Raw genomic sequence first — 107,048 nt, 5'->3', positions numbered from 1 at the left:
CTAGGATGACAGAAATATTTAGTATCTTTTTTTTAAGATTCTATTTATTTATCTGACGCAGAGGGACACAGCGAGAGAGGGAACACAAGCAGGGGGAGTGGGAGAGGGAGAAGCAGGCTTCCCACCGAGCAGGGAGCCTGATGCAGGGCTCGATCCCAGGACCCTGGGATCATGACCTGAGCTGAAGGCAGACCCTTAACGACTGAGCCACCCAGGTGCCCCAGACAACAGAAATTTATTTCTCACAGTTCCAAAGGCTGAGAAATCCAAGATCAAGGCACCGACACATCCGGTGTCTGGTGAGAGCACATGTCCTGGTTCATAAAGGGCTTCTCAGTGGGTCCTCGTGTGGCAGAAGGGACAAGGATGCTCTCCGGGGTCTCTTTTGTAAGGGCACAAATCTCATTCAGGAAACTACCCTCACAACCAAATCACCTCCCAAAGGTCCCATCTCCAAATACCACTGCCCTGGGGATTAGGGCTTCAGCATATGGATGTTGGGAGGGATACAACATTCAGTCCATAGCAAAGGTTAAAGCTGTAGTTGATAAATATTATGCAGTCATTCATGTTACCCTGCACTGGGGGCTGCGGGAGGGGGCTATGTGGCCGTTTTGTGGCTTAAACAATGTTCTTGTTTGTGTCTGTGTTCAGGCATGTGACTACTATGGAATAGTCTCGTCCTTATCGTGTTCCACCCCAGAGTGGGTTTGTCTGGGGTGAAATCCTGTGAAATCATTTATATTTAATAGGAGAACACCAGGGCCTGACTGTGAATGCCAGTGGGGGCTGCTTTACTCTTTATTAAGGGGGGGGCAGTAATGGAGTAAAAAGATAAGAAGCTGGAGAAATAAACAGGGATCAGATGAGACAGCCTTGGGTTTTCACATAAAGAGTTGGTATTTCACTTTGGAAAACGGACACTTCACACTGACTGTCAAAACACATGCCAGCGAGTAACAATTTCGTCCGATAATAAAGTACTGAACTTGCAAAACTTTTCCTTTACTAGAAATTAGCGAATTCAAATTTCTCCTATAGTCATATTTTTTCTCACCTTCTTGCTTTTTAATATGCTATCTCAGCTTGAAGAGAAAAGGGTGAAGGCCCAGCTGAGAGCACAACCCCAACCCAGACAATGCGAAGATGGGACCTGATAACACCACACGCTATAGACTGCATCCCCCCAAAATCTGTATGTTGAAACCTCCCTTCCCCCACCATGTGATGGTCGCAGGAGGCGGTGCCTTGGAGAGATGATTAGGACGTGAGGGTGGACCTCTCATGAATGGGACTAGTGACCTTATAATAGAGGCCCCAGGGACTCCCTTGCCCCTTCCACCATGGGAGGGCGCGGATGTCCGGGAAACGGTCCTCTGTGAACCAGGAAGCGGGCTGCCACCAGACACGGAATCTGCCAGCTCCTTGATCTTGGACTTCCAGCCTCCAGGACTGTGAGAAGTGAGTGTTGGTTGCTTAAGCCACCCAGTTGGTGAGATCTCTGTTACAGCTGCCCAGACGAAGCCACCACAGGATTGCATTTTCTTCCCTCGCCTTCACATGGTGAGTGTGCCTCGGTGGGACCCCATCTGAGAATGATGTGTGAGCATGGGGCAGTACTGAAATGTTTTAAATCTGGAGAGGGTGGGTTGCTGTGAGGGAAGGACGGTGGTCACAGTGACTTCTTTAATAAGGCAGAGGCTCGGTTTATTGAAGGGCGGTGAAAGGAGCAGAGTCATAATTTGTAGGTGCAGTGAGAACGAATGCAGCCTTTTGGGAAGAGCCACGTTTGCAAAAATTGTTCAGCATCGGGGAAATATTCTCCGGAGAGCTGCAGTTCTCCAGGACCACCACCACCAGACCCTGGTGACTGGGGCTACACAGGGGTCCGTCAGCGCTGCGGGGACGGAGCGCCCCTTGGAGGCGGCGTGCTGCAATGCGGCAGAGGACGCGAGGCCCCTGGGACAGATCCTAAGGAGGCGTGTGTGTGTGTGTGTGTGTGTGTGTGTGTGTGTGTAGCGTGTGTGTGTGTGTGTGTGTGTGTGTGTGTAGCGGGGGACGATAAGATGCCTCTTCCCCTAATGAAGACTCCTCAGCACCCCCTCAGGGCCTCAACTACAGCCAGACCTGGACTCTTCATCCTCCACCGGGACCTTTCCCTACATCCCTGCGATGCATCGCTCCAGTCCTCGGGCCCACACCCCTGCACCCTTCCCAGGCAGCATCCTGAACTACCCCTCTCTCTCCGCTCCCAACCTCTCCCGCCCCATACTCCCCCACCTCCGTCTCACTTCCTCTCAACGTCTACCTTTGCCCCTGTTTTGACATCAGGGCAGAAGGAGCAGGTGCTCAACATTTGTTAATGAGTGGAGGGGGGAGGCCTGCAGAGCTGGGTGCTTGTCTGTCTTAAAGGAATAAGTTCAGAGAAAATCTGAACATTCTTGGGCAGAGAAAATAGATGCGAGGATAACCACAAAAGATTCTCCTGGCCTCGGGTAGCTGCCTGGCTCTTGTCTGGGCAAGGCTGGGGAGGGTTAGAGGAGATCCGGTCACACTGAGGAAGGGCGGAAAATTCTGAGGGGGCCCAGGAAGCCACAGGACGTTCAGAAGGCTGTGGGGGTGGGAAAACGTTGTGGGTGACTTGGAACTCCGAACAGTGGGAGGGGCAGCCACAACCCCAAGTATCACCCGCTCCCCCCCCCTGCCCCGCGTGGGAATAAACTTGGTGCAGGTGAGAATCAGGGGCTGGGGGTTGCAGGGGATCACCGTCAGAATGCAGAAACAAAGCAAAAGAGAGTACAAAGTGAGTTTGGGGAGGTCATTGGAGATATGGTGAACAGTTGGGATCTTCTCCCAAAGATAACAAGACACCACTGAAATGTTTAAGTAAGAGAGAGACCTGGTTTGATTTCTATTTGAAAAATAACTCTGGGGCACCTGGGTGGCTCAGCTGGTTAAGCATCTGCCTTTGGCTCAGGTCATGATCCCAGGGTTCTGGGATCGAGTCCCGCATCCAGCTCCCTGCTCGGTGGGGAAGCCTGCTTCTCTCCTCCCCCCCCCCGCCCCGCCTCTCTCTCTCCCTCTCTCTCTCTCTCTCTGCTGTGTTGAGAAGCCACCAAGAAGGGAGCAGAGTAGAAGCAGGGAGGACAGTGAATCACTGCTGTCATACAGGTGAGTGAGGGCAGTGGCTTGGATCCGGGCAGTCATTCCCCATCAAGGGTGATTTTGCCATCCGGAGGACAGGTGGCAATGTCCGGGGACGTTTTTCAGTTGTCCCAGCTGGGGTGGGCGGCTGCTACTAGCATCTGAAGAGTGAGGCCAGGACTGCTGTTGGATGTCCTGCCCCGCAACACCCCACCTCACCTCCCAGAATGATCGGACTCAAACTGTCAGTAGTGCCAAGATTGAGACATCTTGGACCAGGGTAAGGAATGGTAGTGGGGGTAGGAATAAGTGGATAGACTTTGTTAATACTTAAGGAGTTGAACTGATGGGTCTTGTGGGTGGCTGCGTATGCTGTGAGGTAAGGAAGCGGTCAGGACTTGGTGCCACATAATGATCTTTAGACAGCTGAAAAGCAGGGTTGCGGTGAGAAATAGTCCTGCAGGAAGCACGTGAAGCTTGAGATGCCCATTATAGATTCCCGAGTAGGTGTCTAATGGAAGGGGAAGGGTCAGGGCTGAGATGCAATTTACAGTCATCAGCCTGTTTATTGTTGTTGTTGCGTTTTGTGATGCTCTATTTCGGTTTGCTTTTAACTTCATTGTGAGGAAACTGTAGACTCACAGGAGGTTGCAGGGAAATGTTACAGGGACATCCCATGGACTTGAACCTCCCCCCTCCAATGTTATCATTTTTTTAAAGATTTTATTTATTTGTCAGAGAGAGAGAGAGATGGGCAGGGGGAGTGGCAGGCAGAGGGAGAGGGAGAAGCAGACTCCCCCCCCCGGAGTAGGGAGCCTGACTCGGAGCTCCAGCCCAGCACCCCGGGGTCATGACCTGAGCTGAAGGCAGACACTTAACCGACTGAGCCACCCAGGCGCCCTCCAATGTTATCATCTTCCACAACTAAGTACAATATGAAAATCAAGGAATGGTCAGTAGCATGATCAGGTCAAGCCCATGTTAGGACCTAGGCATCCCTCCCTCCTTCTCCCTCTACTCTGTGGGAGGCCCTTTCTCTATGAGCTTCTCGTTGTGAAGTCCCTGGACAGGAGGCTCCCTGGGAGAAGGGACCCTGGCTCTCCCCTGCTAAAGCCCAGGTTGGGCAGTGGGGACCTGGATCAGACTGCAGAAGGTGGACATTAGGGACTGAATTGTGCCCCTGCCCCGTTCACATTTGGAGTCTTAACCCCAGTACCAGCGAATGTGACTATATTTGGAGACAGGGCCTTCAAAGGGGTAATTCAGTTAAAACGAGGTCATAGAGCAAGCACAAATCCAGCAGGACCGGTGTCCTCTTAAGAAGACATCCAGGGGTGCCTGGGTGGCTCTGCCGGTGAAGAGTTAAACTCTTGGTCTGAGCTCAGGTCTTGATCTCAGGGTCATGAGTTCAAGCCCCACGTTGGGCTCCGTGCTGGGCGTAGAGCCTACTTTAAAAAAAAAAAGGAAAGAAAGAGAAAGAGATCAGAACACAGGCACACACAGAGGGATGACCATGGTGTTCTCACCCCCAAGGACAGAGGCCTGGGAAGAGACCAACCCTGCTGGCACCTTGATCTCGGACTTCCAGCCTCCAGAGCAGTGGGGAAAATTTATTCCATTGTTTAAGCCATTCAGTCTGTGGTGCTTTGTTACAGCAGCCACAGCACATGAATTCAGTGGACATGACAAGGACAGAAGCAGCCACATGTCACCTCCCCCGGGAGACCTCTCCTGGCTGCCCAGGAAGAAGTGACCATGCCTTTCCTCATCACCATCTGTCCCAGCATCGGCTGGGGGGGGTCGGGGGGAGCAGTTATGAGCACTTCAGTGCTTTTCTGTTTCTCAGAAGCTTCATTTACCAAACTGGATCCCCTTGCAGTCAGACACAGTGTCTAATTTGCCTGTGTCCCCAGCGTGCAGCATGGCACCTGCCACGGTCCAGGTCCCCAGGCGTGGAGGTTCAGTGGACCAACACATGTCTCTATGTGACCAAAGTCATTTCAAGGAGAAGGGCTGGGTGAGGGGGACAACATCCGGGAGTTCATCCCACTCATTCCCCATCCCCCTTACCTGTGGGTGCAGGTGTTCTCATCACAACGGGTATTATAAGTAAGTGCACCCAGGGGCGCCTGGGTGGCTCGGTCAGTTAAGCGTCTGCCTTTGGCTCCGGTCATGATCCCAGGGTCCTGGGATGGAGCCCCGCATCGGGCTTCCTGCTCGGCGGGGAGCCTGCTTCTCCCTTTCCCCCTGCTTGTGAGCTTTCTCTCTCTTTCTCAAACAAATAAAAATTTAAAAAAAACAAAAACCACACAAGTAAATGCATGCAATCTTAGGGCAGAAGCAGGGGAGCTAGAGAGGTGGACTAAGGTCTTGGGAGTGGGAGCCTCTGGTGGACCAGGGGATCAATGAGCCCACCAAGCGAGGACGAAGGGATGGAACTGAGACCGGCCTAGGGTTACCAGAGTTAGCAACTAAAAACACAAGGCATCTATTTAAATTTGAATTTCAGATATGAACAACAAATAACTTTTTTAAGATTTATTTATTTTAGAGAGAGAGAGAGAGAATATGTGCAGGGAGTAGGGCAGAGGGAGAGGGAGAGGGGAAGCAGGCTCCCTGCTCAGTGAGGAGCCTGCCGTGGGGCTCGATCCCAGGACCCAGGGATCATGACCTGAGCTGGAACTAAGAGTCCGATGCTTAAACAATGGAGCCACCCAGGTGCCCCACAACAAATAATTTTTTTTTAAAGATTTTGTTTCTTTATTTGACAGAGAGAGACGCAGCGAGAGAGGGAACACAAGCAGGGGGAGTGGGAGAGGGAGAAGCAGGCTTCCCGCGGAGCAGGGAGCCCGATGCGGGGCTCGATCCCAGGACCCTGGGACCATGACCGGAGCCGAAGGCAGACACTTGACTGAGCCACCCAGGCGCCACCAACAAATAATTTTAATACAAGAATGTCCTATTGCAATATTTGGGACATACATCAAAGAAATTACTGTTTGACAGTAAACTTTAGGGGCACCTGGGTGGCCCAGTTGGTTAAATGTCTGCCTTTGCCTCAGGTCATGATCTCTGGTCCTGGGGTCCAGCTTGGGTCAGGCTCCCTGCTCAGCGGGGAGTCTGCTTCTCCTTCCCCCTCTGCCCTTCCCCTCTGTTCATCCCCTCTCTCTGTCTCTCATGCTGTCTCTCAAATAAATAAAATCTTTTTAAAAATTGAAAAAAAAAAAAAGAAAGTCAGCTTTAACTGGACATTCTGAATTTCAAGACCAGCCCTTTCCCCCACCCCCAAAATCCACCTCTGCACCAACTACCGTCCACAGGGGCCCCTGTCTGAAGAAGGGTTCACTGTGTACTTTCACTTCTGCTTCCTCAGTGACCCAGGGCCAAGTGGGAGCGCCCCTACCCTCCACCCACCCAGGCCCCGAGGCCTCACAAGCCTTCCACTCCCTCCCCGGGGAGGTGGCTGCCAGAAGGACCAGCTCTGCAACCCTCAAGCACTAGGCAGGGCCCCAGGGAAGACCCAGAGTTCTAGTGGGAAAATGATGGCGAGTGGTGAGGACAGGAAGTGTCATGTGGGGCTCAGAATCAGGAGCACATTTCACACATCGGGCGCCTGGGACTCAGCTTTCTCTGCTGGATGCTTCCTCTCTGCCCTTCCCATTGCCCGGCCCAGCGTCTGGGGGCAGATCCAAGTGCCTCCTCGTGCAAAGATGCTCCTGCTGATGCTCTTGGCCCTGCTGTGGGGCGGTGAGTGGGCCGAGGGCTGGAAGGGGCCTGGGAGGGGCCTGGGAGGGAGCCGGGGCTGGGCGTTGTAGCTTGAACCTCTCTGTCTCCCTCAGGGTCCCCGGCTCAGGACCTAGGATTCTCGCTGCAGGTGCAGAGGGTGGTGATGGTGCAGGAGGGCCTGTGTGTGCGCGTGCCCTGCACCCTCTCCTACCCCCCGATAGGCTGGGTGGAGGATACCCCGGCTCTTGGCTACTGGTTCCTAGCCAGGACAGACTCGAGCGTCGGAAGGCCAGTGGCCACCAACGACCAGAATCGGGCAGTGCGGACTGTGCCCCAGGATCGATTTCAGCTCGTTGGTGATCCCCAGAAGTGGAGTTGTTCCCTGCTGATCAAAGAGGCCCAGATGGAGGACTCGGCGCCGTACTTCTTTCGGGTGGAGAGAGGCCGCCACGTGCAATACAATTTTTTGAAAAACCAGTTCTATCTGCAAGTGACAGGTGTGGAACTGACTCCAGGGGGAATGGGGGTGGGGCCTCTCCTCCTCCCTGCCATCCTCCGCCCCCTCCCCACTGGGAAGAGGGGGCTCTGGGAACAGAGCGGGGGTCGCCCCCTGCAGCACTCCCTTCCAGGGCTCCCATTGAGCCCTCTCTCTGTCCCAGCCCTGACACAGCAGCCAGATGTCTACGCCCCAGAGATCCTGGAGCCAGGACACCAGGTGACACTCATCTGTGTGTTTAACTGGACCTTTGAGGAATGTCCAGCCCCTACTTTCTCCTGGCTGGGGGCCGCTGTCTCCGCCCCAGGACCCAGACCGACGTCCTCCTCCTTCTCGGTGCTTACTCTCACGCCGAGACCCCAGGACCATGGCACCCACCTCACCTGCCGTGTAGACTTCTCCAGGAAGGGCCTGAGCACAGAGAGAACCATCCGACTTAATGTCGCCTGTGAGTCTGGTGGTGGGCTGTCAGAGCGTGCAGACAGGCACGGAGGATGTGCAGGTGGAGAGATGCAGCTGGTGGGGGTCCAGAGAGGCCGGTGTGGAGCCCCACCACGCCGCCTCAGCCCTTGTTTGTCACTCGTGTCCTGAGGGTGGTCACAATTTCTTTCCCCCGCCCCCGGGGAAGCGTTCTCTTTGTGAGGAGCCCCACCTTGCTCCCCAGAGCAAGACCTCTCAAGCCAGGTCTCAATCTTGTTGCAGATGCCCCCAAAGACCTGGTTATCAGCGTTTCCCGGGCCAACACGTCAGGTACTGAGGGCCTGGGAGGGTGGGGCTTGTCCTCTCTGGGGGACAGATGGTGTCAGGAGGGTGAGGGAGAAGGTGTTCCTCCCTGCAGCCTTTCTCTTGCTGCTTCCAGCCCTGGAGCCCCCAGCACACAGCCCACATCTAGAGGCTGAGAAAGGCCAGTTCCTGCGACTGCACTGTGCTGCCGACAGCCAGCCCCCTGCCACACTGAGCTGGGCCCTGGAGGACAGGGTCCTGTTGAGGTCCCACCCCCAGGGCTCCGGACCTCTCGAGCTGGTGCTGCCGGGGGTAAAGCCTGGGGATTCGGGCTGCTATACCTGCCGAGCCGAGAACAGGCTTGGCTCCCAGAGCCGCACCCTGGACCTCTCTGTGCAGTGTGAGTACGACTGGCCGGGGCCCCGGTTTCCAGAAAGGGAGAGGGGTGAGGGGGGCCGGGGCTGGGGGCAGGGTCCCAGGCCTTTTGGGGCTGACAATTCCGATTCCAACTCCAATGTGGGTCCCCCCCACACACACCCCACCCCCACACCACCAAGCAAGCCTCTGATGCCACTGTCTGCCTGGAGGTGGCATCAGACCCCCACAGGTGAAGGGCTCTTCAGAGGCCAGTCACAAGCCCAGGCTGACCAACCGGCTATAGATTGGAGTTTCCCATGACCCCCTCCTTGGATTTAATTAATGTGATAAAGTAGCTCACAGAACTCAGGAACATTTTACTTACGAGGTCTCCGGCTATTAGAGAAGGATGTAACTCAGGAACAGCAGGTGGAAGAGAGGTGTAGGGTCAGGTACGGGGCGAGGGCGCTCAGCTTCCACGCCACTCTCCAGGTGCGCCCTGGTCCCTGCACCTCCACGCGCTCACCAACCTGGAAGCTCTCCGAACCCCATTCTCTTGGGTTTTTATGGAGCTTTCAATACAAAGGCATGATTGAGTAAATGACTGGCCATGGCTGGCTGATTCCACCTCTAGTCTCTCACCCCTTCCTGGAAGTCAGGGGTGTGGCTGAAGTCCTCAAGGCTCAAGTCACAAGGTTGGTGCTCCTGGCAACCGGCCCCCATCCCAAAGCGCTTTCCAAAAGTCACCTCATTTACATAAACCCAGGTGTGGTGGAAAGGGGTTTGTTATTAATATCAATTTACTTTTTTTAAAGATTTTTTTTTTTGTTTATTTATTTATTTGACAGAGAGACAGCAAGAGAGGGAACACAAGCAGGGGGAGTGGGAGAGGGAGAAGCAGGCTTCCCGCCGAGCAGGGAGCCCGATGCCGGGCTCGATTCCAGGACCCTGGGACCATGACCTGAGCGGAAGGCAGACGCTCAACGACTGAGCCACCCAGGCGCCCCTTGTTATTCATATCAAGACACCTTTATTGGCTCTCATCCTGTAGGAAATTCCAAGGGTTTTAGGAACTCTGTACCAGGAATGGGACAGAGACCAAAGAGATATTTCTTATTAGAAATCACAGAGACCAGCCCTTCTTACCTGTCAATTCCCTTGGGCCACTCAGCAGAGAATCAGTCAGCGGGTGATTCAATTCCCCTTCCCTGTCCTTGGTCTCCAAGGACGGTTCTCTGCCCAAAGGGCAGGCCCTGGCCTGTCTAGAGCCAGAACCCTGTCTCTGTTTCAGATGCCCCAGAGAACCTGAGAGTGATGACCCTGCGCGCAAATAGGACAGGTAGGAAGGAGAACAGCGAAACCAGGGCCTCTCGGGGCCACGTTGGGGGCCTCAGTGTCTGGAATGTTGACATGCCAAACGGTCCCTGTGCCCTCAGCTGCGTATCTCTCCTGTCTCTTCCCTCCCCTAGTCCTGGAAAACCTCAGGAATGGCACATCCCTCCCAGTCCTGGAGGGCCAAAGCTTGCGTCTGCTCTGTGTCACCCACAGCAACCCCCCAGCCCGGCTGAGCTGGGTGCTGGGGGGACAGACTCTGAGCCCCTTCCAGCCCGCAGACCCCGGGATCCTGGAGCTCCCTCAGATACAAATGGAGCATGAAGGAGACCTCACCTGCCAAGCTCAGAACCCGCTGGGCTCCCAGCACGTCTCCCTGCGTCTCTCTGTGGTCTGTGAGTGTGGGGACCCCTGGGGGCTGACTGCCCGGGGCCTGGGGAGGAGAGACACCGCTGACCCCTCCCCTCCCTCCCGCAGACCCCCCGCGGCTGCTCAGCCCCTCCTGCTCCTGGGAGGGCGAGGGGCTGCACTGCAGCTGTTCCTCCCGAGCCCAGCCGGCCCCCACCCTGCGCTGGCGGCTGGGGGAGGGGCTGCTGGAGGAGGGGCTGCTGGAGGGGAACCACAGCAACGCCTCCTGGACCATCACCTCCAGCTCTGCGGGGCCCTGGGCCAACAGCTCCCTGAGCCTCAGCGGGCCGCTGGGCTCCGGCCTCAGACTCAGCTGCGAGGCCCGGAACGCCCACGGGAAACAGAGCGCCGCCCTCCTGCTGCTGCCAGGTTAGGGGGCCAACTGGATGCCCCCTGGAGGTGGATGCTGAGTGGGGCAGGGGCCAGGGTCGTGTGGTTGGGGTGGGAGCCGGGAAAGAGCACAGGGCCCCTGTGGCCGGGGATGCAGAGGGAAATCCAAATTGGAAGGCCTATCACCTGGGCCTGGGATGCAGCAGGGTTTCCAAGACTTGGACAGAAGGGGTTGCAGATAAAACGTCTGGGGCAGGAGCTGAAAGACTGAGTACTTAGTGGCAGGTGGGCGTGAGGCCCCAGGTTAACGGGAGAGGCTCAGAGATGGCTGCCTATTTCCTTGTGCAGATAAAGGACTCATCTCAAAAGCATTCGCCAATGGAACATTTCTGGGAATTGGCATCATGACCCTCCTTTTCCTCTGCCTCCTCCTGGTCATGTGAGTTAGGAGCCAGAGCAACGGTGTGTGGATCTGGGGCTGGGGACAGGGGAGGTGCCAGGGCGCACACACAGCTGGGTCATTTCCCTCGCAGGAAGACTCTGAAGGAGAAACAGACCCAGGCGGGGACTCCGCCGAGGCCCAGGGCCACACGGAGAAGCACGATCCTGGACTATATCAACGTGTTCCCTAACCCTGGCCCCTTGGTGAGTGGCTCACGGGCTGCCTGTTCTTTCTACGTTCAGACTTCTCCCCTGGCCCCTCTCCTGCCCTGTCACAACCTTTTTCCCAAGGGACGTCAAGGTGGAAAAGGTACAGGTATTGGATTCAAGTCCTGACTCTGGCACCTACTATCTGTGAGACCTTGACCAAATCAGTCGCTCCCTCTGAGCCTCCATTTCTTCCTCTGCTTCCTTCGAGAGTTGGTTTGAGGATGAGAACACATGCACTTGCTCAAAATGTAGTGGCTCTCCCATTATTACCATCCTGATAATGTTACTAATTATAACTAATGATGTGATAATTATTAATATCATCGAGAGGCAGTATATTTAGTGATTAAGAGCAGGGCTCTGAAGTCAGCTTGTCTGGGTTCAATCCTGGTTTTATCGCTGTGTGTTCTTGGACAAGTCTCTTAAGTTCTCTGTGCCTTAGTTTCTTTAACTATAAGAGGGGGAAAATAGTAATCCCTATTTGCCTAGGATCATTCTTTTTTTTCTTCCATGTAGGATCATGCTCATTGTACCTATAAAACACTTAGAATAGTACCTGGCACATAGTAAGTGTTCTTACTGGATATCCAGATGCTGGATATTTTCAGGAGAGAACATTTATACACAGATGACCCCAAAATTTACATCTCTCAAACTCACCCCTGAAGCTGAGACTCATAGCCGACTGTTTAGGCAGCACCTCTGTTTGGGTGTCTAATAGGCATCTTGGACTGAGCCTGCCTGAGACAGAACTTATGACTAACTATACCTCGTAAGCTTCTCCTCCACCCAGCCCATCTGAGCAAATAGCACCACATCTGCCCAGCTGCCGAAGCCAAAATCCTTGGAGTCATCTTTTGTTCCTCTCTTCTCTACCACCCCACAACCAACCCATCAGCAAATCCCCTTCAAAATACACCCAAACCACTTCTCCTCACCACCACCACCCGCCCCCCAGACCATGCACCACCCCCACTTCCTGTGCACGTTCCCTGCTTCCTCTCTCACTGTCTGGCTCTCTTTCTCTGTGCATGCTATCTTTTAAAAGCCCAGACAGGTACATCTACCCCCATGGGGTACTACTCAGCAATCAAAAGGAACAAATGAGGGGCGCCTGGGTGGCTCAGTCGATTAAGCATCTGCCTTCGGCTCAGGTCAAGATCCTGGGGTCCTGGGATCGAGCCCCGTGTTGGGCTCCCTGCCCAGCGGGGAGCCTGCTTCTCCCTCTCCTTCTGCCGGCAGCTCTGCCTACTTGTGCTCTTTCTCTCTCTGTCAAATGAATAAATAAAACCAAAAAAAAAAGGGAACAAATGACTGAAAGAAGCTACTGGTTGAAAAACCTTAGAGACAGGAAAAAAGGGGGGAAAAAGTCAATCTCAAATGGTCATATAGGCATGACTCCATATTTATAACACCCTGGAAACGGTAAAATTGTAGAGATGGAGGACAGATTCGTAGCTTCAGGGTTGGGGACAGGAAGATGATGAGGAATAGCAAGGGAGGAACTTTGTGGTGATGGGACAGTTCCCATCTTGACTGTGGTGGTGGCTCCAGGAATCTGCCCATGTTTGTTTGCTCAGGCTGCCCTAGCAAAGAACCACAGAAGGGGTGGCTTAAACCACAGATTTTTAAAAATGTATTTATTATTTATTGTTTGTTCCTGCCCAAGACGTAATTCCCAGTTCCTCAGTCATGTGCCTGGCACATGGTAAGCTCTCAAGCATTTGTGGAAGGAAGGAAGGAAGGAAAGAATGACGGCTGTTTTTCCCTCAGGCTCAGAATCGGAAAGCCACACCGAGCAGTCCTTCCCAGGCCCCTCCTCCAGGTGCTCACTCCCTGGAATTTAAGAAGAACCAGAGGGAGCTGCATGTTGCCCACACTTGTCCAAGACCCAAATCATTCACTCAAGCCTCAGAATCAGAGAATAACCAAGAGGAGCTCCATTACGCTACCCTCCACTTCTCAGGCCTCAGACCATGGGAGCCCAAGGACACCTACTCGGAGTACGCAGACATCAAGTTCCACTGAGGCTGTAGAAGGCTGTCACCCTGCAGGGCTGGGATCCAGGCTAAGCAGAATGGAAAGGATGACGAAAACAAGGTGCCAGCCTCTCTGTCTCTCTCTCTCTCTCACTCTCTCTCTTTTGCCCTCCAAGGATGGGTCCTCCCATCCCAGACCTGAGCATTTGGAACAGCTTGGCAAACCTATCCCAAGGGACCCTCTCTGAATACACTATTCTGAGAGGCAAGGAAAAGCCTTTGCTCTGCCACAGTTTCTCAAAGGTGGGAGGACCTTTAAAGACGATTAAACTACCACTTTGTGAGGTCAGCAAGCTAACTTCAGAGGTTAAGTCTGGCCCACTGCCTAATTTTGAGCCAAGAGTGCTTTTTACATTTTAAATGGTCAGGGGAGGGGCACCCACCTGGCTCAGTCAGAAGAGCTTGTGACTTTTGATCTCCCGCTCGTAAGTTCGAGCCCCGTGTTTGGTGTAGAAATTATTAAAAATAATAATAATAGGGCGCCTGGGTGGCTCAGTTGGTTAAGCGACTGCCTTCGGCTCAGGTCACGATCCTGGAGTCCCGGGATCGAGTCCCGCATCGGGCTCCCTGCTCGGCAGGGAGTCTGCTTCTTCCCCTGAACCTCTTCCCTCTCATGCTCTCTCTCTCTCATTCTCTCTCTCTCAAATAAATAAATAAAAAATCTTTAAAAAAAATAATAATAATAGTAAGCTTAAAAAAATAAGTGGTTGTGGGGGAATCAAAAGAAGAAAAATGTTTTGTGACAAGTGGAAATGATATGAAATTCAAATTTCAGTGTCCATAAATAAAGTTTTATTGGAACATAGTCGTGCCCATTCTTTTATGTATGTCTACAGCCGATGTCAGGCAGAGTTGAGTCTGAGATGTTTGCTGTCTGGTCGGTTGCAGGAAGAGTTTGTGGAATCTTAATCTAAAGTAAACTCAGCCACTTATTTTTACAGAAGAGGAACAGAAGTGGATGTTGAGAATGAATTCAAGAACAGACATGGCAAAAATGGCTAGTGGTGTGACAAGACAGGAAGTTCCCCAGAGTGAGGTGTCTCAGGGCAAGGACTCCCCATGGAGGCTGGGGGGCCAGATGTGTTCTCTGACCCAGGAATCTAAGGAAGAGCAAACACATGAGGGGCATGGAAGTGGAAATGCTTTCAAAAGGGAATAAAAAAGCAACCTTCAGAATGTGCTCTGGATCAACCGGCTGGCGGAGAGAGGAGAAGATGGGTCTGTTTCTCAGAGCAGAACATGTCTTTTCCCTCCCTCCTTCCCCGGAGATCAGAGTCCTAATTGCTTCATAGAAAGCTCTCTTGGGAGATGGTTATGACTACTCGCCAGGCACAAAACTGTGGAACCCAGAACAGATGTTGGCCTTTGCATTAATTTTTTTTTTTTTTTAAGTAGGCTCCATCCCAAAGCAAGGCTTGAACTCACAGCCGTGCGATGGAAACCTGAGCTAAGATCAAGGTCTGACGCTTAACCCGCTGAGCTATCCAGCCCCACCCCCAAAGTTTTAAATTACACACTTGGAAGACAGGAAGAGCTGAAAAAAAAAAGGACCAGTAAAGCAGAAGAGGTTATGGGTAATGCTGAAAAATATGTATGGGGGTAAAGCAGGTCAAAGAGAGTTTTCTCAGGTAACTCACTCTGTGTATGTGGCCGTGTAATAATAAAAGCAAGGAAAGGGGAAGGAAGGAGAAAAGAACATTTTTGAGCATCTACCACGTATCACATTGTGATCCAATTATTAATAATTACCTCCTCGGTAACAGCTGATGTGTGGTAAAGAGCATCCCCATCGTGGGGATGTCTGAGACTCAGAGAGGTGAATTAACTTATCTAAAGCCACACAGGAGAAATCTGTGGAACCAGCCGTGCGACCACCCCCAGCTACAGCTGTCTGGCTCTTTTTTTTTTTTTTTTAAAGATTTTATTTATTTATTTGAGAGAGAGAGAATGAGAGATAGAGAGTACGAGAGGGAAGAGGGAAGAGGGTCAGAGGGTCAGAGGGAGAAGCAGACTCCCCGCTGAGCGGGGAGCCCGATGCGGGACTCGATTCTGGGACTCCAGGATCATGACCTCAACCGAAGGCAGTCGCCCAACCAACTGAGCCACCCAGGCGCCCAGCTGTCTGGCTCTTAATCGCAGCTCTCCCCACTGCTTTGCAATCCCTCCTGAAGGGGGCGCTCTTGAGTGAAAAGGACTCGGAGCCCGAGGCGGCAATCCAGGGCACTTGGCTGGACTGAGGCATGAAAGGCCCATCTCTGACCAAGTTTATAGTGAACAGGGTCAATAACTAAAGAGCAGGGAAAGGTTTAGAAGGGAAGGCATATAATTTCAACAGGTTACAATTTCGACAAGGGAAGAAGCTGGTGGTGGATATGTTAATGTTTTCCAAGTCTGGGCAGAGGTGTTTGGCTGAGGTCCTGAGGCTCTGTGTCCTGAGTGAGAAAATAACAGGATGTTCAGAGATAACCCCCACTTCAGCTAAGCCCTCTCAAATTCCAGAGCTATTTCTTTGTGGAAATGTTTGTAGCATTGACTAACCTATACTGAGCCCTTATCCCACGCACTTTGTTTAATGCTTGTATTATCCCACTCAATACACAAACTCGTTTTTTTTTTTTTAAGATTTTATTTATTTATTTGGCAGAGAGAGAGAGCAAGCACACAAGCAGGGGGAGCAGCAGAGGGAGAAGGAGAAGCAGGCTCCCCGCTGAGTAGAGAGCCCCACGTGGGGCACCTGAGCCAAAGGCAGATGCTTAACTGACTGAGCCACCCAGGTGCCCGTCCATACAGAAACCCCTAAGGGAATTTTTGACCAAAGACTGGGGGAGTCTCCCTTCATCTTGCTGGATCCTGATTAACTGGCTCATATAAGGCAGCCAGCAAAGGTTCAGAACTTTAAGAAAGAACAGATGTTAATCCAGAAGAGTTCAACAAAACCTCTTAATTTGTCTACCTAAGGTAGTAGTCAATAATAGTGAGCTGATTCTTGTGCTGGTTTCTTAGCTGCTACCGGCAAGATTTCTTTGTCTAATTCTGTTCATCCTTTTAAAGAGTAAAGACCCCTTCTTCCCACCCTCACCACCATAATCTTAGAAAGACAAGAACAAAAAAACCAAACAAAAAATCATCAACAGTGACCAGCTGCATGGACACAGTCTGACCACTGCTTCCTCCTGAGATGAGGTGACAGACTCTCCTCTCTTTATATCTGAAATAATTGACAGGGCTCATGTCCCATCACAACTTTTCTCCTCATTCGAGCCACTGAAAGGCAGGTTCTGGCTTTTCTCTAATATAAATATTAGAAAGAAGTTAGCATGTAAAAATTCTCATGACATAGGGCCAGATGTGAAAACTGAACAGTTCATAACTTTATTCCTCTTATTAGTCACAGCTTGTAAAACTTCCCTCTTGTGAATGAAATGGCCTGAGCTTTGTGGTACCAAAGATCTCCTCGTGACAGTTTAACAAATGACTCTGGTTCCCAGACGAAGGTCACTACACAGCAAATAATGAGGAAGAAGAAAGAAAGGGGGCGCCTGGATGACTCAGGCTGTTAAGTGTCTGCCTTCAGCTCAGGTCACGATCCCAGGGTCATGGAATGGAGCCCCGCATTGGGCTCCCTGCTCAGCGGGGAGTCTGCTTCTCCTTCTCCCTCTGCCCCCCTGCTCATGCACTCTCTCTCAAATAAATACACAAAATCTTCAAGAAAAAAAAGGGGGGAGATTTTTAGTTGGAATATTCCAAGGATTCCCTTATGCAGATATTATTAGCTCTCTGTTTGACAGTTGAGCAAGCTGAGGCACCAAAACGTTACAGATGGGCACAACACCACATGCACGATTAGTAAGGTTCAATCCCAAGCAATCTGACTCCAGAGCCCAGGCTCCTGGTCAGGACCCTATAGTGGCCTTCTGGTGGATGGTTGGACAGAGGGTGTCTTATAAAGAGGTGTGCGGGTGCGGTACACGGGAAAGAAAAAGGACTTGCACCTGTATCCTGATTCTACCACTTACTACCAGAATTAGTGAAGACAAGTGATTTCTTGTATTAAATTCATGTATTAAAATGACGGTGATAGCCTTACTCAAGGGCGTGTTGTAATGATTGAATAGAGACCGTAGATGAAGGTCTTTTGCAAACTGTAAACCATCCCCCAGACATTACTATGATTATCTGAGTATCACTGAGTGTGATTATGTAAGTGTGTGTGTTTGGAGGGTGGTATTCTTCTTTGATTCAGAAGAATAGAGAATTTATCAAGATCCAAATATCACGTTTGTTTAATGGCAACTATAATATTTTAAATCTTCTCAGCTTGTAAAAGCCTGCCTAATTGCTTTAGCCATGGCGCTCCAGTCTGCAGGGGGAATGCAAACAGCTTTGGAGTATAAGATACAGAGCAAGTACTCACTGTCTCCTATGCTCTCTCTGTTCTTCTTCCATAGTCACGCTAGGAGCCCAGATGAGGTCGTTACTGGGTGGTGGATGATATATATGGTAGGGAGACCCACTCAGACATGCTTTGCCTCTTCAGCACTCCAGCCCCACTGGGGACTGCGTAACATACACCAGTGAATTAGCTGCAGGGACTGCAGTTGACCATTAAGAGACAGTATACACAGAGAAAAAAAACTGGCAACTCAGAATGGGGATCGCCCAGTGCAACCACCTCATTTTAATAGACGGGGCATGCCCAAGGCCACGTGGGGAAATGGCAGAACTGAAACTCAAACTCAGACAGGTCCTAGAATGGATGAGCACTGCACATCATGAATTCCTTTTAACAAAGTTGGAGTGGGGAGAATGCTGGCGAGGCTTTCGTTTCCCTCCCCGAACCCCCAGATTCTGCCTTGAGAGCCATCCTTCAAAGTTTGTGTGACCTGGGAAATTTCAAAGAGTGTGCTGCTAGGGCAACAGGTTTGACCAGGGGTCAATAACTTTGAAATATGTGAGCTAAAGTCTTCTTTAGCTTCTGCAATAATGACTGGAGTTGGAGAGAGGGGGGTGGTTATCTGGGACTCCAGGGAAAGGCAAAGTTGTGTAAATGAAAATTAAAAAAAAAAAAAAAAATGACAAGAGTGACAACAGGCTTGGAGGCAGACCTCAGTGTGGAATTTCCACATTGCCAGATACCCTATCTAATTAACTGGGGACTATCAACCCCAGGAAGTATAAATATAAAACTGTTCTATGTTTCTGATCACTGACTCAATCGTTCTCTGTCAAAACATTTTTTTCTCAGTCCCGAATGGTGTCTCAGATACCCTAACTTTCCGGTTAGTTCTGATTATTAAAACTCAGCCTGGTCCTACACTTTCCCCTCAAATTCCCTCTCCATCCAATGGAAGTTCAAGCTGGGACTTGCCTCCTTGGTGACCAGTTGTCCGAGACACACCTTCTCTCCATTCCCACTTAAAGCCCTGGTTTTCCAAAGTTTGGGGGCCTGGAGGAGGGACAGGCATGGGGACAATTAACTCTTGACCCGACTGGCCACAACAGTGGCCTCTTGTTGGCTGAAGCTGCTTCTCTAGCTAACCTTGGCTGTGTCCTGTGTGGCAGGTGTCCAAAGACTGGCTCTCTCATGAGGCAAAAGTGTGAGGACTTGGGTGGCTCCAGAGAGGTTTTCTGGACTCCTTTGCTTCTTGACGTGAGAATGGTGGCCCTGCTCTCCCACCCTGTGCGTTTCTCCTTTACCCTCACGTATCTACTACATTTCACTTCTGACCCCAGGGGTGTGGGTTTTCTACACATTGAGCCATTTTTTGACACCAGGTGGGTGTCCGACAATTTAACTCCATTCTGACATTATCTACCTGGAGGTGACATCAGATCCCAAGGGTGACGGCTCAGTCCCACGGGGCTGCCCCTCTCCCTTGCTTCAGATGCCACCTGCCCTTCTGACGGACTAGCCATAAATGGGGGTTTTCACCACCCTCTCATTGGGTTTGATACTTTTCTAGAATAGCTCACAGAACTCAGGGAAACTCTTTCTTACGTTTTCTTATTATAAAAGGATATGATCAAGGTTACAGATGAGCCTGGGCGGCTCAGTCAGTTAAGTGTCTGCCTTCAGCTCAGATCATGATCCCATAGTCCTGGGGTCGAGTCCTGCATTGGGCTCCCTGCTCAGTGGGGAGTCTGCTTCTCCCTCTCCCTCTGCCCCTCCGCCCCCACTCATTCTCTTTCTCTCTCTCTCTCTCTCTCAAATAAATAAATAAAATCTTAAAAAAAAAAGGACACAGATTAGTACCAGCCAAATGAGATGCATAGGGGAAGGTCAGGGAGGGTCCCAATTGTGAAGCTTCTGTGTCCTCAAGATGCACTGCCTTCTCAGCACGTCGATGTGTGTCACCAGCCAGGAAGCTCACCTGAGGCTTGGTGTCCAGAGTTTTTGTGGGGTTTTTTTATGTAGCCACGACGGGTTGAATCATCGGCCACGTGCTGTGGTTGAACTCGGTCCCTAGTCCCCAATCCCTTTTCCCTCTCAGGGGGTCACAAGGCTCAAAGCTCCAAAGCCCTAAGGACATGGCTGGTCTTTCTGGCATGGACAGCCCCCATCTTGAAACCACCCAGGGGCCCACCGTGAGTCGCCCCGTTACCATAAACTTAGGTGTGGTCTCAGGGCCCATTGTAAATATCAAAGACAGTTCTGTGGCTCAGAAGGGTTTAGAGGTTCCCTCCTAGGAGCCAGGAACAAAGGGCTGACAAAATCTTTATTGTACAACACACACACCAGCTTTGGACTACCATTTTTTACCCTACATCACAGGTATCCTGCCCTGTTCCCTCTGAGCCTGCTTTCAACATTCTTTCCCAAAAGCTATCAGTAGACCTCATTCGCCACTGGTGGATTTCCACCTAATTTGTCACCTCAAAAATCCCTTCATTTTCCTTAAGGTTCCGAGAGAACATAAAACCTAAGAAAGAGGGTAGCCAGAGCAGCTCAGAAAGGCCATACATTCACCTCTGACCTTAGGCAAGTCATTAACCTCTCTGTGCCTTTTTGTCCTCATCTGTAAAATGACCTGTTAGGGTTGCTGTGAGAGTGAGTTAGATAAAAGCACTTGGAATAGAGTCCAGTACCTCCAAGTTTTCAAAAAATGTGTTATTTTCTCCCACTATGACATCATCATCAGCATCGGTCCGGAATGCAGCATGCAGAAGAAGAAAAAGCTCTGGAATCAAAACGAGTTTCAGTCTTAGCTGGTTTGTTGCATGTTTGCCAATATGACATGAGTAACTTCTCTGAGCCATTATTTATTGATCAGTAAGGGGGGAGGGGGGGTATCTAGGGACACCTGGGTGGCTCAGTTGGTTAAGCAATTGACCCTTGATTTTGGCTCAGGTCATGATCTCAGGGTCACCCTCAGTCAGGTGCTGTTCTCAGTGCGGAGTCTGCTTGAGATTCTCTCTCCCACTCCCTCTGCCCCTCATCCACCTCAAATAAACAAATAAATAAATCTTTTTTAAAAGTGGAGAGTAACTAATTCCTGCATAGGTAACCCCCTGGCAGGGGTCTAAGGGGCTGTGCCATTTAATTTTGTTAGATGAGGCCAAACTGTCCTCCAGGAAGATGCTGGTTTTTTTTTTTTTTTTAAGGTTATTATGACAAAGGGGCAGTGCAAGAGAATTTGAGGGGGGTGATAGAAGTATTTTGTGTCTTGATGGTGGTGGTGGTTACATGGCTATACATTTGTCAAAATGCATTTGTCCAAAATTTGGAACTGTACACCAAAAATAGTTCATTTTCCTATATTAAAAGAATTTAAAAATAAAACATATTGAGCACTTTTTAAAAGATTATGATCACAAAGTTTAAATGAGATAATACAAGTGAACATGTCTAAGTGATCTCCCTCTTGGGACCCTTGGGCCTCTAGACTCCCACTGCCACTTTAGCAGATGTTTCTAGCAAATCTTGACTTTCAGGTGGCCTGAAAATCGTTCATAGCCACATGACATTAGGGGGACTCCTTTCAGATCTAGCCCACAAATCTGACCCCTCCACTCCAATAACCTCTTGCCAACCAGTCTGGCCACCCTGGAGTGGGGGCAAAGGTGCCCATCAAAGGCCCCATGTGGGACACAGGCCTGAACAGTGACTGCTGACTAAGGGCTAAGCATGTTTGATTGGGAGCCTAGCAATCTGGATCCTCTACTTCCTCCTGAAAGCAGGGCAGGAAAGCCCTCCCCATGTATGAGACAAAGGTACTGGGAATCCAAGGTGTGAATTAGGGTCTGGACCAGGCTGGGAAGGGGTGCAAAGGTTGAGAATCCCAAGGCTAAGCGGACAAGAGAGGGAATTCTGTGTGTGATCGGTGTGGGGAGAAGATCCTTGGGAGCGCCCCAAGGTTAATTCTGGGGGAGGTGTGAAGGCAAGAACAGGCAGGCCCAGGTGAGGGGAAAGGGGAAAGGCACAGGAGGTCCTGAGATTGATGGCCTGGATACTGAAGAAGACCCAGGTGTGCCTGAGAGTGAGCAAGATGATAGGGAAACCGAGGATCTGAAGAAAGAGATGTCCCTGGAGACCCTCTCCCCCTGAATATGAAGGATGCCTGGGTCTCTTGAAGGAGTGGGAGCCTTCAGTATGGCCGTCCCCCTAAAACTTGCAGGGCTGAAAGACTTCGCAAGGGGATGGTGGGCTGGGAAGAAAGGGGAAAGGGGCTAGAAGGAGAGGAGACCGGACTCCTGAGGGTGGGGAGGTCCCATCCCCTTCCTGAAGGGCCTACAAGTTGGGGGAGGAGAAGCATAAGCACCAGGTGTGGGAATCCCGACCTTGTGGGCGGGGAACCACTCCTCAGGCGGCAGGATTCTGTTAGGAAGAAGGTATAACTCTTGGGTCAAAGTCTAAGGCGCTGGGAAGAAAGTAGTGAGGTCAGAGCCCGCAGGAGCGGGGCGATTCTCCAAGGGAGGCAAGGAAGGGAAGTGGGAGCGGGCGACGCAGGGGAGAGGGACGATGTAAGGGTAGGGGCCGCAGTGAGAGGAGCCCCCAAGACCGGGAGGCCCTGCCACCTACCCTGCACTTGGGAGGGCCCCCAAGTTGGAGGGGTTGAAAGAGTGGGTAAGGCTCAGGGGAGAGCAGGGCCCCCAAAGGCATCCCAGGGTCCCCTGGAGGGGGATGGAAGCGGGGACTTAAGGGAATCCGTGAGCCCGGGGCGCTGGAGGCCCTGAAGGTCCAGTCTTGGGACTTTGTCCGAGGCCCGTGGGGGGAACAGTGAAAAGAAGGGGGATCCTAAGGTGGGGATGAGGCAGTGGGGCCCCCTGATGGGCGAAGGAGACCCCTGCGCGGGATTCCCCCCTCCAAGTTTCGCTCGGCATCCCCAGGCCTGCGAAGGGTCTCGCCGGACGCGGCAGTTGCCACACAACCTAACAACGGCATCCGAGCAGGTTAGGCGCAGTAGCAAGAAAGTCCGGAGACCGTCCGGGGAGACGACAACCAATCAGAGAGCGAGAGCGAGTGCGCGCTCAGAAATGTAGCCAATCAAAGAGCGAGGGTGCTTGTTCGCGGATCGGTCGGCGGGAGGGGACTCGAAAGCAACGCGAACTCACTCGCCAATCAGAGCCAAGGATGACTGTCCCACGCTGCTTACGTAATACGAGGTGGGCGGAGCTCAAACGCACGGCAGCCAGAGTTCCCCAGCGAATCGGAAGTTTCGCTGCCCCCGACTCAGGGGTTGATTGGTCACATTCAGAACTTGCCTGTCCATTTTGGAAGAGGGATAAAGGACATTCCCTTAGAGACCCAAGAGCCCGCCTGCGCTCTCTAGTGTGGGAGGAGGGCCTTAAAGAGCCAGGTCCTTCGTAAGTTGACGTCGGACCTTGATCACAGAAACAGGAGAAAACAGTGACAGAACAAAACGGGAAGCAATTCCGTTATGCCGGAATGGAGCAGGAAGCTCCAAATCGCGAAGAAGCGGGAATTCGAAAAGCTTAAGCGGCTTGCTTTAGGTCACTCGCTTGTAAGTAGCGGAGCTAGGATTCGAACCCTCATTTCCGACAAAATAGTCCTGCCTTAAAAAAAAAAAAATTGTCCTGCCTCTTTGGGATACGACGTAACGGATGGAAGAGACCCGAATCTTAATCACACTCGCCAGGAAAGGAAGTCCTCCGCTTTGTGATAAAAATCTTTCGATTCCAGGGATGCCTGGGTGGCTCGTTGGTTAAGCATCTGCCTTCAGCTCAGATCATGATCCCGGGGTCCTGGGACTGAGTCCTTCATCGGGCTCTCTGCTCAGCGGCTCTCTGCTCAGAGTCTGTTTCTCTCTCTCCTTCTGCCTGCCTTTCTGCCTGCTTGTGCTCTCTCTCTGTGTGTCTGACAAATAAATAAAATCTTTAAAAAAAAAAAAAAAGTCTTTCAATTCCAGCCACCTGGCCTTTGCTCACACTATTTCTTCTACATCAAATACCCACTCATTCTAGACCTAGCCCAAAGGCTACCTCTCCTAAAAACAACAACAACAACAACAACAAAAAACCCCCAAAGAACCGCCCCGCCTCCAGGCAACAATGTTCTCCTGGCTCCCAAACTCACCCCTTTGCCCTCGGCAGCATTTTCCCCGCTTGGAGCTCTTGTCCTGTTCCCCGCTTGGAGCTCTTGTCCTGTTCCTGTTCGCAAGCTCTGATCACCCTGGAATATTACCGCTCATCTCTGTGTCTGGCCCCCACCCCTCAAGACAGACTCCTCCCAGGGCAGGTGACAGGTCTGAATCACCAGCAACATCCAGCACAGGGCCTGGATTCCAGAGAACTCAAAAGGTAAAAGGCCCTATCTGGGCTTTTCCATCCTTAAAGTGGGATGTTGTGAACTTATGTTAAAAAAAAAAATTCATATTAAAAAACACTGCTCTGGCCGAAAACTTTGCGTTATCTTTTTTTTTTTTAAGATTTTATTGATTTATTTGTCAGAGAGAGAGCACGAGCAGGGGGAGCTGCAGGCAGAGGAGAAGCAGGCTCCCCGCTGAACAAGGAGCCCCACATGGGACTCGGTCCCAGGACTCTGGGATCATGACCTGAGCCAAAGGCAGATTCTTAACCAACTGAGCCACCCAGGAATCCCAGACTCTGCATTATCCTTGATTCCTCATGAATCACCCCCAGAAGCCCTACAGCAAATTCTGATGGTTCTTCCAAAATACATCCTAAACCCTTTCACATCTTCCCATCCCCACTACCCCCACCCACCTTGGGAGTCACCACCACCCCTGGCCTGGAGTGACAGCAGCATCCTCCCTGGACTTGCTGTGACCACTCTTGCTTTCCACCAGAGCCCGTTCTCCAAACCGCTGACACAGTGCTTTTCTTAAAACATAAATCAAATTATGTCACACCTCAGTTTACAAATGCTCCAAGTCATCTCAATGTTCAAAAGTTAAAACAAAACAAAACAACCACAAAAAAAAAACAACAACCCAAAAAACAAAAAAACCCCAAAGTCTTCAGTGCAGCCTACCAGGTCCTACATAATCTGGCTCCTACTCGTGTCTCCATAAAGAGCACAGATTTGAGGTTCAAATTTCACTTGTGCCACTTCCTAGCTCTGTGACCTTGAGCTACTTACTTAGAGTCTGAGGCACAGTTTGATAATATGTGAAGTGAGGATTAAGTACATTAGAATTCTCAAAAAAATAAATTAGAATTATTAATTAAAATGGGCCTCTATTTTATAAAATAACTGGGTAGTATTCCTCAAAATTGTTAAGGTTGGGAAAAGCCAGGAAAGACTGAGAAGCTGCTGCCGAACAGAGGAGACAAAGGAGATGTGGTGATAAATGGCATCCTGCATCAGATTCTGGAACAGAAAATGAAGGACTTTAGTGTGAAAACTGGGAAATTCCAAATAAAGTCTGGAGTCTGGCCAATAGTCATGTTAGTTTCTTAGTTGCAACAAAGGTTCCACAACAATGTAAGAAGATAACATTAGGGGAAGCTGGGTGAGGACTGTAGGAGAACTCTGTAGTATCTTTGTAACTTTTCTGCAAATACAAAGGTATTCCAACAGAGGGGTGCCTGGGTGGCTCCGTGGGTTAAGCATCTGCCTCGACTCCAGCCCACCTACTTTCCCCTCTGCCCTGAGGAGCATCCAGATGCCCTGATTGCCATATCTAAATATCCCTTTGGTCCTAAAGAACATCATCAGACCCACTGAGGAAATGGCCAGAAATACAGCTGGAGATAGAGCAGGGGGCTGAGGTCCTGACTCCTGGGTCCAAGGGAGGAGGGGGCCTGGGGTCTGGATTGCTGAGTCTGAGCATGGAAGAAGCTCTGGGACCACACTCTGGGTCTCGGGGAGATGGGCGCTGCAGCCTGAGATACGTGGGGTCGAGGAATTAGATCCCACGGCCCCAGCGTACTTTGCCGCGGCCCCGCACACCCCAGGAGCCACGCCCCACTCTGGACAAAGTCCCGTCTACTTTCTTTCAGACCCCTCCGCGCCGCCCTGGGCCCTGGAGAAACCGAGTCGAAGGTACCAGAAGCGACTTGAGACACCCCTGTAAAGATGGAACAGCAAGAGGAAGGGACTGGGCCCGAGGGGTAAGAGACGCAAGACCCTCCCCATGGGGAGGACAGAGACCAGAGAGGGAAGGGGACAGAGAAAAACAGAGACAGAGTGGACCGACTCAAAGAGAGTATCAGAAAAAAAGAAAAAAAAAAAGTATCAAGTATCATCAGTTAGAAACAGAATCTCAGCGATCTTATTGACAGAGCTGAGCGAGATACTTAGGAACAGGGACACAGCTAGAAACAGATATTCCTGGAACAGGGAGAAATTTCAAGAAGGAGCCAGGAGAATCAAAGATACCAAGAACAGCCATACAGCTGGAGAAATAATAATACTAATTGTCAAACCCAGGCCTTTCCTATGCACCTTTGGTACCACCAAGAGCCATCTTTTGGTTTGAAAAATTAAGGTTCAGCACAGGGAAGTGATTGGCCCGGAAACACACCTTGAGCGAGGCAGCCTGGAGCTGGAATTTCGTTCCGGCTGATGCTGAAGTTCTGGCTGAGAGATGGGAAGAATAAATGAGAGAAAGATTAAGAGGCTGAGAGAGAGAGAGAGAGAGAGATTGAGAGAAGTGGGTAAGGAAGTCAGAGGTGGATGCAGAGCTGAATGGACTCCCAGGAAAAGGGCTGGACCGCAGTAGGGAGGACAGAGAGAGATGGTGAGACCCGCTGACCTGTCCTCTTGTCATTCCAGGAACAACCTGTCCCTGCCATCACCAGGGACCAAGCCGTGGACCCCTGCACCTTTCCCAGCCTTGCCACCTTTCCCCCTGGGCACCCCAGACCCAGCCCCCCACCTGGGGCTCCCTGAGAGCTTGGCCTCTGTCACCGTCCCCATCCGTCTGGATGCCCTCTCCTACCTCCTGCACAGTGCCCTGATGGGGGCCTACACCCTTCAACAGTCCTTGCCCTCCTGCCCCTGCACCCCCCAGGCATGCTGCACCCAGCCAGGCATGGCCACAAGGCCATCCAGGGGACGCGGGGGCTGGGGCGTCCAGCGCAGGCCAGGCAGGGGCCAGGGCCAGCAGCAGTGGAGACCTGGAAGGGCCAAGAGGGGCTGTCTGGGGGGGTCTGGGGCTGGCCCCAAGACTCCGCCGGTGATGCCAGCATCACCACCAACGCTGCCTGACCAGGATGGGAGGAAGGAAGCCCGAGGTCAGGAGGCGCCCCAGGACGTGCCGCCTGCTGCAGCAGAAGACTGGGAGACAGAGTACTAGGAGGCCCAGCTCCCCAGACCCCCGAGAGGGACCCCCAGGGTCGCCAGGAGGGTTTTCCTGGAGCCCAGGGTGACCTCAGCTATGGCAGAGATACCCCAAGAAACATCTTGCTCCCACGTTTCTTCTCCCAAAACCACAGCCTCCGGAGTGGGTCCTGCGAGTCACCCCATGAAAACTGGAGCTGATTTAGGATCCCACGCCAGCAAAAGCCCCGAGCCTCATATCTGTGCCCAAAGCCATGCGTCTCCCCGTTCCCAACACCACCCCCAACTACAGTGACAGCCCCAACCCCGTCCCCCCCTGCCTCTGGAGCCCCAGTCTTGTCCCCACTCTCGATATCACATCCCCAACCCCACTCATTCCCATTTCCTTCCCCATCTCCACCCTCAGTCGCAGCTCTGCATCCTGCTTCTCTGCCTACCTCGGGCCAAGCCAGTGCTCATCCTTAACTGCCTCCTAAACTTGACCCCAAACCCAGCCCATCTTCGACCCCAGCCAACCCCATCCCATCCTCCTTCTGGTCCCAGCCCCAACCATGACATGCCCCGTGGCCCATCTGCAAAGAACCCCATTGGCCCAACATACCCAGACACCTGCCACCCCCTCGACCCCATTTCCTGCCCTTGGGTGTGGGGAGCCCTGGTTGAACAATAAATGGACGACTGCCCCCATGTCTTGTGTCTCTGTGTGTGTGTGCTTACGCAGCTCAGGCTAACCCAGCGGGTGCTGTGAGCAAGGCCTGTGAAAGGGTGGTAGGGTCGTTGGGAGGGTCACAGAGAGAGGCCAGTGGGGCCAGGGGTTGCGGGGAGGGAGCACTTGGATCCCTGTTTCAGCGAATTCCATCTGGGGCCTCTGCCACCATTGCACTTTTGCCTGCTGGAAGCTGCTGGGCCACGGGCCATTGTGTGGGGAGGCTTAAGGGATTTGGGGGACCCAGGGAGCAGAGAGGCCAGCGACCTGGCTCAGCTCAGTCCGCACAGAAGGGCCGAGGCAGACAGAGGGCTTGTGACGGGCTCTGCCACTCAGGTAGGGACCAGGCATTGGACCTATAGGCCCCCTCCTCCCCCAAGACCTAAGGGTCTGTCCTTCAGCTCCTTCCTCTCCTGGGGGCCTGGTGGGGTCCCAGCCCCTAGCCCCCTCCTCACTTAGGACCCGGAGTCCAGGCCTCCAACTCCCCCCACCCCAGGACCCAGGGGCCCAGGCGCCCAGCTCCTTCCTCTTCCAGGGACCCGGTGTCCCAGCCCCTAGCCCCCTCCTCACCTGGGATCTGGAAGTCTAGGTCCCCGGCTCCTCCTTCCTCAACTGGGAGTCCAGCTCCTGACCCCATCTCTCCCCGTCTCCACAGATCACCATGTACAGCTTCATGGGTGGCGGCCTCTTCTGTGCCTGGGTGGGGACCATCCTTCTGGTGGTGGCCACGGCGACAGACCACTGGATGCAGTACCGGCTGTCGGGGTCCTTCGCCCACCAGGGCCTGTGGCGATACTGCCTGGGCAACAAGTGCTACCTGCAGACAGAGAGCATCGGTAAGGCTCCGGGGCGGGGTCTGCGCCGGGCCTGGGGTGAGAGCCCCCCACGGGGCACAGCCTCGCCACCTTTCGGCTTGTGGAGAACTCTGTGGCCCAGAGAGGGAAAGGGGCCAGCCAAAGATCGCTCAGCACAGAAGGGGCAGAACTGGGACGTCAGGATTTTTTTTTCCTAGTACAATTACTGCTGGCACGGAGTCAGGTAGAGCAGTTGCGGGGGGGCTGGCGTTGTCAGGATAGCATTTCCTCAGTATCGACGACGTATCAAGGGCTAGGCTGGGTACCGTGGGCTACAGAAGCAATGCGGACCCTAAATTTGCTAAATACTGGATGGTAGTTTTTAATACCTACTGTGCACCAGCCTTTGTAATATATCTGTCTATATGTACATGTCTATATAGGTATATGTATATATGTGCATATTATAACAAATGTTGTAAAAATGGGGAAAAATAGCTCTTCCGGCATAAGGTTCTTGCAAGCTACATTATGATAACATTATATATTATATAATATACTATATATCTCTATGTATCTCTCTCCATATGTGTATACATGTACATACGGACCTACGTATATATGTATATATGGAGAGATACATACATTGTATATTATATCACATAATATATTATATAATGTGCACTATATATTAATAAATCAATAATATGCAATATGCGTTATACAGTAATACATTAATAATATATACTGTGTATTATATATTCATAAATTAATAATATATAACATTACCAATTTTCTATGTACTAAATAGTGTAGTGGTAATAGTAATAATAATGACTGGCATTTATTGAACGTTATTGAGTCCTACATGCTATTCTAAGTGCTTGACATGGATTAATGCCCTTTGGTCTCCCAGCAACACTGAGGGTGGTACCACTGTGTCTAGGAATAAAACATGAGACTTGCCCTCAAAAATCCAAACATTCTCTCCAGGGGGTTTTGGGAGGAGGAGCCAACCCTCCTGAGCCCTGTATTGGGCCAGATTTCAGCCACCCCATCTCACTGAACCTGCCTGGGGAGAGGCAACAGAATGCCCCGGTGCAGGAGGGGTAAACCGAGGCAGGAAGCAGTGGAAAGACTTGCCCCAGCCGCCAGCTCCCGAGCTCAGTCAGCCTCCTGACTTCATGCATGCCTTTCATTCCCGGAGGTCTCATTCGTCATGCTTCTACCATTTCTCCCGCTTCAGCCTGGGAACGCCCCAAGGACATCCCCTCTGTCTTCTCTCTGTTGGGGATGGGGGGAGAGGGAGGCATGATGGAGGTCTGCAAGTTCATTTGACCTCAAAACCGAAATCCTCAGGGACGTACCTCACCCTGATTGATTGCTGGGTATCTGTTCAAGCAGCTGGCTCACCGTGCACATCAATTGTAACTGGCTCACCAGCCTCCAAGCAGGGGACGTGAACTCGCAGGGGCCAAACACAGCCGCAGACGTGTGTGTATAGTGTTTTTAAAGTTTCTTACGTCTCTGCCAGAATTTAAAAATTTGGAGATTTTAGGTATAAAAATCGGGACTTGTAGCTGTCTTTGAAAAATCCAGTTTTGCATCCTTCAAAGGTGGCCTCCCAGTCAGGGTCCCTCAGGAGACAGGTAGCACACCGTGATTTGAACAGAGAGCGTTTTCTCTGAAGATGGAGCTGAGAAGCAGTAATGGGTAACCGGGGATGGGACACCGCAGCCCCCACCCCAGCCTGCTGGGGGACAGATATGCTGCTCTTTTTTGCAGCTACAGGCAAGCCTCAGAGGCCTTTGCATTTTCCACTCCCGCCTCAGCACAACCATGGGAAGGACATAGGCGATAACATGCCCCATAAGCCCTGCAGACTTTTATTTTTATTTTTATTTTTTAAGATTTTATTTACAGAGAGAGACACAGCAAGAGAGGGAACACAAGCAGGGGGAGTGGGAGAGAGAGGGAGGAGCAGGCTTCCCGCGGAGCAGGGAGCCCGATGTGGGGCTCGATCCTAGGACCCTGGGATCAGGACCTGAGCCAAAGGCAGACGCCTAACGACTGAGCCACCCAGGCGCCACCCTGCAGACTTTTAAATACCCAGAGGCATCCATAGTTTCCTGGGGCTGCCATGACAAAGGACCACAGACTGAGTGACTCAAACAACAGAAATGTACCGTCTCACAGCTCTGGAGGCTGGAAGTCTAATAACCAAGGTGTCCGCAGAGTTGGTTCCTTCTGAGGCTATGAGGGATAATCTGTTGCCTGCATCTCTCCCAGCTTCTGGTGGTGGTTGTCTGGCAATCTTTGGCACTCCATGGCATGTGGATGTATCATCCTGATCTGTCTCCATCTTTACATGGTACCCCCCACCCTCCTAAATGTCTGTCTTTCTCCAAATTTCCCCATTTTGTGAGGATACTAAGTCGTTTTGGATTAGGAATCCGCTCTGCTCCAAGTAGGACTTCATCTTAACTTCCACATGTGAATTTGGGGGTTGGGGGAGAGACACCGTTCAACCCATAACAACATCCATGGAGAAACAGCCAGCAATTTTTCTTACCGAGGTTCACACAAGACAAAAGAGTACATTTTGCAAAGATCCAGACTTTTTATTTTTCAGTGGCGGGATCCAGGCTCTGTCCCAGGTACACAGGTGTCATGGGTCCTCTGAGAGACAGAATAGCCAAGCAGTTAAGAACAAGGGCTTTGGTGCTTGGTTGTCAACGCCAGTCTTAGTGCCAATTATGGGGCACTGGATAAATCGCTGTACCTCTCTGAGCCTTAGTTTCTTCACACCTGAAAAATGGGGATTAAAAATAGTACATACAGCAAGATGAGGGGATCATAACTGTTATTCCCAGGGCATGTCCTAAAGGGGCAGCCCAGCGCCAAGCACAAGAGATGAATGATTCTCAGTGCTCCACGTTCATTCACTCAGCATGTGCCCTGAGCACCCGCTATGCGCCAGGCGCCTGGTGCTGGAGATGGAGCAGTGAATGAGAAAGCAAGACCTTTGTCCTCACATAACTGAGCAACCAGCGGGGAAAGACAGACATAAATAAGTTAAAAATAAATAAATGGGTCATTTTCAGGTATGGACAAGTGGTTATCAAGGAAGTGGGAGAGAGGGTAGGAAGTGATTAGCAGGAGGATAGCGGGGAATCGACACTCAATCATCATTCATTCATTCATCCATCCACGAAACATTTCTCCAGGCCAGTTGCAAACCAAACTTGTGCCGGGGGTGTTCTCCAGGTAGAATCCTGGCCTCAGGGAGCGATCAGGCTGGAAGGGGAAACAATCCAAAGAGCCACAGCCCAGAGCAGGGGATGAGGATGATACCCGAGGGGTGAAAGGGTACTTCCCAGAGGGGATTTGGGAGCTGGGCTGTGGAGGATGAATAGGAGCTTGCTAGGGGAAGAGAGCATTTGTTTGCAGAGATGAAGGAGGAGGTGGGTCAGGCACGTGGAGAGAGGCAAGGCATCCCGGCCCTCAGGGATAGCAGCGTTCGCCACTGAGGGCCGGGGTTGGCATGGGAGTGACCGTTCGGTGCTACCACAGCTTATTGGAATGCCACCCGGGCCTTCATGATCCTGTCTTCCCTGTGCGCGACATCGGGCATCATCATGGGCATCCTGGCCTTCGCTCAGCAGCCCACCTTCACCCGCCTCTCCCGGCCCTTCTCCGCGGGCATCATGTTTTTCGCCTCCAGTGAGTGGACCCACCTTCCCCGTCTCCCCACCCCCACCCCCAGCGTCCCTACCCATTTCCATCCCCAGCACCACTGTCATGGCGGGGAGGGGTTCCTCCTCAATTCTCAGCTCCATGGCCATCTTAATCTCACCCCAACCCCAAGCCCAGCTCCAAGACTGGTTCTAATGCCTAACGCCAGCGTCTTCTTACATCAGCCGCTGTCCCGCGGTTCGGGGCCGGCACTAACCACCCCCCCAGGTTTAAGGGCGCGATTCCTAACAAGGCTGCCCCATTTCAGTTGCAAGAGGGGTCCCCAGGTCATCTGCCCTTTTGACCCACTGGCTACAGGGGTCCCCAGGACCCAGTCAGTTTCAAAAATTTGCTAGAAGTCACAGAACTCAAGAGAGCACTCCATTTACAATTACAGATTTATGATAAAGGGCACACCTCAGCACCAGCTCTAGCAAGAGATGCACAGGGTGAAGCCAGAGAGGGTCTTGAAGGCAGAGCTTCGGCACCCTCCCCCCAGAGTGTCCCACTGAGCTGTTCACCAGCCAGGAAGCTCGGGCGCACTTCGGCATCTGGAGCTCCTGCTGGAGTTTCCTTGACTGAGTCATTGACCCTGTGACTGAACTTAATCTCTAGCTTCCTTCCCAGAGGGTGGTCTGATACCAAGTGGCTTAAAGCCCCTACCGGCTGTTCTGGGCTGTTCTGGTCCGTGGCTGGTCCTTCTGGTGACCAGGTCCTACCCACTGTCATCTCAGCTCATCAACGTAAATCCAAGAGGCTCAACAATAACAAAGACACTCCTATTACTCAGGAAATTCCAAGGATTTAGCGTCTCCCTCCCAGGACCCAGAGCCCCAAACCAGCCCGTTCAAATTCTTTATTACACAGCACAGCCCCGTCCCATCCCCACCCCAACCCTACTCCTGAGGCATCCCCACCCTTTTCCCTTCCCACTCCTACCCGGCCCTCCGCCTTCCTCAATCTCACTCCCACCCGGGTCTGGAAAACCCCACCCCCACCCCCTTTCCCACCCACCTCCCCCCATCTTCTCTCACCAGCCTTTTTTGTCCTGTTGGCCTTGGCCATTTACACTGGAGTCACCCTCAGCTTCCTCGGTCGCCGCTTTGGGGACTGGCGCTTTTCCTGGTCTTACATCCTGGGCTGGGTGGCCTTGCTCATGACCTTCTTTGCAGGTACGAGGGCTTGGGGGTGGGAAGTTCAGCGTCTGTGGCAGAGTGGGCAGCACTCCAGAGGGCGAGATGATGGGGTATCCCACAGGGTCCCCCCAGCACTGAGCCAGAAGACAGACACCCAGGGAGAGAGGGAGTGCTGTTTTGGGGTCTTGGGTTGGGAGCCCAGGTTAGGAGGACTTGGGGGGCCAAATGGGATCTCTTCTCATGCAGGGATTTTCTACATGTGTGCCTACCGGATGCATGAATGTCGGCGCCCGTCTGCTCCCCGCTGAGCCCAATGTACCCCCAACTTCATCTGGAAGTTAAAATGGGGCCACTGAAAAGGAGGGGGAGGGTCTAGAGGCCTGCAGTCCTGGTTCCTTTGGGCAGCAGGGGGCTCAGTCCTGGACTCTGGGTGGGGGCCTCTGACTCCTGCGTCCCAAGGGGGAAGGAGGGAGAAGGGGGCCTGGTGGGAGGCAGTTGAGATGACCCAAGGCCCAGCCCACGAAGAGGGGGTGTTAGAGAAATGGGATCTCCAGTTAGAGCGACTTTTTGAGAGCCTAATAAAACTGATATGAAACTCCTAAGGTGTGGTCCTTGAGGGTTTGGGGTGATGAGAAACAGGTGTGAGTGGTGGATGGGGTGGGGGTGGTTGGATTACTGCAGGCCAACCTGCTCGGTCTCTGTAGGGATGGGGACAGACATGAATCACACAGTCCCCACCCAGGGGTTAACTATGACCTCTAGGAAATAGATGTGTAGGTCCAATTCTGGGTGTGTGTGTGTGTGTGTGTGTGTGTGTGTGTGTGTGTGTGTGTGTATGTGTATGTGTATGTGTGTGTGTGTGTGTTTCTTAATCACACATCACCAAGCAACTCAGTTCTGACACTATCTATGCAGAGGTAGTGTTAGATCCCACAAGTGGAGGACTCAGTCCTAAAGACTGCCCCCCACCCCCACCTCAGATACCATCACAAGTGCAGCTTCTCACCTGGGCTTCTGGTCAACCAGCAGTAGATTGGAAGTTTCCATGACTCACTCTTTGGGTTTGATTAATTTGCTAGAGCAGCTCACAGAACTCAGAGAAAGATTCTACTTACTAGATCACCAGTTTACTATAAAAGGATATAACTCAGGAATAGCCAGATGGAAGGGATGCACAGGGCAAGGTGTGGGAAGAGGACAAGGGGCTTCTGTGCCCTCTCCAGGGGGCCACTCTCTCCATTATGCACGTGTTCACCAACCTGGAAGCTCTCTGAACCCAGTCTTTGTGGGTTTTCATGGTGGCTTCATTACACACAGGCATCCTTGAGTGCATCATTGGCCACTGGTGATTACTCAGTCTTCAGCCCCTCCCTCCCCAGGTTGGGGGCTGGGACTGAAAATTCCACACGTTGTTGGTTCCCCTGGCAACCTGCCCTTACTCTCAAGAGCTTACCCCGGGCCCCCAGTTGCCTCATTAATGTAGCAAATACAACTTCAAGGCCCTCCTCACCTACGAAATTCCAAGGCTTTTAGCAGCTTTGTGCCAGGAACAGCACAAAGACCAAATATATATTTCTTATGAATCATAATATCAGTGGGATAATACGATAAACGAAAAGATCTGTGGAAAAAACCACCTCGCCGTCCACTCACGTCGTCTCCACTCAGCATTCCTAACTGCCCCTCCCCTCCCTGGATGGGCCCCTCCAACTGGAAGCACCAGATCGCTGATCTGCACCCCCTCCTGACTCTTCACACACCGTGTGAAGTCATGACCTTGACCTTCTCATTCACTCATTCATTACTTCATTCAATAAGCTGTGCCCAATTGCCATGAGATTTACTGATATCTATCATAAAATAATAAGACCATTTAGCAAGGCCCATTCTAATAATAAGAATAATAATTACAACCTACGCTAAAACTGTCATATTAATAGAGGCTTACTCCCTAGAAATATTTATTGGGGACTCCACAAATAACAATAGTACCATATTTATAGAGGCTTCCTCTACTAACAATGGCAATTGAGGCCTTCTCTAATCGTAATTTATTGAGGTCTATTTAAGGAGACATATTTACTGAGGCTCCCTCCAGGAATCATATTTATAGGCGTTTATTCTAGCAATAATAATGATGTGGTAACTCCAGACTCATCTCCGATATCCACTTGAAAAGAAGAGGCATCTCAAATCTCCCGTGTCTTAGTCTCTCCCACGTCCCACACCAACTCCTCCCGTATCTCTCCATCTCGCCCCGTTGTCATTCAGCTGCTCCAGCCAAGAGTGGTGGGATCATCCTCAGCTGCTTTGTTGCGTCCCACATCTGATTCATCAGCGAGTGCCGTTGGCTCCCACCTTAAAAAGGTGTCCAGGAAGAATGAAGAGGGGGAAATCGGAGGGGGAGACGCACCATGACAGACTATGGACTGTCAGAAACGAACTGAGGGTTCTAGAGGGGAGCGGGGTGGGGGGATGGGTTAGCCTGGTGATGGGTATTAAAGAGGGCACGTTCTGCATGGAGCACTGGGTGTTATGCACAAACAATGAGTCATGGAACACTACATCAAAAACTGATGATCTGATGTATGGTGATTAACGTAACAATAAAAAAATTTTTAAAAATGTGTCCAGAATTTGATTCCTTGCTCATCCAGTTACCACCCTGATCTTGTTTCACCGGGCTTATGGCCTCAGCCTTCTAACCGGCTCTAGTGCCCCTTCTCTCCTTCTGCTCCCCCGGCAGTCCATTCTCTACACAGAGGGATTTTCGTTAAGGGATGATTCAAATCACGCCACCCCTCAGCTCTAAACCCCCCAGTGGCTCCCAGCTCCAATGAAAAGCTAGTCTATCAAGGTCATACAAGGTGTCCTTTGACTCAATCTTCCCTCCCTCACTGCAGCTCAGGGGCCCCCAAGACCGCCTTCGGTTTCAACGATTCGCTAGAAGGAACCACTGGAAAGCTGTTATGCTCAGGGTTACAGATGATCATAGCCAAAGGATACAGATGAAAATCAGCCAAGGGAAGAGGCTCGTAGGCAGCGTCCAGACCAGGTGCGAGCTTCCAGTTGTCCTCTCCCAGTGGAGTCACACGGACAGCGCTCACCGCGTCCACCAACAATGTGTGACGATATGCACAGAGGACTGCCCGCTGGGGAAGTTCAGTCCAGCCTTGGCGTCCCGGGGTTTCACTGTCCAGGGTCCGAGGCAGTTTTGTAGGCATGGATAAATCACATGGCTGACCTCAGCTACTCAGTCTTTGGCCCCACCAGGGGTCATCCTGACACGGCGTGGCCCAGGGCCCCCGCCATAAACCACACAGACAGGACACACCATCTAGTGTGGCTCAAGGACCCCAGGTGTTCAAAGACACTTATCGGGCAGGACATGCCAAGGATTTAGAAGTTACCTCTGGGGGCGCCTGGGTGGCTCAGTTGGTTAAGCAACTGCCTTCGGCTCAGGTCACGATCCTGGAGTCCCGGGATCGAGTCCCGCATCGGGCTCCCTGCTCGGCGAGGGGCCTGCTTCTCCCTCTAACCCTCCCCGCTCTCATGTACTCTCTCTCTCTCTCATTCTCACTCTCTCAAAATAAATAAATAAAATCTTTAAAAAAAAGAAGAAGTTACTTCTCAGGGGACAGGCCACTCTAGTCCTTTGTCAAGGTTAATGCTTGGCTTCTCACTTACCCTGCTCTGAGCCTTGCCGGCCACCATACTGGCACAGGTGTGGGCCCCCTCTCCCCCCGCCCCGCTGGACGGCTACCTTCTAAATGTCTGTCAGGTTTTTGCCCCAAAGTTACCTTTTTCACCGGGATGCCGCTGACTACCTTATCTGAAATCACAACGCACTTTCTCTCCCACTTGTTTGTTTTGCTTTTAAAGATTTTATTTTTAAGTAATCCCTACACCCATCGTGGGGTTCGAACTCACGATCCTGAGATCAAGAGTTGCATACTCCACCGACTGAGCCAGCCAGGCGCCCCTCAGCTCACTATTCTTAGCTGATAGTTTCCATCTAACGTTCTTTATTTTTTTTTACACCAGAGTGGATACATGAAGCTACATTCTACTAGACAACAATTAGACTAAAAGATTTAGTACATTTTTATCATCATGATAGACTGCGTTAAATTTTATTAACAGAGTAGGCCTCAGTAGAATTGAGGGTGCCTTCCATAATAACTGGTTATAAGCAGCATTTGGGTCTTTACTATAGTGTGCATAGTGTAGGTTCGGCGGGGGTGAGGGACTCATGTGCTTTGCACACCAATATTCCCTCAGGGTGTGGCATAGTGCCTGACCTATAAGAAGTGCTGGTGGAATCAAAGATTTCCAGGGGCACCTGGGTGGCTCAGTCGGTTAAGGGTCGGACTCTTGATTTTGGCTCAGGTCATGATCTCAGGGTGGTGGGATGGAGACCTGCATTGGGCTCTGGGCTGAACATGAAGCCTGCTTGGGATTCTCTCTCCCTCTCCTTCCCTGCTCGTGCTCTCTCTGGAGATAAGGATGGGGTAGCGATGGCAGACGGGCTCTGTGCTCTGGCACTCCCTTGACCACACACCCATAGCCCAGATTCCTGAAGCCCGTCTGCTGCTCTTCACTAGACCTACACGCACCACCATTTTTGTGTTGGTGCCCCTGCTGCTTATGGCCTGAATCTGCCCCCGGGAGCCTGTCCTCGTGAGCATGTTCTCAGGAGTGGCCAGTTACCTCGGTGGTGAGGGTCTGGGTGAGAGATGGAGGCCGGCAAACTAAGTCTCCAATAACGGAAGAGGCCCCGGCCTCTTGAGTCACTCTGGGTCCCCCCTTCACCGGCTGTGGTGGGACTGCTGGCTCAGGTCATCTTCGTGACAGAGGCCTTCTTCCAGGCCATTCCCCGATGCACAGAGGTCATGTGTGCCTGCGCCTTCCACCTGGGCTGTGGCACTTTCACATCTTCACCTGACACCTGCTCATCCCGATCCCTGTGTGGGAAGAGGATGGGACGGTCCTGCGGGCTGCCCCTGCCCCTCAGGCACCCTGATCTTGGCAATGAAGCCCAACACACGGGAGGCCCTGCTCAAGGCAGAGCTGTCTGTGAACTTTTATCAGAGGAAGATGTGGACGTGTCTTGCTCTCCACAAACTTCCAGAATTGTGATCCACCGTTTGCTTGCCTTGGGGATAAGCTCCATGCAGGGATCCCAGAGTCTGAGCCCCTGCCTGCCTGTCTCCTCCTCAGGACTCGAGTCCAGGCATCCAGCCCACTTTTCCTTCAGCCGCAAGCATCCTGGCCTCCAGCCTCCTCCTTCCACGGAGATGCTAGAATTGGGGCCTCCCTCTTCCAGAATGGTAGGTTGCGGAACCCAGAGGAAAGCATGACACAATCCCCAACTGTCCCCTTTGGCCACATCCCCCTGTTTAACTCACACCCTGGTCTCATCTGTCACCTCCCACCGTGAGGCCCCCAAGCCTCTCTCACACCTCTTCCAGGAAGTCTCCTCTGATGTTGAGGGTTCCGAGGGTGGGAGGTATAGAACCTAAAACAGAGGCAAGTTCTGAACCACCACCCAAACCACTGATGGTGTGACACCCTCCCCACCACACACTGTGAGGGGAACCGGACCTCTCTGGGGGGAGGACGTTGTCGGGGCAACCAGGAAGGGAGGGTGTAGGGCAAGATGCATCTACCCGGAACTGCGTGAAACCAAACCGGCCTGGTTTTAAAGTCTTAAAGGCTTCTCTTTCTTGAGCTCAGAGGACCCAAGGGTCCAGATCACCAGTCTCTTCATCCCCAGGACGCAGACACCCAGTCCTCACCTCCATGGAGCTCTGCCGGTCCTTGGCCCTACTCACTGGCTCCCTGGGCCTGGTGTCCATCCTGATTGCTCTGAGCACGGATTTCTGGTTCGTGGCTGCGGGGCCCAGCTTTTCATTACACTCGGGGCTCTGGCCAAAGTTTGGCACCGAAGTACCAGGTAAGGGATAGTGGTCTCTCTCCTGTTGGGGGCGGTGGGCTGCCGGAGGGGCAGGCACTGAAGTCTTACCTCCGAGCAGGCTACATCCACGTGACGCAGAGCCTCAGCATTCTGGCCACCCTGTGGGGACTGTTGTCGGTGATCTTCCTGATCATGTCCTGCATCCCCTCACTGTCCATTCGAGGCCACCCGTTCCTCACCTCTTCTATCATGGCTTTCGCTGCAGGTAGACTCTGGGCTGCCCTTGGGCTCTGGGGACCTGTGAGTTCCCTCAGAGGGGCTGAGCCCTCTCTCTTGTCTTCATCCCCAGCCATTTCTGCAGTGGTGGCCATGGTGGTCTACACCAGCGAGCGGTGGAACCAGCCTCAGCACCCCCAGATCCAGACCTTCTTCTCCTGGTCCTTCTACTTGGGCTGGGTTTCAGCTGTTCTCTTGCTCTGTACAGGTTACTGCTTCTCCCGGACCCGGAGAGGGCAGCTGGGGGCTCTGAGACAGCAGGGTGGGGGCTAATGCTAACCTCTTTCTGCCACCCCCAGGTAGCCTGAGTCTGGCTGCTCACTGTGGTCGCCCCCGGCCTGGCTATGACACCTTGTGAGCCGGAGGCGAGACAGGCAGGAGGAAGCACTACCGCGGAAGCTCTCATCAGGAGCCGCAGGCCCCCACGGTCCTCCCTCTAGCCCTTACCCCCAGCCCTCCCGCCACCCCTCCATTTGTTTCTTCATCCGTTCAACAAGAATTTGCTGGGATCTGGTTATTCTGAGATTAATTCAGCCACGACATTAGCTGAGGGCAAGCCAGCTCCCTGGTGGGCGACACTAAGTGCCTAGAAAGGAGTCAGAGCCCCCACCTGCCATCAGGGGGCTCCTGCGCATGGAGCCGGGGCAGGTGGGGACTCAGGCACGGCCCCACGTTGGCTCCCTCCTGCCGCCCTTGTCTTTCCCTGTGTTTCTACCTTGAAACCCTGTCCTTTCTCTTTTCTCCTTGGTCTTTCCCACTTCAGTGCTCTTTCCTTCTCACGCCCTCCCTGATTTTGTCACCCTTGTCTTCACTCTGGTCCTCCTCGCTCCCTTCATTAATTCATTTGCTCCTTCAGTGGGCTTTTCCTGAGCTCATCCTTTCTGCTTGGTCTCCCTGGGGATGCTGATGGGAGTCTGACCCGGGCCCTGCCCAATGGGGGCTGCAAGTCCAGGCAGAGCCTGGGATGGTGGGGACAAAGACTGACGGTGTCGGGGGTGGGGAGGGAGGGTGCTTGGGGGCTTCTCGAAGGCCAAGGAAAGGCCATCCAGGCAGAGGGACCCAAGGATGGAGGTGTGGAAAGCCTGGAAGTTTTCAGGGGATGGAGAACAGTGCTTTGTGGTGGAATGCAGAATGCAGGGGTGGTGGGGCATGAGGCTGGAGAAGCAGGTGGGAGCAACGGCCCAACGGTCACAGTGACTCTCTCCTGAGGGCAATGGGGAGCTAGGAGGAGGTTGGGAGCTGGGGAGGGACAACGCCAGTTCCAGGTGCCAGAAAGACCCCTCTGGGGCACGCAGGGAGGCCCAAAGGGAGAGAAGAGCTTGGCAACGCAAGGGGTGCAACTGGGACCAGGGCGTGAGGTGGGAAAGAGGGAAGGAGCCAGAAAGATTTGGGGGGAGAGGGCAGAAGGAACCAGACTCAGGGATTCAAGGGCTTTGTGGCGTGATGGGCAAGAGGGAGCAAGGATAGTGCCCAGGGGAGCGGCACAACCAACCAGGTGGGATGGTGGAGTCATCCCTGGCTTGGTGGAAGAGGCTGAGCTCGGCCAGGATATGGCTGTCGGGGGTCTGGGAGAGGGACCCAGTGAGGAAGCTCCTCTGGTGAGAAGGGGCAGGATGGAGGTTCCAGGGAAACGGGCACAAAGTGGAGGGAGGAGGAGGAGCAGGGGCTTGTGTGGGGACCTAAGGGGGCACAGTCGGAGAGCTGGGGACCTGCAGAGCTTATGAGATCAAGGGAAGCGTTTTCACAAGGTTATGATCCGCTATGTCATGGCCTTTCAGGTCCCCACAGACCTGCCATCTGACTGAGCTGTCTCTGTGTTAGAGGAGTTGCTTAGGTGTGTGCGTATGTGTGTGTATGTGGGTGGGTGGGCGGTTATCTCTTTAAATGGCTGATGGGAGAGGGGATTCTGGAACTCCTCCTGCCTCACAGAGACCCAGTCTCCCTTCCCCCACCCCTTTGGACTCCGTGTCTGAGAAGCCCTGGGAGCTGGGTGTGAGTCACTCAGGTGGGTGTGTGTATGGGGGTGGGGAGGGCACTGGACAGGCTAAAGGGACCTTCCACTGGTGAAACACAGGGTCTCTAAGCAGTGATTCCTTGGGGGTGAGGTCTCAAGGCCCCCGATAGGAGCAGTAGGTGATGAAGGTGTTGGGTTTGGGGAGGGCCTGAAGGAGGGGTCCCCAGACAGCGGTGCTGGGGTGCAGTCAGACATGGAGGGACATGTGGGAGGGGGTCTCAAGGACCAGGAGAGGACCCAGGAGAGGGGTCTGGGGATGGGAGGGGTGTTGGCGAATCTTGAGTGTGTGGCCCTCGGCAGCAGCCTCCCTGGCATGGGGGTGAAGCGGAGCCTTCAGAGCGGGGGCACCTTGCTGGGCTTCTTGGCCCAAATCCTCACGATTCTCTCCACTGCCACCAACTACTGGATCCGCTACCCCGGGGGCCACAGTGGCTTGTGGCAGGAGTGTAACGGCGGCACCTGCTCCAACATCCCCTGCCAGAGTGAGGCCCGGCGCGCCCAGATGTCCCCCACTGGGCAGACAGCCCCCAGCACAGACCACAGCTGGGCACATCCCCCACCCTCGCCCCTTCCACTCCAGTCTCAGGGTCCACCTGCTCCCCCGCGACAGAGACTACCACGAACCCCCACTTCCGGACCTACTTCCCTGTTGCGACATTAACTGCCCCTCATGAAGTAACTTCCAAGTCCCCATCCAAACCTTCAACTCTGCTCCCGGCCCCGTACCGGCGGGTCGGGGTGGTGGCCAGGGGCGGCGCCAGGGCGGGGCTGAGGCGGCCGCTCTCCCCAGCCATGCTGGCGGTGACCGGGGCGTGCATGGTGCTGGCGGCGGGCTCCGGCATCGTGGGTTTGGTGATGGGGCTGCGGATTCTGTGCCACGAGGGCGACTCGCGGGGCCAGACTACGAGCGGCATCTTCTTCCTTTACGGTGAGACGGCAGCGGGCCCTCAGTCACAGGGTGGGCCTGGGGGTTGCAGGGGGCAGGGGCCCAGGGGTCGCGCTTTCAGGCGCGGGGATGGGAGTGGGGAGAGGGGCCGGAGACCCAGGGGAGGGGGTGGGCCTGGGAGAAGGGGGCGTGACCCGGGCGATGGGCGCGGTCTGGGTGGGGCCTGGGTACAGCCTTCCGGTCAAGCTCACTGGGTGCGCGGGGCCCAGGCTTGCTGCTGCTGATCGCCTTGACAGGCTACACCGTGAAGAACGCGTGGAAAAACGACGTCTTCTTCTCGTGGTCCTATTTTTCGGGGTGGCTGGCTTTACCCTTCTCTATTCTCGCGGGTAACCTGGACAGCGGGAAGAGGGTGGAGGAGACTGCCCAGAGGATCCCCTTCCCCGCAGACTCCCAGCCGCCCTCCCAGGGACTCCTCAATACACTCCGCTCCCGACTCCCGCAGACCCGGCAGGGGCGCCCTTGGGGCCCCAAACCCCAGTCCCCGGGGCGCTCCCGGCCATCTGACCCAGGACCCACCGTCCCCCACCCGCCCTCCGCTCCGCTCCCGCCAGGCTTCTGCTTTCTGCTGGCGGACATGATCATGCAGAGCACCGATGCCATCAGTGGATTCCCCGTGTGCTTGTGACCGCAGCCTGGGGCAGAATAAAGGAACGGCTTTCACCGCCGTGGCTCCGCGTGCCTTTCTGGGGACCGTGAGGACACGCGGGACACGAACGCACGCGGGAACATGGATACGAGGAGGACGGGGGATTGGGACACGGGGGTCCCTGGGGGTTCACGGTGGACATAAGCACGTTAACCTGTAGGGAACGAGGAACATGGGGACACGAACATGGACGGAGTGGACAAGGCGCATGGGCTCGGAGGGGGGACGGGGCACAGGGGTGGTGGGGTCAGGAGAGCACATGGGCTCTTGGAAGGGATGTAGGGACATGGACGCGGGAACACGGATAGAGGGGAACGTAAGAGGCATGATCGTGGGACGAGGAACATGGCGAGAAGAGAATGGGGAGACAGACACAAGAGGACTCAGGGAATGCGGGCATAGCGACTTGCGGAAGCGAGGGAAACGTGGGGAACCGGGGGAGGGGTAAATCCGAGGGCGTTGGGAAAAGTTTAGGAGGCCTGGGGGAAGCTCCCGGCTCCTCCCTATGCGCACGACCTTTCCCCTAGTTCCCGGCCACGCCCCCTTCACTAAGTCCTTTTCCCTTCCCCTCAGGTCCCGCCTCTCTCTCCAGAATCCGTTCTCCATTGGTCCGAATCCTCTTGCCACACCTCCCTCCCCTCCGGGCCTCCGATTGGTCCTTTCTCAGGGCGGAGGCGGGCACCGCCGCGGTTGACTGGCTGGCGGCGCGGGGCGCAGGCGCGGGCGCGGGCGCCGGGCGCGGGCGCGGGCGCGGGGGCGGGGGGGGGGGGGCGGGACGTCTGGATTCCGAGGCCGAGCGAGCGGACTGACCCCGCAGGTGGCAGCGGCAGGAAGATGGCGGAGCTGCGCGCGCTCGTGGCTGTAAAGAGGGTCATCGACTTCGCCGTGAAGGTGACCGGGCCCCCACTTCCACCTCCCCCGAACCCCGAAACTGTATGGGGGGGTCTGCTCGTACATATGCTCTCTGCCGCTCTTCCTCCCAAACGTCAAAGTCACACCTGAGGGCAAAGATCAAGGACTGTGAGGTTCCGACTTCAGATACCTCCTCACTCAAACGCGGCCCCTTTGGGGTCATGACCCCGTTCCCTTTTCTCAAGTTCTGGACTCAGCGTCTTAATAATTCTGTGCAGTACGAGTTAGTTTCTCTATTTCTTGCCTGCTGGAGGTGCCACGGCCCCTATGTGACATTTGGAGAAACTGAGGCGCAGAGAGGTCGCTCAGCTAGGATGGGGTAGAGCTGAGATTCCCCTCCAGGTCCTTCTGACTCCTCAGCGCAACTAGTGCTTTGCACACAAGCGCACTTTTCACCTGTTAGGCTGCATTGCACACTCGGTTGACTGTTAACTTGGGAACCCAGAAGCCTTCACCCTACAAAGCCGCGGGGTGAGTGAGGAGGCTGTAGCCAGGAAGGGAGGGAGAAGTGTTTGCTAGAGATGAAATCTTGTTTGACTGAGCTGGTGGAATGGCTCCCATTGCCCATGAGAGGGCCGGGGGGGGGCAACGTCTCTGAGGTCCTGGCTTGTCCCCGGAGAGAAGCTGGTCAGGACAGAGGTGAATCAGACACAGCCTCTTGGGCCAATTTCTCTAAATACTTGGCTTAAAGCAGACTGAAGATGATGACTGCCCATCCATGTTTGTCCTCACCATGGAACTGGGACTCCACCTCTGTGTCCCCAGCATTGCCCAGCACAGGGCCTGGCGTGCCAGAGGCCTCGGGGTGCATGAAACCAGGGCCCCCGCCGGCTTGGGGAGTGAGGTGGGGAGGAGGTCCCGGGGGCCGGACTTGGCATGGAAACTTAAGTGATCATAACTGCTCACGTTTCGTGAGTGCTTAGTGCAAGCAGCAGCACTCCAGGTCTTTGACAGAGACTGACTCATTCAGTGCTTTCAGTATCCTCTTGATATTACGAACCCCGTTGGACGGGTTAGGAAATTGAGGCCCGCGGAGGTCCTGTTACTTGCTGGATCACCCAGCTCCAGGCAGCTGCAGTCAAGATCGAAGTGCAGGGCAAGTCCCGCACCAGTCTCTGCTACCCCCCCCTTTTTTTTCTTTTTGAGATTTATTTGAGAGAGAGCAAGCGCACAAGCCGGGGAAGACAAAGGGAGAGGGAGAAGCAGACTCCCCACTGAGCGGGGAGCCCGTCCCAGGATCCTGAGATCATGACCTGAGCGGAAGGCAGCCGGTTAAGCTGAACTGCCTGAGCCACCCAGGCGCCCCTCCTCCCTTTTTCACTCCATAGCTGCAGCAAAGCCCTGACAGCAGAGGCCAGGGGTGTTGTCTTCAGCTGCTCCTGGGGTCCTGGGACCTTCTCTCCTGGTTTCCTCCCACTTCTTACTGTTGCTTTGGGCTCTGTCGCCCCCTGGGCCTCCCTGTGCCCCAGCCCTGGTCTCCATGGCCTGAGATGCCTGTGTCAAATATGTTTCCCTCCATCGGCAGGCCCGAGTTTGACGGGCTTTGGTCCCAGCCTCACCCAGCACAGGGCCTGGCACATGGGTGTGCGCTGAATGAGAGAACAAAGAGAGAGTATCAGCCACTGTCCTATCCCAGGGATGTGTGCTGCCTGTCCCTCCCACGCTGCCCCGGGGCCCCCACCGTTGCATCCTGTCTGCTGGCTGTGTTTGTGGGTGCCCTTTCTGAAGAAATAAATGGTTCAAACCTTGCCCACTACCTGATCACTGGACCAGAGCCCCGGCACCATTGCCTTCCTTCCCTTACCACCCCCGCCACCTGTTACTTGTCAGCTGGTCCCTTTGTCCATTCTCATGGGCCCAGCATTTCAGGCTTCCTTTCCTCCCACCTGGCCCCACAACGCAGTCTCCTCCCTGGTTCTCAGTGTTTCCTTCAGTCCATCCTCTCCCAGCCTCAGGGCTCCTCCTGCACTCCGAGTTGCCCTGAGGCTCCCCCCCACCCTCAGGACAAAGTCTGAGCCCCTCAGCCTGGTGTTTGAGACCCTTCGTGGTCTGGCCGTGGCCCCTGCTGTGCCATCCGTGGTGCCCTGTTCCCTCCGTCACCTGATCTTTCCTGACAGACTGGGCCCCTTCTTGCCTTGGACCTTTGCCCCCCGCTGTGCCTTCTGCCTCGGCACCCTTCCCTCTGCATCTCTGCTTCCTGTACCTCCCTTGTCCTGCCTAACTCTGATCTGTCAACTGTATCGAAAGTGTAGTGATTCTCTGGTATCACCTCCTCCAGGAAGCCCCCCTAGCCCAACCCTCTCAGGCCTCTTGATCTGTCCTCGGACACTCCTGCAGCCCCCTGGGCCTGCCTCTCTCAGCTCTGCGCCCACACTGGATTGGGATCCCCTGCTCACCCAGGTGTCACCCCCACCCCCAGGATGGCAGCTCCTTGGGGTGAGTGCCAGGTCTCTACTCTGTTCCCAGCATGGCTTTTTCACCTCCTTGCAGCCTTTGCTCAGATGTCACCTTCTCTGTGAGGCCTTCCCTGGACACTGACTTCAAACTGCAGCCCGCGTCATCCCTGTGCCGTCCCTTGCTGTAATTTCTCCATACTCTTATCACTCGGTAATCCACAGTGTAATTTTCTGATCACTTGCTTTGGTGTCTGTCTCTCCTTCCAGAATTCGAGTTCCAGAGTCTGGAGGAGAATCTGTCTGATGTAGTCACCACTGTCTTAGATAACCATCATGCTCTACGGTTCAGGGCCCACTTCAGGCCAGTTGCCTGGGTCTGCTTCCTGCTCTGTGGCCTTGGGGGCCGTTGCTTAACCACTCTGAGCCGTACTGTCCTCTCTACAATGGGATTAACACTAGTAGTACCTCCTGTATTGGATGGTGGTGAAGATTAAATGGGCTGTTAGGATAGTGCCTGGCTCATGGTTAGTGTTGGCCTTGGCTGGTGCTCAGGGAGTGCGGTAATTATTGGTAGAACTGGTAATGGAAGTTTTTTTACTCATCCGTTCAGAACACAACAAATGCTCTGCTCCGTGTATGTCTGTGTGTATGCCTGCGATTGTGTGTCTAGGGTGTTAATTCATAAGCATTTGGCAACCCAGGAATACTCAGTTCTGGCCAGGGATACCTTTTCCATGAGCCGATGAGGCTGTAAACTTCAGCGTTTCTTTCAAGGCCCAGGGAGAGACTGGATCAATTTTGCATTCGTGACTTGGTGTGCGTTTTCCTAAAGAGGCTCCCCCAAAGGCTGGAAACTTCAGGCCCTAGAAAACCTGTATCCAGCTCTGGGCCTAACCCCAACCAGCCATGCCTTCCTCCGGTTCTGGGAGCGCCCGGCCTTTTCCCCTTCCCCTCACCCCTCCTGCTCTCGGCAGGGCTGGCCCCTCCTTGTCCCTCACGTCACACGTGTCAGCTCTGTGGGGATGTTGGTCCTCTTTCCCTGCCCGAGATGAGGTTTGCTGAAGAAGGGTCTCAGAGCGCTGACCACCACCTTAGTCATCTGTCCGTGGCATCAGTCCCTGGCCACCATCTCCCCATCTGGCCTTGGCTGTCCCGGTCACTCCGTGTCCTGGGTGCACTGTGCTCTGCCCAGAGCCCCAGCACATGCCCAGTGAGTGACTCGCTTGATGGAAAAAACTAGAGGACAGAACCGCAGAGGAGTCCTTGAGCTGTGTCGAGAGTTCAGGGAGAGCTTGCAGAAGTCACTTTACAAACACCTGCTCTGAGACAGTGGGCCATGAATAAATGGCCACGAATAAAAGGACCAGCTCCCCTACCTTTTGAGGGCCCATTTGGTGTCCTAGAGTCTCATGGTTCCCAAGGCAGACTTGGAGTTAGGCTCCTGGTCCTGCCACTTCCTTGCTGCTGTGTGATCCTGGGCAAGGCGCTGGGCTTCTCTGTGCCTCGGTTGCTCCATCTGTACAACGGGGTTGGTGATGGCAGCAACTAACCTCCTCAGTGGTTAGGACAGTTAAATGAGTTAATACACGTGAAGCCCTTGGAGTGATGCCCGTCTGGCTCACGGCTGTTTCTGTTGAAGGTTCATCTTTTGCAACTTGAAGAGAAAGAATGAAAGTTCCATGCTGAATCATCTCCTTTGATTTATAAAACCTCATTATTAAAAAAAAAAAAAAAAAAAAAAGACGCTGGTCTGATTTTTCAGACCAACCATTGTTTCCTGACTTATGTAATTTAACTAAACAGTGTTTTTGAAGCTTGAAATCCACTCAGGCTTAAAAAGGTCTTCCATGGAGAAGACGCTTTGGCACTTTCCCCGGGGTCGGAGGGCTCTCATCCCTGCTGCTCCTTGGGGGTCAGGAGCTTAGGGCAAGGAGTCCGGCCAGAGCAAGAGCAGGTTTGGCGCCCTCCACCGGCCACTGGCTCACCAGCACCGGCCTTTTACTGGCGGGGGGACTGCTTTTCTTGTTCAAAGGGGAAACCTCTGACTTGGATTTTATTTTTGTAATGAGAGGGCTTTTGTGTTTCAGTTTCCATTGCTGTTTCCAAGCGTTTGAGTGGTTCTCGTGCAGGTTCTCATGCGTGGTTCTGGCAAGTGCTTGGCCCGCGGGTACAGTCACGAACAGAGCTGATGGAAATGCCTGTCTGCAGGCAGTTGACTTTCTGGTGGGGAGAAGACTGATAGTCATTCGAAATCAGTCTGGCGTGTGTCGTATGTCAGGGGTGGGCAGTGGTACGGCGAGAGTTAAACAGGGTAAGTGGGGGCGGGCGAGTTGGAAGGGATGGGGTTTACACAGGAGGCGAAGGACAGCAGAAGAGGTGGGGGTTGAGCAGGGGCATGTTCCGGCAAATTCTGGGGAACTTACCCCAAATGTTGGGGACCTACCCAACACGCTCAGGGTAGGTTCTAGTGAAAAAGCATGGATTCAGAACATGGTATTGGCTCCAATTGTATTTCCGTAAGGTGAATTTATTCAGTTCTGAGATTTGAGCCTTATTTTTGGTGCTAAAATGACTTTTAGGGGCGCCTGGGTGGCTCAGTCAGTGCAGCATCTGCCTTCGGCTCAGGTCATGATCTCAGGGTCCTGGGATTGAGCCTCTGAGCAGGGAGTCTGCTTTTCCCACTGCCTGCCGCTCCCCCTGCTCGTGCTCTCTGTCTCTCTCAAATAAGTAAATAAAATCTTAAAATGGCTTTTAAAAAATGAAATAACAGTGATAGAAAAATGATAGTTATCCTTTTTCTCCTTCTCCTACTCAGTGTCACAGGTCAATGAGGCGCATCCAGACTGGGAAGAGAGAAATGTGCAGGGAGGTAGGAAGAGACTCCAGTGAGTGTCCCCGGCCAGGCCAGGCTGTCATCTGCATCTGTGCCGGCGGAGCCCTTGGCGGCAGCCACAGGCGAGGAGAGGGGCAAGCCAGGTCCTGGGCTGGATCATGCAGGCGCCCGAGCGAGGCTTCTCTGGGCATCTCATGGGCTTCTTAGACACAGAACCCACCTGCCCCCTGGCTTGTAGGATGTAGCCACCGGAAGCCCCAGAGTCCTGCAGGATTCTCCCCTCTCCCCGCCCCTGCCCCCGCCGAGCCCAGAGCTCTGTCACCCCCACCTCCAGAGACTCCTCCAGTCCCTCCGCTTCTCCATCTCTGCTGGCTCGGTGGTCCAAGCCACTGTCACTCCTCATTTCGTTGACTGACAGCCACCCAGCTGTCTCCCCGCTTTCCGCCCTTGCTGTGCTCCCAGTCTTCCCCACGAAGAATCCAGAACGACCTTGCGAAAACTTAAGTTGCATCCACTTGCCTCTTTATCGCCCTTGTTCTTTGGATCCAGAGCCAGCTCCCCTTCCGGAGCCTGCTGGGCCCTGCACGCTTAGTTTCCTATTGCTGCTCTAGCGGATTCAGTGGCTTCAAACAACGCAGACTGGTTCTCTTCCCATTCTGCGGGTCGGACGTCTGAATGAGTCTACTGAGCTAGGATCAGGGTGTCTTCAGCCCTGCGTCCCCTCGGGGACGGGGAGGGAGTCAAGGGGAGAATCCGTGTCCTTGTCATTTCCAGCTTCCAGAGGCACCTGCGTGCCTGCCTCTAGCTTCAGAGCCAGCAGCAGAGTATCTTCACGGTCTCTCTGACCCTGACACTACATCTCCCCTCTCCCACCTACCTCTGTCACTTAGAGCAACCCTTGTGATTACATGGGGCCCCCAGTCAGATAACCCAGGGTGATCCCCCTCTCAGAGTCATTAAATTAATCACTTTTGCAAAGTCCTTCTTTGCCGTGGAGGTGACATTCATAGGTTTCGGGGATTAGGATGGGGACGTTTTGAGGACGCATTTCTGCGCCCGTCACAGTAGTTCAGTGTCTGTGGCCTGACGGCAGACTATGCTCCACTAGCCACACCGGCCTCCTCAGGGCCTTTGCACATGCCCTCGCCCCACTGAACCCTTTCTCTCACAGTTGACCACTCTGGTTCATCTTTTAGGTCTCAGCTCTAGTGCCACTGCCTCAGGGAAGCCTTCCCTGACAGCCTCCAACATCCAGCAGGCTAGGTCACAGGCTCCCGTCATCCTCTCTCAGAGTTCCCCAGACTTCATGGATTGTCAGGTGGCATAGCAGGGGATTTGAGTGCTTGGGTCCTAGAAACCACTGACTGGCCAGCTACTTTGCTTGAGTGCCTCAGTTTCCTCATCCACCCACAGGGACAGTGACTGCTCCTTCCTCGTTGGGCTGTCACCAAGATTAATGAGTTAGGATAATTGCTTAGAACAGGGCTCCTGCAGTGCCTGGTGGCCAATAACATTCTCCCTGTGGGCTATTAAGAGGAATGTGGTGGGCTAGGAAGTGGCCCCCCCCCTGCTGCCCAGGCCCCGATCCATGGGTGAATGGTAGCTAATTTGGAAGCAGGGTCTTTGCATTTATGCCTGAGTTGAGGCTCCTGAGATGGGGAGGTTATCCTGGATCATCCAGGTGGGCCCTAAATGCCATCTCCAGAGTCTGCATAAGAGAGAGGCAGAGGGAGCTGGGGGAGCCAAGGGATGGGTTCTCCCCTCGAGCTTCCAGAGGAACTGCGCCCTGCCAACACCTTGCTTGCAGCCCAATGAAACTGATTTTGGATTTCTGGCCTCGAGAGCTGTGAGACAGCAAGCCACTGCGTTAGCAGTTACTTGGAATGGCAGCCACGGGAAACTAATAGGGGCATGGTTAGTTGTTCCTACTGCGCTAGACCCTGCACTAGACTGGGAGCTCATGGGCCAGCGGGCCTCACTCCCTTGCTCGTGGTGGTGTCCCCAGAATCCGGCTCTGGGCCGGCAGCACACGGTCAGTGCTCAGTGAAGACGGACCATGTGAGGAAAGGAGTGAGCGGGGTTTGCCTGTTTGGCAGAATAGGTCTTTAATGCTAGTGTTTTTGCAAACTAGATCATGACCATGTGTCAGTCATGAGATCCACGTAGAGGGCTGACATTTAAAGAAAGAGCAGGAAATGTCAGGCTACGGTATACAAAGTAAGGGTAAGTATTGTTCCCCGAACCTCGTGTTGCAGGGGTATTTATATTGATATGTAAGTGTATGTTGTGTGTTTGTAATATGCTCAGGAGTATCATAAAGTGTATGTCACACTGTGGTTTATGGTAAACAAACATTTGAGAAACATCGTCTCGGGCCCCAGGAGCAGCGAGAGTCGGAGGGGCGTGTCCTCTGTCCCCGGTACCCGGTGCTCCACAAATGTCTGAATGAGATCATGAGCGGATGACCCTCTACCTACCTGGGACTTCTCATCTGCTGTGTCCCCTGAGCTGTGGGACCCTGGACAAGGCCCTGCCCCTTCCGGGTCCCCGTAGTCCCCATCCAGCCCTTGCCTTCTTGCCTGTTTCCCCTGACCCCACCCCTTCCCTTTCTGGCCTGGCAGATCCGGGTGAAGCCTGACAAGACGGGTGTGGTCACGGATGGCGTGAAGCACTCCATGAACCCCTTCTGTGAGATCGCCGTGGAGGAGGCTGTGCGGCTGAAGGAGAAGAAGCTGGTGAAAGAGGTCATCGCTGTCAGCTGCGGGCCCACCCAGTGCCAGGTGCTCAGGTCCTGGGGAGAGGGTGCCAGGGCCCCGAGTCCTGGGTCTGAGGGAGGAGGGCCTGGGACCAGGCTCCTGGGTCCCCTTGGGGCTAGAAGCCAAGTCAAGTCCCTTCTCCTGGCAGGAGACCATCCGCACTGCTCTGGCCATGGGTGCAGACCGAGGCATCCACGTGGAGGTGCCAGCTGCAGAGGCAGATCGCCTGGGTCCCCTGCAGGTGGCCCGGGTCCTGGCCAAGCTGGCAGAGAAGGAGAAGGTAGATCTGCTGCTGCTGGGCAAGCAGGTGAGTGTGCCTCCCCCACTCAGGACTGGGCAGGAGGGGGCCCAGGCTGAGTGGAGAGTTTGAGCAGGGTGGGCAGGGTGACTGTGGGCGTCAGGAAGACTCCTGGGGTCCTGTGGGGTGAGATCGGAGCCCCGGGGGCTATGGTGATGGTCCGTGTGGGAGAAGAGGAGGCCGATGGACAGAGCGGACAGGACAGCCGCGTGGCTAGAGGGGCGGGGCTTGAGCTGTAGGGAGGGAAGGGGAGGGAGGAGGTCGAGACAGTGCTGGGGTGTGGCTGGGAGACAGAGGGGGGCAGCTCCTGGAAGAACAGTCAGGAATTGTAGAGAGCCCCGGAAGACATGGGGAGGCGGTGTGTGGGGAAGACAGCTGTGTGGTTCCGGTAACCTAGGCTACTACAGAGACCTGAGGCTTCTGGAGGGTGCCGGGGAGCCTCGGGGGGCCTGTGAGCGGGGGAGGGAGGGGATCAGCTCAGGGCGCAGAAGGACCTCTCTGAGGCCATGGGGAATGGACTGGAAGGGGAGAGACTGGAGGCTGGGAGTTTTGGGCGGACCCTGGGGGCTAATGGTGAGCTAGAACCCTGCCTGCCACATGGTATCCCCACCTGAGGCATACATGAGTCGGCCTCAGCTACTTCCTAAGGAGACTGGGCAGGCAACATCCTTTCTCTGGCTAGCCTGCCCACCCCCTCCCATTTGAGGACAGACATTGTGGCCTCACTCGGGTTGGGGGCTGAGGGTCATCGGAAGAGCCAGAGATAGACAGCAGTGGGAGGGGAGAGACCAAGGGGCAGGGGCTTAGGAACAGAGGCTGACAAAGAATGTCGGAGACTGAGAGATAAGATAGGGCACAGACCTGGCTCAGGAGGCTTAGAGGTAGAGCCAGGGTGCTGGACGGAAAAGACAGGGATTCTGGCAGGCTGGATCAGCCCCTGCGGAGAGGGGGAGGCTGATGGGTCTATGTAGGTTGTTGGGTGTCCGACCCAGCCCTGCACAAGTCAGGCAGTAGAAAACAAGAGAGATGACCAACAGCAAAGGAATCAGTACAAGTCAGTGAGCTGAGGCAGAGGGCCTACCCAGAGAACAGGCCAGAAAGGCATGGTCTGGGTCAGGCTCAGGGCTCTGGGGACCCAGGTCTCCCACCAGCTCGCCAGGACACTGGTGCTGGCAGCATGGCCTCTGGAAGCCGCCTGCATTCACTGGTTGGTCTCAGACTCATGTCCTGCCTGTGCTGGTTGTCAGGGACAGTTCCTGGGGCCAGGGCCTCCAACGGAGAAGGTACAGGGTCAGCTGGACAGGACACTCTTCATTGTGGGTGGTAGTCAGAAGCACACAGGCTTAAGCCAGAAAGTGAACCTATTAGCTCATACAGGGCAAGCTTCAGGTATGGCTTGATCCAGGGTCACATGTCAGGTCTAGGCTCTGCTCCTCTGTCTTGTCTTTACTTTATGCATCTCTAGGCTCATATCCCACAAGCCTCCCCAGTGGGAAAAAAAAAAGAGCTTCTTTCCCAAAGTCTCCAGCAAAGCTTTCAGGGCTGACTCTTCATTGGTCCAGCTTGAGTCAAGTACCCGTCCCTGCACCAATCACTAGGGTCAGGGGATAGAACATTCTTATTGGCCCAGATCCTGTTCATTCAGTTCCCCAGTGTGGCTGGCCCAGGTCCTGGCTCATGGGAGGCTTCTGTGAACATTTATATGGGGGCAAAGATTTGGCATCGAGAGGCTAGATGTCTTTATGTGCCCCTGGACAAGTGACTGCCTGTCTCCACTCCGCTCAGGTTGGGGGATGAGATCATTCTAGACCAGGAGTCAGCAAACTATGGGCCATGGCCACCACTGATTTTATAAATAAAGTTTTATTGGAATGCCACCACACTTGTTGCTTTATATAGGCACTTAGTCCGTGGCTGCTTGTGTGCTACCCAGGGTAGAGTTCAGGAGCTGTGACAGACCACATGGAGTTTAGAAAATGTTGGCCAACCCCCATCTAGACAAAGGCCCGAATGGTATGTGAAAAGACCCATTGTCACACAGTCTTCTCTTTTTCTCCCCTCAGGCCATTGATGATGACTGTAACCAGACCGGGCAGATGACAGCTGGATTGCTAGACTGGCCACAGGTGAGGCTGGAGTGGGGAGCGCCTGCTGGGGGCCAGATCTGGGGGCTCAGAACAGGGCCACCCTTGTCCCTGCCCTTTTGGAGGGAGGCAGGCTTAGTTAAGACAGGATGGCTACTCCAGCGGACAGGAAGGAGACGTGTACAGCCAGGATACCAGGCCTCATCTGGGCCTTTGGTGCTCTGTCTTCATCAGCCCTATCACCCAACAACCACACCAAATTCATCCCTGCCTCAGGGCCTTTGCACTTGCTGTTCCCTCAGCCTAGGGCATGGGTCCCTCAGACTGCCTCGTGGCTTTCCCTCTCTCTCCTTTAGGTCTGCTCAGTAGTTACCTCTTTAGAGAGGCCTTCCTTGCCTACCCTGTATGAAATTCCAGATGCCCCACTTCCCACCTATGCCAGTCCAATAGAAATGTAAGCCACCTAGGTGATTTATAATTTTTCATAGCCATTGCTTCTCGGCCTTTTGGCTAAGATCAAGTGTACATTTTTTCATAGCCAGATTAAAAAAGTAAAAAGACACAGGCAAAATTGATGGCAATAACATTTTATTTAGCTGGACACATCTAAAATATGATCATCTCAACCTATAATCAGTATAAAAAACACTGAGCTATTTTACATTCTTTTTTCTTTCTGTATGAAGTCTTTAAAATCCAGTGTGGATTTCATATCTACAGCACATCTCAGTTTAGATGCTGAATTTCCACCGGAAATACTTAGTTTGGATTCCTAAAACTCACAGGTGAAAAAGTAATTTCACACACCCCAGTTGTTCCAAACAGACTTAAGAGTTTTCCAGGGACTGCATCGAGTATCTTTTTTTTTTTTTTTTAAGATTTTTTATGTATTTATTTGACAGAGAGATAGAAGCACTAGTAGGCAGAGAGGCAGGCAGAGGGAGAAGCAGGCTCCCTGCTGAGCAGGGAGCCCATTGCGGGACTCGATCCCAGGACCCTGGGATCATGACCGGAGCCGAAGGCAGCCGCTTCACTGACTGAGCCATCCAGGTGCCCCCCTTTTTTTTTAACAGCTTTATTGAGATTAAGTGACCTACCATAAACTGTACATATGTAAAGTGTACAGTTTGATAAGCTTGGACACACATATACACCCATGAAGCCGTCATCACAATCATGATAATATATTTGGCTTACTGGTCTTTAAGTTTATTTATTTATTTATTTATTTAAAAGATTGATTTATTTGAGAGAGAGAGAACAGGGGGAGGGGCAGAGGGAGAGAAGCAGACTCCCCACTGAGCTTGATCTCATGACCTTGAGACCATGACCTGAGCTGCAGTCAGGAGTCAGGCACTTAACCAGCTGAGCCACCCAGGCGCCCCTCAGTCTTTTAGTTTAAATTAATTAATAAGATGAAAAATGCCATCCTTCAGTCGCGCTGGCCATGTTTCCCACGCTCAGAAGACACTTTGAGTCCTGTGGCCGCTGTGTATGTATCTGGTTCCCGGCGGTTTTCCTGGCCAGGATAAATGCGCACGAAAGCCAGGGCCTCGTGGGTCATTTTCACAGTGTACCCGAGGCCTGGTTCTTGGGGCGCTCGGATGAGACTGGGAGTGACGGAACACTCCAGCTAAGACTTGGGGAAGGTTTGTTCGGTGAATCAGTGAATGGAGAGAACAGGTTGGTTGGACAGAGAGGGTGTAGGTACATCAGCAAATGTTGACTCAGCGCTGAGGGGCAGAGGGGGCTTGGCCAGAGCATGGGCACCAAGTGAGGGAGATGGGGCCCCAGCAGACCTTTCCAGGGTCAGCCCAGCAGGGGGGCCTGGAAGGGAGCCCCAGGGGACAAAATGGTGGGTAGGGGGAATAGGGCATGGAGGCAGCTCTTGGGTTGACCAGTGGTGGGTGACAGTGAGCACATTTTGGAGCCTTTCTCTGCTTCAGTTTCCTCATCTGTAAAGTGGGGATAATAGCATTTACCTTATAGAGTTCCCATGAGGGCCTGATGACTTAGTGCATGTAGGTTGTTTAGAACAGCATCCTTCCGCTCCATGTGTGTGTTCATCATTATTAAGGGAGGTTAATAATAGGCAGGAACCTAACTGGCAGGTTCAGGTCATTAGGACCCTCACCTTGGCTCCCAGTGAAAGTACAGAAACCTGGCCCTAGATTTATGAAATCCCTTTCTGTGGGTTCCTCCTGTATATGAACTTGATGTCTATAGGTTACCTTGCAGGACCCTCTCTCTTCTGTTCTCTCATTCATTTGCTCACCTGTGCATACACCTCTGCTACTCTGTGCCTGTTTTGAGTTAACCTCACCCCCCCGCATCTCCCCAGGGCACGTTCGCCTCCCAGGTGACACTGGAAGGGGACAGGTTGAAAGTGGAGCGGGAGATTGATGGGGGCCTGGAGACCCTGCGGCTGAAGCTGCCTGCCGTGGTGACCGCCGACCTGCGGCTCAATGAACCCCGCTATGCCACATTGCCCAACATCATGGTGAGCGCTTAGCGGACGGGTCCCCGAGGGCCCGGGGATGGGTGAACGCATTGCAGGCCCAGTGCCTCCCTGGTGCTCAGATGCAGGGACAGAGGATCCGAGGGACTTCGTATCCAAAGGAAGGGCTCACCCGGCCAAAAGGAAGAGTTCGCTGTTCATCATGGCCAGTAGGATGGGTTCATTGGGTCATCTTAGCCAACAGGGAGAGCTGAGCACGCCATCCCAGCCAAGAGGAAGGGTATGGTGGATCATCTCATCCAGTAGGATGGGTTCAATGAGTTAGCTCAGCCAACAGGGAGTGTTCAGTGGGTCATCTCATCCTCCAGTAGGGTGGGTTCAGTGGGTCGGCTTGGCCAAAAGTCCATTGAGTCATTACTGCCAGAAGATTGACGTTGCCAGTCCATTTCGGCCAGTGAAGGGCTTCCAAGGCAGCTGACTTAAAGAGGACCCTTAACAGAGGGGCTTCTCAGGCCATCCCTGCCCACAGAAATGATCTATACCAGGCCCCGTAAGAGGTCACAGATGTCCTGGCTAGTGGGTAGGTCCAGACAAGTTCAGGCAATGGGCTTGGTTCTGCAGACGTGGCAGTCACAGGGAGGAGGCTGCCGGAGAGGGGGCAAGGGCTCCAGCAGCCCCGTGAACTGTGGCTGCCCATGTGCAGAAAGCCAAGAAGAAGAAGATTGAGGTGATCAAGCCCGGAGACCTGGGTGTGGACCTGACCTCCAAGCTCTCCGTGGTTAGCGTGGAGGACCCGCCCCAGCGTACGGCCGGCGTCAAGGTGGAGACCACGGAGGACCTGGTGGCCAAGCTGAGGGAGATTGGGCGGATTTGAGCCCCTTCCCTGAAACTCAGCAATAAAACCATGACCCTCCCAACGACTGTCTCTGTTAACTCATTCCCTGGAGACCTGGTCTTTGATTCATTCAACAAACATTTACTTAAATCTCCTGTGTGCCAGGCCCTGTGCTGGGTGATGCCGGGGACCCAGGTGAGTCACATCCGGTCCCTAAGAAGCTTCCATGCTGAAGTGCTGGGGGATGGACACGTGCAGAGGCAGCTGTATGTAGGGTGCTGTACGCTCTAAGCAGAGGTGACACCACACACTTGGGAGCCCACCTGGGGCACCTTGACCTGGCACATGGGGCCAAAGAGCTTTGCCAGGGAGATGGCATCTCGGTTGAGTCCTGAAAGACACCTATCCGTGAGGTGGGGAGAAGGGCTTTCATTTGCAGAGTGTTTGCCGGGGACTCCCAGGTGCCAGGCTCTTGCCAAGACTCGGGGTACAAGAGGGAACAAAGCTGTGGAAGCTCAAGCTCAAAGCTGTGGGGAGACAGACAGACAACAGTCAAAACCTCATGTGGGGATGAAGAGCCAGGGTCTGGAGTCAGACTTGGTGATTTTAGAGCCTCGCTCACAGTTACCGGCTGTGGGATCTTGAGTGAGTGACATCCCGTGTCTGAGCTTCAGTTTCCTATCTGACTGATCAGAATAGGAAGGGCTTACTGTAGTGGTTAAGGGCTCAGGGTCTGGATCCTGAGGCCGTGGCCAGACCATTCCCTGGCTCTGGGAGAACTCTGGCAAGTTCCCACTCTCTTGAGCATGGATTTCCTCCTCCCTCAGGTGCAGTTAGTAATAATACCCATGTTCTGGTTGTCTGGCATGGCATAACGAACCACCCGAAAACTCAGAGGCTTAAGCCAACAGTCATTTATTTTGCCCATAAATCTGAAATTTGGGCAGGGCTTGGCAGGACAGCTCACCTCTTCAGGCGGCATCGGTTGGGGTCTCAAGTGGGGCCAGAGGATCGACATCCAAGATGACTCCGTCATGCGGCCGGCAAGCTGGCCAGGGTTGTTGGCTTGAGCTGGCTGTTGACCAGGGGCCACGATTCCTCTCCGGGGGGGTTGCTGGAGCTTCATCACAGCATGGCGGCTAGGTTCCAAGAAGGAGCATTCTACCACACGTGAAGGGGAATATGCCAGTCTGCAGGCTGAGAAGCAGACGCGGGAGTGGGGTCACTTCTTCTCTACTCTCTTTAGCCGGATCCGAGGGGGAGGGACATAGACCCTACTCCTTAAGGGAGGAGGGTCGAATTTGCAGGCATCTTTAAGCTATAAAACTTACCCCATTAATGTAGCCCCTCCCCCCCCAGAACGACACCTGCCACAAGGAAGGTGCTCACTCTGTATGTTTAACCATTGTCATTACCATTAGCGTGGTAAGAACTCTCCGGAAAAACTCAGGACTGAGCTGAGCAGAGGCCCTGGGCCCAGCATGTGGTGGTAGGAGCTTTCAGAAGGAGTGAGCAGTCTGACTGCCCTGAGCCAAAGCCCAGCTCTGCCCTCTGGCTGTGCAACCTCCTGCAGGTCCCTTGACCTCTCTGAGCCATAGTCCCCTGGCCTGTAAAATGAGGATAATGACACCCAGCTCATAGGGCATTTGCAAGTGTTCGGGCAGATAATGCCTGGGAAGCATTTCGCATTGTTCCTGGCACAGGAGAAGTGGTAATTATTATTATGATTCTTAACCAGGTGAGGCTGCAGGACAAGTTGTTGGCCGGGGGGGGGGGGGGGGGGGAGGGCAGGGAGTGAGCAGAGCATTCCAGGCAGAGGAGAGACGGCCTGCAAATCTGGGAGGGGAGAGATGGGGCATAAGAATGGCTGGATGTTCAGAGTCAGAGGGTGGAGGGTGTGGCCGGAGTGGGTAGGTCTGGGCCACTCTGGGTCTAGAAGGGACCTTGGATGTCTCCTGAGGGCACAGGGGAGGCACGGGAGGGGCAGGGGCAGAAAGGGGTCAAGTGTGGATCCGGAGACTGGCGGAGGCTGGAGGCTGGAGGGAGGAGGCTAGGGGAGAGGACAGTTCTGAGCAGTGGAAAGGGAGAGGAAGGGGCAGAGCGGGAGGAGGGGAGAGGAGGGAAGAAGGCTCCCAGCCTCTGCATAGATGTGGAACCACACTTGAGGTGGAGAACCCAGGAAGGGGGTTGTGTTGGAGGGAAGATGTTGAGTTGGATGGGATGCAAGGCATTTGAGGCCCTGGGGGGCACGGAGATGCAACTCTGGGTCTCGGGAGAGGGTGGGAGACAGCCAGTGGAGATTTGGTCTGAGGGCAGCAGGGAGCTATGGGAGGAGTTGGAGCAGAGTAGGAGCAGGGTCAAATGCAGGTATCTGAGGCTGCAGGCAGGACAGAGTGGATTCAGGGTCAGAGGCTGGTGAGGAGGAAGCCTGAACTGCGGCTGAGGCCATCAGAGGTGGGGCTCTCTGAAGGGTCACCTCACCCTCCTCCAAGAAGTCTTCCTGGCTTTTGTTCCCCACGGGTTTGCTACCACGTTTCCGCTGGGACCCATCTCTCACCATCTTCACCCCAGGGGTAGGGAGTGCAGGGGTCAGATGCGACGAGCTGATGAGGACCAGTGGGGTGGGGTGGCTGGATCTGCCACTAGATTGGGGGTGGGGGATCCTGGCACCTCCCACTGGGTCTGGTTTCCTTCCCCGCCCAGGAAGCTACCAGTCCTGTCGGACTCGTTGACCGGGGAGGCACAGGTGCAGGCCCTGGAGTCTCACTCCAGTGTCCTCATGGGTGCGGCCAGCACCATGGACACCTCACGGGCTCTGCTGCTCTTCCTGCTCCTGGGTAAGTCCCCTGCTCGGCCCCTTCCCCACTGGTTCCCTTTCTCAGCAGCCCCTCAACGCCCTCCCCTCCTCTCCTTGCAGCCTCCCGAGAAGGGGTCCTCACCCACGGAGCCTCTTCTGGAGTTCAGCAAACCAATTTCTCCCTGGACTCAGAAAGCTCTTCCCATGGCCCAGGTTCAAAAGTCTCCTCCATCAAACCCCCCAGCTGGAAATTTCCAGATCAGTCTCCAGGTTCAAAAAGCACTGCTGCTGTCCCTCATTCCAAATGGTTTCCTGAGGCCTCGAATTTTAGCGATGTGCCCAGGTCCGTCTGGCCAAATGTTTCTGCTGAGGGCCAAAAGCTGAGCCTGGATCCTACCGTCTCTGAAATCCCGCATTCCGAAGTATTTTCTGATGTCTTGGGTTCTCAAGTTCCTGCCAAAGACTCGGAGCCCTCCTCCTCTGTTAAGACCCCAGCTTCAAACATTTCAGCTCAAGTCCCAGATCCTGAAGTATCTGTTGAGACCCCAGGTTCAAAATTCTCCCCTGAGGATCAGGATCTTGACATCTCTGCCCAGAACCCCGAATCCAAAGTCATCGCAGCAGCTCACCCAGAGGCAAGCCTCCCCCAGCAAGTGGGGAGGCCTCTCTCGGTGCTAGTGGGGACCACCATCTGGCTCCCTCTAGTTCCGGTTCCCAGCCCCAGGCCTCCTGCTCCTCTGGTTGTCTGGCGCCGAGGCTCCAAGGTGCTGGCAGCTGGAGGCCTGGGGCCAGGGTCCCCCCTGATCAGCTTGGACCCTGCTCACCGAGACCGCTTACGATTTGACCAGGCCCAAGGGGGGCTGGAACTTGCCTCTGCCCGGCTGGAGGATGCTGGGGTCTACACTGCTGAGGTTATCCGGGCTGGGGTCTCCCGGCAGATTCGGGAGTTCCCGGTGGGTGTGTATGGTAAGTGAGTACTGAGGTCCAGAATGCAGGCCCTTTGGGCAGGTGGCTGCTGTCTGCCCATGTTTTCTCCCCTGAAGAAGGGGGTCCCTCGGCAGGGGAGACAGGGCTTCTAGGTTGGAGGGAGGAAGGATAGGAGGGGCTGGGGGTCAAGACAAGTGTTCTTGAGGGAAGTTGGACCTGGGGATCAAGACCCCTGGGGGTTTGGAATCTTCAGTCTCTGAGAGGAGAGAGTGGGGGGCTCAGACTTATGGGTCTGTGAGGAGGAGGACTCCTGGGGCTCGTTTCAGAAGTCCTGGGGGGGAGGAGTGGAGAAGGCTGGGGCCTGGAGTCCTGGATCTAGGGGGCGAGGCGGCCGGGCCCCAGGTCCTGAGCCCATCTCCCTCCCCCAGAGCCGCTGCCCCCGCTGTCGGTGCAGCCCAAGACCCCCGAGACAGAGGAGGGGGCGGCCGAGCTCCGGCTGCGCTGCCTGGGGTGGGGGCCGGGTCGCGGGGAGCTGAGCTGGAGCCGGGACGGACGCACCCTCGAGGCAACGGACCCTGAGGGAGCTGAGCCACCCCGGATCCGCACAGAGGGCGACCAGCTGCTCATCATGCGCCCTGTGCGCAGCGACCAGGCCCGGTACACTTGTCGCGTCCGCAGCCCCTTCGGCCACACGGAGGCTGTGGCTGACGTCAGTGTTTTCTGTGAGTGGGGGTGTGCCTCGGGTTGGGGGCCGTGATCTGGGAGCTCAGGGCGGGGGGTTGGAGGTCCAGCGCCCAGGGGTCGTGGCGGAGTCCCAAGTAACCCTGGCTCCTCCGGTCCGGACCCCTTCATCCAGACGGCCCGGATGCACCAGTCATCAAGGTCTCCTCGGACCGCGACGCCGCCCCCGCCCTCTATGTCACCGCGGGCAGCAACGTGACCCTGCGCTGCACCGCCGCCTCGCGGCCGCCCGCCGACATCGCGTGGAGCCTGGCCGACCCGGCCGAGGCCGCGGTGCCCGCCGGCCCGCGTCTCCTGCTGCCCGCGGTCGGGCCGGGCCACGCCGGCACCTACGCCTGCCTCGCTGCGAACCCGCACACCGGTCACCGCCGCCGCTCTCTGCTCAACCTCACGGTGGCGGGTGAGCACGGCCCGGGCGGGATGGAGCGGGGTGCCCGGAGAAGGCGGGGCCGCAACGGAGGGGCGGGGCCAGATTAACAGGGCGGAGACTCCTGGGCAAGAAGCGATCTCAACAAATTAAGCAGAGGGTCAAATGGCGAAGAGTGGAGACCAGAAAGGGAAGGGACTGAAGGCGCTTGGGCCAGTAAGTGGGATGAGCAAATAAAGAAATTACCTGGGAAGGGGGCGGAGTCACAAGAGAAAGGGGGCTGGGTCATTCTAGAAATGGGCGGAGCTGTCTTAGATGTGGGACGGGGCGCAACCGGAGGGACGTAGATGTCTGGCTAAAGGCCCGGAGTAACTTGGTGGAAGGGGTGGGGCGACAAAAGAAGGGGCGGGGTTAGGTTTGCGAGGAAAGAGATCAGTGCGGAGTTGGAAAGAGAGGCGGTCGGTCAGTGGGGCTGCAGCTGCCCACTTAGCCCGGAAGTTTCTGGGAAAGGGAGCTGGGTGGCGAGAGAATGGGGCGCGGACGGCGCCTACGGGCTGGTGCAGAAAGGTTGGCGTGAAAGCGCGGAGAGGCGGGGCTGGAGGGGTGAGGGGAGAGAGGCTGACCCCTTGATCTCTCCCTCCGCCCCACAGATCTGCCTCCCGGGTCCCCACAGTGCTCAGTCGAAGGCGGTCCGGGGGATCGCAGCCTCCGCTTCCGCTGCGCGTGGCCCGGCGGGGTCCCTGCCGCCTCTCTGCAGTTCCAGGGTCTCCCTGAAGGCGTCCGCGCGGGGCCGGTGCCCTCTGAGCTCCAGGCGGCTGTCCCCGCCCACCCCCGACTCAGCGGCGTCCCCGTCACCTGCCTCGCTCGCCACCTGGTGACCACGCGCACCTGCACTGTCACCCCGGGTGAGGGCCGGCGGGACTTCTTTCCTGTTTCCCGAGGGGGGGGGGGTCTTTCTTAGCTCCTTCAGGAAATGAGAAAGGCAGACTTCTGACTCCAGGAAAAGAGATTTCCTTTTCCTTAAACCCTACAGAAGGACCAAGGTTTTTCCTATACCTCAAGCAGGGGAAGGGCCAGTTTCTTTCCTGGACCCAGGAAGAGGGCTGACACCTTCCTACGTGTCCAGAGCAATAAAGGCTCTAGAATAATATGAGTTCCCCGGCTCAGAACCTGGTCCACAGTATGTATCTAATAAGTCGTTATTAAGGACATCAGGGGATGGGTGAATGAGAGAGTGAGTGAACGGGCAGTGCTTCCTTGTTTGCTAAAGTTTCGCAGCGATTTACTTCACCAAAGGGCGCAGGACTTGGTCTTTGACTCCAGGGTGAGGTCCTGACTTGGCTGGGTTTCTTCTACCTGCAGAGACCCCTCGGGAGGTGCTGCTGCTTCCCACAGTGGAGGAAACACGGTCAGGGGGGACAGAGGTGACGCTGGAGGCCACTGGCTGTCCTCCCCCGTCGAGAGCATCTTGGGCCCGGGAAGGGCGGCCCGTGGCCCCAGGAGGTGGAGGTCGCCTGCAGCTCAGCCAAGATGGGCGCAGGCTCCTCATTAGCAACTTCAGTCTGAATTGGGACCTGGGAAATTACTCCGTGCTGTGCAGTGGGGCTCTGGGTGCTGGGGGCAACCTGATCACGCTCATTGGTGAGTTCATTTCTTTCCCAGAACCCAGAAGTCCAGGTCCTCCAGCCCTCTCTAACCTCAAACCCCGTCCCCAGCTCCTTCTCCCTCAGATCCAAGAGTCCAGGCCCTCAGTCTCTTCCTCTTGTAGGCCTAGAAGCCTCCCCAGACCTCTTGCTCCCAGGACCTGAGTCCAGGCCTGCAGCCCCCTTCCCTCTCCCCTCTAGGACCCATAAATTCAACCCCCACCTTAATCCCCCCAGGACCTTCCATCTCCTCATGGAGGCTGCAGAGAGCCCAGGATGCCGCAGTGCTGACTTGGGATGTGGAACGTGGGGCCCTGATCAGTGGTTTTGAGATCCAGGCACGGCCAGAGGGCCCTGACCTGGGTAGAGCCACTACCTACAAGGACTGGATCTCCCTACTCATCCTGGGGCCTCAGGAGCGGTCAGCTGTGGTGCCCCTTCCTCGTCGGAACCCCGGGACCTGGGCCTTCCGTATCCTGCCCACCCTGGGGGGCCAGCCAGGGACCCCATCACAAAGCCGAGTCTACCAGGCCAGTGAGTTGGGGCTGTTGGAGCCTTTTCCTGGGCTGCCTCCCTCAGTCTGTTTCCTTGTATCCTGCTTGTCTGCTTGTATCTGTTTTCTGGGGCTACGGTCACAAAGGACCATGAACTGGGCGGCTCGAACAAACAGAAATGTATTCTCTCCCAGCTCTGGAGGCCAGAAGTCAGAAATCAAGGTGTCAGTGCTCCAGCTCAGGGAAATCAGGGCCGTGCTCCCTCTGAGACTCGGGGTAGAACCTTTGCCGGCCTCTTCCGGCTTCTGACAGTGGGCCATCAATCCTTGGCCTTCCTTGGCCTGTAGCTGCCTTGCTGGGGTCTCCGCCTCCAGCTTCCCACAGCCTCCTCCTCCCTTTGTGTGTCTCTGTCTTCTTCTTGTAAGGACTCTAGTCATATTGGATTATGGCTCATCCTAACGCTCTCATCTTGACTTGATTGGTTGAATTGTGTCTCTCCCCAAAAGATATATTGACCTCTTAACGCTCAGTGCCTGTGAAGGTGACCTTATTTGAAAACAGAGTCTTTGCAGAAGACTGACTCTATTTCTATGATAACACATTATTTCTGTCATAGCACATTTATTTTTCTTCCTAGTGCAACCTGTGATTATGTTATCAATTTGTGCATTCATTTCTGATTTCCCTAAAAATTAGTCCCCATGAGAGTGGGTACCCGGGTTTGCTCACCAGGGGATTGTTACCATCTGGTAGAATGCCAGTCACACCCGTTACTTAGTAAATGCTAGATAAAATGAGATTCCGGGGTCCCAGATTCCTGGGTTCCAAAATAGTTGGAGCAGGTTGCTTAGGAAACTTGGGTTCAGCCCTGGCTCCTTATCCTCCATCTCTCTGTGTCTTCCAGGTCCCACCCTGGGCTCTGGGGCCATTGCTGGCATCATCCTGGGCTCCCTACTGGGCCTGGCGCTCCTGGCAGCACTTCTCTACCTGTGTATCTGCTGCCTGTGCAGCCTTAGGGGTAAGTGAGGGTCTCCCCCCCGGGAGCGTCCCAAGAAAGAGGCCCATTGGAGACCTGGCTGAACCAGTCGGCACCGCCACGGGTCGTTCATCTCGCCTTCTACCTCCATATCAGCCAATCAGGCAAGGCTCCGCCCCTCAGCTTGGAACAGCCAATCCCGTGTTTCTGTTTCTCTTCCTCCTCTTTCCAGGAGACTCTCTTAAAAAGAAGCATCGTCCCTCCTCCTTGACCCTTGTGGTTCCCCCGCTGGAAAAAAAGATGCAGAGCGTAACCCCAGTGCAGACCTCACAGCCTCTGCCCCTCAAAGTCCCGCTGGAGGACCCTAGCCCAAACAGGGCCCACCAAGTGAGTGTGGGTGCCCCAGTGTCCTCGAATGGGGAGGAGAACTTTTTGTGTTTTAGGGAGAGGAGATGGTCTGAGTTCTCTTCCTCCAGCTTTACTTGTAGATTTACAAAGTTGGTAAACACCCCCCCCCCGCTTTTAATACATAAAAATGGGACAGGAATTCCCATCCAATTTTTGTCATATGAAGAGTGAAATTCCACTTTCCCTCCAAAGGAGGGAGAACTCCTTTATTCTTTTCCATAAAAATTGGCAAAACTTCCATTTTCTATCCGACGTGGGATGGAATGTCTTCTTCCCCATAAAAGCTGGGTTGTCACATGTCTTGTCTCTCCCAAGGGTGGGCAGACATTTCTTTTCTCCCTGTTGTAAATGGAGGGAGCCCCGCTAACGTCTGACTGATGTGAGCTAGCATTAGAAAAGCATGACCCCTGAGGTTGTCCCTTCCTTTCTCTTCCAGGCCACTGGCCCCAGTCCGGTCATCTCTACTGGTGGGGGCCCAAGGACTGTTCGGGCAGCCACACAGGTGTGACCAGGGCCCGCTCTGCGCAGGATTTTTTTTTTTTTTTTGGTAGGACCTCCCATTTCCCCCCAACAGCAGGCAGGGCCTTCCTGTCCTGCTGTGACTGAAGACTGGCCCCTGAATGTGAGACTCCCTGTCTCCCTCTCAGCGCAGAAGACTCTACTTGTATTTGTGCAACTAAGGAGCTGTGGCTTCTGGGTTGGGGGAGACTCCTGCTGATCTACCCGTGTGGTTTGCAAAACCTCCAGGCAGGCAGGACCTGCAGGCTCGGTGGTGGACAGGCCGGTGGACAGGCCGGGCTTGTCCTGTGCTGCTCCAAGCCCCGGGGAGGCGGCGGGGGGGGGGGGCGGGTGGCAGCTTCTTTCTCTCAGAAGGTCTTCCTACATCCGCTCGTCTCCTCCAGGCCATGCCCCATCCCCCAGCTCCCAGCATCTGCAGCTTAAAATAGCTCAGACCACGTCCTCTCCTCTTTAAACCCTTCTGGGGATGCCCATTGCTCTTAAGATATTGTGCCGACTCCTCACTATGATTTTCAGAGCCCTGTGGTTTGACTTCTGTTGACCTCTGACCTCCCCTTCCGGGGAGGCTCTATTTTGCCTCCAGGGCTTTGCCCCAGCGTTTGCTTTGCCTGGAACGCCACTCTTTGCTCCAGGTTATTCACTTCTCAAGTATAATGGTAATTGAGCTACGATGATTTATAGGAAATGTATATTTGGTCATTCAGATGACCAAAATATGTTTCTCAGATATCTTTGACCTTGCTTGATCCACAGTTCTTGAAAACAATTCAGAGCCATAAAGGTGAAATGGGTGTCTTTTGTTATTAGTGAGGGTGACTTTCGGATCCCACCCAAAGGCGGGGCTGGTGGCCTGGAGGACCAAACCTGTGATTAGAGGACTGGAACTTTCCCAAACCCCTCCCTGCCCCCCCTTTCCAGGAGGGGGAGGGAATGGAGGTTGAGTCAGCCAGTGGCCAGTGACTTGGTCAATCATGATGATATAATGAAGCCTCCCTAAAAACCCATTTCCGGAGAGCTTCCAGCCGCTGGAACCAGACTGTTCCCCTGTACCACTGAGCTGGGCCCCAAGCTCCACAAGGACAGACGTTCCTTTGTTTGGGAGCTTGCGCTGTGTATCTCTTCATCTGGTTGTTGATTCATATCCTTCCTCATATCCTTTAATAAACTGGTAAATATAAGTAAGTGTTTCCCTGAGTTCTGCCAGCCAGTCTAGGAAATTAATCAAATCCAAGGAAGTGGTCTTTGGAACCTCCAGCTGTAGACAGTTGGTCAGTAGCATGGGTAGCAGTTTGGGGCTCGCAGCTGGTGTCTGAAGTGGGGAATGGGGGTGGCAGTCTCGTAGGATTGCACCGTGAATCTTAGAATCTCCTGCTGTCTTTGGGGAGACGGTGTCAGAATGGACTTGAATTCTCAGACACCTGGTATGTTGAGAATTCTCAGGTCTATCTAGATCAGCAACAGGTTGCTTTTCCCCGTTACATGGAAGATCTTGGGTCTGGGGGGATAGCAGTGGTGGGGAAGATAGCATGTCCAGGCTGAGAATGATAGAAACATTGTGTTGGGGGAGGGAACCCTCCAATGTTGGAATCGGGTCCAGAAACCCTAAAAATGTAGCCATTACCAGCTTAGGAGGCTGCCATGGTCATGGGTTTGGTCCCACAGCCTCTGAACCTCTAGCTTCTCTCACTTAAACCTGTATGTACTTGTTTAACCTCTGTCTCCCTCTCTAAACTGAGAACGTCATGAAGGCAGAGACCACGTCATTATCCCCAGCACTCAACACGGAACCTGGCACACAGCAGGTAATCAATCAATATTGGTTGACTGAGCAAATGTCTTGGCGCCAGTGGAAGGCTGGGCTTGAGGCTGCTCTCCCCAGCATGATGCCTTTCTTTCTTAGCTGGGTTTCTCATTGGGAATTTAGGGAGTGTGTCAATGAAGATTCCCTCAGCTGCAAGTAACAGAATAAATGGTAGCAAAATAAATGGTGGTTTCAGGCTGGCTCAGCAACTTAGCAACCCCGTGAAGGACCTGAGCTCTCTGCATCCTTCTGTTCGGCCACCCTCAGTGGGTTGGCATATTGTCTTATGTGGCAAGATGGCTGCTAGAGCTCCAGGCATCACCTCTTCACACAACTGTATCTGAAGACAAAAGGAAGGGAGCAAGGTTCCCTTCCCACACCCCTCCCCTCGACCAGCCTCATGAGTGAGGAAAAAACTTTCCTGGAAGCCCATCGGCAAACTTCCCTTACTGACCCCAAATTAGCCACATCACTGCAAGGGAGGCTGGGAAACCAAACATCTCAGCCTATATCATGGGAGGTGGGTCTGATAGCAAAGAAGGAAGAAACAACTAATGCATCTGTCTCAGGGAAGGGAAGGATGTGAGGAAACAGAGCTCTTGGATCTTTTTGGAAAGGTGAAGGCTGGGGTCCTGGGTACCTGGATCTTCTATATCTTTTCTATATCAGTTAGACCTTTCATTTCCCTTTTAATCACTAGGAAGAAACATAACACAACTTGGCTTATGCATTCAGGGGACTGTATTGCTTATGTAAATGAAGGTGGGCAACAGGTACATTTTGATCCAGCTACTCAAACGATGTCACCATGGACTCAGTTTCTTTAGACCTTCCTCTGTGTACTCCGTAGTGTTTCTATCATTCTCAGCCTGGACATGCTATCTTCCCGACCACTGCTATCCCCACAGACCCAAGATCTTCCATGTAACGGGGAAAAGCAACTTGTGCAGATCTAGATAGACCTCGTATCATTGTGTAATGGATCAACTCCAAATCTACCGAAAGAGAGAGGGGGGGTAGAATTGACGTTGGGGAGGCACCACCAATGACCCTTTGCCCTCCACTCACCCAAATCCTTAATGACCCTGACACTTGGCAGGCAGAGACTTTGGAAAAAGGCGTTTATTGGTGTGGTGGTCTCAACACTCCCCATGAATCAGAACACACGGCCCCCAGGGCCCCCCCGCCCCCTCCCTGGCATCCCTCCCCCACCCCTCCCCAACCCCCTGGACCCTGGGGATGGAAGACAATGTGGGATGGGGCCCACGCCCCCGTCTGAGGTACAGTCACTGCCCCTTGCCCCCCTGCCCCTGCTCTGAGTTCTTCCTCCCCAAGCTCTGGGTAGTGTGGTTTGGGGTGAGCGTTTCTAGCGGGTCTCCCAGGAGTCAGAGCTGGTGACTTGACATCTTGGTCTGGCCTGGGGATGTCTGTGTGATGCCTCTCTCTTCCCCACTTTGTGTGATGTGGTGTGCCAGGATTGCATATTCCTACTAGCAGAGCCGAGGTTACAGCCTCTCAGTGCCCCCCTCCTGACAAGTTGCCCACCCTCAGGGGAACTACAAGCTGGTCACCAGCTATAGGTCAGCTGGAGCCAGGGGGCTATTGCTGGTCACAGTCGCTGGTGTGTGTGTGTGTGTGTGTGTGTGTGTGTGTGTGTGTGTGTCGGAGTGTGTGTGAGGGCCGTCAGGTCAGCCTTTGGGAGGTACAGTCGGTGGAGAGGCCAGGGAGTGGTAGACCGGCAAGCCCACACCCGTGGGTGGCTGCAGGGGGCCGAGGGGAGTCGGGCGGGGGTGGGGTAGGGCAAAGCACTGAGACAGACAGGTGACCACAGGCACCAGTCTGACAGTTGGATGGAAGCACCGATTGGCCCAGATGGGGCCAGAAAGTCGGGGTAGGGAGGGGGGCAGAGAAAGTGGGAAGGTCTCAGGCTGCTGAGCCAGTGATGGGGCCTCTGGCTACAGGCAGCTGGTGGTTGACAGCAAGGAGGCCCAGAGCCAAGATGGAGATCCCCCACCTGCTCACAAAGGCTGAATGATAGCTTGACAGGTGAGTGCGAGACAGCCCTCCTCACTCCCAACCTGGCCAGGAGACACTCAACAGGGAGGGGAGGGGGTGGTGCGCGTGCATATACTGGGAACCCGGGGAGCCCGGAAAACCTCTCCTCACAGCTTCTGCCACGAAGCCCACATACCTACCTCCAGCCAGAGGTGAGAGGCAGCAGCATTGGGGGCAGTGGGCTGGGGGTTTTAGGGGAGGGAAGATTGCTGAGCCCCTTCCCCCGCCACACACACACACACACACACACACACGTGCAGGCTCATGCTCACACACACCCACTACATACACACGATCCAGTTGACAGCCTGAGCTAAGAGAGGGGTGTGGGGTGGCCGGGGTGGGTCATAATCGGAAACGTGAACGGTGGCGAAAATGGCTGTAGAAAGATGCATAATTTTGCGTTATCCCTCACAGTGATGGGTTCTCTAAAGAGCTTTCCTCCTCTTCCTCCCTTCTTCCTCCTCGGTGGCAGAGAGCTCTTCCGCCCCCTCGAGACCCACGGCGCTTGCTCTCCCTTTTTCTCTCGCTCCCGGCCTCAGGCCCCGCGCAGGGGGAGGCGAGCTGCACTGGGTTCCTCCTACATCCTCCACCACAGCCAGCCCAGGGCCGAGAGGAGGGTCAGGGGCCCCGGGGGCCTCGGGGCTGAGTTCTCCAGGGATCCGGGGCCTGGGGGAAAGAGAGAGGGTCACAGGAGTGGCCGGGGAAGGGGAGACCCCATGTGTGTCCAGCGGTGCCCTGTGGCCGCCCTGTCTCTGAGGGTGTCTCTGAGCCTCCCTCTCTAGGGGGCCTTTCTGGGGCTTTCGCTCAGTGTGCCTGCTCCCCCCACTCTGTTCGGAGTCCTAGCATCTTGCTGAACATTCTTTCTCTCTGCCACTCAGGCCCTCTCTCTTATTCCCTGTATTTCTCAGATCTTCACATCGCACCGTTTACGTCTACCCAGGACGGCTACGAAGCGTCGTCTTGCAGTCAGCGCGGCCGAGGTGGTGCTCTTGACTCCTCTCCCCGAGACTGGCTACTGCCCCCTCCCCGGTATCTCTCCACTTCAATACTTTACTACTACATCCCCATTCACCCAGCTACTCGAGCCAACACCTGGGATCGCCACGACTCCACTTCCTTCTTCCCTCCACCTTCAAAACATCTCCCCGATAGAGAGACTTTGTGCTACTGCTGGGGGGGGGGGGCCTCGATTACTGCAGAAGCCTCCTCCTCCCTGGTCCCTCTGCCTCCATCTTGCGCCCCCTACAGGCCGTTCCTCAAACAGTGTTTCTCTTTAGAAGCGTCAACCGCTTGGTCAGTCCCTTGCTTAATAGCCTCCAGCGGCCTCACCCTGCAGTAGAATAAAATCCAAAATCCTTTCCGTGGCCCATGGGACTCTGCCTCTCCCTTCCTCTTTAGCCTCAGGCTCCACGGTGATCACTCTGCTCAGGTCCTGCTAGCCTCCTTACTGTGCCCTTGCATACATACACCGTTCCCTCCGCCCGCAAAGCTCTTCCCGCAGATCTTGGCAAGGCTGGCTGCTGCTTACCATTCAAGTCTCAGTTCCGCCCCCTAGTGGGCACTCAATGAATCGACACTCATTGAAGGGATGGGTTTCTCGCTCAGTCCCATTGCTTGGGTCTCAGCGTCCGTCACTTTCCCAAGTCCGCGGTCAGTCTGGGGCAGTCCCGGGCCCGCCCCCCGCCCGGCCCCGCCCCTGCCTCTCGGACGCACGCAGGAGCCGCATGGAAGCGCTGGACGTTCCCAGCCGGTTGGCAGCGCGACAGGTGTAGTTGCCGTAATGCCGGGCGCTCACGTTGGCGAAGAGAAGCATCGAGCGGGTGCGCTCCGTCTGCACCTTCAGGCCCTCGGCTGTGCCGCTGATCAGCCTGCCGGGGATCCGGGTCAGGGACCGGGCCGTGGAACCCTGGCCCGGGACCCCCTCGGAGCGCAGAGCCCACTCCCCCCGAATCTCAGGCTCCCGGATTTCCCGGGGACCCCGCATTCTGCCCCCTGCCCCAGAGATCCCTGGCTTCGGGCTCTAGCTGTCCATGGGTCCCCAGACCACTCCCACAGGCACCCCTGCCCCTCAGGGTCACTGGACTCTCCCAGCGTGTGCCCCCAACCTCTACAGCCTCCCAGACCCTGCTGGACCCCCACCCCAATGGTCCTCTGAAGCTTCCCCGCCACATCCTCAGCATCGACCCCCGAACATCTCCCTGAATAGCCTGAAGAGACCAAGCTTCCAACATTCATCATTGTGGGACCCAAGTTTCCAGTAAGCCCCCGCGATCTCGCTGGGGCCCAGCGGACCCCATCCCCTGGAAGCTGGATTCCCCAGTTCTCGGGACCTAGGGCTCGGCTACCTTCCCCACCTCCCCCTTGGCCCGCCCCGGTGCTGTCCTCACAGTCTGTCGTCCTTGTACCACTGGAAGTCCGCGGGGGGCACCGCCATGGCTTCGCAGCGCAGAAGGGCGGCCCGGCCCAGGGCCGTGCGGGCGCTGGTCACGTCCGTGATGGTCGGAGGGTCTGGCGAGGGCGAGAGTTAGTGAATTCTCCAACGAGGTGAGGACTAAGGGGTTCTCTCCCCATCCCCCTCCTTCCCAAGAGTCCAGCACCCCCATCCTCCTCCCCAGGGACCCTGGGCCTGCCCCCCTTTCATGCCCAGTGCCAAAGGGCTCACAGTTGACTGTGACCAGCACACGGCGGCTGTCAGGTGCCGAGTTCACGCCGTTGTGAGTCACGCACTCATATTCCCCGGCCTGGCCTCGCTGGATGTCAGAAATCTCCAGGATCTCGCCCTCCGAGGTGAAGCCGTCTGTGCGGGGAGGGAAGGGGAGGGGGCGGGGCCGGACACAAACACTTAACACGGGACAACACGGGCACAACACGGACACACATCAGCCGGGCAGGCACCGCAGGGCCTGGAGTAGCCCGGGTCAGTGAGAGCCAGCAGGGGTTTGCAGGGGTTTGGGGCGGGGGTGTGGATCCGCCGCCTGGGATCTCCCGCTAGGGGTGGGGCAGGGAATGAGGGTCTGGGGCTTGTGACTAGAACCCAATGGGGAGGGTCCTAGAATGCAACAGATCCAGGGATGCGGGAGCCCACGATTCAGATCATGAGGCTCACAGTACCCAGTGGGGAGGATCCCAGGATCTTGGAGCTCAGAAAGATCCAGATAACACAGACCCAAGGGGGCGGGTCCAGAGTTCTGGGATCTTATTCTTGGGTTCAGGGAATCAGGATCTAGTAATTGGGGTCAGCAATCCATATACCTGGGGGCTCATGACACATCACCAGGTTCAGAAGATCCTTTGGGACTAAGGGCATCCAGGGACCCAGGGTCTCAAGCCCAGGACTGTGGGGCTCAGATGACCAGGTGGGAAAGGATCCAGGATCTGAGACCTAGTTATGAGGTTCGGGGGTCTCAGGGGATAGAGTGATTGGCACCATTGGTCTCTAAAGACCCAGTGAATGAGGGTCCAGGCATCTGGGGGATAGGGGTGGAGATCCAGGTAAAAGGGTGGTGGATATCCAGGATCTGGGATGTCATGTTCAGGTATCTTGGTGCTATGTTTGGGGGAATCCTAGAGCAGAGGTTCTCAGCTCCGTCACCAGAATCACCTGAAGGGCTTGTTAAAACAGACTGGTGGGGGCGGTGGGTGGAGGGAGGTTCTAATTCATTAGGCCTGGGATGGGCCCAGAACGTGCGTTTCTGGCAAGCTCCCGGTGATGCCGATGCTGCTGGTCTGGGGACCACGCTTTGAGAACCGCTGAGCTAGAGCGTCCCGCAGAGGAGATGTAGTGAGGTGACCAGGAGATGGGAACGGGGGCAGGGGTCACTGGTTAGAACGTGACCTAGGGTTAGTGGTAGGGATTCAGAACCCAGAATTATGTGAGCTGGTGGGGAAGAGACCAGGGCTCCTGGGGTGGGGACAGGGTGCAGGCTGGGGTCTAGCAGTTGAGTTAGGGGGAATGGTTCAGGCCTGCAGGTGGTGAAGGCTCTAAGGCTCTGGGGGCTGCTGGTGACATAATGGGATCAGGGTGGAGGGAGGGAAGCAAGTCATGGAAGGGGGGACTCTGGGAATCGAGCTAGGGATATGGGGAATCGAGGGGCCCAGATTGTGGAGCGGGGAAAGGGGCTTTGGGCCAGGGGTGGGGTCCTCACCTCGGAGCTGCCTCCAGGTGACTGTGGGCTCCGGCCGTCCCACGGCCAGGCAAAGCAGGTTCACGTTGCCCCCCTCATTCACCGTCACAGGCGAGGAGATGTTCACGATGCGGGCGGGGACTGCCGGCCGGGAGGGGGTAGAGGTCAGCGAGAGGCTGAATGTGGCCTCGCAGGACCCAGGGGCCCTGGACCCCAGCCCCTCCTGCCTTAGACCCAGGGGTCCAGCCAACACGCCCTCTGTCTTCCTGAGAATTCCTCGGTGTTTCCCCCGTGCCCCTCTAGGTCTGGCTCCTTGTCTAACTGCTGGCCTCTCTCCTTCCTGTTCTTTCTCAGTCTCTGTCTCTGTCTCTCTCTCTCTCCCTTCATCCTAACTTGGTTTCTCTGCCTTCTGGTTTGAATTCCTCTCACCTTATCTCTGTCTACTTTTATTAATTATTGTTATCATTCTTATTTTAAACAATTAGTTTCTATGACAAATACTCATATGGTGCTTCCGGCATGGTAACCCTGTTCTAAGTGTTTTACACAAATTAGCTCATTAAACCTTCACCACCCTGCCAACTCCTGGGGTAGATGTTGCTATATTCGTCAATTCTAACACACGTGGCTGTTTCCCGCACCCGCTGGAACATTGCTCCAATCAGGATGGCCTGACAACATAGGATGCTGGAGTTTAACTGGCAGGGCTACTTTTCTTTTCTTTTTTGGCAGAGCATAAAATAAAGATGCCCCTTGCAGTTGACCGTGTCTTGGATTTGATGCATGACAGAGTCATCCCCATTTTGCAGATGAGGAGTCCGAGGCCGCCCTGTTTGCTCAGGGTCCCTCAGCACCTGGGTGGTCTGGCTCCCGAGTCGGGGCTCGTCACGGCCCCGCTGGGCTGTCTCTGTCTCTGGTTCCCTGTCTCTCCAACTGCTCCCTGCCCTCCAGCCACCTGAGCTCTGTCCCCTGTTGCTCTGTCTCCTGCCCACCTCTCGCTCTCTGAATTCTAGGGCATCCAGCCACGCGGGACCTGTTCTGCGCACCTGACTCATTTTTTCCCCTGGCCCCTGCAGCGCCACTCCGTTTCCAGTACCAGCTCTGCCCCCAGCTGAAGGTCTCAGCTCAGACATTATGTCTGGGAAGCCGTCTCCTTAGAAAGCCGACTTCAAAAGGGCAGGAACGGCCTGCCTGGCTCCTTCTCCATCCCCCGGGCCTAGAGCAGTGCCTGCACATAGTAGGTGCGCAGTAAACAGAGCTGAGTGGATGGCTGCAGCCTTCCCTGAGCACCCCCTCACCCCTGCAGCTCTCCTGCCCTAGAAGCTGTCATGCTGAAGTGTCACTTTCTGGGAGACTGTCCCTCCCTTTGCTTGGCTGAAATCCGCGAGGGCAGGGTGTGTGCCTGCCTTTCACACCATGTATCCCCGGGATCAGGGATCGAACAAGTGGTGAGGATGCGAGGATTCCTGCTCCCTCGCGCCCTCCACGCCCTCCGCCACCCAAGGCCCGGCTGAGGGCTCACCATGGACGATGAGGTAGACCTGAGTGGTGTACGGCTGGTGGCGGGTCTGGAAGGAGCAGGTGTAGAGGCCCTCGTCGCCGAGCCCCACCTGGGTGATGAGGATGGAGAACTCCTCGGGCGTGTTGATGAGCAGCCGCACCCGCGGGTCACTGGTCCAGCGGTCATTGCCCGCGTACAGGATGTTGGAGCGGTTCAGCCAGGCCACGCGGGTCACGTGCTCGTCAATGAAGCAGCTTCGGGGAGGACAAGGGAGGAGGGTTCTTCTCTCCCCCACCCCAGAAGGCCCTCCAGGTTCCGCCATCGTAGGGGCTCGGAGGTGGGGTGAGGAAGGCCTACTGCATTACCAATTCCCACTGAGGCCCTGTGAGGCAGAGGCGATTGTGCCCACTTCACAAGTGGGTAAACTGAGCCTCAAGTTTGAGCCCAAGGGCACAGAGGAAGGTTAGCTGATGGTTACTGAGTGACTGTTGTGTGCTAGAGACTGGAAAAGGATCTGGAGCACTCTAGGAGAGAGAGAGTTGCAGAGATGAGGGAGAGAGACCCAGGGAGAGGGGGACAGAGACCAGAGGGCGGGGCAGACCCAGTGTGGGGAGCAGCATTGTCCGGAGGAAATAAGCCCGACTCTCGTCTGCTAAGCGGTCACAGTGTGCCACGCTCTCTGAACTCGGAGTGTGAGTACAAAATCTTGAATCCCCATGAGAGCCCTCACAGTGGTTATCATTCCTCCACCCATTTGACAGATGGGGACACTGAGGCCCAGGCGCAGAACCAGGCCTAGAGTCCATGCCTCTGACTACTTTTCCTGACCGACAGGGGCCAGGCTGTGCGTGTGGGTCAGGACTGTCTTCCCCCAAGGAAGGCCAAGGAGCAGGACCGGGTGATTTCGGAGTCGCCGAGACGGGAGGTACCTGAGGGTGGCGTTGTCACCTTCGCACACCGTGTAGTTGTCCGCAGGAGAGCTGAACTCCAGGCTCTGGGACAGCAGCCCTGCGGACGGGAGGGGCAGCTCAGCAGGGCCTGGACACGTCTGCACGCACGCGCACATGCCCTTGCAGACACAGACATTTCCCACACTCCCTGGCACACACATTCATCGATGTTTCCAGAGATGCACGGCAGACGCGCTCGGCGCAAACACACGCAACATGTTCCTTTCTGCAAGCTCACACTGACTCAGACAGACTGGGACACACAAGCCTACACTCCTCCAGAGACACTCCAATTACAGCACACAGACACACCGTGTGCGCACACACACACACACACAACACCGTGTGCACACACACACACGCGCTCAAAGTTCAAGAACGCACAGGTGCACACATACAGGGGCACACAAACACATCCAGCTCATGATGCATACGTACATACACGCAGATACTTGTGGCACGTATCAATTCAGAAACACAGACGCATGCGTGTGTCCACTCGGACACACACCTATCCCAGACGCACAGATACACCCTCGGGCCCTGTGTACAGCCCCACACATGCGTCTCCAGACACACCCACCTGCCCATGCTCACAGGGCACACTCGCAGGCACATGCCCACGCCTGCCTGCACCCTCTAGCACAGCTCATGGGCACCATTGCCCAGCAGAGCCCCCACCCCCACCTATTCATCTCCGTGGACCGTGGCCAGTGGGCTGGACCAGGTCCAGGGAGTGGGGGCTGGGCATGTGGAGGCGGATGGAGCCGGCACCGGGCAGGGGAGAGGAGGCTGGATGACCTTGGATGCCTGGGGAAGGAGGGCCCTGCGTGGGGCTGCCCTGCCACCGCCCTGGCATGAGGAGCTAATTAATCTAATGAATTAATTGCCCGTGCCGCCCCAACGACTCCCGGGGGCCCTCTCCATCAGGAGCCCCTCAGGACTGGGCTGGGGCAGGGCCAGTGCGGTGGGCTCCCCAGGTCCCGGGGCTTTGGGGTGGGCCCTGCAGCCCCTCACTGTGGCCGGAGTCACTCTTGGATGCAGGGAAGGGGCCTGCCTTCCCCCGAGCTGTGCAGAGTGGACGCTGCCACACACAGTCCTGGTAACAGCAGGAGACGGCCGGGAGATGGACACACACAGACACAGACACATCGCCAGGGCCCAGGGGAGACACCCAGAGACCGGGCTGGGCCAGGAGACAGTCCGACACTCCAACACCGGATGGCAATGGGGCCTGCTCAAGGGCCCGGGCGCACACATGCTCCTGCTGACACACAGCCCAGCACCCAGCCCCAGCAGAAGGTCACCCCACCATATACAACTAGACCCATGCTGTTGCACCAACACTAAGAGCCCCACACACGCAGGTGCAGTCCACATACAACCAGTTACAGCCACATCCAGGGGCCGTCTCTCTCTCTCTCTCTCTCTCTCACACACACACACACACACACACACACACACACTGGCCTCATCAGTCATGCTGACACTACAAGCCCAAGGGCCATGCTCACCACCCCCCGCCCCTGCACTCTGGAAAGTCGTGCAGAAAGCTACAGAGTGCAAGGAAACAGTTAGACTGTCAGAGCCTGTCAAATACAAAGGAGCCGCCCTGGGCCAAGAATCGGGCACACGCAGTCACGCTGTCACTGACGATCAGATCACACACACATCCGAGCGCACATGCCACAGGACCTGTCATACTCCTGCTCACACACTGCTAAGCCCGGGCTTCTCCACGTTGGGCCCACGACGTTTGGGGCCAGATGCTTCTCCGCTGTGGGGACCCCACGAGGGACTGTGGGGTCTCCGCCCCACAGGATGTTCAGCAGCATCCCTGGCCTCTACCCAGTCGATGCCAGTAGCTTCCCCCCACTTCACAGTGGTGACCGCCACAAGTGCCTCTGGACATTGCCCGATGCCCCGCCGGGGGCACAATCCCCCCACCTCGCCCAAAGACGCCCAACCTCCAAGGTTACAGGAGGCCCAGAGTTGAAGACGGAGCTGTCCAAGGTCCCCTCAAGCGGCAGGGACCCAGGGCTCCCGGGCTAAGCCCTGGACTACACCCAGCTGCTGCCCGCGGGAGCTAAGCCCACAGACATGGGCAGGCAGGACCTCAGTCCTATGTCCCGACAGACAGAGAGAGAGATAGACACACACTCCTTCCAGAGGGATCTTTCCAACACTCAGAGCGGCCCCCCTGCTCCCGTGGCTCCCTACTGCCCCCAGGACAAAGGCCCAGCCCCTCAACCTGGGTCTGGGGCCCCGGGGTCACGCTCCTGCTTTGTCTCCCCTAGTGCGTGTATGTGGCCCAGCTCTGCGTTCCCCACTTTACTCCTTGTCCCTCTGTTCCACGGTTTATGACGAAAAATGCTTCTCCTTCCCCAGGGGTCTAGTACAACGAGGCCTCTCCTAGGAGAGACGGCACATGGGAGCTCCTGCCCTGTTCCCAGGGCACCTTGGATCAGAGTCATCGGCCTCCCCCACCTGCTCCTCCAGGGCAGAGCCCGGCCCAGACCATCTGTGTCCCCAGCATGCCCCGCTCCAGACTCAGCTAGAGGGCAGTCCCAGGAGATAAGTGATGAAGGAATCCGTGTCTCAGGCGGGTCTTGGATTCTCGGTCCCTGTGTCTATACATTTGGATGTCATGAGTCTGCATGCCTGTCTCACACAACTCCCAGGCTCCAGGATCAGGACCCCCTTCCCCCACCCCCCCTGCCGCTGTGTGACCTTGGGCAAGTCCCTTCCCTTTTCTGGGCTTCAGTAAGTGGAGGTACAGGTCGGGTTAGTCATTCCATCACCCACTCTGTCCCTGAGCACGGCTCTTCCCTCTGCCTTGTCCTGATCACCCCAGATCCTGTCTGAGCCTGCTTCCCTCACCACATGGGAGCCCCTCAGGGAGGGGCGGAGGTCTGACCCCCCTCCAGGGTTCCAGCATTGCTGGCTCTGGGCTTGGCCCACAGGAGGCCTCGGAAGATGTTTAATGTATAAATAAACAAGCTGGTGCTCGTGAGAGCCAGTCTGTAGGAATTCTGTTTGGAAAACTCTCCCTTAATACTGGGAAGCCCTCCCTACCCCCTCCAAGCCTGGTCTGTATTCCCACAATGCCTGGACTTCCGCCATTAGAGCTCACATCACACCATGGTGGCCACCTGTGTCTGTTTCCCCCTTCAGACTAGAAGTTTCTTGAGGGCAGACCCTGGGGCTGACTCAGGTCTGTATCCTCAGCATCTCCCAGCATACGGCGTGACCCTGGAAGGCCTTGGGAAATATTTGCTGAAAGAGTGAATGTAAATAGATCCCTACAACACATGTCTTCCACTCTTGAACTCCTACTCATTCTTCAAGCCCCAAACTCAAGTGCCCCCTCCTCCAGGAGGGCCTCCCTGACTGTTCAAGACAGACAGTCTCAACGCTTTCTACTGGATACCCTCTGACTCAGCTGGGACAGTGTCTTGGCTGTGTCCCCCAGAGCTGGGCTTAGCCCAGAACAGGGAAGTGTTTGTAGGGAGAAGGAATGCTCTTGAGAGACTGGATAAGAAAGCCAGGAGGAATCTGTGCTAGCAGATCAGATGTCTGCCCCACCATTTTCTGGCTGGGTGAACCCCGGACAGTCTGAGCCTCAGTTTCCCCATCTATTAAAAGAGGGGAAAAAAACACAACAGTCCTTCCTTCTGAGGGTTTTGTCAGGGAGTCCATGAGAACGTGCAAGCAAAATGTTTAGCTCAGCACTTAGCGTGCAGAAAGGGTCCAATAAATGTTAGCTGTTCCTTCTTTTTTAAGAAACATCTATTGCTATCCCTGGTTCGGTGTCAGTCCCCCAGGGTGGGGGCGGGGCATCCGTTGCTCTGTGCGCTGCACCCACTGGAGTTGAGTCGGTGACTCATGTACAGATGCCCTGTCAACATCTGCTCTGACACCGCCCAGCTAGCGTAACTGGGCCGCTGAAAGAACAGACTGGGGACCCGGGCTGCCGGGGTTCGAGTCCCGCGCTGCCAGTTAGTTGCACAAATTCCTTCACAGCCCTGGGACTCAAGTTTCTCCCTGTGTAAATGGGGACGATCCCTGGGCCTCCTGCACCACGCTGTGGGTGGCGGGGAGGATGAAGAGAGGTCACCCAAGCAACAGGTTCCATGCAGAGCCTGCTAGCTGAGTGCTTGCCAACAGCCCTCACGTGCGCTGGCTGATGGGATGATGATATGGCAGGTGCCCCAGCCGGTCTGGGAGGCCAGTGGTGACGAGAAGGACCACTCGGGTCCCTGTCAGTCTGCACTAGCAGCCCTCACACCTGCTTGGTAAGTCAAGGGATGAAGGTCACTGGTAGGTGAGCTTCCTTCCCTTAAGAGAGAAAGAGATTTCTAACAAGATGGAGGGCCTTGGGTTGGAGATAAGCACCTCCTGCTACCCCTCAAAGGGGGAACTTTGGTGAAGCTGGGACCCTCCAATGAGGGAAGGCTTGGATTCCACAGTTCTGGAACCCACCGAGGGGAAGCCGAGGCCCACAAGGGTGTGTGACTTGTGGCGGTCACTCAGGGAGCTGTGGCAGGAGTGAAGCTGGACCCAGGGAGGGCTGGGGAATGCATTGGGAGGGGGTGTGGCTCTGGCCGGGAAGAGCTGGTGAGAAGGGGCTGGAAGCCCCAGAGCCCAGAGCCCCCTTCCTCTCTGCTGACCTCCAAGTGTAGGGGCCTTCCCAGGACAGACGCCTGGACTCCAGACGCTGAGCCAAGAGCCCTGGAACTTTCCATTACACATTGGCTGTTCCTTTCTGCTGGTTCCCACCTCAGGACCTTTGCCTCCACTGCTTCCTCAGGATCTTTTAAAGGCTGACTTCTCTCCTTTCAGTCTGAACCCCGCTCCCTGCAGCTCAGAGAGGGCTCTCTCAACCCCCAGAGCTCCCATGGTCAGCTCGTCCCTGAAGTCACTCTTAATTTCTTTACACTACTCGTTGTCACTCTCTGAAATTACCTGTTTACTTATTTGCCTGTTTTTAGGTTGTGATCTCTCTCCATCCCACTAGGATAGAGGCTCCTTGAGAGCTCCTTGATTCATCTGGCTTGCTCATGGCCACGTATATATAGATCCCCAGTGCCCAGAACAGAGACTCTGTGCTCAGGAAATATTTGTCAAATATCCAGTCCGGACAGACCGGGTGCCCAGAGGGCCGTGGACAGTGGCCGGCACGCCCCGTTCTGCCTGCCCCAATCTGTCCAACAGCCCTCGCCGGCCGGCCAGGGAGCAAAGGAGTCGCCCTACGTCGCTTGCTGCAGCAACCTCTGGAAGTGAATATATATATGTGTGTGTGAGTGTGAGTGTTGGCATAAAGAATTTAGAGAAGAAACTAAAGATAGAATCATATCTCTGGATGCCGGGGAGCTAAAGTTAAGTGGAAAAAAAAAAAGCCAGTTGCAGAGAAATGGGCTTATTTTGTTTCTGTCTCAGGGAAAACATCCACCAACAAACCAATACCTTACATATGTTCAACTCTGCGTGTCTGACTTTGAGTCAGGGAAAGCCGTGACCTGGGGTCTCTCAGGAGAGTGCAGAGAGTGCGTTTTGGGAGGGTTGGGGCCGGGACAAGCTGGGATCTGCTCTAATACATATTTGTAGAGGATTGCTCACTTGCATGCATACCTTCTGGAATTTGGAAAAGAGCAAATGAATCAGAGAAGAGAGAAAATGCAATTTTGTATCTGTGCCCAGCCCCACCCCCCACTTTTTCTCAGAACGCACCAACTGTCAGTGGGTGGGGCTGCCTTGCTGCCACCTAGATCTGCCTCAGACCACCCGTCCCCCACCCCCCCGGCCCCATTCCCTCTTGCCCCCAGATCTCCCATGGGAACCCAAGGCCCAGGAGCAGGAGAGGACTTGACCTAGGTCACAGGCCGCTTCCTGGCTCCAAGAAGCTCCCAGCCCAGGATATGTGTACAACAGCAATTTCTGGGATCTGGAAGATTGAAAATGGAAAGTGGGAAGTTATCTTGAGACTGAAGGGAGAGAAGGGTTGGTGAAGGGAGAGGAGAGAAAGGACGGGGGTCCCGAGAGCATGAGGCGCCGGAGAAGGAGAAGGTGAGAGACAAGGAAAGGACAAGGGCAAAAATGGGAGGTGTCAGTGACCGTGATGGGACACGAATTCCCAGGAGTGAAGGGCGCGAGGACCGAGGGGGCCAGGAGGGGACAGGCACGCGTGTGTGACGATGAGCAGCAGTTCCTGAGGCAGGAAGGGACAGATGTGAAGTTGTGCTCAGGCCGGCAGGGGTGGAGAGACAGAGACCCAGAGACAGAGACAAACGGGATGTCCCCCAGAGCTAGGGAGCCTCTGGAAATGACCTAAAGAGACGAGCGACAGAGACAGAGATGCAGACAGGCAGTCCGAGCGTCAGACGGTGATTCAGACGGGTCAGGCTGGAGGAACCGCCAACCCGCTGAGGCTCCAGGCTGCCGAGGCCCTGGGGTGGGGGGTCCTGCGTGCACGGGGCTGCGTTTGTGTGCCTGGGTGTCTTCGGGTGCGGCTCGGGGTCAGACTCGGTGACGGCTGTTTATGTGTCTGTGCGTGACCCGGTGTGTGTGGGTGGGAGGCTGCCTCCTTGAGACTGGTGAAGACTCTAGGTTGTCCCTGATTGTGCATCCCTGACTGTAATCCTTGGTTCAGGGCAGGGCCTGGGGGAATCCTCCAGAAGCACCGAGTTAACCCTGATCCCTGCCTCCTGCCTTCCTGCTCTCTCTCCTCCTCTCCTCAGGGGGCACGTTCTGGACCATCCCTGGGCCTCGGGGAGACACAGGGTCCAGCAGACATCCACATCCTCTCTCCAGGGGCTGCCCAGGTTCCCCTTCCGCACTCCACACACCAGCCCCCAGCCCCACTGGTCCCCAGTCTCAGTAGGGCTGCGATTAACCCTTTGACCCTGTGTTAACCCTTCCCTTCCCTCCTTTCTTAATCTGCCCCCTCTCATCCTCAGTCCAGCCTCTGAACCCTGCTATTCAGCCAGAGCTTCCTACATCTGAGTCCCCAGCCCAGCGCCCCCGACTTCCTGGATCACCAGCTCCATTCCCCTACATAACTGCAACCTCCCAAACACCAACAGTTTCTCCCCACCTAGGTGACCCAGCTGGGAGGCCAGAGCCCCTCTTCTTTCCCTGGCCCTGGGATGGAAGTCTGTGGATACCCCTGCCGCTTTCTCTTACAGACCCTGGGAAGACACCATCCCCCCACCTTTGCCCCAAAACGCCCACCCCAGCCCTCAGGCCAGGACCCCCTCAGGGACTGTCTCCACTCAGAGATGAAGACCCCCGACGGGGCAGCCTACTTCCCCTCCACACCCCAACTCAGTTCAGAGATCCTGCCCAGGGACCCTTACTTTAGCGTTTGATCCCCCTCCCTGATCCGGAGCCGCAGACTCCCGCCCCCAGGCCGGGATCAGGTGTCCGCGACCCTCTCCCCGGCTCGGAGAAGCCGACCTCCGTCCCTAGGCCCCAGGCTCGAGCCCCCAGACGCGGAACCCTGCCCCCGGGCACGAATCCAGACGTCCGAGACCCCCTTCCCAGCCAGGGGATGCAGCCCCCGCCCCGGGGCCCAGATCTCAGCGCCCGGGGGGCCCCCCTTCCCCGCCCGGGATGCAGCCCCCCCACCCCCAATCCCGGCTCGGGACCCCGATGTCCCGGCCGAGCCCCCCCGCCCCCGACGCTGCGGTACCTCGGCTGATGACGGCCAGGCCGGCCAGGGCGGCGGCGGCGAGAAGCCGGAGCCGGGCCCCGGGCGCAGGGGGGGGCATCGCGGCAGCGGCGGCGCGAAGGGGGAGGGGAAAGGGGGGGCCGGTCCGGGGCGCGCGAGGCCGGGGGGAGAGGGGGAGGGGGAGGGGGACCCCGCCTGCGGCTGCACCGGCCCGGGGGGCGGCGGGGGCGGGGGGAGGGGGCTGGGGGGGCGCGACGAGGCGGCCGGAGCTGCTGCAGACCCGGGGAGGGGGGCGGCGCTGACGGGCAGGAAGGCCGACCAATCAGGGGAGGCGGGGGGCCGGGGAGGCGGGGCCGAGGGGGGGTTGCTTGTTGGAGGGAGAGGCCTTTGTTACTGCGGCCCGGCCCCTACCCCCTCCCGCCCCGGGCGTCCCCACGTCTTCCCATCTCGGATCCCCAGAACCCTGGATCGGGGACGTTTCCTGAGCCCACCTCCCTTCTGCTTTGGGTCCCAATATCATCCTCCCTCAGACCCAGAAGTCCCGGTCCCCAGCCCCTCCTCCCTCAGACACAGAAGTCCAGGCCCCCAGCCCCCTCTTCCCTCAGACCCAGGAGTCCAGGCCCCCAGCCCCCTCTTCCCTCAGACACAGAAGTCCAGGCCCCCAGCCCCCTCTTCCCTGAGACCCAGGAGTCCAGGAACCCAGCCCCATCCTCCCTCAGACCCGGGAGTCCAGGCCCCCAGGCCCTCCTCCCTCAGACCCAGGAGTCCAGGCCCCCAGCCCCCTCTTCCCTGAGACCCAGGAGTCCAGGAACCCAGCCCCATCCTCCCTCAGACCCGGGAGTCCAGGCCCCCAGGCCCTCCTCCCTCAGACCCAGGAGTCCAGGCCCCCAGTCCCCTCCTCCCTCAGACCCAGGAGTCCTGCCCCCAGCCCCCCAGCCCCCTCTTCCCTCAGACCCAGGAGTCCAGGCCCCCAGGCCCTCCTCCCTCAGACCCAGGAGTCCAGACCCCCAGCCCCTCCTCCCTCAGACCCGGGAGTCCTGCCCCCCAGCCCCTCCTCCCTCAGACCCGGGAGTCCTGCCCCCAGCCCCCCAGCCCCCTCCTCCCTCAGACCCAGGAGTCCAGGCCCCCAGCCCCCTCTTCCCTGAGACCCAGGAGTCCAGGCCCCCAGGCCCTCCTCCCTCAGACCCAGGAGTCCAGACCCCCAGCCCCCTCCTCCCTCAGACCCGGGAGTCCAGGCCCCCAGGCCCTCCTCCCTCAGACCCAGGAGTCCAGGCCCCCAGTCCCCTCCTCCCTCAGACCCAGGAGTCCTGCCCCCAGCCCCCCAGCCCCCTCTTCCCTCAGACCCAGGAGTCCAGGCCCCCAGGCCCTCCTCCCTCAGACCCAGGAGTCCAGGCCCCCAGCCCCTCCTCCCTCAGACCCAGGAGTCCTGCCCCCAGCCCCCCAGCCCCCTCTTCCCTCAGACCCAGGAGTCCAGGCCCCCAGCCCCTCCTCCCTCAGACCCAGGAGTCCTGCCCCCCAGCCCCTCCTCCCTCAGACCCGGGAGTCCTGCCCCCAGCCCCCCAGCCCCCTCCTCCCTCAGACCCGGAAGTCCAGATCCCCAGCCCCCTCCTCCCTCAGACCCAGGAGTCCAGCCCCCAGCCCCTCCTCCCTCAGACCCAGGAGTCCAGCCCCCAGCCCCTCCTCCCTCAGACCCAGGAGTCCAGGCCCCCAGCCCCTCCTCCCTCAGACTCAGGAATCCAGGCCCCCAGCCCCTCCTCCCTCAGACCCGGAAGTCCAGATCCCCAGCCCCCTCCTCCCTCAGACCCAGGAGTCCAGCCCCCAGCCCCTCCTCCCTCAGACCCAGGAGTCCAGCCCCCAGCCCCCTCCTCCCTCAGACCCAGGAGTCCAGCCCCCAGCCCCTCCTCCCTCAGACCCAGGAGTCCAGCCCCCAGCCCCCTCCTCCCTCAGACCCAGGAGTCCTGTCCCCAGCCCCCTCCTCCCTCAGACCCAGGAGTCCTGTCCCCAGCCCCCTCCTCCCTCAGACCCAGGGGTCCAGGCCTCCAGGCCTCCAGCCGCCTCCTCCCTCAGACCCAGGGGTCCAGGCCTCCAGCCCCCTCCTCCCTCAGACCCAGGAGTCCAGACCCCCAGCCCCCTCCCCCCTCAGACCCAGGAGTCCAGACCCCCAGCCCCTCCTCCCTCAGACCCAGGAGTCCTGTCCCCAGCCCCCTCCTCCCTCAGACCCAGGAGTCTAGGATTCCAGTTCCTTTTCTTGCAGGACACAGTTCAGCTTCTCTATCTACTTTCATGAATAACCCTGCCTCTTGGAGTAAAATTTCCTTTTCCTCTTTACTCCAGTCCTCCTTCTCAGGATAACAGGGGGAATGGGGCAGGACCAGGAACCTGGGCATGGGACTGGGGAGGAGATGGTAAGGTGCAGAGAATCTGGACTCCCCATTCTTTCACTTACTTGGCTGTGTGACCTTAGAAAGTCACTTCTCTTCCCAGAACCTCCCTGTCTGCCCCGCAAGAGGGAATCATCTTTATTTCCCAAGGTTATTGAGAAAAGAAGAGAGATCCTGGGGAAACTGCTCGCTCTGCCCAGTATCCCAACAACCTGTGGTTAGTTCTTTCTTCTTGGTCCCACCAGGCACACACTTGCTACGTGATGTGGGAAACAAAGGCAGAAGAAAAATTATTAAGTTTCTTTACTGTCTACAGCCCATTGACAAGTCCTCGAAACAGGCAAAGTGACATTCCTCTAAGAACTCAGCTGCCTTGATGGTAATACTTTGCTAAGTGCAAAAGGCAATCTTAGCCCGACCCCCAGGATCCCGAAAGTCTACTTTAACATATAAAAATTCCTTTGGAAACTTCCTTTTTCTCTACCCCCTCCACCCCCCAAGAGACATGTTGACAACCATCCCCCAAGCATATGACCCACCTATATACATCTGAAGGGTCTCATGACCGAGTTTTTACTAAACAGTAATAAATGACCTTTTCCTAACAACAGCTAGCTCCCTTCAGGATCCTGTTTCCAAAATACCTGGGAGCCTTACGCTATCCCTAAGCCCCTCCCGACTTGAAAGTATATAATGAGCCACTCCTCACAACCCCAGGGCAGTTCTGCCCACGGGTCCTGTCCCCGGGCTGTAATAAAACCACTTTTTTTGCACCAAAGACGGTCTCAAGAATTCTTTCTTGGCCGTCAGCTTCGAGCCCTAACGTCTTTCCTACATCACTAGGTAGGGTCCTCCCTCTGGGCCCGCCAGGTGAGGTGTCCCTGTCCCGTCTCCCGTATTGACCTCTGAAGCAAGAGAAGTCTCAACCTACTCCGTGTCTGCGGCCGTTGCAGGCAGGAGTTTCTGAAGTCTACCTCACAAACACATCCTCCCTTCTTCCCCCCCACATCTAGTCTGTCTGCAAGAGCAGCCTGCTCTGCCTTTAAAACAGGGTCTCTACTCTGTCCACTCCTCCCTGTGCTGGGTGCTCTCACCGGTCTGAGCCGCCACCATCACCCCCTGTAGGCCTGCTCTGACTACACCAGCCAGTGTCCTGGTCCACCTTCGCCTCTGCCTTCAGATGCACCACCCCTGAACGCATAAACCAGCCGACGCCCCGGCCCAGCCTCAAACATTCACTCAGCTCCAGCTGCTCTGGCTTTCTGTTCCTCAAACAAGCCAAACTTGTTGCAGCCACAGGTCTTTGTCGCACTGGCTGTTCCCTCTGCTGGAATGCTCTTCCCACCAGATTGGTACCAGACTCTTTATCAGGGGTCACCTTTATTTTTTAAAGATTTTATTTATTTGAGAAAGAGAGAGAGCGCGCGCACACACAAGTGGGAGGAGGGGCAGAGGAAAAGGGAGAAGCAGACTCTCAGCTGAGCAGGGAGCCAGATGCAGGGCTCGATCCCAGGTCCCTGAGATCATGACCTGAGCTGAAGGCAGACGCTTAACCGACTGAGCCACGGAGGCACCCCATATCAGGTGTCACCTTTAAGAAGCCTTTGTCAATCATGCTAGCCAAAGTAAACCCCCTCCCAACACAAGAGCTGTCATACTTGCTTTGCTTTTTCCGTAGATCTTATGATTCCCTGATTTCATGTGCTTGCTTATTTATTTTCAGTCATTACCCTACCTGCCCCCCCCACCCCTACCTTCAGAATATCTTTGCTAGGGAGGGTCTTCTTTGCTTTTGCTCAGTCTGCATCTCCAGAGCCAAGCCCAGTGACTGACATATAGAAGGTACTCACTAAATCAGTACTGCATGAATGAGTTGGATGACTTGCCCCATTTAGACAGGTGGAAGGGACGAAGATCCACAGAGAGGAAGAGCTCCACCTAAGTTAACCCAACCTGGTGGTACAGGAGCTGGGGTACACAGCAGATGACTTTCACTGGCTCCGGAGAACAGACTGCTAGATTTCCAGTAATTCTGCAGTCTGGATGTTAAACCATTGTTAGTTTGAAACTGGCCATGGAGGGAGTACTTACACCATGGCAATTAGCAACCACTACAAATCAGAGCTTTTTTTTGGAGGGTCATTGTATCAGTACACCACTGTACAGAATCTGCTGCGGCCCTGGCAAAAGACCATTTATTGCTCCCCTTGAACTCAGGACCATCCAAAATTAAGATGAGGACAGGATTCCTCTTCCTGGATTGGCCCATGCCAGGCCTGATGACAACAGGAGTGCTTACTACGTGCCGGCATCTTTCTGAGCACTTTTTCGATATTACCTCCTTGAAGCTTCATGACATCCTTATAAGGTGTGTCTTGTCTTTTTATTTCACGGATGAGGAAATAGAGACACAGAGAAGTAAAAAAATTTCCCAAAACCTTAGACATGGCTGAAGATATGTGTCATATGTGTATTTGACAATGAACTAGTAGCCAGAATATATAAAGAACTACTACAAATCAACAAGAGACAACTCATTTTTTAAACTTGGCAAAAAGGCCTGAACAGGCACTTCACACACGCACACACACACACACACACACACACACAAGGATATCTGATAATCACATAAAGAGAATATCCCACCTCTCCCAGACCTGGCACAAAAAGCGGATCATCATACTACTTGGCTATTGCCTCTATGCTCCAAAGTCTTTGTTACCAATTCTGCAAAAACAGAGCTGGAGTCTTTAAATATCCTCCCTTTGCAGTGAGTGGGCTGCTAGGCTTTGTCAGTAGAGGGAGCCTGAGGGACACTGCAGAAGGAACAGGGCTTTTCCCTGTTCTGACTTTTCCTTGGGCTTCCTCTTGCTCTGACCCTGTGGTCACCAGTGACACACATGGGGCATATTCAGTGGTGCTCACTTCCATCAGGTTTCATCCATGTGGATGGCATCTCATCAAGTTTCAGTGTTTTCCCAATTGAGGCCTTCCCAGTGTGTCCTAGAAGCTAGCTTTCCAGCCTCACCCTGCCAGCACTTGGGAGGGGTGTTCTCCGCTTGCTCGGCATCTGTGGACCAGCTCTAGTCTGGGCAAGCCAGCCACCTTCCCCACCGTCCAGTGATCCACAGCCACAGATCTTACAGTGTGGGCTGCACCCCAGCTTTGGTGGGGAGGGCCCTTTCCAAGTTCATTCCTTCCTCGGGCAACCTCCCCGAATCCTACAATATTCCTCTGCCCCTTTAAAGAATATTACCTGTTAGAGTTAATAATTCCTTATATTAAAATTTTCCTGTTCAAATTAAAAAAGAAAATGCTTGGCAGGGCAAGTTACTTAATATTTTTGTGCTTTCGTTTCATCATCCAAAAAACTGAAGGTAATAACGATTCCTGCTCTTGGAGTTGCTTGAGAATGAAGGGAATTTCCTGACATTGGAACAGCACCCATCCCAGCACCCAGCCAGGAGGGAGAGCTCTCATGATTTCTGCTGTGCTGCTGTCTCCCCCTGTATCACCATCCCCATCTGCCTGGGCTTCCCGTGACTGCTGAAACAAATTACCAAAAACATGGCAGCTTAAAACCACACATGCCGTTCCCTCCCAGTTGTGGAGGGCAGCAGTCCAACACCAATTTCGCCGGGCTGAAAGCAAGATGTCAACAGGGCCGTGCTCCTTTGGGAGGCTCCTGAGGTGGGGCAGGGGAGAATTTTTTGGTTGCCACCTGCATTCCTTGGCCTGTGGCTGCGTGGCCCCAAGCTCTGCCCCTCATGTAAGGGTATTGTGATTGTATTTGGGGCCCACTTGGGTCATCCAGGATAATCCACTCACCTCAGGATCCTTCATTTAATCATATCTGAAAAGACCATTTTTCCTTCATAAAGTAGCATTCGTGGGTTCCAGGCATTAGGATCAGATATCTTTGGGGACCATTACTCAGCCTCTCACTGCATCCCTCCTCCATCCTTCACTCCCTGACACATGCCTGGAAGGCTGACCTCTACTGATCACATCAACAAGCTGCCCTGCCCTTTGACTTCAAGGTGGGGTTGGCAAAAGGGAGGCACAGGCTGAACACTGGAGGGTGGCTGGAGAATGCTGTCTTCCTTGCCCGCTGCCCTCCTTGGTTCCTGTCGGGTTGCCCCTCTGCCCCAGCACTGGTTCTCAGTGAGGCCCCAGGGGCACATTTCTCCCCCTGGTTCCACCAGGATGCAGCAGAATCTGGAAGGAGCCTTTTCCTTCCTATGTTGCTGGATCCTGGGAGCCCTAACCCTGCGCACACCTCTGTAAGCATCATCTGTTATCAGGAAGTTGTTTAAGAATCTTACTGGAGGGGGCTGTCCCAGGGCTAGCATAGGCTTTGTTTATTCAGTGAGTGTTCATCAGGTGCTGGGCATTGCAAGATGTTGAGCAGCCCCTGGGACTCGAGCCCTAGATGTCAGGAGCTCTCTTCCTGCCTCCCGCCCGTAATGGTCAGGACAACCCAGAGTGTCTCCGGGGAGGGACAACGTTGCTCCCGTGGAGAACCACTGCTCTGGGGGAAAACACAGGAACCAAGGACAGTGGTTGTCTCTGGGGAGTGGGATGAGGCAGGGGTCTTGCTTTTTCATTTTGTTCCCCTTTGTAACTTGTTCCTGCAAAGCCTCTTTGAAAATGAGGAACTCATTAAAGCACAGCTGGAAGTTAAAATAAGAACAGGTGGTGTTGGAAGTGGCCCACGCCTTGTGTTTGTGGGTTCTCAAGGGACTCTTGGTTGGGTCCTGGGGGAACTGCAGCATCCTTCTGGAGAATTCTTGCATTGGCTTTTTTCCTGTCCGCAAACTCACTGGGCACTCAGCCCCCAGACCTTTGCTCATCTCTACCCTTTGCTTAGGCTCTCTTCTTCTAAGACCTTCACCTCCTCAGAGAGCCTTCCGCGGCCACCCTTAGCCCCTTGGCCAGGGGCACCCACTGCATTCCTCACCACCCCTTACCCGTCACATATCCGTTTATTTATTCCTGTCCACTTGCTCGGTGTCTCCCCCATGGGACTCTAAGCTCCCGGAGGGCAGGGACCTCGTCTCTCCCAATGGGTGTTATGACCTCCATGCCTCACACACAGTAAGGCTCTCAATACATTTTTGAAAGAATAACTCCTGGGGGCGTGGGAGGATGGGTTAGCCTGGTGATGGGCATTAAGGAGGGCACATTCTGCGTGGAGCACTGGGTGTTATGCACAAACAATGAATCATAGAACACTGCATCCAAAACTAGTGATGTAATGTATGGTGATTAATGTAACGATAAAAAAATAAAAAGAATAACTCCTTAACCTCTTCACTGGCTTCCTCCCCGTGAAAAGTCAGCGATGGTCACCCACTTTGTAATACACTTTCCTTTTTCCTGCCACTCTTGGGTCCCTGGAACTGTGCTGGGTGTTGGTAACAGCAGCTGAAGATGCTCACTGCCTGAGGCAGGTGGTGGGGGTGTCCAAGCACTGGCTCCAGCACCTTGACCTGTGTTCAACCAGGCAGGCTCCTTAATCTGAGTCTCTTTGTCCCTCTCTATAGCATGGGGATAACAGCACTCACCTCACAGGGCTGGGGTGGGGATCAAATGGTGGGACGGTCAGTTTTACGCGTGACCTTGGCTCGACCAGAGTCCCCTGTCAGTGGACTCTGTTGAGTCACAGTCCCAGCCACTGTTGCCCTGAAGGTATTCTGTACATGTGACTGACATCTCTAATCAGTTGAGATAATTCTCAGTCATCTGGGTGGGCTTGATTCAGGTGGTTGAAAGGCCTTTAGAGCAGAACAGAGGATGCCCAGGAGAAGAAATTCTGCTTGGGGACAACAGCTTCCCATGCCTGAGAGTCTCCCGCCTGCCCTGACAGCCTGCCTGCCCGGCGGACGTCAGACCTGCCTAGCCAGCCCCACAGTCACACAAGCCAATTCCTCGCAATGAATCTCTTAATACAGGTCGGCTACTGGTTCTGTTTCTAGGGTTGAACCCTGATGGATACAAATGGGAGGGTCTTAACGTGCTTAGAATAGACGACGTGGTGCACGCAAAGAGCGCAACAGATGTGAGCTGCCATTCCAGGGGCCTCAATGCCCTGCTCGGTGCCAGGTAGCCATGAACACATTCCCACTTCACAGTGACGCATGATGTTATGCTCCCATCCTGCAGATGAAGCTGGGAATGGGGTACCTGACCAGCCCACACTCGGGGCGGTGCTGGGGTCCCATCACAGGTAGCCCAGCTCCAGCGCCCCGTGGCCGACCACGAAGGTTCATGCTCCCACAGCCCCGCTGCAGTGACCAATGGGGATCCTTACCCTGGAGAGGCAGGGACAGTGGCAGCCCTGTCCACCACCATCCTCCAAACCTAGCAAAGTGCAGGCACACAAAGGGTTAACTGAGAGTGGAACCATGGCGGCTGTTGAGTGAATGAGATGGGTGGGGAGTAGGGACTTGCTCCCAGAGAGATTCTTTCTCCAGCCTGCTCCAGCCTTCAGGTCTCCTGCATCAGAAGAAGCCATCCTGATGGACAGGGCTCCCAGGAACGGGTGGGAAGGACCCTCCCCTTTCTGAATGTCAGCTTCCTTGTGGGAAAAGGTGGGGGACTAGCTCCTGTCTCATAAAGTTGAGGTGTGACCTTAGGGAGGTTTCTTTCTTCCCGCCCCCCCCCCCCATAGGAGGTTTCTTAACCTCTCTGGGCCTCAGTTTCCTCCTCTGTAAAATGAACACGACCACCAGACCCATTCCACGGTGCTGCTGGGCTATGTGGATAAAGGAGGCCTGAGGGCTTGGAGTGCACTGGGTGCCATCATCACAGTCGTCCCCATCATCTCCTGAAGGAACAGGGGAAGGGTATGCATAAAGTCCACCTCCCCCATGATCTCCTCCTCGGGTCGAGTGAGGAAATAGCAAGATTTGGCCAGTGACATGAGTGACTGTTGATCACATAACCAGAGACTGGGAGTTCGTCTGGAGGTGAGTAGTCACCTCAGGCTAGATGGGGACCAAGCAGCCTCCTCTGATGGATAATGGGTTTCAGCAGCTTAGGCACCCACCTCCGAGCCTCAGTGACCCCCTACTCTCAGCCCCGCCCTCCCGCGGAGGCACCTGTGTCCCAGTCTGGACAGGGAGCGGCTGCTCTCACGCCTGTGTCCCTGCAAGGCTCGGCATGAGTGTGGCACCTGGGGGCCTGGGGGAAACGTGTATTAGATGAGGAACAGAGGGAGCGGGCGAGACAGGGATGGTGATGGAGGCAAAGAGTGACGAGGAGGGGTGGGGGGTGAACCAGAGACTCTGGAGAGAGGTCAGCCAGGCAGCCACTCCTTGGCTGATGATCCACTTTCCAACCTCATCTTCATCTGTGGAGCTGCTCTGGCTCCCCGCCACCTACCTGTGGGGACAGCACGTTTTTTCTTGAACTGTGTGTCCCTGTGTCCACGAGTCTGTAACTGGCTGGGTGACCACTGAGGCCAGTGAGCAGGGGAGCTTCCTCCTGTGGTGCCTTGCCTGGCTCATTCCTCCCTGCTGTTGCCCCCCGTTTGTGCTGCCCTCGCTGGAGCATCCCAGGCAACCCCCGCCCCCGGCCCCCCGCTTTCCCAGCATGTCTGCCCAGCTCAGGTGGCAAGCTCCAGCTCCTGGTTCTCCCGATAAGGCCACGCTCTCTCTTCCCTGTGCCAGCCCCGGCCCCTCCCTGATGCTCCCTGCACGCAGCCTTGGCCCTGCTGGCTGAGACCCGGGAGGGCCTTGCGGGCAGGACCTGAACCTCACTCTTCTGTGTCCCCGACCCAAGGCCTGCCACATGGGGACACCACAGCTGTTTGTGACAGCACACGTGAATGAATTCCTGGAACGTCTTTCTCCACCTAAATAATTCTTCCTCATCCTTCCAGACCCAAGCCGCTGCCCAGGGTCTAGGGATTCTTTTTCCACTGGGCAAGATGCTCGCATTCTGAGTGACAACACCTTTGGGCAGGAGGTGTGTTTAGAGAAAAGGTGTCTCCTCCACATCTATGTTTCTGATCAGACTTGCAAACAATAGGTCCACGTATGGCTTTTCGGGGGCCCGTGCTGCTTTTTAAAAAGTTATTAATAGTTTGAATCCAGAAATTTCACACTAGAATCTAGATTTCTGGATTCTTCTGAAAACAAACAAATGAATAGATAAAACAGAAACCAGAAGACCCAGCAGATCTCATTCCTGCTGCAGGAGGGGGCAGGTAAGAGTTGGAACTGAGTTCGCTGCTGCTGGCGCCCCCTGCAGGTGGGGGCATCTGCTCTCAAGACCACCTGGTTCCCATAGGGGCCAACAGCACTCATTTTGTTACCTGCTGGACTCCTGTGGGCTTTTGAGTTTGCAGCCTCCGCACTATTGTCTTATAAGGTCAGGAGAAAATAGCCAGGGGACAGGGATGACTGCTCCAGGGAACAAGGGTCCTGGGATGGAGGGGTCCTGAGCAGTGCACAGTCTTGCTGTGTGGTCCAAGGCACTGTGAGCCTCCGTTTCCCCGTTTGCAATGTGGGGGGTGTGGAGGGCAGGCTTCATGATCCCCCCCATGTCCCTGCAGAAAACCTTTGGGGCTTCTTTAGTGTTTCAGGTGCTTCCCTCCCATGGGTCTCAGTTTCCCTCTGTGGAGTGCAGAGCCTAGCTTTGCTTGGCAGTGCCCGAGGCTGCAGGAGGGTCACTGTCACTTTGGGTCACAGTGCCCATGTGGACAATGGCTTTAGCCCATCTGCTGGTGCTGTCTCCCCCCAGGCTCCTCTGTATGTCATCTGTGCCCCTGCAGGTCGGCCTGCCTGCCCAGACCGCGCTGCTCAAGGGCAGGGAGCAGGCATGTCCCTGGTGGGGGAGGGGGCTGACAAACAGGCCCGGCTTGTGGGAGTCCTTGTGGGGTGAATGTGTGAGCTCCTGGTGCTGGTCTCCGGTCTTAGAGTCTCACATGGAGTTGCTGCTCCAGCTCTGTAGGTCTGTGAAGTCTAACTGGGCCGGTGGATCTAGGCGTCTGTGAGCCACATGTCTATCTTGATCTGTCTGGGAGTTTTCCTGTCCACGGTCAGTCCTTCAGGCTCAAGAGCCCTAGACTGTGGGGGAACAAGATCCTGGCATTCTTCTGTCTTGGCCAAGCCCTTCTCCTCTCTGGGTCCCCACCAGTGGAGGGATATGACTAACTCCTTGCTGCCTCTGTCACAGGCAGAAGCGTGCCCTCCGCCTCGCGGCCCCCTTCCTCCCCACAATTCATATGTTGAAGCCCTAACCCCCAGTACCTCACACTGACTTCATCTGGAGACAGGGCCTTTAAAGAAATAATTAAGTTAAAATGAGGCCATTAGCGTGGGCCCTAATCCATTATGACCGGTGTCCTCACACAAGAGGAGGCGATTAGGGCACAGACACACGCACAGGGAAGGCCGTGTGAGGACACAGGGAGAAGGTGGCCCTCTATAAGCCAAGGAGAGAGCTCGGAAGAAACCAGCCCTGCCGACACCTTGGTCTTGGTTTTCTGGCCTCTGGAACTGTGAAAATATCTGCTGTTTAAGCTCCTGAGTCCGGGGCACTTTATGGCAGCCCAGAGCAGACTAGCAAGGCCTACACCTTAGTGTTTACTGTTCTCTTCTGGCAGGGCAGTGGCCACTTGTGGCCAAGTCTGCCTCCCCAGCTGGGGCAAGGGCTGGGCCTGCCCTTCAGGGTCCTCACCATCCACAGCAAAGGGGGCTCTGCTGCTGGAAGGGGACTTGACTTGAGGAACCAGACAGACACTCGGGGAAGGCCCCGTCCTGCCAGTGGCCACACCTCGGAATGAGGAGGAGAGATTGCCAGCAGCACAGACCCTCTGGGCTCTGACCCTGAAGGGTTGGGTTTGCAGGTCCAGGGGCCCCTGAAAATCTTTGTTTCTAAGGAGTGCTCCTTGGTGGTGCCAACGGTCAGTGAGTGGGTTCAGGCAGCTTGTTGAGTTCAGCTGGCCTCAGCTGTGCAGCAGCCTGGCTGGTGGCCAATCCCAGCCCAGGGACTTACCTCCATCTGATGCCCAGCGGTTTTGGCTTCAGACTTCACGGCTGTTTCTGGCTCCTCCAGCAGCTCTGGTTTCTGAATGATTGGGGCCTCTTTGAACTTGACAATGGGCCTGTCCTCCCACCATTGAAGTATCTTCATTCTAAGGTAATGAGCCCTGTGGTTAATACTGTCCTCAGTCTCCCTGTTCCTAGAAGGAACCCTGGGCTGGGGGTCAGAAGACCCTTTCCCTCCATTTCCTGGTTCTGTGACCAGTACCCCCCTCTCCTTATCAAACAGGCACACAAATCCCTACTCTCTTGGCCCGGATCCTCTTCCTAGCCTCTTTTCCAGCCTCCTGCCCCAGAGCTGGCCTGCATCTTCCCTGCCCAGCCATCCCATGGCTCCCCAGCACCCCCACGACAAAGTCCCAGCCTTCCAACCCAGTGGCCCTTCATGGTGGTGCCTTTCCTCAGCTTCTCTCCCAGCCCTGTAATGTCTCAATATGTATATGATTTTTTTTTCCAGACTAATTTTTTTTCACCTTTCCTCTTTCTCTTAATATTTCCGCTGTATCTGGGCATATTAGTACATTGACAGCTTCCTCAGTCTTTTTCACATCTGCGTAGTGCTCTGTTGTGTAGATGTACCATTGAATCCACAACTGGTCCCTTCCCTTTCTTGCCCTGGCAACTGCAACTGCCCTGCTCCCTGGCCCTCTGCTTTGCCCAGTCTGGCTCTTCCCCCGGAGTGGGATTTTGTTTGTATTCAAGTGTGGTGAAGCCAACAGATCGGAGGATGGTTGTGTTGAAAAGATAGTTTGTTATTCAAAGTTCCCAAGAGGTGGGACCCCTGGGTGGCTCAGTCAGTTAAGCATCTGCCTTCAGCTCAGGTCATGATCCCAGGGTTCCGCTTCTCCATCTCCCTCGGCCTCTCCCCTTGCTTGTGCTCTCTCTCTCTCTCTCTCTCTCTGACAATAAATAAAATCTTTAAAAAAAATTTCAAAGTTCCCAAGAGGGGGCACACCATGCCACACAGGGCCACACAGGGAAGCACCAGGGTTGGTCAGGAGGTAGGAGTGAGGGGGAAGCACGTGTGGGAGCTTTTATTGTGGTTTCCATGGGACTGAAACTGCACAGTAGGCAGATTTAGGACTGGCCCACAAAAGTACCTCACCCACCTGGACATTAGTTGAGGATGGCCCTGTGACTGAAGCAGGGACAATCAGAGTCTTCTCTGGAATTGATGTGTCTCCAAGAGGAAGACAAGTCCTGTTTCAGCTAGAGTTGCTGAGATAGGATACAATCATGTGGCTGCTCCTGGCCATTTTGCCACTAGGTGGAGAGAGCCTCCAGAGGTCAAGTAAACACAGAAGGAAGCAGAGCAAAGGCATGGGGATGGCAGACTCTTAATAACGTCATTTGAATACCTAGATCCAGTCATGCCTGAAGTACAGATATTCCCTGTTATAGGCTGAATTGTGTCCTCCTCATCCCATCCAATTCATTTGCTGAAGTTCCAACACCCAGTACCTCAGAATATAACTGTATTTGAAGACAGGGCCTTTAAAAAGGTAATTAAGGTAAAATGAGGTCCTATGGATGGACCCTAATCCATGTGACTGTATTTGGATAGGGCCTTCAATGAGGTGATTAAGTTAAACTGAGGCTGTTAGGTGGATCCTAATCCAATATGACTTGTGTCCTTGTAAGAACAGGGATGGGGTGCCTGGGTGGCTCAGTAGGTAAGTGGCAGACTCTGGATTTCGGCTCAAGTCACTGTCTCAGGGTTGTGGGATCGAGCTCTGTCTTGGGCTCTGCACTCAGCACAGAGTCGGCTTGTCCTTCTCCCTCAGCTCCTCCCCCCACTCATTCTCTCTTGCTCTCTCTCTAAAATAAATAAATAAAATCTTTAAAAAAAAAAAAAGAAGAAGAAGGACAGAGAGCAGGGGTGTGTGTGCACACAAGGATGACCATGTGAAGAGGCAAGAGGGTGGCCATGTGCAAGCCAAGGAGAGTCTCAGGAGAAACCAGTCCTGCTGACACCTGGATCTTGGACTTCCAGCCTCCAGAACTATGAGAAAATAAATCTCTGTTGTTGAAGTCTTAGACTTAACAGATGGTCAATATGTTCCTGTAGCAGATCACATACAGATGGCTGCAAATTTCTGGCATTCCTCCCATGGAGAAACAGGGTCTATTTTCTCTTCCCCTTGAATCTTGGCTAGTCTGTGACTTGCTCTAAGAGAATATGATGGAAGTGACCCTCTATCAATTCCAGGCCTAGCCTTAAAAAGGACTGGCAACTTTTGCCTTGGAAGAGACCGTGATAGGCAAGGCTCTGACACTGCATGGAAAGCGAGAGGGGCCCAGCTGAGCCCAGCCCTCTGTCTGTCCACAGCAAAATGCCAGGCATGTGAGTGAAGGCATCTTAGACCCTCTGGCCCAGCCCAGCCCAGCCCAGCCCAGCAGCCAGCTAAATATCACCAAGTGACCTCAGTGGATACCACAGGAAGCCGAAGAATCATTCAGTTGGGCCCTACTCAAATTCCTGATCCATGAAATTGTGCTATATACTAAAATAACCATTGTTTAAAGTCACTAAGCTTAGGGGACTGTAATATAGCAACAAATAACCGTAACTGTTCCCTTTTTCCTTAAGTTTGCTGAATTCAGCTCTTGTCACTCACAACTGGAAGAGTCCTAACTGTGACTTATCTCCTTTAACCATTATCCCTTATGCATTATTCCCCAAAACTTTTCCACCTATGACGGTTTAAATCCCAAGACCCCATGCTCTGACTAGTTCTGTCTTATTCAGCTTTCTTATGCTCCCATCCAGTCTTGTGTTCTTGTTCTTTGATCTCACAGATGGAGGCTTCAGATCCAAGACACCACATTCCCTAGCCCTCACGAAAGCCTTCTTGTTTTCTCTTCCTTACCTCCCTGCCCCACAGGGTACAATGGCTACCCACTCGAAGTGCTCTTTCCCTCCAGCTTTCACATCTCTCTTGTCTCCCACCCCATCATCCTTCCATGACATCCTGCCTGGAAAGACCCAAACCTAGATCAATGCCACCATTCACTCTTTCTCTTCCAACGACCACTACTGGGAGGAAACATCACACAGCAATGACATTGGTGTCGCTATTCCAATCGCCTCATCACCATCACCACTCTTCTTGATCCCTTCCCCTCACCCCTGCTCCCACCCACATCACTTTCAGCAGATGGCCTCACCACCCTCCTTCATTGTGAAAAAAAAAAAAAAACAGAAACAAAAACCCACGGGTAGGAGGGCCTCACCCCACCCACCAGAATCATAAATGTTACCTAAAGTGAACAAGAAAAATATAGAACATCTGCCATTGGATTTTGAGAATAATTTTGAGAGTAAGGATAACTGACTGCTTTAGACAGTGCCATTTCAGTGGCATGGTGCTGGAGAGCAGATTGCAGGAGAGACTGACGAATGTAAGGGTGATGAGAATCAGGCAGTGGGTGTAAACTCGTCTCTCAAAAAAAAATTGGATGGTACATAGAGGGAGTTTTTGGGGCTGAGGTAGGAGAGATTTGGGCATGTTTATATACTTCAGAGAAAGAGCCAGTGAAGAAAGAGTGATTGAAAATTTAGGAGACAGAAGGGATGATTAATGGAGTGTGGAGGAAATGGAGTCCCAGGCAAAAGAGGTGAGGCTGACCTTGGACAAGAAGAGGGATGTCTCTTTCTCTGAAAAAGGCAAGGAGTAAATCACCAGTGCCAGTGGCAATAACTCTGTAGGTGTTGGGGAGTTGCTTTTTTCCTGTGAAGTAGGTAAAACTTACTGCTGAGTGAGGGGGAGGAGATAAGAGAATCGGGGAAGGAAAGAAAACATCTGTAATACTGACAGGGCACCACGTTGGGGAAGGAAGGCTCTTAGGGGTGTGTGGCAGGATTTTTTCTTTTTTTTAAAAAAAAAGATTTATTTATTTTAGAGAAAGAGAGTGGGGGGGGAGGGGCAGAGGGAGAGGGAAAGAAGCAGACTCCCCGTTGAGCAAGGAGCCCGAAGTGGGGCTTGATCCCAGGATCCTGAGATCATGACCTGAGCTGAAATCGAGGGTCAGACACTTAACCGACTGAACCACCCAGGCGCCCTGTGTGGGAGGATTTCTAGGCAGTATGGGTGCTACCCTCCCCTGCAAGGATGGAGATTCTGAAGGCTGGGGTCCCCTTGGTATCCCCCTTGTATGGATCTCTAAACTAGCACTTGCTTACTTGTCTATGTCCTTGGAAAACGCAGGCCACAGGGCAAGAGGAAAAACAGAGAAAAAAAGAGAGCCTGAGAAACATTTTTTTTTTGAAAGTCTGAGAAATATTAAATGAGAAGCCCACAGTGAAAGGAAAGGGTGGAAGCAACCTATGAAACAATGATTGAAAAATTTCCAGGGTTGATAAAAGATACCAGAACACAGATGGAAGAGGCCAAAAAGATGTACAGAACAGCAAACAGACAAAAAAAGATATCCACACTTAGTCACATCAGAGTAGAACCATTAGCACTAATAGTATCCAAAAGCCCAGATGGCTGTGGGGGCCCTGAAAAGGCGCCCAGCTCAGCGCCAGGGAAGGTTTCCTGGAGCACATGATGGAAGGGCTGTGAGCTGAGCCCTAAATGATGAGTAAATGTCAGCCAGGTGAGAGAGGGGAGCAGGGATGGGAGGTGAAGTGCAGGGAAGGGCACTGAGCAGAAGTCACAGTACAACTAGAAAAGATGACCTTGATTTAAGGGCTATGTATCTGTGGGACACTGCCTTCATCAAGTGTAGAATACACATTCTGTTTAAGCCTATGTGGAATATTTATAAAAACTACACAAAAATTGTGCCACAAAGAAAATAACTGAAATAATGCATATTATTAAATCCACTTATTGGATTTAAGCTAGAAATAAAGAAAACAGGATTATTAGAAAACACTGGTGTGTCTAAGAAAAACTCTCCTGGGTCAAGAATCATAATGGAAATTAGAAATATTTTAACCAAGTGATACTAAAATACTTTGTATTAAAGTTTGTGAGATACAGCTAAAGTCATGCTTAGAGGGAAATTTATAGTCTTAAATGCAAATATTGGAGAAGAAGAATGGCTAAATTAAATGATATAAGAGACCATGTTAAGAGGGCAAAGAAGAACAGACTGGAAGAACGATGATGAAGGAAATAACATAAATAAATGTAGTAGGTGTTGGAAAGGGCTTGATGATGCATTTTTAACCTGATACTCACGTGAGGACAAGGAAGAACAGCGTGGAGACAATGGATCCATACACAATGCCCTGGGTCAGCCCTTTCACCAACACATTGGAATCTGAATGCTTATCTGGAATCAGAAGGAAGTGAGAGTGGTTTTTTTTTCCCCCCTAAGGCTGTGAAGTTTGAGCCTGCACCCATCCTCATTTTGATTCCCATGTGTTGTCGTTCTAGCCCAGTCAGTAGACCCCTGTGTACCTACCTGGTAGGAGGAAGATACGTGCAGCATGGATTCCATATTGGTTCCTCCCCTCACAGCGGAGATTCAGGAGTATGTCTGGCTCCCCGATGAGGCTGATGGTGCTGTTGTTCCAGGTGCCAAATATGGTGGAAGTCACCTGGAGGACCTTATCCGTGTTGTTCACACTCACAGGGACACCTTCCAACAACCACTCCATAGAGGGTGTGGGGAGCCCATGGAAAGAACAGCTGCACTGCAGAGTCTTCTCCAAGGAACAAGAGGAATTGAGCAGTCTTGTGGGTGCTGTGGGGAGAGAAGGTCAGCAGTCAGCAAGGCATCCTGACTTCCTGTCTCCACTTTCTCCAGGACCCAGCCTTTTCCTTATTCCTGATTCCCAAGTCGTTTCGGAAAGACTTTCTGGAAGCCCACAGAAGCTGGGCTTCTCAGACCAGGTCCCCTTCATCCTCTTCTTCATCTGTGTCTGATTCTGGCTCAGCTCTTACCTCTGGTCTTTCAGCCACAGAAGCCCGGTAAAGATGGGACAGCTTCCCAGACTCCTCCCACCCAACCCCACCCCAGGACTAAGGAATTTCTCCTGGGCCCACCACTTCTCCCAGACTCTGGATCTTCCTTTGCCCACCAGCACTCACAGACCACTTGGAGCATGACCACAGCATTTCCAGTGAACATAGCTGGGGAGAAATTCAAACGACATCCGAGGGTGGTGCTATAATCCTAAGGCTTCAGGGTGAAGTGCAGCAGGAGGAGGAGGAGTTGCTGGAGCCATCTGTGTTGGAGAACATGGTGGGCCAATTCCAGGAAAGGAAAGGGGTTTTGCTTTCTTTTCAGGTGCCTTTGACGGTACAAGTCAAGGTCATAGGATCCCCAGCCACAAGAATCTCTAGGATGTGGAGCTCTGGTTTCTGGGTCTGGTCTGAAGGGAAAGACAGATTGGACTGAAAAGAAGGACTCTCATGGATACTTCAATGATGCACAGTGTTTCCAGGTTACAAAGTGCTTTCTCACCCATAAGTTCACTTGGTACCCCTCCCCTACTCTGATAACCTCAGGGAACCCGAGACTGTTACTGTTGGTTAGATTTTCACAAGTATATTTCCCTTTTCTGCACTGTCTAGGTGAGCAAACTGAGGAGACTTGCTTAAGGAGGCAGAGCTTGAACCTGAACCCTGGGCTCTCAAGCCTGAGGGTGAGAGAATTTTCCAAGATCTACATTGCCTATGATTCCTTACCTGTCTCCTAGCTCACACCTCCTAGGGTCAGCTCCTACGCTGCATCTTCCCTCCCAATCCAACTCTCCCCTCAGGCTCTGCCCCTTTCCAGCAGACCTGTGATCACTTTGGCCCTCTACCTCTTACTTGCTGGATGCTGTGGGGTAAGTCATTTCCCCTCTCTTTGCCGTTTCTATTTGGAAAAATAAAGTTATCAATTGTACCTATATCATCGTATTATTGTTGTAAAAATGAAATGCCTAGGATTTTATAAAGCCCTATGAAGTAAAAACCACACAATTACCAGAACATCTTTTTTACAACCCACACATTGAATGAGCTTGAATGTCATCTGATATGGAGAGTTTGATATCCCCCTACAGGAAGGACTCTTGGTTTCTAGATCTGCACAGAATAAATATGTCATGCTGTTCCTTTTAAGTACATTGTGGACCAGCAGTGTACAGTCTTGTTCTTCAAGGTTTCAAATAGTGCGGAATCTGCCCTTGGTGTTATTATCTATGGTAGCACTGGGTTGATTTATAGCTACATGGGAGCTGATATTTTTATTGAGCCAGTAGGCTATGGGTACAGAATTGCTTGGGGATTCCTTGGGAAGTTCAAATATTCCAAGGATTATATCTCTTCCACTGGTATCTTCTTGACTTCCACCAAAACATGAGAAAGTAACCCTGTGGGGAGGGATTCAAGTTGAAAAACTGACTTACCTAGTGTCCTCCAGTATCCCACTTGTGCATTCAAGGATTAACCTTACCCTAGGAAGGTTTGAGCCTTTCCCAGCTCTAGGGAGGTAACCTCCAAGCCCTTGGAATGTCCTCCTGATAAGAGTGTCTATTTACCTAGGGCCATGGGTCATGCCAGATAGGCCATATGAACAAAGTGATTTGTGGTGGGGAACTTGGGCCACATGTGGTATCAGCCTGACCTCTGGAGAAGCTGGAGACTAAGGTCAGCCATGCCTATGGGACCAGGCCCCCAGTAAAAACCCTGGATACTAAAGCTCAGTGAGTTTCCCTGCTTGGCAACACTGGGCATATCACCAAACATTGTTGCCAGGAGAAGTAAACACTGTATGCACAACTCTACTGGGAGAAGACAAGTGAAAGCTCATACCTAGTCTCTCCTAGATCCTGCCCTACATGTCTCTTCCCTCTGCTTATTTTAAACTCCATTTGTTTGTTATAATAAACTGTAACCGAAAATATAACAATTCTGCTGAGTTCTGTGAGTGCTTCTTGTGAATCACTGAACCTGAGGGGGGTCTTGTGGACTCCTAAGTGTGCCACCCCAGTTTAGCCTGCTGGGTTTTTTTTATTGTTCTTATTGTTGGTAGTAATTTTATCTTGTGAAGTTGGCCATGTAGCTCCATTTCTGAATCTCAGTTTCTCAATCAGTAAAATTGGCACAATACTACCAGTGCTGCAATGTTGTGAGAATTAAGAGATAGTAACTACAAAAGCACATAGTGCCCTCTAATAATTGTAGATTGTAACTTAGCTTTTGGCCTTCACTGAACAATTATTCTTTTCCCTGCTTTCTTCATTTCCCAGGCGGCAGCTCCCTTATGTACAAAATGGAGGGAGGCTGAACTTCATGGCTCCCGAGGCCACTTCTAGTAATGCCATCCTAAAATTATGGTAGTAACACTGACCTGTGTAAGTGTTTATAGATTTTCCAACACCTTCATAGAAATTAGGTTAAGCCATCCTTATAATGGTTTTTTATAGTCCCTTAGACAGATGGGAAACGGGTTCAGAGAGGTTAAGGGACTGCTTCAGGTTATAGAGAAAGGAGTAACAGCATCAGGCCTAGAACCTGGCTTTCCATGCGTTAAGTCCCAGTATTTCAAAACATCACCACCGGGGTCTCAACACTCTTGGCTCTGGAGCACCATGCTATTTCTCTTCTCTAAGATGTGACTTAATTAACACCCACCATACAGATGATGGTGTTGAGAGAGCAGATGTGTGTATGTTTATCACTGAAGTTCTAGAGTGGCATGGGCTGGCATTAAAATGGAACTAAGAGTCAGAAGAGTTGGGCACTCCAATACTGAAATTTCTAGTGACTTGTGGCAAGTTGCTGAATCTCCCAAGGCCTGTTTCCTCATCTGTGAAATGAGAACAATAATTCTTCAGGGAGTTGTTGGGTAAATGAAATGGGACACACTGTGGGTCACAGAACAGGCACATGGAAGACGTTTATTACTTATTATTTATCAAGTACTTAATTCTCTATGTCTTCACCTCTTCACCTTACTTCGGCCCTTGCCCGTCTTCCACTCCCCACCGATACCCACCTCACCCCTAGCCTTTTGTCTCTTCCTCAGACCCGTCCCAACCTGCTTCTCATTCCACTTACCCCACCACAACAGCAGCAATGACAGGAGCACCAACAGGATCTCAGGGATGAGAGAGGGCCTGGACCTACCCTGCTGCTAACCCTGGCCTCATCCATGTTGTGGAGGACAGGATTTGGAATAGCTGAGGGGAGGGTCGGCAGTAAGAGGCATGAGGGGGAGGTAGAGGTAAATTCATGGCCTACTGGGGGCTTTTGTCTCTTCAATCACTCTGAAATTCTGTTCACCTTGAAAATTAGGAGCCTCATGGGAACAGATGCTAAGGAGCTTCAAGGATAGAACAGTGTCTCCAAGACTCTCTCTGAAGCCTCAAAACCATGTCTTTCTTCTTTCTCCTCCAGTCTTCGCCCCCAGGTCCTTCGCTCTTTGAAGAACCTTAACTGCCAGGCCGAGAAGCTTGGCCTCTCTCCCAAGTCGACGGGGGAAGTCAGGAAAATCATTTTCAAAGGTTTTGAAACATGGGGAACAAGTCTTAGAAAGAATTGAAAAAGATGTTCACGTCCCCTGAAGCTATAAATCAAAAGATACTGTTCTGTGTCATAAAAGGGTTCAAGGAATCTGATTTGATATTGTCCAAAACTGAGAATGTTAATTAGAATATAATTTATGTTCTCCTTTACAATATACAGTTTTGTATGAATATTCATGACTGTTACTGACTTGTTCTGTTCTCTGTTGACACAAATCCGCCCTTGGAAGAACAATTTAAACAAAGTGGTCTTAGGAGACTCTAAAGACATTAGAAATTATTCCACGTCTTATGAAAATGATATCCAAATAAAGTGGAATTCTGACCAGCTGTCTTATTTGATAATTTATTGCTCTGGTAACAATAATATTATAACTGACATCTCTGTTTTCTTATATTGTACACCTATCTGTAAGATCGTACTCTTCTCTTCTCCCACATGTGCAATGCAAATAAAAACCTTGGACTCTGCTAGATTTATTATTAAGCAAATATTTTGAGAGACTTGT

The 107,048-nt window shown here is 54.2% G+C and overlaps 9 protein-coding genes and 1 long non-coding RNA gene across 11 annotated transcripts; 7 read left to right on the top strand and 3 right to left on the bottom strand.

Moving 5' to 3' along the window:
* The first annotated feature begins 6,061 nt into the window (after positions 1-6,061).
* SIGLEC10 (sialic acid binding Ig like lectin 10) lies at positions 6,062-14,002 on the top strand. 2 transcript variants are annotated; one of them, XM_028091483.2, is made up of 11 exons: positions 6,062-6,891; positions 6,984-7,367; positions 7,530-7,814; positions 8,069-8,116; positions 8,226-8,489; positions 9,738-9,785; positions 9,916-10,173; positions 10,256-10,555; positions 10,865-10,955; positions 11,050-11,161; positions 12,941-14,002. In XM_028091483.2, exons 1-11 carry the CDS (start codon positions 6,684-6,686, stop codon positions 13,193-13,195), a joined length of 2,253 nt encoding a protein of 750 aa, XP_027947284.1. In that variant the 5' UTR covers positions 6,062-6,683; the 3' UTR covers positions 13,196-14,002. The 2 variants fall into 2 exon arrangements, with proteins under 2 accessions (XP_027947284.1, XP_087883906.1); XM_088027780.1 differs by lacking the exon at positions 7,530-7,814 and having other exon boundaries at positions 6,063-6,891.
* An 8,977-nt stretch (positions 14,003-22,979) lies between these two features.
* CUNH19orf84 (chromosome unknown C19orf84 homolog) lies at positions 22,980-26,927 on the top strand. The gene is made up of 3 exons (XM_028091589.2): positions 22,980-23,168; positions 25,630-25,740; positions 26,405-26,927. The coding sequence occupies exons 2-3, from the start codon at positions 25,706-25,708 to the stop codon at positions 26,925-26,927; spliced, it is 558 nt and encodes a 185-aa protein (XP_027947390.1). The 5' UTR covers positions 22,980-23,168; positions 25,630-25,705.
* A 1,351-nt stretch (positions 26,928-28,278) lies between these two features.
* Positions 28,279-33,590, top strand: LIM2 (lens intrinsic membrane protein 2). The gene is made up of 4 exons (XM_028091585.2): positions 28,279-28,563; positions 31,972-32,134; positions 33,184-33,318; positions 33,529-33,590. The coding sequence occupies exons 1-4, from the start codon at positions 28,279-28,281 to the stop codon at positions 33,588-33,590; spliced, it is 645 nt and encodes a 214-aa protein (XP_027947386.1).
* Positions 30,338-39,916, bottom strand: LOC148163258 (uncharacterized). The gene is made up of 3 exons (XR_015769199.1): positions 33,181-39,916; positions 32,810-32,903; positions 30,338-31,219 (listed from the first exon to the last, which is right to left on the bottom strand). It is a non-coding gene; the product is annotated as an uncharacterized LOC148163258 (long non-coding RNA).
* NKG7 (natural killer cell granule protein 7) lies at positions 38,919-39,984 on the top strand. Its single transcript, XM_028091592.2, has 4 exons — positions 38,919-39,238; positions 39,318-39,464; positions 39,549-39,683; positions 39,775-39,984. The coding sequence occupies exons 1-4, from the start codon at positions 39,085-39,087 to the stop codon at positions 39,831-39,833; spliced, it is 495 nt and encodes a 164-aa protein (XP_027947393.1). The 5' UTR covers positions 38,919-39,084; the 3' UTR covers positions 39,834-39,984.
* A 97-nt stretch (positions 39,985-40,081) lies between these two features.
* CLDND2 (claudin domain containing 2) lies at positions 40,082-43,100 on the top strand. The gene is made up of 3 exons (XM_028091594.2): positions 40,082-41,971; positions 42,280-42,417; positions 42,645-43,100. The coding sequence occupies exons 1-3, from the start codon at positions 41,683-41,685 to the stop codon at positions 43,061-43,063; spliced, it is 846 nt and encodes a 281-aa protein (XP_027947395.1). The 5' UTR covers positions 40,082-41,682; the 3' UTR covers positions 43,064-43,100.
* A 759-nt stretch (positions 43,101-43,859) lies between these two features.
* Positions 43,860-57,738, top strand: ETFB (electron transfer flavoprotein subunit beta). Its single transcript, XM_028091555.2, has 6 exons — positions 43,860-43,975; positions 51,847-52,005; positions 52,130-52,288; positions 54,343-54,405; positions 56,705-56,863; positions 57,525-57,738. Exons 1-6 carry the CDS (start codon positions 43,919-43,921, stop codon positions 57,693-57,695), a joined length of 768 nt encoding a protein of 255 aa, XP_027947356.1. The 5' UTR covers positions 43,860-43,918; the 3' UTR covers positions 57,696-57,738.
* A 2,505-nt stretch (positions 57,739-60,243) lies between these two features.
* Positions 60,244-66,829, top strand: VSIG10L (V-set and immunoglobulin domain containing 10 like). The gene is made up of 10 exons (XM_028091480.2): positions 60,244-60,493; positions 60,574-61,419; positions 61,809-62,102; positions 62,237-62,521; positions 63,139-63,393; positions 63,851-64,129; positions 64,369-64,665; positions 65,530-65,643; positions 65,834-65,988; positions 66,446-66,829. Exons 1-10 carry the CDS (start codon positions 60,250-60,252, stop codon positions 66,515-66,517), a joined length of 2,841 nt encoding a protein of 946 aa, XP_027947281.2. The 5' UTR covers positions 60,244-60,249; the 3' UTR covers positions 66,518-66,829.
* A 3,304-nt stretch (positions 66,830-70,133) lies between these two features.
* Positions 70,134-77,109, bottom strand: IGLON5 (IgLON family member 5). Its single transcript, XM_028091530.2, has 7 exons — positions 76,942-77,109; positions 76,034-76,266; positions 74,533-74,652; positions 73,050-73,184; positions 72,775-72,895; positions 72,101-72,255; positions 70,134-71,053 (listed from the first exon to the last, which is right to left on the bottom strand). The coding sequence occupies exons 1-7, from the start codon at positions 77,076-77,078 to the stop codon at positions 70,965-70,967; spliced, it is 990 nt and encodes a 329-aa protein (XP_027947331.2). The 5' UTR covers positions 77,079-77,109; the 3' UTR covers positions 70,134-70,964.
* An 18,237-nt stretch (positions 77,110-95,346) lies between these two features.
* LOC114199597 (SIGLEC family-like protein 1) lies at positions 95,347-103,377 on the bottom strand. Its single transcript, XM_028091569.1, has 5 exons — positions 103,112-103,377; positions 102,483-102,764; positions 102,257-102,350; positions 97,018-97,156; positions 95,347-96,086 (listed from the first exon to the last, which is right to left on the bottom strand). Exons 1-5 carry the CDS (start codon positions 103,149-103,151, stop codon positions 96,000-96,002), a joined length of 642 nt encoding a protein of 213 aa, XP_027947370.1. The 5' UTR covers positions 103,152-103,377; the 3' UTR covers positions 95,347-95,999.
* Positions 103,378-107,048: the final 3,671 nt, after the last annotated feature.

The sequence above is a fragment of the Eumetopias jubatus genome, unplaced genomic scaffold (assembly GCF_037043125.1).
Source record: "Eumetopias jubatus isolate StellerSeaLion01/CBP00866 unplaced genomic scaffold, mEumJub1_p1.0 scaffold_10, whole genome shotgun sequence".
NCBI classification, from domain to species: domain Eukaryota; kingdom Metazoa; phylum Chordata; class Mammalia; order Carnivora; family Otariidae; genus Eumetopias; species Eumetopias jubatus.
The sequence above is the reverse complement of the archived record's forward strand: the minus strand, read 5'-3'. Positions and strand labels throughout refer to the sequence as shown.

What these genes read in the sequence shown, in the direction of transcription:
- NKG7 (XM_028091592.2), top strand. Translation starts at nt 39,085, where the DNA reads ATGGAGCTCTGCCGGTCCTTGGCCCTACTCACTGGCTCCCTGGGCCTG. An exon ending in GTTTGGCACCGAAGTACCAG is followed by an intron (nt 39,239 to 39,317) that starts GTAAGGGATAGT and finishes ACCTCCGAGCAG; the next exon opens with GCTACATCCACGTGACGCAG. An exon ending in TATCATGGCTTTCGCTGCAG is followed by an intron (nt 39,465 to 39,548) that starts GTAGACTCTGGG and finishes CTTCATCCCCAG; the next exon opens with CCATTTCTGCAGTGGTGGCC.
- SIGLEC10 (XM_028091483.2), top strand. Translation starts at nt 6,684, where the DNA reads ATGATGGCGAGTGGTGAGGACAGGAAGTGTCATGTGGGGCTCAGAATC. An exon ending in GTTCTATCTGCAAGTGACAG is followed by an intron (nt 7,368 to 7,529) that starts GTGTGGAACTGA and finishes TCTCTGTCCCAG; the next exon opens with CCCTGACACAGCAGCCAGAT. An exon ending in CCTGCGTCTCTCTGTGGTCT is followed by an intron (nt 10,174 to 10,255) that starts GTGAGTGTGGGG and finishes TCCCTCCCGCAG; the next exon opens with ACCCCCCGCGGCTGCTCAGC.
- LOC114199597 (XM_028091569.1), bottom strand. Translation starts at nt 103,151, where the DNA reads ATGTTCACTGGAAATGCTGTGGTCATGCTCCAAGTGGTCT. An exon ending in GGTCATGCTCCAAGTGGTCT is followed by an intron (nt 102,765 to 103,111) that starts GTGAGTGCTGGT and finishes CTCTCCCCACAG; the next exon opens with CACCCACAAGACTGCTCAAT. An exon ending in CTGTTCTTCCTTGTCCTCAC is followed by an intron (nt 97,157 to 102,256) that starts GTGAGTATCAGG and finishes TCATTACCTTAG; the next exon opens with AATGAAGATACTTCAATGGT.
- CUNH19orf84 (XM_028091589.2), top strand. Translation starts at nt 25,706, where the DNA reads ATGGAACAGCAAGAGGAAGGGACTGGGCCCGAGGG. An exon ending in GAAGGGACTGGGCCCGAGGG is followed by an intron (nt 25,741 to 26,404) that starts GTAAGAGACGCA and finishes TTGTCATTCCAG; the next exon opens with GAACAACCTGTCCCTGCCAT.
- CLDND2 (XM_028091594.2), top strand. Translation starts at nt 41,683, where the DNA reads ATGGAGGGACATGTGGGAGGGGGTCTCAAGGACCAGGAGAGGACCCAG. An exon ending in CTCCAACATCCCCTGCCAGA is followed by an intron (nt 41,972 to 42,279) that starts GTGAGGCCCGGC and finishes CGCTCTCCCCAG; the next exon opens with CCATGCTGGCGGTGACCGGG. An exon ending in CGGCATCTTCTTCCTTTACG is followed by an intron (nt 42,418 to 42,644) that starts GTGAGACGGCAG and finishes CGCGGGGCCCAG; the next exon opens with GCTTGCTGCTGCTGATCGCC.
- IGLON5 (XM_028091530.2), bottom strand. Translation starts at nt 77,078, where the DNA reads ATGTGCGCGTGCGTGCAGACGTGTCCAGGCCCTGCTGAGCTGCCCCTC. An exon ending in CACCTGGAGGCAGCTCCGAG is followed by an intron (nt 73,185 to 74,532) that starts GTGAGGACCCCA and finishes CTCCCCGCACAG; the next exon opens with ACGGCTTCACCTCGGAGGGC. An exon ending in TGTGCTGGTCACAGTCAACT is followed by an intron (nt 72,896 to 73,049) that starts GTGAGCCCTTTG and finishes CGCCCTCGCCAG; the next exon opens with ACCCTCCGACCATCACGGAC.
- LIM2 (XM_028091585.2), top strand. Translation starts at nt 28,279, where the DNA reads ATGTACAGCTTCATGGGTGGCGGCCTCTTCTGTGCCTGGGTGGGGACC. An exon ending in TGTGGCCCAGAGAGGGAAAG is followed by an intron (nt 28,564 to 31,971) that starts GGGCCAGCCAAA and finishes GAGTGACCGTTC; the next exon opens with GGTGCTACCACAGCTTATTG. An exon ending in GCTCATGACCTTCTTTGCAG is followed by an intron (nt 33,319 to 33,528) that starts GTACGAGGGCTT and finishes CTTCTCATGCAG; the next exon opens with GGATTTTCTACATGTGTGCC.
- ETFB (XM_028091555.2), top strand. Translation starts at nt 43,919, where the DNA reads ATGGCGGAGCTGCGCGCGCTCGTGGCTGTAAAGAGGGTCATCGACTTC. An exon ending in TGCTGCTGCTGGGCAAGCAG is followed by an intron (nt 52,289 to 54,342) that starts GTGAGTGTGCCT and finishes TTCTCCCCTCAG; the next exon opens with GCCATTGATGATGACTGTAA. An exon ending in CCACATTGCCCAACATCATG is followed by an intron (nt 56,864 to 57,524) that starts GTGAGCGCTTAG and finishes GCCCATGTGCAG; the next exon opens with AAAGCCAAGAAGAAGAAGAT.
- VSIG10L (XM_028091480.2), top strand. Translation starts at nt 60,250, where the DNA reads ATGCGACGAGCTGATGAGGACCAGTGGGGTGGGGTGGCTGGATCTGCC. An exon ending in CAACCTGATCACGCTCATTG is followed by an intron (nt 64,130 to 64,368) that starts GTGAGTTCATTT and finishes TAATCCCCCCAG; the next exon opens with GACCTTCCATCTCCTCATGG. An exon ending in GCCCAAACAGGGCCCACCAA is followed by an intron (nt 65,989 to 66,445) that starts GTGAGTGTGGGT and finishes TTTCTCTTCCAG; the next exon opens with GCCACTGGCCCCAGTCCGGT.